The sequence below is a fragment of the Diabrotica virgifera genome, chromosome 1, assembly GCF_917563875.1.
Source record: "Diabrotica virgifera virgifera chromosome 1, PGI_DIABVI_V3a".
In the NCBI taxonomy this organism is placed as follows: Eukaryota; Metazoa; Arthropoda; class Insecta; order Coleoptera; family Chrysomelidae; genus Diabrotica; species Diabrotica virgifera.
In genome coordinates this window covers 102731284-102851566 of record NC_065443.1, presented here as the reverse complement: position 1 = coordinate 102851566, position 120283 = coordinate 102731284, and the positions used below count along the sequence as shown (strand labels likewise).

The 120283-nt window shown below is 32.6% G+C and overlaps 1 protein-coding gene and 1 long non-coding RNA gene across 2 annotated transcripts; both read right to left on the bottom strand.

The window, feature by feature from the left end:
• Nucleotides 1-30455: 30455 nt before the first annotated feature.
• Nucleotides 30456-77390, bottom strand: LOC126889608 (senecionine N-oxygenase). The gene is made up of 6 exons (XM_050658083.1): nucleotides 77221-77390; nucleotides 71025-71226; nucleotides 55287-55425; nucleotides 46006-46305; nucleotides 42751-43068; nucleotides 30456-30776 (listed from the first exon to the last, which is right to left on the bottom strand). Exons 2-6 carry the CDS (start codon nucleotides 71210-71212, stop codon nucleotides 30465-30467), a joined length of 1257 nt encoding a protein of 418 aa, XP_050514040.1. The 5' UTR covers nucleotides 71213-71226; nucleotides 77221-77390; the 3' UTR covers nucleotides 30456-30464.
• Nucleotides 77391-92719: 15329 nt separating this feature from the next.
• LOC126889605 (uncharacterized) lies at nucleotides 92720-95250 on the bottom strand. The gene is made up of 3 exons (XR_007700098.1): nucleotides 95015-95250; nucleotides 94136-94293; nucleotides 92720-92900 (listed from the first exon to the last, which is right to left on the bottom strand). It is a non-coding gene; the product is annotated as an uncharacterized LOC126889605 (long non-coding RNA).
• Nucleotides 95251-120283: the final 25033 nt, after the last annotated feature.

Here is a 120283-nt window from a genome sequence, read left to right as displayed (position 1 = left end):
TACAACGATTGGCCATTTGGCGCGTTATAACCATTAATAATAATTTACAGTGTTAGAGTAAAACCTAATAAAGTTCTCGGATAGTTTACGTGAATTTAAATTAAATTTATTCTTGTTCATAAACTGTGAAAAAATAATAAATATGAAAAATGCAGAATTTTTTTAATTATCTCCAATATCAATAAAATATGTAACAGATCAAACTTAATAATGGCCTTCCACATGGTTCTGTCCTTGACCCTTTACTTTTCAGCCTCTACATTGCTGACTTGCCCTCAACCGAATCTCGGAAGTTTGGATATCTGATGACTGGACCCTTGCAACAAGCCACCAATCATTAGAAACTACAGAAATCATTCTCACGAATGACTTTTCATCTTCAGCGAATACTTTAGGAAGTGGAGATTGTAACCTACAATCAGTGTAGTTTTGTAGACTACAACAACTGAAGTATCAGCTTTACATCTCAACAACAGGCTGGCAAACAGAGAATTGCGAGTGTATATTAATAACAAACCGTTGAATACCGGAAATACCTTGGGGTTACTCTAGACAGAACGCTCATATTCAGAGAAGACCTGACGAAAAAAACAGCAAAACTAAAAACACGTAACAATATAATATAGAAACTCTGCGGCACTACAGGGGCGTCTATAGCATCAATTCAAAATATTTATTTATCAAAATAAAAATACATGTAGGTACACAATGTTATGTTACAATTATAAGTTTTCAAATAATGAATGGGTTGCATGTGTGAGTCCATACTATTGTAGTAAAGAAAAGAGAGACGTTCTCACAAACAAAGTTTGTGAGAACGTCTCTTTTTTCTGTACTACAATATTAGTTTTCACTATACAGCGATGAGCGCTCTAATAACCGGCAAAATACCGCAAAAGATGGAAAACATATTAACCTGTGAGATAAAAAGAAATGAGACTAGTAGAAGTTGGAAGTTTAGCGATACAAACCTATAAATTTATATTCTATTTATTGTTTCCCACCTTTATACGTATCAGAGGAATATGTCATTTGTACCAATCTTTCTTGGAGCACACGAAACAACGGGTTAGAGCAAATGGCACTCATTCCGGTCTCAAAAACATTGTATGTGGGTAGAGTTTCACGATACGATACAATATCGATACTTTTTAAGTATTGAGTATTGTATTGGATATGCTAATGAAGTATCGTATAGAGTATCTATATCGGCAATACTTTCTTATAAAAATATCGTATTGATATTGATTTCGATACGATAACGATACAATACTCGATAAAATATCGGCATAAAAAGGATTATTAAATATAATAATATTTTGCCAATCTTTTGCCAAACATGCCCATTCTTGCATGCTTGGCAAATGGACATTCTAAAAATATTACGGATATTTCTTATAACCTATAGAATCTTACAAAAATTGAATATGGCTGACTGCTTCTTTGAAAGTCGACTAATACTATAATTCTGTATTATTTAACAACTACTTTTGAAAAGATAGAGAAATCCCCGGAGATTCAGAATAAATCGCAATTCAGTATTTGTTGAAAATAATTTTTGCGTCGTCATCACTCACTTCCATAATATTGCTACAAATCACAAATGCCACATGATATAAACAGTGTAGTCATTTACTCACTCTCAAGAGTTTCAATTTGAGGCTCTCGAGTGTAAAATATCATAACAGCTGATGCTTGGGTTGTAGATCACTAAGGGTAAGAACAGAACAAGTGGGTCGAGGTGGAGGTGTAGGTTGCGGTGGATGCTACTAGTTAGTCGCAATCGATGTCAACAACACATAGCAAGGAGGTCACCTGAGCTGTCAGTCGAGCTAGAACCACTATCAAGTGAAGTAGTTTAATGAAATTTGAATTGAATCAATTTGAAATGTCAGCTGTAAATAATCAGATCCTTCTTCATGTTTCAAAAATTTACTGAATTTAGGTACTTTAGAAACTCAAAAATAAACTGAATACAAAAAAGGGATTATATAAAAAGTATCAACTCAGATAGCGCAGGTAATGACAACTTGGCTTCGAACGGACCAATCACAGGGAAGCATCCTTGTAGGCCGCGCAGTAGACATCCATGTAAAACAAACTCATTTTATTTTCAAAAGCATCGATGTAAACCTCCTGGATAACATCGCGCTAAACCTCCACCGCGACTTACCTGCTCTGTTCTCTTCCATTCACTACAATGTGTTTGTTTTACATGGATGTCAACATCGACCGCGACCTTCACCTCCACCACGACCCACTTGTTCTGTTCTTACCCTTATACTTTTTTGTAAATAATTATGATCTATTAAATACCTATTCCACAAAATATAAACAAACAACTGTAGCGTTTTATTTTTTCTCGATATCGATATTTTAAATAATATCGAGACAGGCGTATCGACAATACAAGAGTATTGTATTGATTTCAGATAATGAGTATCGTATCGACATTAATATTGCTAAGGTATGTATTGTATCGGTATCGTATTTATTTTCGATACGATATCAATAAAATATCGATATTTTTATCGAATATCGTAAAGCTCTATATGTGGGGTACCACAAGATTCAGTATTGGTTCCTCTACTTTTAATCTTTAATATCTTTAATAAACGACATCATTAATTTAAAAATTAAGAGAAAATTTTTTCTTTTTGTAGATGATACCAGTATCACTTTGAGCAACTCTAGTAATGCAACTTTTATGCAACTTCATGCAACTATAACTTCTGATCTACATACAATAAAAACCTGGTCCGACTCTAATTTACTTTTTTTTAACGTGGATAATACAGTAGAATATTGTTGTAGGTGGAAAATCCATTTTCTAAAGTACATCTTAAAGTGTTCAAAAAATAAACATTCACAACTTTGGGTCGGCGAAGCTGGATGCAGTTGTCTCCTGGAGGTTTATGTTAATTCATTATGAAAATCGTTGAAACTTGTTATCCCGAGGTTTTGATGTCGCTGAACACCAATATTGCTTCGGCGATACTTTTAGTGAGGCCGCGAGGCGAGGTACCTGATGCCATGTATCTACGTCGTCTATGGAAATTTTATTGAAACTCCTAATAACATTTCTTGAAGCTTATTATTTCGCAGTTTTAAATGTTACCGAGAGTTTTATTCATGTACACGAGGTTCTGACATCTTTATATCTAAAAAAATTATTTTGTAATCTAAAAAAATTATTTCGACTTGTTTTTTCATAGTTGACGCTCTGTTCCTGTTAGGTACTCACTGTTGAATTTTATAACGAATTTCTATAAAACTCCAGGAAACGACGTAGATACCGAACACCAGGTACCTCTTACAACATCTTCGGTACAATATTCGTGATCAGCGACCTCAACAACCCTTGAGTATGAAAATTGAACTCATTTCCATGATAATTGTTTGAGTTGTGAATTTTTATTCTTTGAACACTTTGAGATGCACTTTGGAAAATGGATTTTCCGCCTACAGCAATGTAATTTTCATTTTCCCTCATGCAAGTCATCAGCAATTTTCCTGAAACTCTCTCGAATCGAATGCAATAGGTTTCATAACGATCCGTCTTACTTTAAAAAATTTAGAGGTGTAATGATTTATTTCCTCGCCTATATTAATATTTCCTTATTACTTACCGGTATACTTATGTTTCGTGGACATTAAGAAGGCATTTGACAGGGTCAAATTAAAGGACGATCGAAAATATCTACCAAAAAAACACAATAAAAGTAAAAGTGGATGAAGACCTAACTGACCCAATTGAAGCAGGCAATGGGATAAGACAGGGTGACTCCCTGAGTTATATATTGTTCAACCTGATCATGGATGAAAAAATAAGAAAAGTAAGAACAAAAAAGGATACCTACCAAATGGGAGAAAAACAACTTAAAATTATCTGCTATAGCTACGCAGACGACGCAATACTAATCTCTCAAAGTGAAGATGATTTACAACGTATGCTGCACCAATTTAATATAACCGCCAGAAAATTTAACATGTTAATTTCCCCAAAAAAGACTAAATGCATGGTTATAACAGCAATGCTAATAAGGTGCGTAAATTAGAGCTGGAGGGTCAGAGTCGATAATAGAAAAAGTCATGGAGTTTAAATATCTAAGCATCACACTATCTAGCTACAGAAAGTTCGAAACAGAAGTGGAAGATCAAGTGAATAAAGCAAACAGGCAGGTTGCCTGAATGAAGCAATATGGAGAAATAAAAATATCGGAAAAGAAGTAAAAGGCAGAATTTACAAAACAGTGATTAGACCAATAATGACATAAGCGGCAGAAACACAACCTGATACAGAAACGACAAAAATAATGCTAAGAAACAGCAGAGATGAAAACACTTCGAAAAATCGATGGTAAGATATTATGGGATAAAGCTAGAAGTGTAGATATACGACGGAGATGCAAGGTTGTTGTCCACCTTAATAATTGGGTGAAAACAAGAAGAGTAGAATGGGAGGGCCCCATAAACTGAATGACAACAAATAGGACGGCGAGAGACGGTTCCCCAATGGGAAGACGATCAGTGAGAAGACCACGAAAACAATGGAATGAAAACTTACTGGAAGCACATTTAAAAACAGACAGAGTCATGTCTACACAAAAAGAAGAAGAAGATATTAATATTTCCAACTTTTATCGAACAGATTATTTCATCAATTCCGTCACTTGGGTACTTTTCGCAACAAAGTAATCCTCGAATACATGTTGTAGACGTTCCTGAAAAAAAAATGTAAGAAAATCATTTCTCACATATTACTTATTAATCATAACATCTGTCATTATTAGTAAAGAATTACTCTTGCCGTATAGGATATTACTGCACTTTTATCTTTATTTACTTTGACTCGAAAAATCTTTTAATAGTACCAGCCAGGGATATAATTATACTTAATATCTAGTTTTAGAATAATATATCAATCTTGCAAAAATGTTTGAAAACAATCAATTTTCTATAATATCGTAGAAAAAACTATAATTTCTGTCATTGTAAAAATGAATAACCTGTGTTATCTTTTTTCCGAATAGTTAAACATATCGCAAATATTTGTAAGCCGCTCGAAAAGAAACACAAGAATACGAGGGATATACTCAAAATTTCAGGTATAACATCAAATATTTCTTAGACTTGGTGTACAAGTAATATTTTTATACCTTTAAAAAACTTTTATAACCAAAATACCTGGAACAACTTTAAAAACCAGGTTTATTTTAAAACCAGAAGAGTATAGTATTTTTAAAGTCAGTTGGAACACCCAAACAAACTGATTGACGGCAAATATTAAAAGAATATATCATGTTACGAAACATAATATAAAAATAAATATCATTAGTTATTTTTATATTCCATTATAGATTAATGAGGAACAGAATAATGACAATTTTAATGTACGTAAGATGGTCACAAAGTAGGTACGTAGTGCATAAAGAAGTTGTGAACATGTCTATTTAGCAACAAAAATAATTTATAGTAGGGGAGGAAAGTATGCTAAATTTGCAGTTACTTGAGCGTTATGGGGACCTATTTGGTTGTGAAGAGTAGGTCCTAAAACCAAAAAAGTTAAGTTTTTCATAAAGTGGGGGACCTTCCATTTTTTAATTTAATTTTTCATTTCCAACAACGGTTTTTTCCGATTATAGCGCCGTCTATCCATAATTCGAAAAAATGTCTCGAATAAAAGTTGCTTATTTTTACGTTAAGTATCCAAATTTGCAATAAAAATTGGGGCTCATATTTATGATTTTAAAGTAACCCCCCACCTCTGCGGGTGGTCGTGTTTGGTGCCATTCGGTAGATTTTAAAATCTTTTTATAGTATTTTTACTACAAAAGCGATATTACGTAGGTCAAAATTTTTGACGTAAGAGAACTGTCAAAACATTAGAATGTGACTTTTCGTTATTGCCATGTTTATAATAAACATGACAATAGTGAAAAGTCACATTCTAATGTTTTGACAGTTCTCTTACGTCAAAAATTTTGACCTACGTAATATCGCTTTTGTAGTAAAAATACTATATATACTTGGCTTGGTTGGTGTCACGGACTCCGCAAATTTTGTAATCCATTTTAAAAATAGTTCTAGGCAACCTAGACACCTGAAATTTTCAGGATAGCTTAGAACTAGCTAACAATGCAATATTTAAATGCTATTATACAGGGTGATTAATTATTAGTGGGGTGAAGCTCCGTAGATCCGTTATAGTAATTGATAGCGATAATACTTAATAACAAAAATTGTAGCGAACTTTGAGCTTCACATTACAAAATTAGCTAGAATGTTACAGGGTGTTCGATAACATAGTGGCAGACCAAACTTATGTTTTTTTTTAAATAGAACACCCGGTATTTTATTTTATGTTCGAAATCCTCATAACTTTTCGATTACAAAAATATAAAGGTTTGGTATGTTATACGGGGTATTTATAAAGTTATAACCAATTTTATATGAAAATCGTAACAAGTTTAACTACCTGTATAAATAAAAGCAAGCACAAGGTCAATGGTTTATTGACGTCATATTTTTTTATTTATTGTCAAAATTTTCGTAAATGTTTGTTTTGCTAATTTTGTTTATATTGAATACAGGGTGAGACAAAACGCAAGTACATTATTTTCTCAGTAATTTTAAATAGAATACCCTGTATTTTATATCATTATCGAAAAGTACCATTACCATACTATAATTTTTGTATAACATTCCCTATGTGTACATTTATTAGTTTTCGAGATATTTTCATTTTTCAGAGCAAGATTATTAATAATTACGGGTCTAAATCTTTCCAAATTTTAAGTAAGCCATGACTGAATAATTGTCTAAAACTTACAATTTACGATTATTGATTATCAGTATGTAATCAAAGTTGGCTACAATTTTTGTTATTAACTTTTATTACTATCTATTACTTATAATGGATCTACAAAGCTTTACTGACCAATCACGCTGTATGGATAAATAATTTTTTTTAATTTCAAACTATTTTAAAAATGTGACTACTGCAATGATATTTTAAAGTACGTTAATAAATCGATATCTACAAATTGATGGTGCCTAAGTGGCATTAGACTGCAGATCGAGAGGTCCCCAGTTGGAACCCGGCTGTTGCGTATCTTTTTTTACTTGTTTTAATAAATAATTAAAACTTTATATACTTAAAATTATATATACCGTTTTAAACAACAGTGGTATTTGGTATTTTAAAAAATACTATTTTATACTAGTGTAATTTTTGGAATCATAATTATAAATAACAGTTAATACATCTACTAAAAATTTATATTTTATATGTTAATTATTCTTTTCAAATATGTTGTGCCCTACATAAATATGTACATGTACAATAACAAAACCGTGATATTATAAAAAGTACTTTTTCTACTCTATGTCATATTATGTATAAGTTTTTAGTTTGTGAAAACTGTCATTATAGATAGCAGTGCGGGAAGGATTTAAAGTGTGCGTGAAGTAACAATGTATTTTAAATGGGATTTACTTTTTCTCACTGTTTTTAACTTTCGCGTTGTCACGGTCGCAATCCTTATCTTTCGCGTTGTCATGGTAATGACAGTATGACCAATGAATTACAACAAAAGTTTTGACAGTTTTGTGGTTTGAAAGTAGTTAGAATTTTTAAATGTCAAAGTTCTAAAAATTGTAGAATAGAAATGAATTCCAGTGACGAAGAGTTACAGTTTTTATATTTGTTTATCGTAGATAAAATATTGTATGAAACTGTACGTGAAGTACTTTTTGCGAACTTACGCGATTTATAGCATTCACTCCGTTGTCGCTCGTACTCTAAATATCGCGTGCGTTCGCAAAAAGCATACTTAACGAACTGTTTCATAAAATAACTATTTTTATTAGAGTATAATTTTCGGAATTTTAAGCATTTTATCGTTAAATCGTTTATCGTTAAATAATTTTATATTCTTTCCTGTAAATAATAAAAAGGTTTTATTATAAAAAAAGTTCTTTTTTATAAAAGTGTAATTATTTAAAAAATATTGAATACGTGTATTTTGCAGTTTTTCGATCTGATGTTCATTTCGCGAAATATCGCGGGGTTCGTATTTAAAATTTTAAATTTACTCCCCACCCCTCTCCGTGTGGGGTCGTGTTTGGTATCATTCGATAGATTTTTGAAAAATAGTGAACACATATTTTTTAAAAATGATTAAAGTGTTGCCAATGCGAGTTCATTATACTATTGGATATAGGAATTGAGTCAATACTCGCAATCTTAAAGTTTGTATGTTTAATATTTGTTATACAATCATGGGGCAACCGGTTTCGAGGCTTACAATTTCTGCTTCATCTTCAGGCCCAGTACATAAAGTCTTCACAATGGCAGCTATGTACGCCGTTGCTCCCGCTTGGCGGCGCTAATATAGTTGGGGGTCAACGTTTTGACAATACGTGAAGTTTGTATATGGTGTTTTTGTTTAAGATTTAATAAATAATAAATTATGGCAGAAAAATACGGATCTTGGACTGTTTGTACGTTGAAAAACGAATTGAGGAGAAGGAATGCGAGAGTTACTGGAAAAAAGGAAGCCCTTTAACAGCCTCCACTGTTTATATAGCCATCTATTTCCTAACTGCCCTGTCCCAGTTTCTTAGTCTATTGTTGCCACAAGATCAAGTTTATATTTTTTGGCTTCGTTTACTAGATGCTTCAGTTTTCCTTCCTGGAATGATCCTCTTATACTCCACGTCGCTATTTTAACTAGTTCTTTTTTATTGCCATTATCTCGTTTATTATTTTTCGATTCTTGTTTCCGTTTTCTTTGCCGGGTCATCTTTGTTGGGTCTCCTAATACTGCATTCAATTCTAGTTTTTTGCAATGTCTTCCTCTATTCTTTACAGCTGCTCCTTGTCTTTATTCCATTTCCATAATTCATTGTTTACTGTCAGTCTTTGGTATCCTGTTTGTGTGCTAGTTCCTTTGATTTTCTCTTCCTTAGCAATTCTTCTTATTTTGGCGATTATTTCCTTTCCGTCCTTAGCCAGATCATCATTTATGTATATTCTTTCTCTCAGTTGCTTGAGTTTCGTCTTATTTTGCATTACTTTGGTCATTTCTGTCTTTCTATCCATCTCTACCAAATATATTTTGTCTTCCAGCTTTCTTGCTTCATTAATGTTTACTTTTACTCGCATTTTCTTTTCTGTGAATTTTTCTACCTCATTCCCTAGCAAGAGTGGTTGATCGGTGTCAATCTGCAGTCCTTGAATCACAATATTTTTCCTTCTTCCCTCTCTTTCTAATTTTTGTACCCTTTCGTTGAAGCACTTTAATTCATTTCGTAATTGATTAATATCATGAAGCGCCTTTTTATTAATAAGTTTCAGTTCTTCCATTTTCTTTCGATATTCTTTTTGCTGGAATGCGAGAGTTACTGGAAAAAAGGAAGCCCTTATCGAAGGGTAAGCTATATTAATCATCATCTTAATATTTTATTTCTATAGCTCAGACCAAAATAAAAATATTTATGTTGATCTGAGATTTATAGTGAAATATTCGATTTTTTACAGTCGAACCCAGGGGCAATACGTAATCTGTTTCAACAAAATGTTTATTGCAGATACCTGCATTTATTCTCGGCAGATATTTATCCGTTCTTATTGCTACAATCCACTTTTTTCTCATCAGAATATCTTTGGGAAACCTGTATCCTGATGTTCTCAATAAGCACAAAGGCACAGCACAACATTGAGGCATTTTATTTTCTCAAATTAAATTCACACAGCCAAACAAATAGGCAATATTTACTTAGAAATAGATTGATTTGAATAGTTGACGTGACCTCCAACTACACAAGCGCCACCTACGTTGAGCTTTCCAGATTAGCTGCCATTACAAACTACAAGATATCAGTTACGGAAACCGTCCTACAGCTAAAGATATTTGTGGAAGTCACCAGCTCCATCAAAACAGCTGACTAGTCTAGTAGCTCTTAGTCTCTGGATTATTTGTTATATTGTTCAGTGTAAAATTTGGTTTTAATTCTTGTGTTCTAGATAATGTATATTTTTTGCAGTTAACAGTTGTTAAAAGTGTAAAAACGTTTAAAAATGGGACATCACTCACAAAAATTCACGTGCACAAATTTTGTGCACGTATTAAGAGCCAATATTACGATAGAGATACATTTACAGGGTACAAGGTTTCTCCCCATGTGATAATCTGAAGCGCTCGAGTAACTGCAAAAATTCCCCCTTGGGCTCCTCTGCCGTTAGGTAAAGGCAGTTAAGAATAATTTAATTTTATGCATTATGTGTCAATGAATAATAATAGGATACTAAAGTAGAAAGTATCTAATAACACAGAACCATAAATTTGAAACTCTATTCACCTTTAGCTACATGGGAGTAACAATAGGGAAAACCGGAAAAGAGAGAACAGAGGAAAGAATTCTGAAACGCAAAAAAAATATGGAATGAAGAATGAATATAAATCTGCTAAGAAGCAAGACTCTAAGTAAGAGAACAAATATGAACCTGTTTAAGACCTTAATAAGACCTGTTGTTACATATCGGATGGAAATAACGACGATTAACAAGAAAGAGGAAGATCTTGAAGGAGAGCCTTCTGAAATTTAAAAGAAAAATAATGAGAACAATACTGAGCCACAATGTAACAAGAAAGGGGGAAATAAGAATGAAAACAAATGCCGAAATTGAAGAAGAATTAAGGAGAGAAGAGTAAGCTTTTTTCAGGATTTCTTCCGTCTAATTTCAGTTACTTCTGACAGCTGCTCGTTAACACGTACTTTTGCTCGCTGCTTATACAGTGGACACTCTTTATAACGAACACGGAAATTACGTGGTTTCGCATATAACGAGGTACATTAGGTGTCCCATGAAATTCCTATTGAACTATAACCTACTATAACGAGGCATATTTGGTTATAACGAGGAAAAACGAAATCGAAGAATATTTTTTATGTACGTGTTTTTAGCGCCGTAATGGCTATAAATAAATAGCCCAACTGCCTGTATATCGAAATGCCCAACATCTATGTTATTTTCGAAGCCAGTGCTGTAATAAACTCCACCGCCTGTAATAAACTTATGCATGTTTATCTATCGACCAATATTGAATATTGTAGGAAATTTACAACTTACGATGGCGAAGTCTCATTGTTCAGGTCGACCATCGACACCTAATAAACTACGTAAGAGGTATCAAAACATTTCAATATTATTATTGTCTGATATAACGAAATCGACTTATAACGAGGTAATTAGTCCGCCATGTCAGTTCTCGTTATAGAGGGAGTCTACTGTAATAAAAATTCGATATGATGCTAAGTTCATTATAGTCTATGTCTATCTTCTTTGAATTCAGGACATTAATTAATTGTTCATGTTATAATCTACCGAATGCTTTATTGTATTCAATAAAACACGCATATTGTATATCTTGATTGACATCCAGGCTCCTTTTTATCAGTATATTAAATGAAAAAAGAGCTTCACGCATTCACGGGTGCAGAGAGCTGATTACTCACTCACCTTAAACTCTAAAATCAATGAAACTGAAGCGAAGCAAAACAAACCCAATAATACCTTTTATCTCAAAAAACGTTACAGAATCGGAGCTTGGAACGTCAGGACCATGTATGAAGCGTCAAGACTAGCGCAAGTAGTAAAAGAAATGGAAGAATTAAGGATACACATTATGGGGCTATCTGAAATAAGATGGCCTGGGCAAGGAGAGACAACAATATCAAACGGAGGAGTGCTGTTACACTCAGGAAACGATATAAAAGAAGACAGGAGGAATGGAGTTGGGATCCTTCTAAGTAAAGAGGCAAAAAGAGGGCTAATAAAATGGCATCCTATATCAGACAGACTAATAGTAGCACAATTCAATTCTCAAATAAGAAAGATAACCATTATTCAATGTTACGCACCGACAGAGGTAAGCGCAGAAGATGAGAAAGAAAATTTCTACCAACAATTAACAGATACTATCGGAAAGGTGAACAAAGGAGATATACTAGTAGTCATGGGAGATCTGAACGCGAAAGTTGGCAAAGACAACAAGGGAGTGGAAACATGCATGGGAACACATGGACTAGGGAATAGAAACAACAATGGAGATAAACTCATAGAACTTAGCCTAGAAAACAATCTTGTCATTGGAGGAACGATTTTTCCACACAAAGACTGCCACAAAATAACCTGGATATCACCAGATAATAATACGCAAAATCAAATAGACCACATTTTGATTAATAAAAAGTGAAGTAGCCTTCTAGATGTACGAAATAAAAGATCAGCAGATGTAGGAAGTGATCACCACCTACTAATAGCAGAAATAAAAGTAAAAATTAAAGCAAAACACGGGAGTAAACAATATAACAAACGAAGAAGATACAATATACAACGACTGAAAGACAGTGAAACCCAAAAAATGTGGAGTAACAAAATAAAGTTGAACACAGAAACTGTAAACAACACACAGACAAATATAGCAAACAAATGGGAGATGATCAAAGAGGCTGTACACCAAACCGCACAAGAAGTGTTGGGCTACAACGAAGAAAAGAAATCAGAGTGGCTAAGTGATAACACATGGCAACTGATAAAAAAGAGGAAACACTTAAAAGCCGAACTAAATAGAATACAAAAATTAGAAGATAGAATCAGAATAACCCAAGATTATGCAGATACAAATAAACAAGTAAAAAAGAGCGCTAGAAATGACAAAAGAAAATGGACAGAGAAGATGGCGCGCTTAGCAGAAGAGGCAGCCGAAACAAATAATCAGAGAGAGCTATATAGAACCACTAAACGTCTTGCAAACAAGAGCTTCAACAGTGACAAACCACTAAAAGACAAACAAGGACAACTGCTTACAACAACTGAAGAGCAAACACGAAGATGGCATGAGTACTATAGCGAGCTTATGACAGAAGAAGAAAATGAGCCGCCGTTCCAAGAGGGTAACGACGTAGAGCCAAATGAAAATTATCTAAGGATAAACGAGGAAATTCCAACGAAAAAAGAAATAGCTGAAGCAATCCGGCACCTGAGGAACAACAAAGCAGCGGGAATGGACGATATCCCAGCAGAACTGTGGAAAGCGGACACTGAGAGAACCGTGGACCTAATAGCACCATTATTAGCAGATGTATGGACTGAAGAAATCCTACCTAAGGAATGGAATAATGGAATTATAGTCAAGCTTCCAAAAAATGGGGACGTACAGCTATGCGAAAACTGGAGAGGAATAACGCTGTTATGTTCCATAAATAAAATATTAGCATTTATTGTTCATCAAAGAATCAACAATATAATAGACAAAACTCTCAGAAAAGAACAAGCGGGTTTCAGAAGGGGAAGATCCTGTATAGACCAAATCTCGACGGCAAGAATCATCATAGACGAAACTATAGAGAAGAACGCAGCCTTGATAATGGCCTTTATAGACTTTGCTAAAGCCTTCGACAGCATAAAACATACAGCCCTGTGGAAAATCTTAAGACTAAATAGATTACCTCCAAAGATCATTGGAATAATCAAAATGATGTATCAGCAAACAACATGTCAGGTATTGCATAAAGGGCAAATGACAGATAAAATACCAATTGAAGTAGGTTTAAAACAAGGTTGCATACTGTCACCTTTGCTCTTCAATATATGTCTTAATCATATACTGGAAAAAACAATTGAAAGAAAAAATGGGATCCCTTGGAACTACCTTCAGAACAAGAAACTAGCAGATATGGAATACGCAGATGATATCTGTTTCATAGCGAACACAATAGATGATATGAAGAACATGTTAAGGAAGCTAGAGGTGAAATCGGCAGACGTGGGTCTTAAAATCAACACGAACAAGACAGTAGAGATGAGAATAGGAGTAACTAACTGTGACAAACTATACATCAACCAACAAGAAATAAAACAGGTTCAAGAATTTTGCTACCTAGGCAGTATAATCAGTGCAAAAGGTGGAGCTCAAGCAGATATTAAACAGAGAATACGAAAAGCACAACAAGCCTTTGGAACCCTCGCAAATATATGGAGATCAACACAGATCAGCCAAAATACTAAAATAAGGCTATTTAATAGTAACGTGAAAACTGTGCTACTTTATGGGAGTGAAACATGGGCAATAACTGACGGAAATGTAAATAAAATCCAAGTTTTTGTAAATAGATGTATACGTAAAATTCTAAAGGTATACTGGCCCAATATCATAACAAATGTAGCACTATGGAAAAAAACCAAACAAGAACCCATCAGGACAACAATAAAGAGGAAAAGATGGAACTGGCTGGGACACACACTGAGGAAAGAAAATGCAGACATAACAAAACAGGCACTCAAATGGAATGCAGTAGGACGAAGAAGCAGAGGACGCCCGACCAAAACATGGAGGAGTACCGTTGAAGAAGACCACAAAATTATGAAGAAAACCTGGGGAGAAATAGCAACCATGGCCAGAAATAGAGGAGAATGGAGAAGCTTCGTGGATGCCCTATGCTCCTTCACGGAGTAACAGGATTGGATATATACATAATCTACCGAATGCTTTATTGTATTCAATAAAACACGCATATTGTATATCTTGATTGACATCCAGGCTCCTTTTTATCAGTATATTAAGTGAAAAAAGAGCTTCACGCATTCCTAGGCGTTTGCGAAACCCAAATTGTGTATCATTAATGTTCATGCGAGTGTTATAACTTGTTTATTATTATATTGCAATTATTAATAATACAAAGAAGAAAACAGGATAGACGGAGTCGTGGAAGAAGACGCATCTCCTGGTTAAACAATTTGAGAGCTTGGTTTAACTGCACTTCTGCTGATTTCTTTAGCGCAGCCGTATCGAGAGTGCGAATTGCCATAATGGTTGCCAACCTTCTTATATGAGATGCCACATGAAGAAGAAGAAGAAGAATGTCTATGTCCAGTTTATAATGTATACGGTTGTGGTTTTGGACGACTTTTAGTAGTAACAACAATGGTGCGGTAATCGTCACATTCTTTCGCGTTTTCCTTTTTGGGGAGTCAAATAAAAATCGACGCTTATCACCCTTCGGGTAATATTCTTGAGGTATAAATTTGGTCCAAGAGTGTAACTAAAACATCCATGTAGTGCTCGACTATATCTTTTATTATTTCGATAGGAACCATGTCAGGTTCAGTTCTTTTCCCGCTCTTCATTGTTTTTAATGTGTGTAATATTTATTTTTTTGTAATATGTATTTGGATCTAATTCTTCTAAAATAAGCTCTATGTATTCCAGGTCCCCTCTTTCATCATCGAACAGTGCGTCGACGCTGCCGAGCGTTATACTTTCTCATCCTTCTTCTTCTTAACGCGCCCTATCAAGTCCCCTTGACGTTGGCGATTAAGATGGCGAAACTGTCTCTGTTTCGAGCTATTCTAAATAGTTGCTCTACTTTATTTATACCTGTCCAGTCCCTGATATTCTTCAACCAAGAGGCCTGTTTTCTACCAATTCCTCTGCGTCTTTCGATTTTTACCCATCATAAAAGTGGAAGAATATTATATCGGTCTCGCCTTACTACGTGTACAAAATAGGTCATTTTTCTACATTTGATATTATCAAGCAGCTGGCGAGTAGTATTTGCTCTCTTAAGGACTGCCAGAATTGTCAGCATAGCCGTCCATGGTATTTTTAATGTACTGTTATATTTCTATTTGATATGAAAATTAAAATTTGATAATTATAGACAAAATTCAATTTAATATAAAATATTTTCAATTTTCTCAACCACGGGCATATAAATTTAGAACAACCTGTATACAACAAATTGTTATATTTAATTTTAAGAAGTGATTAAATAAGACTCAAGTGAAATCGTTAATAGGTCATTATCGTTGTTCGCGGAAGGATCGGTCATTAGCCGATGCTAAATAAGACTAAGTGGAAATAGAGAATAGGTCATTAAAATTTGTATATAGTAGAAAGTAATTTTAGAATGGGAATTAACTATTTTCTTTGAAATCCATTAAGCATATTTAGAAAGTTTAAAAATTGGTTTTGAGGAATACTGCGAATGAGAGTTGGTGGTGGAAGTTTGATTTGTGAATCTGGAAGGGATATTTAGAAAGTAGGGGAATGAATGACAAATAGAGATCAGAATGTTTTGAGCTGTCGAGAAGTGAAGTCGAGTAGTAGACGGTAGTGTACGGAGAGTGAGAAAGCCGGTAGTTCCGTGAGGTTGGAGTATCTATCGTGGAACGAGAAGTAGGCCAGGTCGAGAGTAAAAGAACCTCCTTGAGCCAAGAGTGTCCCGGTAGCTGATAGCAGTTTCGAGAAAGGTAAAACACAGCATCACGACAGACGCAGGAACGAGAGCTATTCGAGCTAGTTTTTCAAAGGAGAACATTACTGGAAGCCAGGACGAGGTTTGATCGCAGCCAAGGATAGCAGGAAACGGGTCTTGTGTGAGGACATTTTCAGTTCACCAGGAAAAGGTCAGTCTCATTTGTTTGGACATGAATGTATGGGTTTTTCGTATTAAATTCCACATAAAAAATTGAATAACATAATCAATAATATCAGAAAAGCTTCATCAAACTTAAATAGAGTTGTTCCTAATAACTCCTAATAGTTAAATGTTAATAAAAACTTTCAATTGAAAACCAAAAGGAAATAAGATTCCCATTTGTAAATGTTATGTTTAAGAATAATAAGAAATAACAAATATTAAGCATTGATTGCCTTTTAAATAAAATAAAAAATATTTTGATTATAATTGTAACCCATATGTGTATTTTTTTTACTCTTTTCTTTTCTATCCCGATTAGGAACCATTAAGAAATATTTAGAAGCCACGTATGTAAGTAATTAATTTTATAAAAAGCCCTGAGATTGAAAACATATTGATATGTGATCTGGTAAATTAATTAGATTATTATTAATGCATTGATTAAATTAAATGACATATAAAAATATTATCTCATATCAATAATCAAGATCACAACAACTGTCGTCCAACGTGGAGGGCATTGATAAGTATTTCTAGTGGCAAATTTGAAGGATAGAAAGAGTAAAGCTGGTATTTGAAAATTTATATGCCTGTGGTAAAAAGTGAGATACTTACATTTGATAACATAAAATTTTAGATCTCTTTAGGTACAAATTTTACATAACTGATTTAATATTTTATTTTTACGATATTTACATTTGATATATTTATTGACAATTTATAATATTTGGGTGAGAAAAAGTCGTCTTGGTAACATACTAGTAAAATTTCATATTTGGCGGGGACAGTACTTCTTGAAAACAAATGTCTGTGACAAGAAGCCAAAGCAAAGACAACAAAAAACAAAAAGAACATTCAGACCAAGAAGATATTTTAAACACGACAATCATGGCATCAGAACAGCAAGAATTATCAGGAATAGATAAACTATTACAACTGATGCAACTCCAGTCACAAAAACTGGATGACAATCAAAGAGAAACAAAACAAGCAATGGATGAAGCAAAAAGGACGATGGATAAAAATCAACGTGAAACGAAACAAGCCATGGAAGAAACATCAAAGCAAATGGACAAAGTGGAACAAAAAATGGATGAAACACAACAAAAATTGGATCAAAAAATGGATGAAACACAACAAAAAATGAAACAAGCAATAGAAGAGAACAACAAGAAAATGGAGGAACGCATAGAAAAGTATGAAATGAAAATTAAAGATCACATGCAAGAACAAGAAATAAAAATGAAGGAGTTAACGAATTGCCAGAAAAAAGAAATGGAAAGTTTGGAAAACAAGTTGGAAAATGCTATTCAAGTAGACAGAGAAGAAGTGGAAAAAAGAATCACAGAAATAGAAAAACACGTCACCGAAAACAGGACGCAACAGAATGTCGGAGAAAGAAGAGAAATGGTTATACATAGCACAGATGACGTGAAGATAAGGTTTGGCGGGGATGTAAGAAGATTACACCCAGTGCCGTTCATAAATAGCCTGAAAAATAAAATACAGCACATCGGAAATTTCGAAACAGCAAAAGAAACTATCAGAAACCATCTAAAATATGAAGCAAGCCTATGGTTCGATTGCAAAGAAGAAGAATTTGACAGTTGGCAACAATTTGAACAAAAATTTTTGAATTATTTCTGGGGAAAAGTCCAACAATTGGAAATTAACAAGGAATTGCAAAATGGGAAATACAATGATAGGATGGGTATATCAGAAAGGACATATGCATTACAAATTTACTATAACGCAAAACATCTACAATATAATTACTCATCGGAACAATTAGTCGAACTGATTGCAAGACATTTCGAAGAAACGCTGGAAGACCATATCACATTGCAAAACTACAAAGACATAGATAGTTTATGCCAATTCCTACAAATAAGAGAATCACGTTTAAGAGAAAGAAAATCAAGAAGGTCGCGAGAAGATTACAGGCTCCGAGAAACACAGGATTACAGAGATAGAAATCAAAATAGGAGGGACTATACAAGACGAGAATTTAATCCCAGAAGGGAAAACGAAAATAGAGACAACGGAAGAGGAAATTATGAACAAAGAAATAGGCAATGGAATGGGGACAGAAATCGAGAATACCAGAATAGAAACACCACACTCGCAAATCAAGAAAACAGAAATAATGGTAGACAAAATGAACAGGGATATCGAGAAAACCGAAACAGATCCGACAGACCAAGAGAAAATAGAAGAGAAGTAAATAATACCCAGACAGATGAATATGACGGAGAGAGACATTATGACGAAAATATAAACTACGATGAGCAACCGGCGTTTTTTCACGACAGCGCTCACTAAAAACCAAAAATCAAACAGGAATCTTTTGTAACCCCAAGGAGTTTATTAAATTGGCAGGAAACAACGAAAAGAAAAATGGAATTAATTTAAAATTTGTGGATGGATTTATCAACGAGACACCAATTAAAATTATGATAGATACTGGATCGGAAATAACATTGGTCAACAGAAAACTAATAGAAGAAGTTAACTTAACAAATTTAATTTACAAAATACCTAGGGTAAATTTAGTGGGCGCAAACAAACGGACATTGGCAACTATAAATGAAGGCATACGAGTAATGGTACGACTGGGTAAGAATATGTATGCACTACAATGTGTAATAATGCCAAATATGTCACATGACATGATAGTAGGAGTTGACGAATTGGCAGAAAAACATGTAGTGATAGATTTTAAAAATAATACGATGAATCTAACAGAAGAAAAAGAAGAAGAACAGAACAAGGAACAGGAGAAACAAAATACGGACGAATCAGGTAAAGAACAAACAGTGGAAATGAATTTGGCAACGAAGCAAGGACAAAGAAGAAAAGGGAGAAAAAGTCAGAAAAAGACAAAAGAAAATGAAACCTGTGGCTCCTCAAAAGAAGAGTTGAGCCCAGAAGAAGAAAAATTGAGAGTATCAAAAGCAAAAGAAAACTGGGATTCCTCAAAAGAAGAGATGAGCTCAGGAGAAGAAGAAATAAAGCTAACAAATGAAAGCGAAAAAGATATGATCGAAACAGTGGCATTTGAAGAGGAGGCATATGAAAACGAGGATGCAGAATACACGGTAAAAGTATGTGAAAAATCTGAGGAAAAAGACAGAAGATTGATATGGGAAAAAGGGAAAGACAACATAATAGCCGACACTCTAACACAGGATGAGGACACTGAAAATAAGGAAACAATTACTCTACAGGTGGGACTAATTAGAATAATACAAGAAAAAGGGGTATAAGACGTAGATTAAAGTAAGGAAATATACAGGGAGTTGGTTTTGCCTCGAGAAAATTTATTTAAAAATGCAGATAAATTTTATCGAATACAAGGCGGGGATTTGTTATATTTCTATTTGATATGAAAATTAAAATTTGATAATTATAGACAAAATTCAATTTAATATAAAATATTTTCAATTTTCTCAACCACGGGCATATAAATTTAGAACAACCTGTATACAACAAATTGTTATATTTAATTTTAAGAAGTGATTAAATAAGACTCAAGTGAAATCGTTAATAGGTCATTATCGTTGTTCGCGGAAGGATCGGTCATTAGCCGATGCTAAATAAGACTAAGTGGAAATAGAGAATAGGTCATTAAAATTTGTATATAGTAGAAAGTAATTTTAGAATGGGAATTAACTATTTTCTTTGAAATCCATTAAGCATATTTAGAAAGTTTAAAAATTGGTTTTGAGGAATACTGCGAATGAGAGTTGGTGGTGGAAGTTTGATTTGTGAATCTGGAAGGGATATTTAGAAAGTAGGGGAATGAATGACAAATAGAGATCAGAATGTTTTGAGCTGTCGAGAAGTGAAGTCGAGTAGTAGACGGTAGTGTACGGAGAGTGAGAAAGCCGGTAGTTCCGTGAGGTTGGAGTATCTATCGTGGAACGAGAAGTAGGCCAGGTCGAGAGTAAAAGAACCTCCTTGAGCCAAGAGTGTCCCGGTAGCTGATAGCAGTTTCGAGAAAGGTAAAACACAGCATCACGACAGACGCAGGAACGAGAGCTATTCGAGCTAGTTTTTCAAAGGAGAACATTACTGGAAGCCAGGACGAGGTTTGATCGCAGCCAAGGATAGCAGGAAACGGGTCTTGTGTGAGGACATTTTCAGTTCACCAGGAAAAGGTCAGTCTCATTTGTTTGGACATGAATGTATGGGTTTTTCGTATTAAATTCCACATAAAAAATTGAATAACATAATCAATAATATCAGAAAAGCTTCATCAAACTTAAATAGAGTTGTTCCTAATAACTACTAATAGTTAAATGTTAATAAAAACTTTCAATTGAAAACCAAAAGGAAATAAGATTCCCATTTGTAAATGTTATGTTTAAGAATAATAAGAAATAACAAATATTAAGCATTGATTGCCTTTTAAATAAAATAAAAAATATTTTGATTATAATTGTAACCCATATGTGTATTTTTTTTACTCTTTTCTTTTCTATCCCGATTAGGAACCATTAAGAAATATTTAGAAGCCACGTATGTAAGTAATTAATTTTATAAAAAGCCCTGAGATTGAAAACATATTGATATGTGATCTGGTAAATTAATTAGATTATTATTAATGCATTGATTAAATTAAATGACATATAAAAATATTATCTCATATCAATAATCAAGATCACAACAGTACGTATATGCAACCACATTTCAAAAGCCTCCAAACGATTAATGGTGGATATTTTTAATGTCCATGCTTCGACACCGTACAAGAGAACTGACCAAATGTAACATTTAATCACAAGCTTTCGAAGTTGAAGTTGCAAGTTATCATTACAGAAGAATGACCTCATGTTTAAGAATGTTGTGCGGGCTATCTCGATTCTACATTTTATCTCTTTATCTGGATCTATTTGTTCAGTAATATGGCAACCAAGATATTTAAAACTGGGTACACTTTGAATTATATGACCATCAACATATAACCGTGAACCTTGATGTGCTAACGGCTAAACACCATGTATTTTGTTTTTGAACAGCTTATGTTTAGGCCAAACTCCATTCCCACTGTGTCAATGGCATTCAAAAGACATCGCAATCCATTCATGTCATCACTTAAGATTACTGTATCATCTGCATATCTGATTGTATTTATCAGGATTCCATTAACGTTCACGGCCCATTCCCAATTATGCAGCACCTCTTTAAATATTCTATCTGAATATAAATTGAATAACAGCGGGGACAGTATACAACCCTGTCTGACATCTCTTTGAATTTTACATGGTTCTGTTGATTTTCCATTTATTGTTGTTTCTGTCGCTGTTTGACGCCAGTATAATTTTTCTATGATTCGTACGACTTGATCATCAACTCCTGTATCCTTTAATATTTTAATTAATTTGTGATGCTGTACACGATCAAAGGCCTTTTCATAGTCAATAAATACAGCAAAGACGTCTTTCATTTGATCTCGACATTTCTGCAATAATACATTTAGTGCAAAGAGTGCGTCCCGAGTTCCCAGTCCATTTCTGAAGCCAAATTGTGTTTCATCCTGGTCTTCTTCACATTTATTTCTGATTCTACTATGGATGATACGTAGAAATATTTTCAAAGTGTGGCTCATAAGGCTTATCATTCTATAATCGCTACAGTTTTTCGGAAGTTGTTTTTTTGGTAGGGTTATGAATTCGGACTTTAACCAATCTTCAGGGATATCACCAGTCGAATAAACATCATTGAAAAGTTTGACCAGTATTCCAATGTTTTCCTCATGTTTTTCTCATCCAACTTTGTTATAGTAATCCCGTGTCTATCAAGAATTGCACCACTGAGATTTTGTTTTCTTAGTATCTTAGTCGTGCCATTTCGTTAATTTTCTTGTGTAGATTAAATAATACATATATTTTTTAAGGTCTTCGATCTCCTTACATTTCTTTTTAGTATTTTTCTTTTGCCTGCTTTATCATTTTCGTGACCTTATGGTTAATCTACCTGTATTCATTGATATCTTTGTTCTTACATTGTCTCCATTGTTCCATCATATTGAATATCTCGTCATTCGTCCATTCCTCTTTTCTCCTGGGTATTTTCCCAGAGGACCAAATTATATCATACTTGCTTATTCTGGCATTTTTTAAATAGATTACAGAAATAAATTTAGATAATAAATAAATAAATTTTATTTACGTACAACCCTCGTAATATAATCTTCATAGCAATGCCGGTTCTTGGGAGAAATTCTTCGCATATTAATAATTAAATTATTAAAATGTTTTAATCGTTTGTTCGTGGATCTGAAAGAGATAAGATTGCGCAATGGGAGGGAACTTGTTATACTTGAATGGTTTGTTTAATAGAGGCTATATTATAAAGCTTCTGAAGTTGATACTATTAAATAATTCTTAAAAGTAACTTTAAACAACTGTTTTTAAGTAGTTAAATATAATCATTCTAAAAATACCCAAACAGAAAATCAACGGGATCTAATACTATTCCTCCATTGCTGCCGAACTGCTAAAAACTGATCCACATCTAACTGCTGAACTTTTGCTCCTCATAATCCGGGAGTTGTGGGAAACAAAACGCATTCCAGCGGGCTGGAAAAAAGGTAACTTTATCATGCGTCAACAAAAGAGCAACTTCACAATGTGCAAAGATAGATTATTCCTATATTCCTATATTCTTATATATAACTTAGGTTATAAATAAACTTTTCACGACCATCATACTGAAAAGATTAACAGAGTTGAATTTCAAGCTAATCAAACAAGCTTTAGCCCAGAATCCTCCTGCATAGACCATATTAATACTGTGAGAGTAATAATGAAACAATCTGTTGAATAGAACACACCCTAATGCCCACATAGTTTTTGTTGATTTCCGTGCCTTTGCCAGCTTATCTCATGCTGCTAAAACATCCCGCAAGAAAGAATTCCCCTCATAAAGTCACTGACACTGGCGAAATGCAGCGTGATACACAATAGGATCAACAGTGACGAATTTAACATAGTTACTACACCTAGCTCGTAGACTATGTTCTCTCCAAACAAGGGATGGGAAAAACCTACCGATTATAATCTAAAACCGGTTTTTTTAGTTCGCAATAACCAGTTTTAGCAGTTGTTTTTTCTCCCGGTTATAACCGGTTTTTTCTTTTAATTTTCAATTTTTCATTTTATTTTTCAATTCTGAAAAAAATAAGGAATTCGAAGAAAAAATATTGTTTGTTTAAATTCATCAATAATTCTTGATTTGTTTAATGTTTATACATATTCGTTAATGACTCTCGCAGTCACTAAAATATGTTTAAGAAATGTGATAAGCTGAATTGGTTATTTCCATGAACTTTAGAATAAACATCTCTTGCTTGTATACCTACACAAACAAGAATAAACTTATATTTTATCATTTATAAATCCAGGAGAAAAAAACATTCCTCTGGAATCACTTAAGAAAATGAAAATAATAAAATTGTGTTGTGTATGTTGTGCAAAAAGCATTTTTTTTTCTGAAATACAATACACATACAAATTGAAGACAATAATACATCCAGTTCAGAATTTTAAGATTGATTTTATAAGTTTTACCATTTTTGATGTTACATTTTTGTTTTTATAATTCATATATGGGATCGGTACTCACCGGAGGGACCGCAGACGTTCGGATACAATTAGCGTCTCTTTGCAAAGACAATGACGTCGACTTTGCAAAGTAACAAGACACTTACTCAACACACACACTACATATTACACCTGAGTTAGTGATAAGTTATACAATTACGTGGTTAAAGGTTCTAGTTCTAAACCAAGGCCAGAATCAGAGAAAAAAAATTCATATGTATAATATACCGACACGTTTTAGTATAATTTACTTCATAATTTATTACGTTTATAGTTTTATACCTAATTTCACCACCATTTGTATTTTGCAATTATTTGATATGATTTGGAGCCGAAATTTTCATTCCGTTAGTTTATTATAAAGGGTGTAACAAAAAGGTAGGTCAGAAATTAAATCACATATTTTGGGACCAAAAATAGATCGATTGAACCTAACTTACCTTAGTACAAACGTGCATATAAAAAAGTTACTGCCCTTAGAAGACACAAAATGAAAATAGATTTTTTGCAATATATCGAAAACTGTTAAGGATTTTATATTGAAAATGGGCATGTGGAGTATCACAAACTAAAGTGCAATACAAATTTAACGTTGTAACCCATTGGGTATTGTATATTGATTCAAAAAACCGAAAACTGATTTTTGGAATAACCGGTTTTTTTGACCGGTTATAACCGCCAGGTTAAACCGTAAGTAAAAAAACCGGTATAACCAAAAACCGGTGTTTTGACAAAAACCGCCATCCCTACAAACAAACTAGACTCTGACCTCTGAGGTTTACAATGGCCGTTAAGCATACGCCTAAGCTATCTAGAATACGTCGATGATATCTGCCTCTTAGGAATATGTGGCTGACTAACTGGAAACACTATCCATTCAGGCCAATATAATAGGTTTAAAAACCAATATAAAATCCATGAGACTAAATTCAAGAAACAACATTATATTTATTATTAACAACATGCAGGTTATAAATGTGGAAAATTAGCGTATCTTGGAAGTGTCATAACAGAAAACGGAAGTACAGAAGACGATATTCGTATGAGGATACGAAAAGCTCACAAGCATTCAGCATGCTCAACCTGGGGCCTGATTCTAATTCATTTCGATGTCGCAATTTAATTTCGACTGCGCCATGACAGATGTAATTTATAGCGATTCTTATTCATTTCGATATTAGTTCCAACTGGGGATATTAACGTTATCATTTTGACACTGCTCAGAATTTGGGTCGGTCCTCCTATTTATTGGATTTATTGGCGATGCAACCACCGCAACGTTTGTTGATAGTCTGGACAAATTATCGAAAATATGTCATTTTGGGAAAAGTTATTTACCAGCTATTTTATTGCTAAAATCGAATCTTAAGATTGCATATATTAGTAATATGGGGTACGACAAGTCCGCAGAAAGTGTGTTATTTTTATTTATAAACAAATTAGCAGTCTCAAATCTTCTTTTTTTCAATTAGTGCTCTGTAACTCCTAAGATTTTTCCTTTAAACCAAAAACACTCAAATAAAAATTCTTCGCAATTTAGTTCTGCACAAAGTTTTTTTTCGATTTCCTTTAACAAAAATTTTACTCGGAAAATCCGAGGTTTCTAAAAAAATCTGCAATTTTCAATTAAAATTTTAGGAAAGTAATTATTTATCAAAAATTACATAAATTGGTGACATGAAAGATTTTTTATACCTAGTAGATTATATATCACGAGGCCGGCGACAATCTAACCAATAGTTTTGCAATAATTAAAATGTTAATTAAAAAATCTCGGTCGAAATAATAACCAGAAAGATTATGATACACCAGAATAACTATGATTTTTGTATAAAAAAGCTCTATACCTGTTCAACGTACTTTACAGAATTGAAATTGGACTATTTGAGCGGTCTCAGGAATGTTATAAAGAAACAATTTTTTGACTTATAAACAAATGAAACCCCTCAGAAAATATCAGATTAAATTAAATTAAGTTAACGCTGTTGAAAAGGTTAACGGCTTCTTCTTCGAAGAAAAAAAAATCGAATTGAGTTGTTCCAGGTATAACCGGTCAAATTTGACCGGCATTTGCGACAGCGTTATAAACAACAGGATTTCAATCTTTGAACCATTACCTTTTTATTCCGGTCCTCTTTGTACATACAAATTTTCATAAACTAAAAACCCAACTATTTTTACGTAAGGAATCCAAATCTGTAATAAAAAAGGGAGCTCCCATTTAAGAATTTAAAGTAACCCCCACCCCACCTCCGTGGGGGGTCGTGTTTGTTGCCATTCGATAGATTTTTCAAAAATATTGAATAAGTGTATTTTTCAGTTTTTCGATCTGATGTTCATTTCGCGAAATATCGCGGGATTCGTATGTATTTAAAATATTAAATTTACCCTCACCCCTCTCCGTGGGAAGTCATGTTTGGTATCATTCGATAGATTTTTGAAAAATATTAAGTACGTATTTTTTAGTTTTTCGATCTGTCATTCATTTTTGTGAATATTGATTCGGATGAATATATGATTTGGAGTTTTTCTTAGGATAGATTTTTTTTTCGGTCCCCCCTTAACGAACTCCTCTGCATTAGGAGCCAATATATGGTAGAGGTACATTTTCAGGGTACAAGGTTTCTCCCCATGTAATAATTTGACGCGCTTGAGTAACTGCAAAAATCCCCGCTTGGGCTCCCCTACAATATACAAAAAATATGTGGTGGATTTGACAAAAAATATTCAACATATCTCGATAAAAACTGGCTTTTCGAGAAAGTACTAAGAGGCAAAATTAAACCCCCTGGCAGTTTAGGGGGGTTTAAGGGAACAAAACCCCCATACAATTTTTATGGGGTTCACAAATGTCACTATAATTTTTGTTTGAGATATTCCTGCCATAAGAATGCCACATGTCAATTTTCAATAAAAAATCTAGAATAGTTTTCGATATGTTGGAAAAAATTGATTTTCATTTTGTAACTTCAAAGGGCTGTAACTTTTTTTATGTGCACATTTGTACTAAGCTAAGTTAGGTTCAATCAGCCTATGTTTGACCCGAGAATCTGTGGTATAATGTATGACCAATTTTTTCGGGACACTCTGTATAACAAATACGTAAAGGCAAATATTAATTCTGTTTAACTGCACATTAATATTTGTTTGATTTTCTACTTTAGTTCACCAAATATCACAGTTAAAAATGTTTTATCTTTAACGATAACGCAAATTTCCAGAGTATCTATCGATATTTTGTTTACAATTCTAATTCCTATATGCGACTTCAAGTAAGTACATATACAAGGTATCCAGAAAGTCTCCCGACAAACGAAGACAGGAATTTACGCAGATAATTATACACAATTAATTTAACCCAATTTATCTAGTCCGAAAATGCTTCCTAAGGGAGCTAGAGCCCTTTGAAAATGGCGTCTTGTAATTAGTTTTTTTTTTATACCTCCAGAACGCTTCTGTTTAGAAACACAAAAACGGGTACGCTTATTTATCTTCCAGAGATAAATCGATTTCATCAATTGCGAATTTATATAGTACCGGTCATAGGCGTACCTCCATCTTTCAGAAACAAAACTTCTTGACCATTTCTTATTCGAAAACCTAATCCTCAATGTAACTCTTCATATCATCTTTTAAACTGACTTTAAAACAACTTCTATTATTGGTCTTGCATCTACTAGAATAGTAAAAACCGCACTACTCTAAAATTGATAGAAAATTCAGCAAGGCACCTTTATCCTGTTTTATATTAAAATTAACACTAAAATTACAAAGAACACAAAATTACGACTTGTTCGAACATTAATATTTCCTATCACCACCTACGCTGCAGAATTATGGACCATCAAAAAAGCCGATTCCAAGAGTATAATGGCATTTGAAATGTAAGTCTACCATAGAATGTTGCGCTTACCATGGACCGCACATCGCACAAAAAGTTTCATACTAGAAGAACTTAACATAACAACTATCAACTCCCACAACTATCAACCAATGACAAAAACATTATTTTCTAACAAGGTTAAAACATGTTATTTAAACTCACATTTACTGCCAAATATGTTTGATATACTTATTAAAGAAAAATGGTCAAATTTTCAGTATATATTTACCGATGGGTCAAAAGACGCAAATGGAACGGGCTGTGCAGTATTCCACGAAAATAAAAATTACCTTCATTAATATAGCCTATCTATTGAATGCTCAATATACACAGCAGAAATGATAGCAGTAATGTTTGCTGTTCAGTATGTACTACTGAATCCAACTAGTAATTATGTTATATTTACTGACAGTAAAAGCGTGGTGGACAGATTGAGTAACATTCAAACAGTCAAACAAATAAACCACAATGAATTGAATATTCTTAAAACTCTGTTTGAAACTACATATACAATTGGGAGTAAATGTAACAATTGCTTGGATTAAGGGCCATTCGGGAATAAAAGGCAATGAAATAGTTGACAATTTTGCTAAATCAGCTTATATGATCGGAGAAAAAATAAACAAAAATTTAATTCCAGCTTCAGATATCGATACTTTTAGCAGACAAAAACTTAAAAATAATTGGCAATTGTATTACAGAGAATGTAATAGTGGCTAAAATTTTGCTCATTGTAACCCTAGAATATTCTCAAGAAGATGGTTTTACACAGAATATAATAGACATTTTATAAATACCATTAATCGGCTGAGAGCCAATCATGCTCTTACGCCATCTTACATGCATAGAATCGGCTTGTCAGATACTCCTAATTGTACTTGTGGCAAAATCGGAGATCTAACACATGTCATATTAGAATGTCATTTACAAATAAATAATATAAACGACCTTTATAAGGAATTAAAAGATTTAAAATGTTTTTTCCCAATAAACCTTAATACTTTAATATTTACAAATGATATGGAAATTCTTCATCTCATTTATAAACATGTTAAATTATGTAAATACAAGTTGTACATGTAATATGTACTTACTAACTAGGCATAATTTGTTAATGTGGTTTGAAAAAATTAAAAAGAAAAAAAAGAAAAAAAAAGAAAAAAAAAGAAAAAAAAATAATATATAAAAAACACATAGTAAAATAACAAAAAAAAAATAAAAATAAAAAAAATGAAACAAAAATAAAAAAAGAAAAGAAAAATAAAAAAGAAAGAAAAAAAAGTGTTTAGCATAAATTAAAATATGTATTAAAAAACACAGTAAAATAATTAAAAAAATAAAATAAAACAAAAGCAACACAATGTATTTATGTATCTAAAAATAATATTGTTATATGTACTTATGGTATGAAATAAGAAATTTATGACTATGAATCTGCAATCAATAACAAACAAGTCTGGCTAATCGGTTCTGCCAAAGCCATTTTTCAAAAAAAAAATATCAACCAAAATATACTGAGATATTTTGGACGTATAACTAGAAGAAGAGAATGCATGGAACGAATGATAGTTGAAGGAAACGTAGCGGGTAAAAGATCAGGGGCGTTATTTGAAATTTTGATTGGGGGGCAAGCATTATATATACAATAAATTATACAATACTATAGTAATAAAATTGATGTATTTTTTGTAAATTTCAGTCATTTTCAGGGTCAGGGGAGGGCAAATGCCCCCATGACCCTACCCCTGTAAAAGATCCAGAGGAAGATCTCCAGCACGATGGTCGAACCAAATAAAGGACATGACTGGTTACCCATTCTCCGAAACAAAACAACACGCATAAGCAGGAGGCAATTTGACAGCAACAGTCAAACAAATTACGTGACTCAGTAAAACACAGGTTAAAAGAAAATAAATGTTTTCTTGTTATTCATATACAAAGTAAAATTAAAATGATAAAATAAAATAATATCACATCTTCGCCCCTTGGAGGACGTCTACAAAAGAAAAATAAAATTGTATTTACTACTATCAAAAGAAAATACAATTAATGTAATACAAGAAGCAATTTACGCACAGACTCGCACCTCATCAGACTTCAATCTAGTGTAACCACACTTACTCTCACAATCAAAATGTCAATAACTATACAGATACCCATACAGAAACTCCAGATCGGAGATTGCAGCAACCGTTCACTACACGGTTACACGGATTTTGTTTAATTATGAGCGAAGCATCTCTTCACTACAGATTTCCTTTGCCCAGATTGGCTTACCAGTTCAGTACACAACTTAACCATGGAGCCTAGAGCTTAACGCCGCAAGACTGACTGTTCTTCCTAGGCTCTCTTCTTAAATACCATTTCGGCATCATGGTGCAATTGATGCCCGCTCGGTACCTTGCCGGTGATCCACTGAAGCCCATCGTTACATGTAGGAGAAAATAGGAGGAGATTACAATTAAAAAAAAAAATTTTTATTATTAATTTACTCTTACAAAAGTTTCACGATCTATAATCTTATATTTATTTTCCCTAAAATGAATGAGATTTTCGTAAAGCTGCTGTACACTGTAGTCTCGTAATTTTACTAATACTGGATTAATTGGTTTAGTATCAGCAGCACTAGCCAAATCGTCATAATATTCCTGCTGATATTCTCCCATAGCATGAGCCTGCTTCTTTTGAATTCCGTTTGCCCATCTTCGTTGCATGTCTTTATTTGTATCTTCTCTCATTTCTTCTGTACTTGGAAGAGACAGTGAACCATTTAGATATTTGCAGAAGTATCTTGCCTAAAAAATTTAATCAAATATATAAATAACAAGGAAATAAAACAGTTGTATTTTAAAAAACTCAATAGGGCTGTAATGGGTTTTTGGTTATATTAGAATTTCACTAAAAATGTGATATCTTAATGAACAGTCTCATAGACAATCAATTGAACGCTGGGGTTTTATTGAATGATCAACAAGATCCCTCGATTTAACTCCCCTAGAATTCTTTCTATGGGATTATTTAAAAAGTTAGATTTATTGGAAGAACTAAGACAACGACTAGTGCATGAATGGAGCCTAGTAACTCCTTGAAATGCTTTAAAACGTTCGTAATACATTTTCTTGTACTTTTTTTTCAAAACGTACAAACTAATTACAAATTAATTTCATAATACGTTACATTTAATATAGTTTCCTATTAAATTTCAAAATTTCGTTTTCACGTGGTTTTGAACGTAAACGGAAAAATTTGAAATTGCCACTACGAAAACATAGGCGTTACGTTTAGTTTTTAAGAAGTGTAACATTTTCAATAAACTGATAATGTTTCACAAGAATAGAGTTAATATGGAAAAAAATCATGGATGCCTCAATGCTCCTCCAAAATACCTGCCGAATTATGTACCACTTATGGTATATTCTCTATTTGAAATTAAAGATTTGTGATACCTAAAACCTGTTTTATAAAAGATTCCTAGAACACGATCTGTGTACCTTCAAGTGGTGTGTAATTATTGTACCGGCTCTCACTGCTGCAGTTTTAGTATGGTTTGGTCTTTTAGCTACGTTGACGTAAAGTTTTCTTGCGGTATCACGTACCGAATGTCAGTGTATACGTTTCTGTAGTTAAAAGCAGTCCAGTGTATTCTTTCGCTATTAGTATGGCAGAAAGTTCATTCAGTTTTTATACTATCTTTGCTTTTAACATGATTTTACTATTTTTTACTTACCAAGCCTCCAAGTTTTTTTGTAATTCAATTTAAAATGCTTTTATAATAACCTCCAACATTTTTTAATATTATGCATGCGTTCATGATAAGTAGAAGATGGAGAGAATGTGTATTGAAATTTAAAAAAGTAAATGGAAGAATATCTTATTTAAGGATAAAGAATAGAGCTGCTAATATCTCAATAATAAGTATTTATGCACCCACAGAACAAGCCGATGATCAAGAGAAGGATGATTTTTATGAAGCTTTAGAAAGTCTCTGTGAGGAAATTAAAAATCATGACACACTTATAATTCTAGGAGACTTCAATGCAAAGATGGGTAAAGAGGAACATTGGAGATCGGTAGCAGGGAAAGAAACAGCACATAACACAACAAATGAAAATGGGACAAGAATGGGCAATCTAGCTACAGATATGAATATGTATGAAGCAAGTATTAAATTTTGGCATAAGCTAGAGCATAAAATAACATGGCTTATTCCAGGAAGAAATACAGAAAACCAAATTGACCATGTCCTAATAAATAAAAAGAGACTAAGAATGTAAGATATGTCTTAAATCGAATAAGAATAGGAATCAAGACAAATAGTACTTTATTAAATCTAGCATTATAAAGTTACAACAAGCTATTCATACATCTGTAATCAAGTGTCTGTCGACTGTCAAGTGGCTAACGGCATCCTGGTGACAGCCATGCTGACTTGTCACTGTCATGGCTATTACTATTCAGCACTCCAGCCACCTTAACAGTACGCAGTTATGAGTAACATATTACATCTCCCCCTTTTTACAAATTTAGTTTTAAAGGAGGTTTAACAACTCTACCTGACTTAGTTCTGCAAATATCAGATTGCTCAGTTACATTATTTTGTATGTCAAGAGAGGTAGGTGATTCAGCCCTTGTCAGCTGTGTTGAGGTTGAAGGTCCTTGATCTAAACCTGCATCCTCAGTATCTGTAAGTGTTACAGCTGGCTGTGACTCAAATTTATTCAGAGAATCTCTTATATCTACTCTATTGCGACGGACAATATTATCATGCTCATCTCTCAAGATATAAGATCTTGGGGCTTCATGCTGTGACAATATTTGTGCTGGTTCCCACCTCTTTTGACATTGATTGTATATCACCACATCTGTGTCAGGTTCCAAAGACTTTAAATCCTTAACACCCTGGTTATAGTCCTTCACATATATATTTCTCCTTTTACTCAATTTTTCGTTTACATTTAGACAAACTGCTGGTTTTAGCATCTCTTTAACAACCGGAAACTTAGTTCTACAGTGTCTACTCATTAAAAGCTGTGAAGGAGTATAACCAATATGCTTAAGGGGTGCATTTCTATACTGTAAGAGTGCTGATTCAATGTCAGAACTGTCATCAACGGACTTCTTAACAATACTCTTGGCAATGGCTACACCTTTCTCAGCCAGTCCATTTGATCGTGGATAATTGGGGCTTCTAAACTTAATTTGAAAATTCCATTCTCTGGCAAAATTTTTAAATTGAAAGCTATTAAACGGAACATTATCACAACATACATAGACTGGTGAGCCATGTGTAGCAAATATGGACCTTAAAACTTGAATGACAGGACTGACAGATTTGTCTCTTATTGGGTGAAGCTCTATCCAGTTTGAAAAAGAATCATAAGCTACTAGATAACTTGTACCATAACATGTAAAAATGTCAATGCCAATTCTTTCCCATGGATTTTCTGGTAAAGGGTATGGACATAACGTTTCCCTTTGCTGCTTTGGTCTAAATTTTTCACAAGTTTTACATTTGTTTATATAAGCCTCTATATCACAGCTCATTCCTGGCCAGTAAAAAATTTGCCTGGCTCTAGCTTTTGACTTCTCAATGCCAATATGACCTTCATGCACCAGTCCTAACATTTCAGATCTCAAGCTTTTGGGAGTAACAATCTTGTTGCCATAAAATAACAAGTCGTCACAGACACATAAGTTGTCTCGGAGTTTAAAAAACTTACTAACTGTCTGTGGAACATCACGCTGGTGTTCTGGCCATCCCTGTATGCATAAGTTTATGACAGTCTGCAACTGTTCATCTTTTTGGGTTTCTCTTCTAAATTCTGATTTTCTAGCATCAGACATAGCTACATTATTTACTACCGCATGAACTGCAAACTGAAATTCAGCATCTGATTTCAGACCACATTCTTGTAAAAATGCTCGTGATAATGTATCAGCAATGTACAGATACTTTCCAGGTTTATATACTACATTTAAGTCATAATTTAACAACCGTAAACGCATTCTTTGCAAGCGTGGAGATATTGAGCATAAATCTTTACGAACTATTGATTCTAGTGGTTTGTGATCACAACTAACAAGCACTTTGTGACCATACACAAAATAGTGGAATTTTTGAAATGCAAACACTATTCCTAACACTTCTTTCTCAATTTGAGCATATTTCTGCTCAGTTGTACTTAGGCTCCTTGACGCAAATGCTACTGGATGACCATCTTGGAGCAAACAGGCACCTAGGCCATCTTTACTGGCATCAGTTTCAATTTCTATTTCCTTAGATGGGTCAAAAAATGTTAAAACTGGTGATGCTGTCAGCAAATGTTTTAATTGAGACAAAGATTTAGCATGAATATCATTCCAGTGCCAAGGCACATCTATTTTTGTTAGTTCTCTTAATGGGGCTGTGACTTTTGACATGTTAGGTACAAATTTGCCTAAAAACTTTGCCATTCCCAATAGTCTCATCATATCAGATTTATTAGCTGGTGTTGGCATTTCTAGAATAGGTTTTACATATGCTTTATTTAATTCAACACCTTGTTTGGAATAAATCTGACCTAAAAACTTAACACTGTTGAACTTAAATTGAATTTTTTCTTTATTGAATCTAAGATTGTGCCTTACGGCCCTTTCAAGTACAAGTTGAAGGTTTTGGTCATGTTCTGCTTCATTAGCACCTGTAATAATCAAATCGTCAAAATACAGACCAACACCCTCAAGGTCACCAAATATTTCATAATTTTTTCTTTGAAAGACTTCTGGAGCCGAGCAAATTCCAAAAGGTAAACGACAAAATTGATATCTACCAAAGGGAGTGCCAAATGTACAATAATCTGCACTCTGATCATCAATTTTAATTTGAAAGTACCCATCTTTCATATCCAGAACTGAAAAATACTCTTTGTTACATAATTTTACAGCAATTTCATCTGCTGTTGGTATCAAAAAGTATTCTCTTTTAATAGCTTTATTTAGATACTTAGGGTCTAAGCACAATCTTAAATCCTTGTTTTTCTTTTCAACAATTACTAGAGGGTTCAACCATTCTGTAGGTTTATCTACTTTTCTAATAATGCACTGATTTTCTAGTTGTTTTAATTTTTCTTTTAATTTCTTATGTAAAGCTTGAGGAACCCTACGAACTGGTTGAACATGAGGAACTGCATTTTCTTTCAATGAAATATGATAATCATTAGGAAACTGACCAAGTCCTTCAAAAACTGTGGGAAATGCTTCTACAACATTAGCCAAAGTGTTAAATTTTACATCTATACTTCCAACTCGGTTAATGAGATTGAGACTAATACAAGCATCCAACCCCAACAAGGGTACTTGGTTCTGAACATCAACAACAACAAATTTAATATCTGAAGATGCAGTCCCTACCTTGCAATGCATTTTAATCTCTCCCACAGGTTTTATTCTAAAATCATCATTTCCATAAGATATTATTGTAACATTGGTTTTATTTAATTTTTTTATACCAAGATTTTTTATATAATCAAGGGGCAAAACACTTACTTCTGCACCAGTATCTAACTTAAATTCTACTATACAATTGTTTACCTGAATTTTTTGTTTCCAGACATTCTGAGAGCTTCCAGATTTCAATAAACCCACAGTTTTGATAGAACCGACATATAGCTCACTACCTTCACTTTCACTATCACTCACTTGGTTTCTTACTTCATGTATTCCCTTTCTGCTCACTAGCTTTCTCTGCTCCATGTTTGTGTTCTTCTTGCTGCACACTCCAGCAAAATGGTTCCTACCCTGGCAATGGGCACACGTTTTACCATATGCAGGACACTTTCTTCCTCGATGCTTAAACCCACAATATCTGCATACTTTTTGTGGAATAACTCTCTCTGATCTAACTGCATCCACTGTTGATTCGGATGTAAAGGCTTGTGCTTGAATTTTACTGCTTTCACTTAATCTGCATGTTGTAATAGCCTTTTGCAATGTGAGTTTTGACTCTCTTAAAAGACTTTCTTGTGTTTGCTTGTCTTTTATTCCAATAACAATTCGGTCTCTAACCATGTCGTCCTGATCTTTATATTCTGTCATTTTCACTGCTTTTTTTAACTCGGTCACAAAACTATCAAAATTTTTTCCTTCTTTTTGGACAATGCTGTTGAACTTAAACCGTTCATAAATAATATTCGACTTATGAGAGCAGTACTCTTCAAATTTATCCAAGACCGGTTGCAACTTTTTTTCGTCACCTTCACTAAATGTAAAAGTGTTAAACAATTCTAATCCATCATCTCCAAGTAAACTCAAGAATGTTGCAAGTTTCTTTTTCTCAGGCTTATCTTCCAACTCGGTGGCATCCATATATAGTTGAAATTTTTGAGAGAACCTTCTCCAGTTTGCCGCCAAATTTCCATCATCTAGCACAAGGGGTTCTGGAGGTTTAAATTGATTTTCCATTTTTCTACACAAATCACTACTAGAGATTAAACCTCGGCCCGACCTGACACCATGTAAGATATGTCTTAAATCGAATAAGAATAGGAATCAAGACAAATAGTAGGTACTTTATTAAATCTAGCATTATAAAGTTACAACAAGCTATTCATACATCTGTAATCAAGTGTCTGTCGACTAGTGTCGACTGTCAAGTGGCTAACGGCATCCTGGTGACAGCCATGCTGACTTGTCACTGTCATGGCTATTACTATTCAGCACTCCAGCCACCTTAACAGTACGCAGTTATGAGTAACATATTACAAAGAATGATCCAAGATGTAAGGTCATATCGAGGCGCGGATGTGGGCTCTGATCACTTCCTTGTAATAGCAAAGCTTAAGCTAGGAATGATAGATCTAGAGAAAAAAGAAAACAAAAGAAAAAGATGGAGAATAGAAGAGTTAAAAACAAAGAAACGGCAATATCAACAAGAAATAGAAAAACAACTATTGGAAAATATAGAAAATGAAAACATTGAAACAGACTGGGAAAATATACGAAGAAGTATAGAAAACACAGCAAATACAGTGCTAGGAGAAAATATGTAGAGAAAAGAAATGACTGGTTCGACAATGAGTGCGAAGAAATATTAAAGAAGAAAAAATCAGCAAGGCTCAAATGGTTAAGAACGGGAGTCACAGATGATTACAGAATATACCAAAAAATCAGAGGAGATACCACAAAACTAATAAAACACAAAAAGGTGAGGCGGATTGAAGAAACCATGGACGCATTGGAAAAAGACACAAAAAACAACAGCAAGTATGGCAACAATAGAAAAGAACGAGTGGCAAAATTATTTCAAAAATCTCTTAACGCAAGAAAACATACATAACAAGCAAATGAAGCAAAATAAGATGAAGTTTTCGAAATAACATAAGGAGAACGGCTTGAACAAAACATACCAACGGCAGAGGAATTTGCCGAAGTGATAAGCCAACTAAAACAAAATAAAGCAGGGGGAACAGCCTGTTTAGTTAATGAGTTGATTAAACATGGTGGGACAGCCATACGGCAAAGATTGTGTAACCTGATTAAACATATTTGGATAAAAGAATCAACGCCTAAAGAATGGGAAAAAGGGTTAATTGTTCCGATACTTAAAAAAGCAAACTCAAAAGTTTGTGAAAACTACAGAGGTATTACTCTTCTAAATGTGGTTTATAAGATCTTGACCACAATGATAAATAAACGATTGATGGAGCATGCAGATATAAATATAGGGGATTATCAAAATGGTTTTAGGAAAGGAAGATCTACCGTAGATGCCATACACATAGTGACTCAGACAGTCGAGAAATTCTATGAATATGACATGTGGCTACATATCCTTTTTATTGACTTTAAGCAAGTATTTGACAGTATCAAGAAACCAGAAGTAGTAAACGATATGAGGAACATAGAAATACCTGGAAAGATAATAAGACTCGTGAAAATGACGATGAGAGAATCAAAGGCATCCGTATTAATGCAGGAAGGAACAACAGAAGAATTCGAATACAATGAAGGAGTAAGACAAGGAGATGGGCTGTCAACTACGCACTTTAACATAACTTTATACGCCATAATTAAGACGTGCAAACTCAATGGGACGATCACCAACAATTCAGTCCAGATAGTAGCATATGCTGATGACCTAGCGGTGCTGGCGAGAGACAAAAGAACCTTAGAAGATATAACCAGACAAATTGAAAAGGAAGCGGTGAAAAGAGGCTTAACAATAAATGAAGAGAAAACTAAATACATGAAAATAGAGAGGAAAAACAAAGATGCAGAGGAAAGAAATATAAAAACTGGAAATTATAATTTTGAAATAGTCAGTTATTTTCAATACCTAGGAGTCATAATTAACAACAAAAATGAAAGAAATATAGAAATTACCAACAGAATACAAGCGGGTCATAGAGCATATTATAAATGCAAAAGTAAAATCAATGGGAAAATCCCAGTAGCTGGCTGTATACCATAATTAAAAAATCATACAGAAGTAAAAATTTCATTTGTATAATGGTATAAAAAAGTTTTATTAAAAAACATTAAAAGTCATCCAAAAGGATTTGCAAAACGTTTTCAATCTGGATTAGATCATCCTCAGTGCCTAAAACGAAGTATTTCCACGTTAGAATGAATGCAAAAAGGTTAAAATTGTGACTAGTTAAAGAAAAATGTGGTAATACTTACGTTCTGCATAGTACATGAAACTAGCAACTTTTTGAGAAAGGTTACATCGAGAATTATGGTTTATATAGTAATTGTACGATATTTATAGGGACTCCAAGTCGATGTTGAAAAATTTAATGTGTTAGGAGTGCTCAAAGGGCAACATGGTTCCCTGCTCGATAAGAACTTGTGGTTCTTGCCAGTTCAATGGACACAGACCAACAAAAGTGAAGGAGATGACAATCTAATTATCAGACCGAAGCGACATGACAAGACAAGTAGTCAATTTTTGGTTATGAATTTCAAATTATTAGTGTTGTTTAAAATTTGGATTATATATTAGTAATTGTATAAAAGTGAAATTTAAATTATAATAAATTAGATTTTATTGTAAAAGTCTAAAAGGCAACTCTCTACTCTCTGTTACAGAAAGAACTGTTGTTAGTGTTAGGTTGATAAAAATACTAGTCATAGTAGAGTCAATGACGCCAATGGTGACAATTTTGAGAAATAAGACGAAAATTTGATTTAGTTTGAAATAAAATAGAAGAAAATTAATTCTATGTGCACAACTTATATAGGTACCAAGATAAGATTTATATTGTATATGTAAACTTCACATCAGTCTGTTTACTCCATTACCTTCTCTAGATTTCAAATTGTTAGTTCACTAATTAAGACAATAAATTAAATTAAAATATTTTCAATTTGTCAATAACCATTACAACCACAATAATAGGCAACCAACATTACTCTTGTTATTTTTACAACATTAATATAAATATTATATTGGTACCTATATAAGTTGTGCACATAGAATTAATTTTCTTCTCTTTTATTTCAAACTAAATCAAATTTTCGTTTTATTTCTCAAAATTGTCACCATTGGCGTCATTGACTCTACTATGACTAGTATTTTTATCAACCTAACACTAACAACAGTTCTTTCTGTAACAGAGAGTAGAGAGTTGCCTTTTAGACTTTTACAATAAAATCTAATTTATTATAATTTAAATTTCACTTTTATACAATTACTAATATATAATCCAAATTTTAAACAACACTAATAATTTGAAATTCATAACCAAAAATTGACTACCTGTCTTGTCATGTCGCTTCGGTCTGATAATTAGATTGTCATCTCCTTCACTTTTGTTGGTCTGTGTCCATTGAACAAGTTCTTATCGAACAGGGAACTATGTTGCCCTTTGAGCACTCCTAACACATTAAATTTTTCAACATCGACTTGGAGTCGCTATAAATATCGTACAATTACTATATAAACCATAATTCTCGATGTAACCTTTCTCAAAAAGTTGCTAGTTTCATGTACTATGCAGAACGTAAGTATTACCACATTTTTCTTTAACTAGTCACAATTTTAACCTTTTTGCATTCATTCTAACGTGGAAATACTTCGTTTTAGGCACTGAGGATGATCTGATCCAGATTGAAAACGTTTTGCAAATCCTTTTGGATGACTTTTAATGTTTTTTAATAAAACTTTTTTATACCATTATACAAACGAAGTTTTTACTTCTGTATGATTTTTTAAATACAAAAGTATTTTAAAAAACAAAAAAATCAGTAGAGTTAAGAAAACTCAAGTATACAGAACAGCAATTCGAACAGTGGTGATATATGGCGCAGAAACCATGATCCTAACAAAGAGAGAAGAATAAATGTTAAAAATATTTGAAAGAACAATGGTAAGAAGAATTTATGGACCAAAGAAAACTGTGCACGGAGATTATGAAAGGCGCTTGAATTTAGAAATAAGAGACATACTGGGAGGCGAGGATATAGTGAAAGCTATAAAAACCCAGCGACTACGGTGGTATGGACATTTAAAAAGAATGGTCGAAGAAGAAGATGTAAGGAAAGTTACAATGTGGAACCCAAATATAACAAAGGCGAAAGGAAGACCAAAAACTAGGTGGGAAGACCAGGTATTAGAGGACATAAAAAGATTGAAAGTGCCAAGATGGAGACAGAAAATAGAGGACCGGGATATATGGAGGAAAATAACAGAGAACGCTAAGAGGAACCCTAGATTAGACTAAACTGGAGAGAAGAAAGAATGTGGAGTGACTCACCACAATAAATGAGTCAATGAGCTCAATAAGAGTGGCTCCAACTCCGCACGGAGTGTATAGCCTGTATAGGGTGAGGCAGATAACTGGCCTATTAGAAATATCTCGAGAACTAAAGGTAACAGAATCATGAAAATTGGAATAAAGGAGTTTTGAGGGATGATCTATTAAATGAAAATATTTTCATCTCTTTGCAACTTCCGTTTATACCGGAAGTTGATTATAACTTGGTTTTTTTAAATGGAACACCCTGTATATTTTTACATTTTTGAATTCTCCTTAATATTTTCTTTCTTAAAATATGAGATATTGTAATATTATACAGGGTATTTTAAAAGATATTTACGTTTTTTTATTAATTTCGTAGCAAAATTCACACCCTGTAGAATTGTAATAGTTTGACATTAAAAACTCTGCTTACGTTCAAGTGATTTTTAATATAGTCTATTATTGTTAAGAATCATTAGTATAGCTAATTTTGAAATTTTAGTATACAGGGTTGATCGAAACTCAGAATGAATATTTTCTGAGTTTTCTTAAATAGAACACCCTGTATTTTAGTATTGAAATGAAATGACATTTCATAGTAGTTTTTTATTTTATAAGTATTCCCTATACCTAACTGCTTTAATTTGTGAGTTATTGGTGATTAAAGCTAAACATTAATTTCAACAAAAAATACGTAAAATTTCATTAGGTTGGCCGTGAAAATATTCAATCACAAATAATTTTTCAGAAATAAATACGTATTAATCCAGACTGATCCTTAAAATTACCAATAATGGTTTAGCTATAAAAATACCTACGTAGTTAAGGTTGTTGGTGCGACTAACAATTAAGCACAAATTAAAGCAGTTAGGTATAGGGAATGCTTAAGAAATAAAAAAGTACCATAAAATATCATTTCATTACGATACTAAAATACAGGGTGTTCCATTTAAGAAAACTCAGAAAATACTCATTCCGAGTTTCGACCAACCCTGTATACTAAAATTAATAATTTAGCTTTATTAATGATTCTTAACAATAGTAGACTATATTAAAAATCATCTGAACGTAAGTAAAATTTTAGTTGTCAAACTACTACAATTCTACAGGGTGTGAATAGTGCTACGAAATTAATAAAAAACCGTAATTATCTTTTAAAATACCCTGTATAACATTACAAATCCTCATATTTTAAGAAAGAAGACATCGAAGAGAATCCAAAAATGTAAAAATATACAGGGTGTCCCATTAAAAAAAACGAAGTTATAAGCAACTTCCGGTATAACCGGAAGTTGCAAAGAGATGAAAATATTTTTATTTAATAGATCATCCTTCAAAACCCCTGTATTCCAATTTTCATGATTCTGTTGCCTTTAGTTCTTGAGATATTTCTAATAGGCCAGTTATCTGCCTCACCCTGTATATACATATATAGCAGTGTAAAGAATATTTCCGTACTTGATTAAAAAACAAATTCAATGATAAATATAAGACAAATTCATATTGAAAACAAAGGAGATTAGGCAACGGTATGGCATACCGCATGTCAGAGTCTACGTCCTGAAACATATACGGCAGTTAGTAGTTAAGGGTTATAATTGTACTTTTATATTGTCGATGATAAAGTGATTCATTTGTTTTCGATACGTTGTTTTACTTTTATGTCAAGGTTCAAATTGTATTATACAAATAGGCCTTTTGTGTTTAAAGCATGATATAATAATATGGTATAAAAGAGGCAGTGGCGTAACCAGGGGGGTTTTGGTTATAACCCCCCCCCATTTTGATGTACTTTGAGCTTTATACGCTTAACACCATTACCATTCCATACCCCCCAGAGACCCTCCAGTAGTTGTAACCCCCCGCCCCCTTAGAACCATCCTGGTTACTCCGTTGGAAAAAGGTGACAATACTAGAGATATAATTTAAGAAAATTTACTAAAATCATTTAAAATACGGCAGATTGAAATGAGATGGAACAATAAGGAATTTTAATGAGGTGTGAATGTGAGATGATGATGATAATATTGAGGATTATGGAGATATTTACCTGTAAATCAAACATATGGAATGTACAGACGGTAAAAGGAATTCCAATGAAACACATCGTAGGCATTTCTAAATTTATCATATGTTTATATAAAGGCTGTATAAAGTTGTCGTCCACTGTTATTCCACAAGACTCGTGTAGAAATGGAAAATTGTACTTGTAACCTATACAAAGAATTATAGCATCGACACAACAACAAGAATCGTCAACAAATTCAACTGTACCACCATCTATAATGCGTTTTATATCTGGTTTGTGTTCAACATTGATGGGAAAAATGGTCTTTGCTGCTTGACTGGAGTGATGACTAAAATAAACCTAAAACATCCAATATATAATATTATAATACTATACGACACAACATTTTTTTATTCGTAATTAGTCCATTCACTAACGGTTTTTGCTCCAAATTTTAAAGAACCGCTTGGATTGACAAGAAATTTGGCATACACATAGCTAACATGTCAAGGAAAAAAGTGATATTGTGCCGATGTGTGCTTTTGCCTGGGGGCGAGTTTTCCGCCTTCTCGGGGGTGACAAAATATACGTTCAAAATAAGTCCGGAAGTGAATACAATGAATAATAATTCTACTTAACTTTTTTCTCTAGCGTTTTTTTCACCAAGTCAATACTTTTTGAGTTACTTGCGAGTTAATATGTTCATTTTTAAACAAATAAACCACGTTTTTGGACGGTTTTTCGTAAATAACTCAAAAAGTATTTTATCAAAAAAACATTCTTAGCACAAATATAGCCTATAAAAAAGTGAAAAAAAAAAGATGTCTAGATTCAGTAGAAGTAGAGTTGAAGCTAATGAAAATAGGTTCATATTCGTCAAATTCCAAATTGAATATTTCAACGAGAAATAACCAAAAAATAAAGCACTTTTTGGGGAAAACTGATTGCAACTTTTTTAGTTTACACAATTGTTTAAAAAATCTTTATTTTTGTTTTTTAAAAAAGTTTCTAGCATCAAAAGTGAGCAAGCTACGCTCAAAATAAAGTTGGTCCCATTTCTTTAGTAAAAAAAAATAGGGAAAACACTCCCTAATTAGCATTTCAAATGAAATGAATCATTACGGCTTCAGAAGTTGGTTTCTTATGTCTTATTTATAATGATCGGTAAGTTTCATCAGTTCAAAGTGCTTATTTTTGAAAAAATTTGGTTTTAAAGTAATTTTTTTTATTTAATTTAAAAAGAATGTGTTTTTTCAATACAACTTAAAAATTATTAGCTATACCAAAAATTTCAAATAGTAAAAAATGTATAAAAAATGTAATGTGTTTTGCATTTCTGAATATTTTGAAGTTTCTGTTTTTCTGTAACAAAAATTGGTTAAGATATGACTGTTCAAAATTTGCATACACTCGTGTTTATCGTGATTAGTGACTCTTTCAAGCCCTTTCAACTATAGCCCTTTTAAAAGTAAGCACTTTGAACCGACGAAAGTTACAGATCATATAAATAATACATAAGTAAAGTAATTTGAGATGCTAATTAGGGGGAGATTTTTTTGATTTTTTTTTAACAAATAAAGGGACCAACCCCATTTTCAGCGTAACTTGCTTATTTTTGTTGCTAGAAACTTAAAAAAAACAAAAATAAAGCTTTTTTAAACACTTTAAAAAGTTGAAATGAGTTTTCCCCAAAATGTGCTTCATTGTTTGGTTATTTCACATTGAAATATTCGATTTGAAATTTGACAAATATGAACCTATTTTTCATTAGCTACAACTCCGATTCTTCTTAGGGTCGATTTCTCATACCTGCGGTAATCTATGGTTCAGTTGAATCAGGTTCACCGGTGATCTATGGTTTTGTTGGGAATGCATTTCTCATTGCACGTTCATGTCAGCGCTCGTTCTACAGCTTTCGAGAAATGCCAATAGATGGCAAAAGGTAAAAAACTGTCACCATTTTGAACTACCTTTTTTATGCTGTTTTTGAATAAAGTTAAATTTAAGTGAAAGACTAAGTATAAGAATAAAAATGGTATACATTTTCATTTTAAATTTAAGTATTTATAGTCAAATAGTCATTTTAATAATTATAAATAAATATTATAAAAACAAAAATAATGTTATCGTTTATCGTTAGGCTTAATATAATAAAATAGGATATATTTATATTATGACAGCGTTTCGTGTTAATACAACGCATGCGTAGTCCATGAAATCATCTGAACTGAGTTCTGAAATCTTTGAACGGCCAAATTCCACCGTTCAAGCATCGTTCAAGTTTAAACTGCCATCGGTTGAACGTACGAATTGAGAAAGACGATTTTGACTTTAAACTGACGTTTACTAGAAGTTCAGGTTAAACTGGAGTTAACTCGATATGAGAAATTGACCCTTATAGAGATTTCATACATAGGTACACCATTTTTTAAATTTTTTAAAATCTACTTTTTGAGTTATTTGCGACAAACCCGTTTCCCAAAACCAAAACGTAGATTTTTTGTTGAAAAATGAACATATTCACTCGCAAATAAATCAAAAATTATCAACTTAGTAAAAAAACGCTGTAGAACAGAAGTTGCTTAGAATTAGTCAGTTTATCCATTTCCAGACTTATTTTGAACGTACATTTTTTCATCCCCGTTTCCAAACTATTTAAGCTTGTTCCTATCTAATATATTTGTGTAATTGGTTCGACTTGTATTTCTTCTCTTACAATGCTGTTTCTTATTCTATCGCGTCTTGTAATTTCTTTTCCTTTTCTTAGATACTTCATGTCCATTAAGTTAATTCTACTTTTAGATGATTGTGGTAGCACCCAGCTCTCACTATCATAGGTAAGGATTCGCCTGAAGATCATTTTATATACCAACATCTTTGTCTTGCTGCTTACTTCTTTCTTTCCAATGAATGCACTGTTTAGGCTATGGTCTATTCTGGACGCCATCGTTATCCCTTCGTTGACTTCTTCTTCTCATCTTCCTTTATTCTCTATTTTCACATCCAGGTATTTATATGTCGTTACTTGTTCTAGCTTCTTGTTATTTATCTTTATATTTACTTGTTTATCCTCATTCCCCATAACCAGTATCTTTATTTTCTCCGTGTTTGTTTTCATATTTCTTTTTTGATGTAATTGTCATGTTTGATTTTGTTGTTATCTTTTGATTTAAATACTTAGTATAAATTGAGAGATAAGGCATGTACAAAGAAGCAACTGACCCAGTATAAAAATATATACGATGGAGATAAAGTGTCATTTTGTAACAGTTTTTTCGTTTACTAATAAAATCTTACCTTTTCAGCATATTTAGATACTTGTAAAGTTAAATCCAGCCCGGATGGTCCTGCGCCAACAATAATAACATTCTTCCCTTCAAATTTATGGGCAGATCTAAAGGTATGACTATGATCTATGGTACCAGAAAAGTGTTCTTGTCCTTCGAATTTCGGCCAAAAAGGTTGGTTATAATGGCCGTTACATACCATTATCGCATCGTATATTAGGGTATGGTATTCCTTTGAAGGCTTGTGAATATAGGTAAGTTGCCATTTGTTTTCTTTAACGGGACGTACATCTGTTACCATACAGTTAAACTACAAAAAAGTAGAACAATTTTAACTAATATTATACGTTAATTTTACAAAGTATTTAAAGTAGAGTATGCCAGGTCACCAAAATAACCAACGAGGAAGTGACTCAATCGCTTCAAAAAATAAAGAAAGGAAAAGCGGTAGGACCAGATGATATTCCTGGGGAAGTATGGAGAGCATTGGGAGAGACAGGAACAAGGTGGCTAGCAGGTTTAACAGAATTATGGAAGTCGGACAAATGCCAGACGAATGGAGAAGCAGTATACTGGTACCTGTTTACAAAAACAAAGGAGATATACAACAATGTACAAACTACAGGGCTATAAAACTGCTTAGCCACACCATGAAAATATGGGAAAGAGTAATTGATAGACGGATACGTGAAGAGACCGAAATATCCGAGAATCAATTTGGCTTTATGCAGGGTAGATGAACAACAGATGCAATTTTCATTATAAGGCAGTTGATGGAAAAATACAGGAGTAAAGAAACAAACGCTCATATGGTATTCATTGATCTTCAGAAAGCATATGATAGAGTTTCTCGAGAGATTCTGTGGTGGGCAATCAATAAGAAAGGAGTCTCTGGTGAATATGTAAAGATTGTGAGGGATATGTATGAGAGAGTAACGACTAGTGTTAGGACAGGTGTGGGAGAGACTGATAAATTTCATGTGAAAGTAGGATTGCACCAAGGCTCTGTGCTTAGTCCGTATTTATTCTCATTAGTTTTGGACCAGATAACAGCGAAACTACAGGGTAACATTCCATGGTGCTTAGTGTATGCTGATGATGTCGTGTTAGTAGGTAATAGTGAAAGAGACTTAGAACAAAAACTGGAACAGTGGAGACAAGCTCTGGAGGAAAAAGGTTTAAAACTTAGTAGGACAAAAACAGAGTATTTGGAATGTTCATTTAAAGATGGAGCTACTACAAATAAAATGGTATCTTTGGATGGTGAAATGATTGTGAAAAGCAATAGTTTTAAGTACCTAGGATCGGTATTACAGAGTAATGGAAAAATAGATGGAGATGCATGCAGTAGAATTAGGGCTGGATGGATGAAGTGGAAAGAAGCGAATGGTGTGTTGTGTGACAGAAAAATTCCAATGAAGCTGAAGGGAAAATTCTATAAAACAGCCATAAGACCAGCTATGATGTACGGAACTGAATGTTGGGCAGTGAAAAAGAAAGAGGAACAACGAATGCATGTGGCGGAAATGAGAATGCTTAGATGGATGAGTGGAGTGACAAAGAAGGATAAAATTAGAAATGAGTATATTAGGGCAAGTCTAGGTGTGGCACCAATTGATGCCAAAATAAGAGAGCATAGGTTAAGATGGTTTGGTCATGTTCAACGTCGAGACGTTAATCACCCAATACGAAGAATAGCTGAAGTGCAGATTCCTGGAAGGAGTAGGAGAGGAAGACCAAAGAAGACCTGGGGGAGACGATAAGGCAGGACATGTTGGTAAAGGGGATTAACATTGATATGACCCAAGATAGAATTGTGTGGAGAAATGCAATTAGGGAAGCCGAACCCGCATAGGGATAAGGCAAAGAGAATGATGATGATGATTTAAAGTACAGAAGCGGCAAAATAAAATGAATATTGAAATGTTTATGATTATTTATATATTAAGTATACATGATATAGCCTTACAACAATGATTCACAGTCACGCTCCCGACAAATCAGATGTTAAAGATGCCCTCTGACACGAAAAAATCTTTTAATCTAGTCCGCAATTCCGTAATGTCAGACGGTGGATTGGTCTACCTGCTTCAGCATTTCCCATATGTACGCATCAGGTGGCATTAAGCCTGGTGAGTGGCGATCTCCCAAAATGATCTCGCAGAGTATGTAACGGTTAGGTCTTTCAGGACGAGAGACTCAGTAAAACACGGCAATACCGACGTCACTACTGTGGCGTCTGCCTAGGCATAGTTCCACCTCAATATACGGAGCATCTTTGCCAAGCCATCTAATGCTAGTTCAATACGCTACCAGCAGCTGTTGAGCCATGGCTAGTTCAATACGCTAGCCACGATTGATTTCTTAATTCTCCTGGCTCGCCTTTAATACGTTCTCGATGTCACTACTCCTTCGATTTCCCCCAGCGGTGCTATGAAGAAGGAATGCGCAAACACGGACACTCCTTCGGTCGTCTCTGGTATAGCAGCTCATCGCTTGCCGAGGTATCATATCGTTACAAGTATTCGAAGAGACTCCTTGGCCGTGTAACAGGTTGCCCCGTCCTGAATCCATGAAACCATTGTTGATTTTAACCTTGGACCGTTTTCTCGATCTTTTCTATATATGGACTGAAAATAGTATTCCACGATAAAATTTTTCTGCAAATCTGAGAACCATTCTCAAGCACCTATCATTAACACGACATTCACATACTTTATAACGACGCGCGACGTTCGGAAACCACTCGGTACGTTTCAGCGCATGACACATATAAATTTGAGGCATACGTATGTACTGTACCGTCGAACAAGTTCACAGAGTGGTCAACGTTATAAATAAAACATTTGAAGAAAAAAGTTACTGTTCAGCAGCATTCCTCGATGTTAGCCAGGCTTTTGATAAAGTTTGGCATCAAGGACTGTTGTATAAACTGAAAAAGAACTTACCAGAGAAACTATATAAACTCCTTAAGTCGTATTTATCAGAAAGATACTTTCGAGTGAAGTTTGAGTCAGCCTATACAAAACTATATCCCATCAGATCAGGGGTATCGCAAGGAAGCGTTCTGGGACCACAACTGTATCTGGTTTACACAGCCGACTTGTCCACAAATCGTTATACAACGACCAACACCTTTGCAGACGATACTGCAATCCTAGCAGTGCACAAAAATCTCGTCGAAGCTGCTGCCAAACTCCAGAGAGTATTAAATCAAATAATTAAATTGGAGAATTAAATTGAATGAACAAAACTCAAACCATATTGTTTTTACAAAATGTCACAGTGAATCACCTACAGTAACAATAAATAATAAGGTAATTCCCTCAGTTACCTCTGTAAAATATCTGGGCATGCACTTGAACAGGGGATTAACCTGGAGAACCCATATATGGAACAAACGGAAACAACTGGGCATATAATTTAGTAAGCATTATTGGCTTCTAGGGCGTAAGTCTAAGCTCACGACAAGAAATAAACTGCTAGTCTACAACACAATATTCAAATCAGTCTGGGCATATGGTCTGCAGCTCTGGGGAAAGGCATCCAAGTCGAATGTATCCATAATTGAGAGATTCCAGTCCAAGGTGTTACGTTCAATAAATCGATGCTCCGTGGTTTGTTACTAACAGGGATATTTACAATGATCTGGAAACGAAAACCGTCAGTGAAGTGATAGTGGAGTTAAGTGCAAAATACATCGTACGTCTTGAAAGCCACGCGAATGTGCTTGCAATTAATTTGTTAGACAACAGTCAGGAAACAAAACGGTTAAAGAGACAGACACCATTAGATTTACCGCACAGACATTAATATTGTTACAGTTACAGTAGCTAAGTTAATATATGTTATACAGTAATTTAATATTATCTCTATAGAGATGTGTGGCGCTGGTCACAGTCTCTTCATGTCATTATTTTTCAGATAAAATGTGCCTATTGTTATATGTTATAACAGATTGCCTAATAAACATAAAAAAACGTATGTACTGTTTATTTTGTCGCATACCGTATATACAATAGTATATTGTGCTACAAGTGCAGAAAGGTACTAATTTCTCACGAGTTTGAAAAGTTGCGGTACGAGCGCAAGCGAGTGCCGCAATTCAAACGAGTGAGAAATTACCTTTCTGCACGTGTTTCACACTATATTTTTTCTACAAGCACAGTTTTTCCTAAAAATAAAAATCACAATTTCCAAACGACGATTAATTATAATAGGTACCTATGTGATAAATTTTAAACTGTATTTAATTAATACCTACTAATCAATTTAAATTCCTTATACCTAAATAAATTGCACAGAAATCAGTTAAAAAATTAATGCACTGCCTTAATTTGTTTAAATTTAAAGAATTATTACACATTATTGACATTATATTTATGCAGTCACGGATTTACACAAAACCTACTTCATTCGACGTCTCTTGCACAGGTTGCTAAATCCTTATTGGTTATTTGATATTTATAAAATGTTTAATAAGAATAAAATTGTAAAATAAAACAGTTGTAACATCCATAATTTAGTTTCTATGCTATAGTTAAATATAGCAATTGTCTTATAGGTTATATATTTGTCTAAAGTTTAACCACGGATGTAAACAGAATATAACGTTACTCAGAATGAAGTAGTCAACTGTGCAGAAAAGAACTTTGCGGCACAGAAACGTCACTTTGCGGCACAGAAACGTCACTTTTCTGCACACTAATGTCAAATATCTTATACTGTGAGAAAATATCAAGTTTGCTAACATAAAACCGTGCAGAAAAGTGCACTTTGAATAGTGGTTGTAGAAAAAGTAATGAACTTGATTACTAATAAATGTTGGAGTGTTAGAAAATATGCCCTGACATGCCGATTCGTATTTTAGTTATAGTCGAAACGCAAATCGGTGGGAATACTCATTGTATCAATGACATTCGATATGTTTAAGACATTCCAGAAGCCGCTAAAGATAAGATGTTTTAACATCCCATTAATTATTCTGAATTAGTCTACGGATATTAGTACAGTTAAAATAATTAGACGATAGCTGGGCGATAATGATTATGCAAGATAAATTTAACGTTTTTTCTATTTTTAAGGACAAAAAGAAAGTTCATTAGCGGAACTACATTATTCAATCTAAAGATTCAAAATTATTTTGCACATCATATTTGAAGCATTCTTTGGTTAAAATATCTCATTTTTGTTGTGAAAAAATATATTAATTTGTCTGGACTAAATTACAGTTCTGTTTATCTTAGAAGGGATATGTTAATATCAACATTCACACAATGTTGCCAAACTGAATTTTGTTATATTCGGTCTAAATTTTCTATATTGGACTATACGCACTTTTCAAGATATAAATCACCAAATGATAGAATAAGTATCAGCCGAACTACAAAAGACCTGCTTCAATATTACTACTCGAGGATTTTTGGGCTCGCTAAATTAGAATATCATGACGTCGACAGTCTCTGAGCCCAGGAGCCTCGTATGGAGTTTTATGGAAATTCGATATAAGACCAGTGCAGACTGGTTAATGAGGGGTTTTTGGGGTCGCTAATAATAAATATAATGATTGCAATAGGAAGGGAGTATATGGATAAAACGCTTCAAGAGATTGAAGAGCATTATATTAATAAAAATGTAAGGAACTTCTACCAGGAGGCGAAAAGAAGCAGTGACCAATGTGCAAGAAAATAGAATTACTACAAGAGTAAAGAAGGGTACCTAATAGGAGATAAGCAGGGAAGCTAGATAGATTGCAGGAGCATTTTAGAGCTACTTAATGAAGAACCGGATGAAAATGATAAGGGGCAAGTGGAAATGATAGAGGAAGTTAATTACCCGGCGGAAACAACGGAGTCTCCAACCGTGGAAGAAATAAGAGAAATCATGCATAGCATGAATAACAATAAAACTGCAGGTAGCAATGGTATTACTGCCGAATTAATCAAGCATGCGGAGAAGCACTTATAATTCGAATATGTAATCTGCTGACGAAATCTGGGAGCTGAGGAAATGCCGGAAGTATGGAGAGAGGTAATAGTATGTCCCATTCATAAGAAAGGAGACAGGGCAGTATGCGAAAACTACAGAGACATCACTCTCCTAGACGTAACATATAACGTACTCGCCAAAGTAGTAAGAAACAGACTGGAAAGGCACTTAAACGAGAAAGTTGATGAATTCCAGGTAGGATTCAAAAAGGGCAGATCCACCATGGATCAAATATTCGTATTGAAAATGACTCAGAGCAGTACGTACGAGCATTAGTTAAAGCTAAACCTCCTCTTTATAGATTTTAAACAAGCTTACGATTCTGTGATAAGAAGGCGTCTGTACCAGGCCCTAAGAGTACCTACTTGGGATTTTGGAAAAAATGATCAGACTAGTAAAGGCGACCTTAATGAAGACCGATAATAGAGTAAGGATAGAAAGAAACCTAACAGGAAAATTTGGAAGTTAAAATTGATTAAAGCAGAGAGATCCGCTGTTTGAAGTACTCATCAATTTCTTGTTGGAGACAATATTAGGAGAGAGTGGAATATGAACGAAAGGTATGATCTTTTACGACCGAAACGAGGTTCTGGCATTTGCGAACGATGTAGTGGTAATGGCAAGAACTGAAAGGGAACTTCTGAGGATTTTCAAACTCTGAAGTAAAGGCTAAGCAGTATGGACTGGCCATTAATGAACAAAAAACAAAGTATATGGAAATGGGACAGACCACATCTAAAAAAACACCACTGAAGACTACCACAGAAAATAAGATTAAAGAGTATTGCTTCAAAAAGGTGACGGAGTTTAAGTATCTAGGAATAACTCTAACAAGTAAATGGGAAGAAAGCCAAGAAATAGAGAAGATAATTTCGACAGAAAGTAAGATTGTCGAAGCCCTACAAAAACTACTAAGAGCAAAAAATATTTCCAGAGAGGCAAAATTGAGACTATACCGAATAGTGATCTAGCCCACAATCCTTTGCGGAAGCTCAATATAGGTCATTAACAAAAATCAAAAAAAATATGCTTAATATCTAGGAGCGGAGTGTCCTAAGGAAGATATTCGGGGGAGTAAAAAACGATGATGACGTTTGGAGGAGACGAACAAATGCAGAGATCAGAGAGCTGTACAGGAAACCAGAAATAAGCCCGATCGTCAGAACAAAGAGACTTAGTTCGTTAGGCCATCTTGCGAGAATATCTGATAGAAGGTGGGCAAAGGATTCGCTGATGAGAGGGGAAGAAAGGAGGAGAAGAGAACGACCAAGAAAAAAGTGGCTAGAAGCGTGTAAGGAAGACCTGGAAACAATCGGAATAACAAATTGGATAACTGCGGCCATGGACAGGAGAAAATTGAGGAAAACCGTGTAGAAATTCCAAGCCATGGGTCTTTAAGTCCTGTTGAGCTACAAATATACAGAGTGAGTTTTATGTATGGAAACACTCAATTATCTCGAAAACGGCTTGCACGATTTTTATAGATTTTGGTAAGCAGGAGTTTTCTAATGCGACCGATATTATAGTGCTAATTACATTGTTGTCATATTTTCTGTTTTTCTAGAAATCTAATGAACTTTCGTATTTCAAATGGAACACCATGTATATTTTTTGCGTTTTGAAGTCCTTAAGAAATACTGATTATTTTTCATGTTATATTCCCTATACCTGAATGCCACAATTTCGGAGCTATTGCTACATTTATTAAAAAAAAAAATTTTAAACAAATAATAAAAATCAATTTTTTTGGCCCGGGTAAACACTATTTTAGGTTGTTTGGATCATTGGGAACAAAAAATATCTTTTGTAATTTTTCTCTAAACTTAATCGTTTCCGAGTTATAAACAATTTATAACTGAAAAAAAAATCGAATAATGACGATTTTCAAGGTTCAAGAACACAAATTGACAATGTTATTTTTAAAACAGCGAAGTACCCAAATACAAGCACAAGCCTTATTTTATCAGTTCCCGATAAGTAATTTGAGATTGTTTCATTTTAAACATTGTTTTTTAGTTATTAATGCAGCGCGATCGCCCGTCTTCTCATATGCACTTCATTAAAAATTAAAAAGCAATGTTATAGAATAAGACGAGGCAAAAAATCTTATGGCAAGCTATTAGAAGAAGAGTTGGACTTGAATTTAGGTACTTTGTAATTTCAAAAATTATATTTTTTACTTGTATTCTTAAACATGAAAATCATTATTCGATTTTTTTCAGTTTTAAATTGTTTATAACTCGGAAACGATTAATTTTAGAGAAAAATTATAAAAGATCTGTTTTGTTCCCAATGATCCAAACAACCTAAAATAGTGTTTACCTGAGCCAAAAAAATTGATTTTTATAATTTGTTTAAATTTTTTTTTTAATAAATGTAGCAATAACTCCCAAATTATGGCATTTAGGTATAGAGAATATAACATGAAAAATAATCAGTATTTCCTAAGTACTCCAAAACGCAAAAAACATACAGGGTGTTCCATTTGAAATAAGAAAGTTCATTAGATTTCCAGAAAAACGAAAAATATGACCACAATGTAATTAGCACTAGGATATCGACCGCATTAGAAAACCCCTACCTACCAAAATCTATAAAAATCTTCCCAGCCGTTTTCAAGATAATTGAGTGTTTTCATACATAAAACTCACTCTGTATAATATAAATGCATAATCATGAATATCATGACGGCAATATTCTCCGAGGAACCTGGTGCACCTGGACGGGTCTAGGCTCCTCGAGTTTCGTGGAAATGTGGATTACGTGGAGTTTTTGGGCCCTCTGAACACGAATATAACGTCGCGTCGGCGATGGTCTTTGAGGCACTTTGTGCCCAGGACCCACTGATTTTGTATCAAATATCCATACTACTCAAGGAAAAGAGTCCCAAAAAACTCTAACATCGAAGTAAAAAACTCCTGAGTAGTAGATATAATTTAATTAAAAATATTTAAATTATAAAATTTGTTCAGAACGAATGTTTTCGAACTTATCAGTCCATTATCAGTGACATTTAGGTACTTGCAAAATAGCCCCAAAACCAAAGAGTGGTTATGTGTCGAATTCAATTTATATTCTTAAATTGTAAAATTATAAAGGCTTATAGCCGGTGTTAGCGGATACTTTCTGGGAACATTACGAGACCCTACCCGAAATCTCAAACAACCGTCTTGGTCAACTGAAGTCTGCCAAGTCCTGTCTTGTACAAAATTGTGCACTGATTTTGTATCGACTTTACACAAAACCCTAGGAGATGTGCCTGAATTTGTTTAGAAAACTTGATTTTCCAATTTTGTTACTTACCTTAATTAGATTCCTTAATTGAAAATGATCGACATATTGATTTAATAATTCAAGAACCTCGTTTTGCGTTAGATATGACTTTTTATCAGATGCCACTGGAAAATCGGGGAAACCCATTACTTCTTTTGGGAGGTTTGTCCTAAAAAATAGTTTATATTTTTTGAGTTTTAAAACAAGAAATACAATATATGTTGTGGTTGCGTCATTATTATAGCTCTAGGGCCGGTTGTTCGAACGCTAATCAAGAAGTTGATTATAATCAAGTCCCCTTAACAACCATCAAATAACAAAATCCGTCGTTCGTACGCCAATCAGTTTTGATTGTAATCACTTATTAATTATTAATTATTAATTATTAATTATTAATTATTAATTATTAATTATTAATTATTAATTATTAATTATTAATTATTAATTATTAATTATTAATTATTAATTATTAATTATTAATTATTAATTATTAATTATTAATTATTAATTATTAATTATTAATTATTAATTATTAATTATTAATTATTAATTATTAATTATTAATTATTAATTATTAATTATTAAATATTAATTATTAATTATTAATTAACATTAACAATTATTAACATAATTGTTTAACTAATCAATTAATCTCATTGTTTTTCTGAAGCTATTTCCTTGTGGCATTTTTATAATCAACTATTTTCAATGGAAAATAAGCCACAATTTTACCAAAAAAATTATTTTATTAACGTTTCGAAGCCCAAATGGGGTTACGTTGTCAAAATACAAAGTACTTTGTATTTCAAAATACAAAGTATTTTGTATTTTGACAACGAAACCCGATTTGGGCTTCGAAACGTTAATAAAATCATTTTTTTGGTAAAATTGTGGCTTATTTCTCATTGAAAATAATTAATTAATCTCATAATTGTAATCAATTATGTTTTCAGCAACCCAATCAAAGTTGACATTGACAGTAATTACATATTTGACAATGATCAGTTGATTCCATTTTTGACTAGCGTTCGAACAACCGGCCCTGAGTCATTTATCAAATAAAGGCACATTCTATATACATTTGTCGACAAAGATTTGGTAATGTTTAAAAATCCTATGTAGTTTATTAGCACGTAAATAAAAAATGGTAAATTTTCAAAACTCAAAAAGTTTTTAAGTCGACTTTTTAAAAAATTGAAATACAGGGAGAAGCGTACTTTTGAAGTGTGTAAAATATATAAATCCTAGTTGAGCGCTTTCGGCTTTTAAAGCCATCTTCAGAGCTATGCTACAATAAAAAAAGTCTCTAATGAATGATTGATCTTACGAGTTCAAAAGGTTAAACTTACGTTAAAAACTTCAAAATACCACTATGAAGAGAGAGAGATCCCATATATGATATAAAAAACTTTTACTTCTTATTCAGTTTTTAATGGTAGAAAAAACCTTGTCTGGCTCCTTTTTTTCTTCCATTAAAAACTGCATAAGAAGTAGAAGTTTTTTATATCTTACATGGAATCCCTCTCTCTTCATAGTGGTATTCTGAAATTTTTGACGTAAGTTAAACCTTTTGAATTTCAAAATCAATAGTTCATTAGAGACCTTTTTATTGTAGCATAGCCCTAAAGATGGCTTTATAAGCCGAAAGCGCTCAGCTAGGATTTATATATTTTACACACTTCAAAAGTACGCTTCTCCGTGTCTCTCAGTAGTCATAAGTGTGTACAAAAAGTATTTCAGTCTTTACATTTTTAAAAAACGTTTATACATTTTTGCTTACAATAATTATTAGGTTCTCTAACGACTCCTGATGATATTTTGACCAAAAATTTCTATCTCCGAGAAGGGGGTGGGAACCACCGCCAACATAAATGCATAATGTAGCATATATATACATTAGCACTTCCGAGCCAAGCAGGCTCATGGCTTGGTTTACAATCTTCCTCCATTCTTGCTTGTTCTTCGCTTTTTCTTTCCAATTGGTTGCATTGAGATACCTCAGGTCATCATTAACTTCATGGCTCCATCTGGTCCTAGGTCTTCCTTTTCTCTTTTTACCACCTATTGTAGCGCTTAACATGATTTTAGGCATTCTAACTTGGGCCATTCTTTGGACATGTCCTAACCATCTAAGTCTTTGTGATCTTACAACTGCAATTATATTAGGCTCCTTATACAATTCTTCTAACTCCTTGTTTGTTCTTCGTGTCCACTGATCGTTGATTATTTTTCCCCCAAATATCCTTCTAAGTATTTTTCTTTCCCATACTTGTAACATTGATTGCTCGGTTTTTGTCATAGTCCAGGTTTCTGAGGCATACATAACTATTGGTCGTATCACAGTTTTATACGTTCTTAATTTAGCTGCTTTGGATATATTTTTGCTTCTGAGTCTTCTATTGAGTGCATACATGCAACGATTCCCTGACATTAGTCTTTTGTGTATTTCTTCCCGGATATTTGGTTTACTAGAAAATAAGGTCCCTAAATATTCAAATCTCTTTACCTTTTCAAATTTAAACATTTTTCCTTCATTCGTTGTTATCATTAAATATTGCCCTTGTTCAAAATTTTTGTCGGTCCATTCCATGTATTTAGTTTTTGTTTCATTTATATTAAGTCCTTTTTCTCGAGCTGCCTTTTCTAGTCGTTCTACTACCTCTTTTAATTGTTCCTTGCTTCTGGATAGAATTACTACATCATCCGCGAATGCCAAACATTGATGTTTTTTATGATATATGTGTCCTGCTCTGTTAATATTAGCCTCTTTTTTATTATCATTTCCAATACTACATTAAATAGCAGTGATGACAACGGATCCCCCTGTCGTACTCCTTCTTTCACTTCAAAATTTTCTGTTAGTTTGTTATTTACTTGTACTCTATTTTCTGTTTTCGTAAGTGTAAGCTTTATCATTCTTATTATTTTTGGTGAAACTTCTAGATTTTTTAACGCTTTATATATTTCTTTTCTTTTTATTCTATCAAAAGCTTGCTTAAAATCTGTGAAGAGTGCCATTGTTGGTTTATTATATTCATAGCTCTCAGCTTGCATTTCTCTTAAAGTAAAGATGTTGTCTATAGTACTTCTCCCTTTTCTAAAGCCACACTGGTATTCACCTATGCTATTGTTAAGACTTCTTGCTACCTTGTTTTTGATGTGGACTGCTAATATCTTATATATTACATTTAATAGTGCCACACCCCTATAATTTTGACATTCTGCTTTGTCCCCCTTTCTATATATTGTAGCATAGGTTAGACTTTGTTTTTTGAGCTATTCCCTACTTTTTTATGAAAATATCAAGTAAATTGATCCATTAGGACGGAATTTGGAACCAAATACCCTCATTGACTGCACTATATTTACTAAAAAGACATGTTTACTAAAAGAATCTTAATAGTACGGGATCCGAATCTAGGTCGACCTTCACCCATTTGCTTTCCGGATGAAACCTTGTTTTATTAAATTTCATACATACACAAATACGACTTGTATGGGTTGCCTATCAAAATCTTGTCATGTGCTTGAAATATTGATTTCAAACCCTACGTTCCCTCCCTTAAGGATAGCTATGACAAGATTTTGATAGGCAACCCATGCATACGCAACCCATGCAAGTCATGTTTTATTATATTATTTTATTATATAAGAGGGAAAGCATATAATTTGATGGACGCTTATTTAAAGGACAGGCAACAAGTAGTGAGAATAGAAGGGACACAAAGTAGTACAAGGAACATTAACTTTGGTATACCACAGGGAACGGTATTAGGACCAATTTTATTTATTATATATATATAAATAACATACTGACTTTCCAAACTAAAGGCGACATTTTAAGCTTTGCAGATGACACTGCGATCCTATACTCTGCTGACACTTGGACCAATTTAAAGCTTAAAATGGAAAGGGACCTAGGAAATATTATAGATATATTCAGTCATAAACTACTCACGGTAAATATTGAAAAAAACACTGTATGTCCCATTTACCAGTTATAAAAGTGGCTTACCCGATTATAACTCGTTAATTATAGGAAATCTGATGATCAACAGTGCAAGTAGTACAAAGTATTTAGGAATTCAGATTGACTCATATCTTCGCTGGGATAAGCACATAAATCAAACTTGCAAAACTTTAAGATGTCTTTTATATAAATTTAGATATCTAAAAAGTATATTAGACATTCATCATTTAAAAATTATTTATTTCTCTTTAGTAGAGTCACGTCTAAGATATGGAATTCTTAGTTGGGGTGGCATTGCAAATACGCACCTAAAGCAAATTAACATTATACAAAGAAAAATATTAAAAATTATTTACAATAAAAAACTAGCTCACAGTACTGACGATCTGTTTATTGAAGCTCAAGTGTTAGATATAAGGCAATTGTTTGTACTGGCAATGTTCACTAATCTATATAAAAATAAACAGTTACTTGTACCACTAGAACACACATACGATACCAGAAGTAGATCTCAGTCCTTTATTAGAACAAACTTAACAAAGAAAGTAGTTGGACAAAGAAACTTTGAATACCTTCAAATAAAAATATATAATTTGCTTCCTCAAACATACAAAACCTACTTAATTACTATAAATTCCTTTAAATTAATAAAGTGCATATTTCAGACTTATTTAAAAATAAATAATAGAAAAATGTTTAACCATCTTCTTGAATAAATAAATAATTCTTCTTCTTCTTCAGGTGTCATCTCCGCTACGGAGGTTGGCAATCATCATAGCTATTTTAATTTTTGAGGCAGTAGCTCTAAATAAATAATATAAACCTGTAAACCTATAATTATACTCAAAAAAAATAAATAAAAAATAAACGCTCAAAAATTGATGAACTTCTTCACTTCATACCATGTTCTTTTTGTTTATATTAATTTGTATTGTTCTTGCATGTAAAAATGTTACTTCTTAAAAATAATTATTATTATATCCAACACAATAAAATAATTGTTATGTTGTATATCTAACACAACTATACTAAAATGGCCCATGCACAACTTAATTGTTTTAATGGGTTCTATGGTTTGTTTGCGTTGAATACATATAACAACATATCTAAAACACGTAGATATTATATTGCATCATAATAATTATATATATTTTTTATATGTGTATATTTTTCAAGTGAATAAACGTTATTATTATTAAATTTAATAAAAAAAATTTTTCATCCGGATGAAACAGCAGATGGATGAAGGTCGACCTAGATTCGGATCAGACTATAAATAATAAGTTTATTGACATGTATTTTCCACTCATATTTATCATTTCAAAATTGGGAAAGTACGCTATTAAAATTTGTTACAATAATTGGGTTAATAATAATTTATTTTTATCAAGTGGTGAAATATGCTTCTTATCAATTAATAATATATATTGCGCCGTGATCGTAATAAAATGCAATAAGTATAAGAATAATCTTTAATAAGCCCAATTTTTTTATCATAGTTTGACGTAATATCTGAATAATATCAATATGGAATTATTATAGTCTAAGATACGATCGGCACCGAGCTGTTTAATCTTCTTCTTTAACCTTTATCCGGGCAAGGTGGGCCCAACGGGCCCGAGACGCCAATTCTTTTATCATAAACTGATAAAAAAAAATTTATTGAATTTTATGCATCACTGAATTTGTTTAGAAGTATGTTTCCTTCAACATAGTCATGAGCTATTCAAAATATTACAAAATATTATATAGAAAACTACTAGGCCAACAATGGATGGGTGATACCTATACCATGAAAAAATTCTTTTTGTGTTTGTGTAACGTGTCATGTGGCCGTTTTTCTGTTTTTGCTGTTTGGGGTTGTACGGAGGACATAGCATATCCAACCAAAATTTATTTTCACAAGATGCAAATGTTAACACCTCAATTTTGTAGCGGTACTTTTTTAACAATTGACCATTAGCTCCGATGGTGACGTTTATGTCGAAAGCGCTCAGCTAAAGAAATAAATTATTTACACACTTTGATATACTACATTTTTTATTTCCTCTAAAGATTTACAAAAGTTTTTATTTCTTTATTAATTAAGTCTTTATTTGACTCCAAATGTTTATTACTTGTGAATAAATATTTTTTCTACAAAAGTTTTCTTGCATTTCATTATTTTGTGCAAATCCTTCAGGTAGATCGCACCCTCGAGGTAGACCGCATACTATAGTAGCACCTTTTTTTTTAATCTAGACAATTTAAATTTAACTTTAATAAAAAATCAAAACAGAATATTAGAAATATATGGGTAAATATGAATAGTACACTCAAGAACAGTGGTGGGCCCAACGGACCCGAGTTGCCCGGTTACGTAAGTAAAATGTGTTGCCCGGATAAGGGTTAAGAGGCATCTTCTAATCGGAGGTTGGATGTCATCATCACTATCTTTGCTCTACCTACTACTGCTTTGAAGAGTTCTATACAACTGCATTTAAACCAGTCCCTTAAATTCTTCAACCATGACATTATCCTTCTTCCAATACTCCTTCTGCCTCTTATCTTTCCCTGTATTATCAGTCTTAGCTTTTGATATCGTTATCGTCTCATTGCGTATCCAAGATATTGCAACTTTCTTATTTTTATTGTGTTTATTATTTTGCATTCTTTGCCCATTTCTCGCAATACTTCCGTGTTAGTTTTCTTCTGTGTCCATGCTATTCTAAGCATCCTTTTGTAACACCACATGTCAAATGACTGGAGCTTATTTATGTGTTCTTGCTTCATTGTCCAGCTTTTAAGTCCATATTGCAGTATCGAGAACACGTAGCATCTCAAAGCTGTTACTCTCAGTTCCAATCCAAGGTCTTTGTTGCAAAGAAATGTTTTCATTTTTACAAACGCATTTCTTGCTATTTCAAGAAACATAAACAATCCAGGAATTCTTACAAAAGAGGATTTGAAAATGACTAAATGGCTTATCAAAAACATTAAAAGGGATAGGAAATATGATATTCTTTCCAAAACCAAACCAAATAACAGACTTAAGAGATCAATGAACTGTATCTATAAATTACCTGTTGTCAGTATTTTCATCATTAAATAAATAGTTATTTTCCTAACTAGTGCGGAAAGTGATACTTGCACGCACGAGACTGCCGTTGACCCTAAAGACGCGATAGCGGAGTTCGGCAAGCAGTCGAGTGCGGGGAAGACACTTTCCGCATGAGTTAGGAACAATATTTTTTCTAGGGCCGTACGTTTGGAAAAAAGCCGTCGGAGAGATAGAAGCGGATTTTGTGCGTGATAAGTAATATGGAAAAACTATACGGGGATATGTTGAATTAGTTGTGTACATGACTTTCACCAACGGCCGGAAACCAGAGTTGGGGCCGAGGGTAGTTATAAGGGGTCAAATTCACGGATTTTATTATTTTTTTTATGACGCTCATGATCGAGATAGTGCACCAAAATTTGGGAATAAGTAGGTCATGACGTACCTAAGTAAAATCTCTAGGGGCGTAACGCTGCGTGGCCGACAAAGGGGTGGGGGTAGGGGTGAATATAAAAAGTATAAAGGGTTTTTTGCGACGTTCGTGATTGAGATAGTGGACCAAAATTTGGGAATAAGTAGATCATGACATTACTAAGTAAAATCCCTAGAGCCGGAAACCAGAGTTGGGGATGAGGGTAGTTATAAGGGGTCAAAGTCGCCGTTTTTATTATTTTTTTTTGTGACGCTCATGATCGAAAGACTGCACCAAAATTTGGGAATAAGTAGGTCATGACGTAACTAAGTAAAATCTCCAGGTGTAGCACGCTGCGTGGCCGACAAAGGGGTGGGGCAGGGGTGAATACAAAAAATATTAGGGGTTTTTCTGCGACGTTCGTGATTGAGAGAGTACACCAAAATTTGGGAATAAGTAGACCATGACATAACTAAGTAAAATCCTCAGAGCCGGAAACCAGAGTTGGGCATGACGGCAGGTATAAGGGGTCAAAATCGCCGTTTTTATTATTTTTTTTTTGTGACGCTCATGATCGAGATAGTGCACCAAAAGTTGGGAATAAGTAGGTCACGAGGTAACTAAGTACAATCTCCAGGGGTGGAACGCTGCGTGGCCGGCAAAGGGGTGGGGGTAGGTGTGAATATAAAAAATATAATGGGTTTTTTGCGACGTGCTAGATTGAGATAGTGCACCAAAATTTGGGAATAAGTAGACCATGACTTAGCTAAGTAAAATCCCCTGAGCCGGAAATCAGAGTTGGAGATGAGGGTAGTTTTAAGGGGCCAAAATCGCAGTGTGTATTTTTTTTTGGGACTCGGCACAACATTTGTCTCCCACGCAGCGTTCCGCCCCTGGAGATTTTACTTAGTAATGTCATGATCTACTTATTCCCAAATTTTGGTGCACTATCTCGATCACGAACGGCAAAAAAATCCCCATATATTTTTATACTCACCCCTGCCTACCACCCCTTTGTACCCCAAGCAGCGTTCCGCCCCTGAAGATTTTACTTAGTTACGTCATAACCTACTTACTCCCAAATTTTGGTGCACTATCTCCATCATGAGCGCCACAAAAAAAATAATAAGAACCGCGAATTTACCCCTTATAACTACCCTCGTCCGCCACTCTGAATTCCGCCTCTGGGGATATTACTTAGTTATGTCATGGTCTACTTATTCCCAAATTTTGGTGCACTCTCTCAATCACGAACGTCGCAAAAACCCCTTACATTTTTTTATATTCACCCCTGCCCCACCCCTTTGTCGGCCAAGCAGCGTTCCACTCCTGGAGATTTTACTTAGTTACGTCATGACCTACTTATTCCCAAATTTTGGCGCGCTATCTCGATCATGAGCGTCATAAAAAAATAATAAAAAACGGAAGTTTGACCCTTTATAACTACCTTCCTTCCCCATTCTGGTTTCCGGCTCTGGGGATTTTAATTATTTATGTCATGGTCTACTTATACCCAAATTTTGGTGCACTATCTCAATCACGAACGTCGCAAAAAACCCCTTATATTTTTTATATTCACCCCTACCCCCACCCCTTTGTCGGCCACGCAGCGTTGAGCCCCTAGAGATTTTACTTAGGTACGTCATGACCTACTTATTCCCAAATTTTGGTGCACTATCTCGATCATGAGCGTCATAAAAAAAATGATAAATTCCGCGACTTTGACCCCTTATAACTACCCTCGGCCCCAACTCTGGTTTCCGGCCGTTGGTGAAAGTCATGTACACAACTAATTCAACATATCCCCGTATAGTTTTTCCATATTACTTATCACGCACAAAATCCGCTCCCAGCTCTTAGACTATAGAGTCATATCAATTTTTATTTAGAAGTGAAAATACACAAATTAATTCTTTGACAAGGTTGTCAAAACCAAACTTTTAATATAATGGGTTACCACGACGACGATATTGGTTTCCATGACGACGATTCAAAACCATTTTAATTGTCTACTAATCTGACTTTAAAATATTATGTCAAAATAATTTTATTTCATCGAATTATCAGTAGTAATTGCACAACAGCTCTAAAATTCTATATTAATTTTAGAGATCGAGTGCAATTTGTTGCGATTATTTCATGAATAAAACTGTTCAAAACCAAAATTTTATTGTATTTTATTTATGTAGGTACAAATTAGTACAATTAAACACACAGTTGTTATAAATATGTATTTGACGGTTGAAAGTCATCACTTTTATAATTTTTAAAACCTTTGTCATTAATGTCACTGAATATATTTTTTCGTAGAAACGAAGGGCATCTGACGTAATATGCTTGACGACGGGCAATTATCAAAAAAGTTATCAGTTTAATTTAGATTTCTGTAGCTTTCTATTGGTCAGAATCTCCTATGAATGAAATAATCGCGCTAATTCCATTAAAACATGAACACAATAAGATAAATTTGAAATAAAATTAGTAAATAATATCTAAATATTAGTTTATAGTATGTACTATAATATATTATAATGCCATATTACAAAGTATTTTACTTTCCCGCACGCCGTGCGGGAAAATTTACTTTCACGCACGCCGTGCGGGAAAGTGCAACATTCGGAAACGAAATGCGTGCGTGAAAGTGGCTCTTTTAGCACGACCGTAGAAAAAAATATATATGTTACTGTGAAAGTCCGAAAATACATCAAATAATGCCTTGGTGAAAGACCGAATATTTATAAATTTTGTTATTCGCGGTGTGCAAGTACTTGAAGGGGATACGAGAAACGATCGTGTGCGAAGAGCGGAGAAATATCGCAACTTTCTTAAATAATTCATATTGTCAATTGAAATTGTCAAGTAAAAGATGGTTTTGCTTGTTTTCGATTCAGAGGGATGCACAATCGCTGGACAGCTGTTTCCACCATTTCAGGCTTTATCAACAGCGCTAGCGGGCACTCCTCTGAATCGAAAAACAGCTCAACCATCAATTTAAGGGGAATTTGAAAAATCATTCAAATTCCCATTGAGACGCGATCCAGCGACATCTCTTAACAAAATGAAGAGTCTCAGATGCAGAATCCACCACTTTAATAAAATTAAAATGGTAAATAGTTATTTAAATCTGAGACTTTTCGTGTTGAAAGTTCTTTCTGGTACATCCTTAATCTGCGACTTTTACAATTTATAAGACCGCAGACGACGAATATAGAAAACGAAAAAGACTCCTTGCAATAACATTCCGTTTTCATTCGTCTAGGAAAAGGACAGAAAGAAACTTCCTAGTACTCAAATCTGAGTAAAGATAGAAAAGTAAAAGATGGTTTTGCTTGTTTTCGATTCAGAGGGATGCACAATCGCTGGACAGCTGTTTAAACCATTTCAGGCTTTATCAACAGCGCTAGCCTGCACTCCTCTAAATCGAAAAACAGCTTAACCATCAATTTAAGGGGAATTTGAAAAATCATTCAAATTCCCATTGGAACGCGATCCAGCGACATCTCTTAACAATTTGAAGAGTCTCATATGCAGAATCCGTCTCAGAGTCTCATATTTGAAATTGTCAAATTGACGTCTATTTCATACCTACTGTCATTGAAGAAGAAAAATTATATATTGCTCCACAACATTGATATGATATGCAATTATTATATAAAGGTAAATTTAGTTAATTGTATTTTGCTTGCAGTACTGCATTTTAATAACTAATTTTATTTACTACATACAATTGTTTACGTTTTAATAACATAACCTGAATCTTATTTTTTCTTCTTATTATTTTTTGGACTATGGCCTTGATAATTATCCAGTAACCAGGACTAATATAATTAGCCAATATAATTAAAAGTGCGAAAAATGTTGCTGAGCGTAGAAACCAGGTGTCGCTTTGCAGAACTTGCACGGTCCCAATAGTTTCTATTCGGACTATCACCGGCGCAAAAGAGTTTCGGCGAATGTCAGAAATAAGTGGTTGTAACTAGTTTTAAATATTGTAATATTGTTTTAAATATTTGTAAATATTGAAACTGAAGAACAGCTAGAGGCCTATTTGAATACTTTTCAAGAAAATTCGATTGGAACACATGCCCGCCTACATCTAAAGCACCGACTGATTCGCAGTGTAGCACCGGTGAATGTTAGAAAATATAATATTTATCCAATAATTCGGACATACGCCAAGCAACTTGGTGAATGTTGACATTCACTGGTGTATCTCGACATTCACCGGATTTAGGACTTTCACAGTACATATTAATCTAATTAATTGATGGATTCGACCGTTACTTGATGGAAGTTCATTTTATCTCACAATAAAACACTGAAAAACGTTTGTTTTCTATACTTCCACAAAATTTATTACAACTATGTTATTACTACAGCTGTTTCGGCAAAGTGCCTTTCTCAAGTGATATATTTTACAATGTGTTTGCTTTTTTAAGTCTTTAACTGAAGAGGTTGAGGAGTGGGGAGCTGTTTGTCTCGAGTTGGTCATTCAGAATTATATCTGTATTTTTCAATTTATTAATTTCCATTGATTCTAAAAGTGATAGCTTAAGGCCTTTATTCTGAATATGTAGAATTTGAAACTATTCATTGAAAGAATGATTATGATCTAGCTAGAAGGTGAAGTGCGTATGTAGAAGTGTCTGTTTTTCTATTGTTGAAAGCCCTTTTGTGTTCTGCTATCCGTTTGTCAAAAGTTCTGCCAGTTTGACCGATGTAAGTTTTCGGACAGTCACCACAAGTTAGTTTGTACACACCACTCTGTAGTTGCTTTCTCTTTCGGCTTTTATTGTTTTTAATATGTTTGCTTAAGTTGTTGTTAGTTCTGAAAGCTGGTGTTATTCCTTTCTTTTTTTATGTATCTGGCTATTTTTGTTGTTATTTTGCCAGTATATGTGAGAGAGCAGAAGGTACTGGGTTCTTTCTGTGGTGGTGGATACACTAATTTCAAGGCTTTCTTATGGAGTTTTTGGTTTAAAATGTTGTTAACTGTTTGTTCGTTATAGCCATTGTTTACTGCTATTTGTCTAATGATATTTAGTTATGTCTCGAAGTTATTTTTTGTCATAGGAATTTCTGTCAGTCTATGTATCATGCGATGGTAGGCTGCTAATTTGTGTTGTGTAGGATGGGATGATGAATTGTGTATAGCTTTCAATTTTCAATGGCTAGTTTAATTTGTTTTCGGTATTTTTCTGTGGGGTCTTTGTTTAGTGTTATACTATTTTGGTTATTTAAAAATTTTGGTTATCTAAATATCCAAAATAGTATAACACTAAACAAAGACCCCACAGAAAAATACCGAAAACAAATTAAACTAGCCATTGAAAATTCAAAATCAATACTAAATCCAACAGAATAGAAATACCTTAATATTATGAACCCACAACCCCCCAAATTATAATCTTTTATTAAACTACACAAACCTGACCACCCAATAAGACCTTTAGTTTCTTTTTATACAGCTCCGTCATATAAACTTTCAAAAAAACTGTCAGATATTATTACAGAATACACTAAATTTTCACCTAAATTCACCGTAAAAAATACACTAGAACTAGTTAATAAAATACAACATTTTCAATTGCCCAACAACTCCAGACTAATTTCATTTGACGTAAAAAATCTTTTTCCTAGTGTTCCTCCTACAGAAACTTTTGTTTTAGTTAAAAACCTTTTAGAACATAATAGTACAAATCCGATCATTGCATCTGAAATTTTACACCTTCTTGAAATTTGCATAAATCAAGACTATTTTGAATTTAATAATCAAATTTACACAAACAACAGTGCAGGACTTATTATGGGTAATCCTCTAAGCCCATTACTATCAGATATATTTATGAACCAACTTGAAACAACAATTTCTAAACACCCCGTATTTAAACAGTTCTTATATTGGTGGAGATACGTGGATGACATACTACTCTGCTTTACAGGAACTAACAGACAACTTGACCAATTTCTATCATACATTAATATACTTCATAGTAATATTGAGTTCACAATAGAAACAGAACAGAATAATTCCATAAACTTTCTAGATGTAACGATTACCAGACTACACAACAAACATGAGTTCTCCGTATATCATAAACCTACCCATACTGACACAACTATACACAAATTATCATCCCATCCTACACAACACAAATTAGCAGCCTACCATCGCATGATACATAGACTGACAGAAATTCCTATGACAAAAAATAACTTCGAGACAGAACTAAATATCATTAGACAAATAGCAGTAAACAATGGCTATAACGAACAAACAGTTAACAACATTTTAAACCAAAAACTCCATAAGAAAGCCTTGAAATTAGTGTATCCACCACCACAGAAAGAACCCAGTACCTTCTGTTCTCTCACATATACTGGCAAAATAACAACAAAAATAGCCAGATACATAAAAAAGAAAGGAATAACACCAGCTTTCAGAACTAACAACAACTTAAGCAAACATATTAAAAACAATAAAAGCCGAAAGAGAAAGCAACTACAGAGTGGTGTGTACAAACTAACTTGTGGGGACTGTCCGAAAACTTACATCGGTCAAACTGGCAGAACTTTTGACAAACGGATAGCAGAACACAAAAGGGCTTTCAACAATAGAAAAACAGACACTTCTACATACGCACTTCACCTTCTAGATCATAATCATTCTTTCAATGAAGAGTTTCAAATTCTACATATTCAAAATAAAGGTCTTAAGCTATCACTTTTAGAATCAGTGGAAATTAATAAATTGAAAAATACAGATATAATTCTGAATGACCAACTCGAGACAAACAGCTCCCCACTCCTCAACCTCTTCAGTTAAAGACTTAAAAAGGCAAACACATTGTAAAATATATCACTTGAGAAAGGCACTTTGCCGAAACAGCTGTAGTAATAACATAGTTGTAATAGATTTTGTGGAAGTATAGAAAACAAACGTTTTTCAGTGTTTTATTGTGAGATTAATCTAATTACTGAAAAAACACTGTTAAAAAACGATATACTATTCCTGGTGTTTTTAGATATGAAAAAGGCGTTTGACATGGTCAATAGAGAAGGAATATGGCAAAGCCTGATAAACAAGGAAGTAGATGGAGAACTTGTAAGTGTAATAAAGAGTTTTGTATGTCAACAAAAAAAACCAGGTCAGGAAAAAGTAATTTAATCTCAGGCGAATTTTCTAACAACAACGGGGTTAGACAAGGTGGAGTGCTGAGCCCTAATTTATTTCTGTTATGGACGAAGTTATTAAAAAGTGTTGGATAAAAACTAAAATATGCGCTATAGGGTATAGAAGTCTGCAGCAAATAAATATTGAAGTCTGTGCATTTGATGATGACATTGTATTAGTTGCAAGAACTGAAAAGGCTCTCGAAGATATCATAAGAATCTGGGCTGAAGAACTAAAAAACTACAAGTTAATAATAAATATGGAGAAAACTAAAGTAATGACAATAGCCAAAAAATAAGCAACTGTAAATATTGAAATCGAAGGGCAAAAAATCAAGCAAGTAGACCTATTTAAGTATTTGGGAATAATGTTAAACAATAAAGGTAAACAAGAAGATGAAATTGGTAACAGAATAAAATTGGCAACGAGAACTTATTATTCACTGTATAAAAATTTCCTAAACAAAAAAGAAATATCGAGAAAAACCAAAATGACAGTATATAAAACCGTATATATGCCAATTACAATATATGGAGCACAAAACTGGGTACCTACCTACTTAATGACAGATAAAGAAAAAGATTACAAGCTACAGAAATGAGATACTTAAAAAAGTGGTGGGAGCAAGAAGATTAGACAAAAGATATAAGACATGAATTACAGTATAAAATCGCTCTTAAAGAAAAGAAGTTAAAATGGGCTGGACACATGATAAGAATGAGTGGTGACAGACAAGTGAAAATGATATGGGAGGCCAAAGCAGTGGGTGAAAGCACGAGGGGCAAACCAAGGAAAAGCTGGAACAGTATTGTAAACGAAATACTTAAGAAAAGGGGAACATCGTTCAAAATCGAAGCAAAAGTTTTAGCAGCAGATAGGAAGAAGTGGCGTAAATTTTCAGAGAGTATCATATAAAGAAAGAATCCTCGACACTTAATGGTAAAAGAGACAATCGATTATGTACAGTCGGAAAAATGAAAGAATACCTATGAACGATCACATCAATCACTTATTTTGTATTTGCTGTCTTTTTCCAAAAATAACAAACGTTTGTTAAAAAAGACAGCAAATACAAAATCAGTGATTAATGTGATCGTTCATGGGTATTCTTTCATTTTTCCGACTTTGTATGTATGTATGTATATATTAATCTAGTTGCATATGTCACTTACCTTAAATTTTTATACATAGCTGAATAAACAGGAAATCCATATTTGTCCTCTCCTACGTCATCTGTGTAAATCCAGGTACCGCCTAATCCTTCTGCCATTTCAAAAACATCACACTCGAATCCATTTTCCTTGATGTGTTTTGCTGAGGAAACCCCAGATGCACCTGCTCCAATTACAGCTACCTTCATTTTGTCAAAAATACCTGAGAATATTAAAAGAATGATCCAAAACATTACTCTAATTCATGAAGTGTTGAGAACGTCACATATGCACATAAATTTTCATTTTAATTTGCAGTCACTGACGGTTTTCGCCTCCGATTTCGTTGAACCTCCATCGATTTTCATGAAAATTGGTGAGTAGTTAGAGAATACCTCAAGGAACAAAGGTGACATAATGCCAACTTTTAGCAAACAGGGACAGGGGGGACAAATTTTTAGCAAAATTTTTTATATAAATTTATTAAAATAAATCAAAACTTTTTGAGTTATTAAACATTAAAGATTTTAATTTTTCGTGAGAAAAATCCATGTTTTTAACCGATTTTTCATAAATAACTCAAAAACTTAAGTTTTTTCAAAAAAGTTATTATTACCAAAATTGAAGCTAATAAAAAAATAAATAAACTCCTTGCTTAAAAAACTAAACTAATGTTAATTAAAAGTGACTTATGGGTAATTGAATGTATATTTTTTTAGGCCAGTACTCAAATCTAAGTATTCAAGCTTAAATAACGAGAAAACGAATAAAACGATGCATTTTATAAAATATACGTGCTATGAAATTATCAGTAGTAATTGCACAAGAGCTCTAAAATTTTATATTAATTTTAGAGATCGAGTGCAATTTGTTGCGATTATTTCATGAATAAAACTGTTCAAACCCAAAATTTTATTGTAATTTGTTTATGTAAGTACAAATTAGTACTGTTAAACACACAGTTGATATAAAATATTTTACAGTTGAAAGTCATCACTTTTATAACTTTTAAAACATTAATTGCCATTAATGTCACTGAATGTATTTTTTCGTAGCAACGAAGGGCATCTGACGTAATATACTTGACGACGGGATATTACCAAAAATTATCACCTTAATTTGAATTTCTGTAGCTTTCTATTGGTCAGAATCTCCTATAAATGAAATAATCAAAGTAATTCGGAATAACTATCAAATGAGCTCCAGAAGAATTAAATAGCATCAAAATTAAGCAAGTTATGATGAAAATAAGATAACACTTTCAAATTTTTTAGGAAAAAGTGAAAAATAAAACATAGGCCATTTCCACAAAAATTTAAATTTATAGTAATCCTTACAAGAATTTCTTTATAAAAGTAATGATTTCAAAAATTTTGACCGGTTTAGAAGGCAAATTTTTGAAAAAAATATATAATTTAAGAAAATCAAATTTTTTTAAATTATTGTAATTTTCATTTTCTTTTGATAATAACTCCAAAAATACTCAATATACGTAAAAAAATTATATATAACCAAATTTTAGTTTTTCTATACCAAATATTTCACCGTTTTACTATTTCTCTAGGGTAAAAAAGAACCGAGATAGAAACGTTTAAAACTTAAATTTTGCTGTGACAACCATGTAAACGGGACTATTTAACCTTTTATTTCTAAAAAAGTAAGAAGTTTAAAAGGATAAATTTGACGTGGTTTATTATCCCTTGAAATTAATTTTCAAATGGTTTTTAGGCTAAACTGAATACCGTAAAAATTGATGGAGTTATTAAAAAAAAGAACAACATTTTTTGGAGAAATTTTTAAAAGAAAATTTTGAAAAATTTTTGGAGCATAAACTTTTAATACTATCAACTTGTTCGGACGCTCATTTGATAGATATTTTTAAGTACTTTGACAAATGTTTAATACTTTATGTTATAAAGTGCAACATTTTCCCGTTATTTAAGCTTGTCTACTTAGATTTGGATACTCACCGAAAAAAATATACATTCAATTACCTATAACACACTTCAAATTATCACCAAAATATTTTTTTAGTAAGGAGTTTATTTCATTTTTTATTAGCTTCATTTTTGGTAATAATAACTTTTTTCTAAAAACTTATAGTTTTTGAGTTATTTATGAAAAATCAGTTAAAAACGTGCATTTTTCTCAGGAAAAATTAAAATCTTTCATGTTTAATAACTTAAAAAGTTTTGATTTATTTTAATAACTTTATATAACAAATTTTGCTTAGAATTTGTGTCTCTATCGAATTATGGAGTTATTTTTAATAAAATAATTTTCACCCCCGAGAAGGGGTAACATCCACCCCCAGGGTAAAAGCGGAAGTTGGCACCATGTCACCTTTGTTCCTTGAGATATCCTTTAACAACTCACTAATTTTCCAGCAAATCGATGCAGGTTCAACGAAATCGGAGGTAATAGCTCATATCCACCTTCAGTGAGTGCACTAATTAGAATTATAATGGTAATACTAATATAATTATAATAATAATAGATTAATAGATACTAATATAATTATAATAATATAATTATAATACTAATAGAATTATAATGGTAATAAACGTTAAGGTTGGATCACACTGAGTCAACTTCTTCTTCCTCAGTTTTTCCATTTTCAGTAGCTACTTTTCCTTACTCTTCTTCCCCATTCATTTCTATCCATCGTGTCTTTTTCACCTACACATGTCTGCCTGAAATTCAATGCCACACAGTCCTTCCATCTTTTCTTCGGTTTTCCTTTACCTCTACTTCCATCATCTTCTAGCAGCTCTATCCTTTGTCCTACATAGTTTTCATATCCTGGACCGAGCATGTCACCAACATAAAGGTAATCCACAGAATCGGAAAAGAGAAAGAAATCGTGAGCATAATTTAAACAAAAAAAAATTAAATATCCAGGCCACATATTGAGACACGATAAGTACCGTCTACTGCCATTGATTGTGCAGGGTAAAATAGACATTAAGCGAGGGCCAGGCAGGAGAAGATACTCTTCTTCTTCTTCTTCTTCTTCTTCTTCTTCTTCTTCTTCTTCTTCTTCTTCTTCTTCTTCTTCTTCTTCTTCTGCTTCTTCTTCTTCTTCTTCCTCTTCTTCTTATATTGGGCATCTTGGCCTGTTCTTAACCGATTTTGAGCTTGTATTCGTAGCTGTGATGTTGACTGCCAGCTATCTCGCCACCTTTTAAAGGGCCTTCCTATTAGTCTCTTGCCTGTTGGCTTCGAATCCCTGTCTATACGGGCTATTCTCTCGCTGTCCTTTCTCGTCACATGCTGATTCCACTCTCGTCGTCTCTGTCTTCCTCACCGTACTATATCTTGTATGTTACAGAGATCTGTTATTCTGTCGTTCGTTATTCTATCTCCCAGTGTTTTCCCAGTTATTGATTTCAATGTTCTCATTTCTGATGTTCTCAGTATCTTCTTGGTTTCTGCTGTCACATCTTGTTTCTATCGCGTACGTCATGATCGGTCTTACACATGATTTGTATATGCGTAATTTCCGTTCCAGCCTCATATCTTTGTTTCTCCAGATGACATCCCTCAGACATCCTGACACGTAATTGGCTTTATTTGCTTGCTTTCGGATGCTCTCTTTAACATCTCCATAACTACATATTTCGACTCCCAGATATTGGAATCTCGAGACTTGTTCAATTAGTTCGTTGTTAATTACTAATTTACATCTTATGGGTTCCCTTGATACTACCAGGGATTTTATCTTAGCTGTTGATATTTTCATGTTATAGTTCTTCGCCCCTGTTTTGAAAGTTTGTGTCATTCGCTGTAAGTTATCCTCGTTAAAGGAGATTAAGATTGCGTCGTCAGCGTAACAGAGGATTTTTATTTGTTTTTCTGCCATCTTATATCCTTTTCCAGTACCTTTAATGTTTTCTATGATTTTGTCCATTAGTAAATTAAAAAGCAATGGGCTCAAGATATCCCCTTGTCTGATTCCCGAGTTGATTTCTACTTCCGATGTTAGTTCATTCTCGACTTTTATTCTGTTTTTGTTCTTCGTATGAATGTCTTTAATTATCCTTATCATCTTGATGGGCTGATTTTTCTCCTTTAGCGATCTTAGCACATCTTCCAATCTTACACAATCGAAGGCCTTAGTCAGATCTATAAAGCACATAAATGCAGCTTTATTATATTCCAGTGCTTTCTCAGCAATTTTTCTGGCTATGAATATGGCGTCTATTGTGGACCTATTTTTCAGAAAACCTTGTTGTTCCTCACTAATTGTGTATTCTTCATTTATTTTATTAGCAAGTATTTTTGTTAAAAGTTAGGAGTTGTGCTCAGCAAGGTGATGGTACGGTAGTTTCTAGGGTCTTTTCTGTTTCCTATCTTGTGTATAGGTATTGTTATACTCGTCCTGATCTGGTACACGCTGGCTACATATTATTTCTTAAAAGAGGATTATTTCTATGTTTTTAATTAAGGTTTCTCCTCCGTATTTTAGGAATTTATTTGGTATCCCATCGGGCTCTGGGGCTTTTCTGTTTTTTAATTTACGTATGTTATTCCTTATTTCTTCTTTTGTGATTTCTAGTTCTGTGTCTATGTTGGATTCGTCTTCATTTCCTGTTTCTTTCTCTTCTTCGGGTATTATAGTATCTTTCTTATATAGTTCTTCTATATAGGCGGTCCATTGTTCTGCTTCTATTTTATTTAAACTTCTATATTCGTTAATGGGTTTTTCCTACTTTTTAATATTTTCCAAACTTTTCTTTGCGCCCCATACAAATCGTGTTCAATTTCTTTGGTAAAGCGTGTCCAATATTCTCTTTTTATATTTCTTATCTTAGAATTGATGTAATTTCTTGTATCTTTGTATTGTTGGTAATTGTTTGGTGTTTTGTTAGTGCAGTATTGTAGGTATGCTTTTCTCTTCTCATACGCTAGATCTCTTATTTCAGTATTGAACCAGAAGATACTCGTGGTTCCAAAATCTGCGGAAGTGGTTCGGGCTCACATCGGTCGAACTATTCAGAAGTGCCGTAAGCAAGATCAGAATTGCCATGTTAATAGCCAACGTTCGCAAGGGACAGGGCACTTGAAGAAGAAGAAGAAGAAGAAGAAGAAGAAGAAGAAGAAGAAGAAGAAGAAGAAGAAGAAGAAGAAGAACAAGAAGAAGAAGTCATAAACTTAGACAAGGAAAAAAGAGAGGACGGATAACACTCATTTAACACACACGTTCCAAAAGTGAAGCCAGTTTTTGGTTTGTTTGTCACCAAAAACATGGCGGTCACGTCAAAAATAACAATGGGTTGCCAGTGGTGGGTGTTCGTTGAAGGTTAAAATTTCATAAAAAATAAAGTAAATCATCATCTAAAATTCGTAATAAAAACATATGTATGTATTGAAACATATGTACGTAATATGAGCAACTTAATAAAACATTTACCGTACACAAATTCTTCATTTTACATACATTTCATGTTTTTATTTTAAATACTCAATGCATAACAATACCCCAAAGATACGTCGATGATCAAAATCTCTAGTGTCGGTTTGGCTTCACTTTTGGTCATAGGATTACTCGTCCTCTCTCTTTCCTTGTCTAAGGTCATAAAGGCTACCGCCAAAATACATAATTCCAGCGGAGGGAGACCTGTGATGAAGCCATTCCTGTGCTATTTAAGTATGAAGGAAATGTACATAAGTCCATTAAAAAGTTTAAGGGGGTAGGCGCGAAATCTCTGGTCCAATGCTATTTAAATAAATTCATTTTTTCGAATCCTGAGAAAACTAATAAATATTTTTGAAAAATTTGAACGCATAATAACGAAAGATTACATTATTACCGAGGGCTGAAAGTCCCTGAAAACTTCTATGTTTATTTTAATAAGTTACAGGGTTGGAAAAAAGAGAAAATTGAGTGTGATTTGTATTTTCAAATATGTATTTCATTAAAAAAAATTTTGGTTTATTCTAAGAGACTTTCTGCCCTCGGTAATAATGTAATCTTTCATTGTGGATTTAAATTTTTCAAAAATATTTATTAGTTTTCTCAGGATTCGAAAAAAATGAATGCATTTAAATAGCATTGGACCAAGATTTTTAAGTTAATTTAAAAACTATTAAATAACAATAAAAGGTATAATTGGGATACTAAGATATAATACGTCTTAGATGAATTGCTCTCCATTAATAATTGCTCTTTATTTAAAAAGTGTTTGTTAATAATAAATACTAAATTACAGCATACCTTTTATGAAACCAGAAGAGATTTTTAATATTTAAAATAAATACTCTTATAAGACACAAAACATATTTCACAACACTCAACGGCGTTCAACACAGAATTAAATCAGAAAGAATTTATAAATTTATTTTATACCGTCGAAATTTTGTTTACCGTAATTGTTTATCAATCAATTATTAACGGCGGAGCAACTGAATGATTGGTATTACCAAATGTTATGCAATTTGTTGGTTTTTTGTTTATAACGTTGACTAGGTACAAGCAAGATATGTGTCTCATTTTAATCTTATTAGAATAATGTTAATATTCCATGTTATATTGCCGCTCCCGTATGATAAATTTTCTGATTCGGTTTCTTTGCGGATTCCTGTTCAAAAATGTTCCCTTTAAACAAAACAGAAGTTCGCCAGGCGAAATTTTTGGACAGAAAAACAATTTTTTTTAAACAAATTCAAAAGATCACCTTTTTTGCTTCAGAAAATATTTTTTAAGTTTTTTTGGGTTATTTTAAACAAAAAGGTTTCTTTTCATTTTTCTCAAAAGGTGATAGTTAATCGTATCGAGGTATAAAATCGATGAAATGATTTAAAATCTTATAAAAGCGAAAATACGCATTTTTGAGGCTTGAAAACTTATATGTAAACTATTATTTTTGAGGTTGCCAAGTGCCTAAATTGAAATTTAAACGTTCAATTTTAAGGTTCTGAAGAATACTGGAGGCTTATTTCAATTTATGTTGTTGTTTTTTAATTGTTAATCATGCGCGTCTCACTACATCGTGCGTCTCTGTCGCACTATATGATTGGCCTATTTAAATAGCACATTGGCAATAATTAATTGAATACAAAAAATGAATGTGTGTACGTTGTACTCACCTTAGAAGTTATACTTCCATTATATGATTTCAACGAAATAAATATATTTTAAACAGTTTATTTGTTTTTGAATTTAAATATTAAACTAATTTTAATACTTACTACTTTCCAAAAATTTTTATTAAAGCAATATCAAAAATTAAAAAATTAGTTATTTTAGTTATCTAAACTCTTATTCATCTTAAACTAAAAAATTTAGCGACTAACTTCATGCTGTCGGTGTGCGCTTACTTCATACAGTCATTTTTATAAAAATTCACTCTCAACATTTAGTATAAACTTCAATAAAACATTAAAAAAACTATGTTAATAGTAAATTATAAAATTTTAATAACTGTCAAGTATTTGTTGGGAATTTGGCGCATAAGTTCATATAATATGTATAAGTGTGACAGAAGTATAGTGCGACTTAGAATTTCAGAGTGGATGCGCAAAATTAAAAACTAAAAGCAAAGGTCTAAATTGAAGTAAGCCCCGAATACTCATAGACCAGGGCCCATCTGTAAAAATATTAGTACATTTGGACGTTGAGAGGTGACTCAAATTTTTTTGCAGAAATTGCTTGAAAATAAATCAAATAATAATATTTGAGTTATCCTCCCTCTCAAAAAGGTCCGGAACATTGTTTAAATAATCAAAATGTCAAAAAATTAAGGAGAAATTCGATTTTTTTCTTGGTTTTTTGATTATAACTTTAAAAGTATTCATTTCCGAGAAAAGTTGTACTAACATAAAAGTTGCGTAATTAAATTTACTACAATATAGAATTAGTTAAAAATTTAAAAAATAGTCACCCTTGTTGCAAAATAGCAATAATTGTGAAAAAAACATACAAAAACAAGTATTCGTATTTTACGTTTTTCAACCATTTATGCTACACTTAGGACCTTCATATTTCACCCTGAAAAACTTTATGATACAGTAAAACAATACTGCAAATTTCATTAAGATCAGTTTAATAGATTTTGCAAAATAAATTTTGCAATCCGGCTTTCGTAAAAAAAATTCATTTTTTCAAAATGTTACAGGACTGAAAATAAAGCAGATAGCAAGTTGAAAATTGTTTTGCATATAGAAGTGTACTGTATCTTTCATTTGCAATTTTGAAAAATTAAAATCGATTAACACCACGGCGTCAGGAATTTTTTTAAATAAACATTAATTATTGATGCTACGCGCAGGACAGCGGATAGTTTGCTCTGATTGGGCATTCCAATGACCTTTGATAATGATTGATACATTTTAATTTTTATTACATTTCGATATAAATAAATAAATTTGTTTATTGCAAAATAAAAACACCTACTCTATCCTTTGAAATAACACTTTTATTAGCAAAAACTTTCTTTGTTCATATATTTTAACTTAAATAATAAAAGTTTATTATTTTTAAACATATGCAATTGTTTAAACAATATTTCACAGACAATAATAAAATTAGTTTGATTTTTGTGGAATTAAAATATTAAAATACAACAAAATATAGAGTAAGAAATTAATATATTATATAAAGATTGGAAGAAATTTTGGTGGAAATCAACTTGTGTGAATCGAACACCGCTGTCCTGCGCGTAGCACCAAAAATTATTTTTTATTTCAAAAATTTTCTGACGCCGTGATAATTAATCGATTTTAATTTTGAAAATTGCAAATGAAAGGTACAGTTAACTTCTATAAACAAAAAAAAATCAACTTGCTATCTGCTTTATTTTCAGTCCTGTAACATTTTGAAAAAATGAATTTTTTTTGCGAAAGCTGGATTGCAAAATTTATTTTGCAAAATCTATTAAACCGATCTTAAAGAAATTTACAGTATTGTTTTACTGTATCATAAAGTTTTTCTGGGTGAAATATGAAGGTCCTAAGTGTAGCATAAATGGTTGAAAAACGTAAAATGCGTGTACTTGTTTTTGTATGGTTTTTTCTATATTGTAGGAAATTTAATTACGCAACTTTTATGTTAGTACAACTTTTCTCGGAAATGAAAACTTTTAAAGTTGTAATCAAAAAACGAAGAAAAAAATCGAATTTTTCCTTCAATTTTTGACATTTTGATTATTTAAACAATGTTCCGGACCTTTTTGAGAGGGAGCATAACTCAAATATTATTATTTGATTTATTTTCAAGCAATTTCTGCAAAAAAATTTGAGTCACCTCTCAACGTCCATCTCAAAACAGATGCGCCCTGGACTATCATCAGAATCTTGAAATTGAACGTTTAAATTTTACTTTAGGCACATGGCCATTTCAAAAATTTTATTATTATGTTTATATGGGATGGAGCAGCAAATTGTCGGTGTAATGAAAATTACATTTCTTAATTACGGCTTAATTAACAGTACAAGCAGTAATTAATTAAGAAATGTAATTTTTCATTACACCAACAATTATTGTGGCCTAACCCCACATAAACATAATACTAAATTAATCATGCCACAAGAAAACAGTTTCAGAATCAAAAATTAGATATAATTTAAATATATGGGTTTTCAAGCTTCGAAAATTCGTATTTTCGCATTTTCAGATTTTAAATCGCTTGAACTCGAAAACTATCAACTTTTGAGAAACATGACAAGATACCTTTTTTGTTAAAAGTTAAAATTACCCAAAAAACCTAAAAAATATTTTCCGGGGCAAAAAAGGTGATTTAAAAAAAAACCGTAAAATCCTTTATAAAAGGTATATTTGTTAAAATCCCTATACAGGGCTACATCACAAAACAGAACTAGTTTTCAATCGGTTGACCGATCATCATCAGTGTTTTCTTGAATCTAACATGCTAACCACCAAAGTAAAAAATATTTTATATAAAATATTTTATAGGTGTACAAAGTATACCTATAATATACAGGGTGTCCAGAAACTCTACCGACAAACGAAGACAGGAGATTTCTCAGATAATTTTAAGTCAATTTAACCCAATTTACCTAGTCCGAAAATGCTTCCTAAGGGAGCTAGAGCTCTTTGAAGATCGCGTCTTTGAACTAGTTTTTCTTAAATACCTCCAGAACGCTTCTAGTTAGAAAAACGAAAATTGGTGCACATATTTATCTTCCAGAGATAAATCGATTTCATCTATTGTGAATTTCTAGTACCAGTCATAGGCGTCCGTTTTGGGTGGGGCAACGGTTACTTTATCGCATAACTTTTTTGTCTTTAACTTTTAAGCATTTCTGATACTGGATTATTAAATTGTGAGGTATTCTAGTACTAAAAGGTACTCTTGCTTTAAGTCGGTAGGACACACCGTTTTCTAGAAAAATCGATTTGAAAACTTTTTGTTTTGTGAATATCAAAAAAAAATTAAAAAAAAACTATTTAGAAAAACGAAAACTGGTACGTTTATTTATATTCCAGAGATGAATCGATTTCATTAATTGCGAATTTCTAATACCGGTCATATGCGCCCGTTTTGGGTAGGCCAACGGTTATTTTATCGCATAACTTTTTGTCTTTAATATTTAAGAATTTTTGACACTAAATTATTAAATTATGAGGTATTCTAGCCCTAAAAGTTACTCTTGCTTTAAATTGGTAAAATACACCGTTATTTTTTGAAAAGATTTTTCAATTTTTTTATCAAATTCAGGAAACGAAAAATTTCAAATTGATTTTTCTAGAAAACGGTGTGTCCTACCGATTTAAAGCAAGAGTTCCTTTTAGTACTAGAATACCTCACAATTTAATAATCCAGTATCAAAAATGCTTTAAAGTTAAAGACAAAAAATGTGATAAAATATCCGTTGCCCCACCAAAAACGGACGCCTATGACTGGTACTAGAAATTCACAATAGATGGAATCGATTTAGCTCTGGAAGATAAATATGTGTACCAATTTTCGTTTTTCTAACTAGAAGCGTTCTGGAGGTATTTAAGAAAAACTAGTTCAAAGACGCCATCTTCAAAGAGCTCTAGCTCCCTTAGGAAGCATTTTCGGACTAGGTGAATTTGGTTAAATTGTCTTAAAATTATCTACAGGGATAATTATGTATATACAGGGTGTCTAGAAACTCTACCGACAAACGAAGACAGGAGTTTACCGACAAACGAAGACAGGAGATTCCTCAGATAATTTTAAGACAATTTAACTCAATTCACCTAGTCCGAAAATGCTTCTTAAGGGAGCTAGAGCTCTTTGAAGATTGCGTCATGAAATTAGTTTTCTTAAATACCTCCAGAACGCTTCTATTTAGAAAAACAAAAATTGGTATGCGTATTTACTTTTCAGAGATGAATCGATTCCATCCATTGCAAATTTCTAGTACCGGTCATAGGCGTGCGTTTTGGGTAGAGCAAAGGGTATTTTATCGCATAACTGTTTTGTCCTTAACTTTTATACATTTTTGATACCGGATTATTAAATTGTGAGGTATTCTAGTACTAAAAGGTACTCTTGATTTAAGTCGGTAGGACACACTGTTTTCTAGAAAAATCGATTTGAAAATTTTTCGTTTTTGGAATTTGAAAAAAAATTGAAATAACTTTTCAACAAAAAACGAAGTATTTTACCAACATAAAGTAAGAGTAACTTTTAGTACTCGAATACCTCATAATTTAATAATCTAGTGTCAAAAATGCTCAAAAATTCAAGACAAAAAAGTTATCCTATAAAATAACTGTTGACCTACGCAAAACAGACGCCTATGACCAATACTAGAAATTCGCAATTAATGAAATCGATTTATCTCTGGAATATAAATAAATGTACCAGTTTTCGTCTTTCTAAAAAGTTGTTTTTTTTATTTTTTTTTTTTTATTCAAAAAGCGAAAAGTTTTCAAATCGATTTTTCTAGAAAACGGTGTGTCCTACCGATTTAAAACAAGAGTACCTTTTAGTACTAAAATACTTCCTTATTTAATAATACAGTATCAGAAATGCATAAAAATTAAAGATAAAAAAGATGCGATAAAATAACCGTTGCCCTACCCAAAACGGACGCCTATGATGGGTACTAGAAATTTGCAATGGATGGATTAGATTTATATCTTGAAGATAAATACGCGTACCAATTTTTGTTTTTCTAAATAGAAGTGTTCTGGAGATATTTAAGAAAAACTAATTACAAGACGCGATCTTCAAAGAGCTCTAGCTCCCTTAGGAAGCATTTTCGGACTAAGTGAATTGGGTTAAATTATCTGAAGAATCTCCTGTCTTCGTTTGTCGGTAGAGTTTCTGGACACCCTGTATACAAAGTATAAAAATGGTAAAAACCCTTTATAATTAATCCGTCATAGGAACATAGAAAAATTATGTGAATTTAAACGTGGATGTTTAAAATATCCAATGTTTCATGCTCGAGGTACCATTGAGCTCAATTTGACTTGTTCACATCATGGCTGTATGGAAGCACTTGCTTAACTAAAATAACTAAAAAATTTTGAACAAATTTCCTTTTGGGCCTTAAACCTTTTCTTGTTGTCACTAAAATAAAATGACATTACAGTAATATTATAGAGGGTTTTCAACGAACTAATCACTGCAAATTATTCGTAGAGCGCTAAAACAAGAAGAGGAGTAGAGCGTCCCTTAAAAATGTGGAAAGTTTGAAACAGAGACAATAAAAATGTCTACTCCCTGGAATAAAAAAGTAGAAAAGATTAAATCAGCAAATATAGTAATGACTCTACCATGAGAAACTGACTTCAAAGTAGTCATCAAATGAAATGTATGGTCTTATCGATGTTGCCCCTGCCATTTCTTTTGAAAGTGTGCCATATAATTTGACCTTCGGTTTTTTACACATGCGGGCGCTTTCACCGCGTTTTACACGATAAACCCTAACGCCGCGTTTCAGGTTACCGAGGGACAAATGGTATCGTATACATGCAATCACGTGTTAAACAGGCAAACCGCGGAGTTAAGCGCTCGCGTGTGTACACAGCTTAAGAGTTTGTGTAGCCGTACGATAAAAGTTTCGCCGTTTAGCGCGATCAAAGAACAATCTGACCAAAAAAAAATACAGGAAGGATGAACATTTGGGAATAGGTAGAAATTCTATAGGGAGCACTTACCATATTGCACCTGAAACCTATATAGGAGCCACAAGAACGAGAGATATTAGTTGGGGGTGGGGATATTAACCATTACCTTTTCTATTCACTTTATTAAATTTTTTTTTAAACGCAAACATAAGAAACTTAATTACATATAACGAAAAACAAAAATAAAATGAACACACAGATCTTATTCCTAAATCTTAAAAAACGTAATGTCTTCATTTTAATGTGAAGAATGAGGCTGTCTTGATTTGAACAGGTTAGTAATATCCGGTTGAATTTGGGATAACTGCAATAGAATGTTAGGTTCCGCATTCAGTCGAGATCTATATTTTGTTTAAGTGGCCACATAGGCAGATAATGCAAATTCGTCTTTGAGTTGACACCGAAAATCTACTAGCGATTTACTTTCAAAATGTTTTTTACGCAGAATCCGATGTCAAATCTATCAGGCATTCATGCTGCTGAGATGTTAAGGAAGATGGTTTTTTTTTAACATTGCAAGGTATGGATCTGCAACCCAGAAGTTTTCTTTAATTTTGTCGTGGAATTTCTCAGGAAAATAATTCTGGAAGTTTTCAAGTAAATTTAGCAGTTGAGTGTGGAACTCGTTTAAGACAGCTTCAGGTATGTCCGATTCCAGTTCTTCTCTAAATTCTGTGATTAGTGGAAAGCTATCCAGCTTTTTACTTTTGGCCGATTCTGAGAGAATTTTGCCAATTCCGATCGCTAAAAATAATGAATGGGTTCTTCTCACACAAAAATATCCACAAATTCACATGGATGCAACCTACAAAAAAACTACGGTCAATAATTGACTACATAATCCAAAGAGAAAGCTCTAGACTCAAGACTACAGACGTGAGGGTATACCGGGGACCAGAATGTGGATCCGATCCCCACCTGTTGGTAGCCGCCATAAGAATAACTCACCGGTCAAAAAATACCAACCGTTTATTATCGCCATATAGCGGAGCACCTGTAGATGCTTCGCGGAGCACTCGGTGCTCCGCGGAGCATAGTTTGGGAAACGCTGTTCCATGTGATTAAAAAATAAGACTCAGCGTAATTTTAACCCACCATCCTCTTCCCCCTTCCCTCACCATTAAAAACTTCATTTTTCGTTTTTATTTTTTTAGGTGGGATGCAATCAATTTTAAAATATCACAAACTTCACAGGCATAGTTGAGACTTTTACAAAATATGTCTATTTTTATAGATCCGTAGGTTTTAGTTTTTTCCCACCTCTTATTTTTTATTCTGTTATTTTTCGTCTTACCTTGTTCTATTTTTTTCCATTTATGCAACGGGATAAATTAATGATGTGACGTGTTTTAAGACTTTTTGGAACTGCTGCAAATTGACGCGCGTGCATGTAATGACGTGTTAAACCTTTATTCAGTTATTATTTTTAATTAATAATAATAGTTTCCCATTTTATACCGCTAACGCGGCTTTGGGAATATAGCGGGGTAGTCTGCTATATCTAGGGCCTACGGTATTTAAGGAAGGTAACAGGGCCAGTTCTACGCTTCAACCGCCTATTGTTACCCCCGGGTTTTATCCAAGCTACTCATTTTATTCAGGCTGAGTCGACCTGGGGCATATTCTCGCCGGCGCGCGCTGGGATTCGAACCCCGGCCTACCTGCATGGAGGTCAGATATCCTACCGCCTGAGCTACTCCGGCACTAGTATCTTTAATTAATTTAACTAATTTTTTTAATAATAATTCTATTCACTAGATACTTGCCAATTTGCTATCTTATTTTATATTTTTATTATATTATTTATTTACACTTACTTATTTACCTTAACATATTTTGACTTTGTAGAGAAACCGTTGAAATACAACAAACCGGCATATTTAAGTTTCGTGGACCTTAAGAAAGCATTTGACAGGGTCAAATTAAAGAACGTTATCCATTTGTTATACTCGAGAGAGGTACCTACCGCTAGGAATAACGATCGAAAACATCTACCAGAACAACACAATAAAAGTAAAAGTAGAAGATGAACTAAACCCAATTGAAGCCGGCAATGGGATAAGGCAGGGGGGCTCCTTGAGTCCTTTATTGTTCAACCTGATTATGGACAAAATAATAAAAAAAAGTAAGAACTAAAAAAGGATACCAAATGGGAGAAAAACAACTTAAAATAATCTGCTATGCGGACGATGCAATACTAATATCTCAAAGTGAAGATGATTTACAACGTATGCTGCACCAATTTAACATAACCGCCAGAAAATTTAACATGTTAATTTCCCCAAAAAAGACAAAATGCATGGTTATAACAGCAAATCCAATAAGATGTAAATTGGAGCTGAAAGGTCAACAAGTAATGGAGTTTAAATATCTAGGCATCACAGCTATGGAAGGCTCGAAACAGAAGTGGAAGATCAAGTGAATAGATTAAACAGAGCCGCAGATTGCCTGAATGACACAATATGGAGAAATAAAAATATCGGAAAAGAAATTAAAGGCAGAGCATTTACAAAACAGTCATCAGATCAATAATGACATATGCGGAAGAAACACGACCCGACACAGACAGGACAAAAAGATTGCTCGAATCAGCAGAGATGAAAACCCATCGAAAAATCTATGGTAAAACTCTATGGGACAGAGCTAGAAGTATAGATATACGACGGAGATGCAAGGTGGATAACATTAATAACTGGGTAAGAAACAAAAGAATATAATGGAATGACCACATATGCCGAATGACATCAAATGTAATGTAAGGACAGCGAAAGACGGTTCCCCAATAGGGCTTTTCATCGATTGTCATTTGTTTCGAGCTTCTGTCATGTGTCACATAATATTAATATATCTACGTCATACGTCTTTGGTTTGTATTATTGTATATACCAATAACGTATGCCGTAGATATATTAATATTATGTGACACATGACATAAGCTCGAAACAAATGACTGTGAATGAAAAGCCCTATAGGAAGACGATCAGTGAAAATACCACGAAAACGATGGAACGACAACTTACTGGAGGCACAGAACAACAGACAGAATCATGTCGACACAAAAGAAGAAGAAGGAGAAGAATTATTTTTAATAATAGTTCTATTCACTAGATCAGCGGTTCTCAATCTTTTTGAGTCATGTACACTTCGCGTCAAAAAAAACTGGTACAACTCTTATAACCGAAAATCGTGTTTTTCAAGTTGTGTAAGTTGATCTTGTCACAAGTGTCATCCTAATTTCTAGGGCAACGTTGCCAGTTCAACGAAAATATTATATCAAACTAGGAAAAAACGGGGCTGAGCGACAGACCGCATTTTTTAATATACTAAAAACTAAAACAATGGTAATTTTCCGTCATCTCAATTAAGTATCCATACATTGATTCGTGTTTTATTAAAATTTATGAAAATATTTCAGTTCAAAAATAATGACAGATATAAATCTTGACATGACTTTAAATTATTATGTTTAATGTCAAATCGAGAGGTATGATTGGTTTCTCGTAAATTGTAGGACAAAACTGCATTAAGTTGTGTAGAATAAATAAAACACACTGGAAAAATTAAAAATTTAATTTGAAATTAATACAAAATGAATAACTTTTACGGTGAACAAGTATGGAATTTAAATATAATATGTATTACAATTCGAAATACACATACATTTTAAACGTTATTTTTTTGTATTTAGATTTAGTGCAATTCCGTTATCTGTGATGGCAACAACGAAGTGATTCACGAACAATAATTGTCAGTCTGAACACAGGTTTACATTGGGAAAAAAAGTGTACCAGTTTTATATGACGCGAAGTGTACCATCTAAAGTTTTTTTTATTATATTTCTATATTTTTAGATTGTATAATCAAGTCTTACTATGTACTACTATTTTAAGTTTTTGTGTATTTTGTGTACCACCGCAAATAATGATATGTACCACCAGTGGTACATGTACCACAGATTGAGAACCGCTGCACTAGATCCTTGCAAATTTGCTATTTTGTTTTAATATTTTTCGTTTATTTATTTACACCTATTTATTTGCCTTAACACATTTTGAACTGGACTAGCCCACTTTTATGTTCTTTCTAATACCTGGTTGATACATTAATCGAAAAGCCTCTGTAACGGTTCATGTAAATAAATTGGTTTCGAAAATAGCATTGTATCTGAAATCGTGTACAAGAGAATGTGAAATTAATTCAAGAAAACAACACCGTGTGCGCATTTCCGAGTTCGTATATCAAATTATCGCTGAATCTGACAATAACACCTGCTAGGCGCTGCTAGGCGTGCGAGGTGCAATACATGCTTACTCCCTACAGGACGTTGTTGCCACACTCTAAATAAAACTATCAATTTATATATTTTATTTACTATTTACGATCATAGTCAGGGATTCCAGGACTATTTTCACCATTTACTACTAACAAGCTAACTTTTCGTGAGTAGCTTCATTTTGACGAGGCCCAACTTTTTTCCTTGCAACAATTGCATAGTGGTAGATAACAAACAAGACAACACATATGCGGAAACGAAAGTTAAAATAAAGGAAAGTCAAAGAATATAGTGTGGAAACTCTGACTGTTGACCAAAAAATTCAACATGCTATAGTCTCTTCTTCTTCTTCTTCTTTTTGTATAGACATGACTCTGTCTGTTTTTTCAATGTGCCTCTAGTAAGTTGTCGTTCCGTCGTTTTCGTGGTCTTCCCACTGATCATCTTCCTATTGGGTAACCGCCTCTCGCTGTCCTGACTACCCTATTTGTTGTCATTCGACTTATGTGGTCGTTCCATTCGATTCTTCTGTTTCTTACCCAGTTATTAATGTTATCCACCTTGCATCTCCGTCGTATATCTGTACTTCTAGCTCTTTCCCATAGAGTCTTACCATCGATTTGCCTTAAGTGTCATTAAGATCAACATGCCTTAGTGTCAGTTGGAAAAGAAACCCTCAAACCACTTGGAGAAACAACAAAACCTTGGATGACAGTAGAAATTCTTGAACTTATGGAAGAACGAAGAAAACAAAAAGCAAAAGACCCGAATAAATAAAAAGAAATTCAGAGAAACATCAGAAAGAAAATTCGAGAGGCAAAAGAGGGGTGGCTCTCCGACAGATGCAAAGAAATAGAAAATCTGGATAAAAAGTATGACAGATTTAATTTACACAAAAAAATCAAAGAAATGACAGGTTCTAGAAAAAGCACAAGAACGAATACCCTTAATAATGATAAAGGGGATATTATTACTGACGTGAAGGAGAGATTGTGTCACTGGACCAATTACATCCAACAACTATTTAATGATGAAAGAGAAGAACTGTCATTAGAAATCACAGAGGATACCGGACCACCAATATTAAGAGAAGAAATCATCTATGCTATTAAAAACACGAAAGAGGGTAAAGCTACTGGACCAGATGATGTGCCCATAGAATTATTAAAACTTATTGATTAAGATGGTATTGATGTAATGGTTGAACTCTTTAATCTAATATATCAGACTGCCACAATACCCAGACAATGGCTGCAATCGACCTTTGTAGCAATTCCCAAAAAGCCAAGTGCAACAACCTGCTTGGATCACAGAACAATATCTTTAATGAGTCACACACTTAAAACCATTTTGAAAATAATCTTCTTCTTCAAATGCAAATCCACTAATGGATGTTGGCGATCACATTTTCCATTAACTCTCTGTTTCTTGCAATGTGTATCAGTGATTGTATGTCGGTAATCCCTGTACATTGCCTTATGTTTCGGAGCCAGGACATTTTCTTGCGTCCTATTCCTCTCTTGCCTTCAATTTTACCCTGGATTATAAGTTGAAGGAACTGGTATTTTTCGTTTCGCATGATGTGACCCAAATACGCCGTTTTTCTTTTCTTGATGTTTTCAAAAAGCTGACGTTCTTGGTTGATTTTGAAAATAATACACAGCAGAATTGTTAATAGTCCAAGTAATGAAGCTTAAAATAGGACAAAACCTCGCAATTTTTACAGAATGGATCGATTTGATTGAAAATTTGAGAATAAGTAGTGGATAGTCCAAGGATTAAAATCTAGATCAGGCCAAAAGGCGCTTTTACCATGGGGGTGGTTGCCACCCCATCTCGGGGATGGAAATTTTTTATTTTATTTTGACCGCAAAAGTTGGTAAACACATTCATTCTAAGCAAAAAACGTTCTATACATTTTTTTGATAAAAGTAATAGTTTTCGATTTATTCGCTATCGAAAGGGTTTAAATCGAAAAAATCATTGTTCTTAATCAGTTTTCTGCTAATAACTCAAAAAGTTTTCGTCCTATCAAAACAAGTTTGCTTAACAAAAATGTACCATTTGAAAAAATAAACAAAACCGTTTTTTCTAATTTGCTTTAAGACTAATAGTATTCGAGCTATACTTTATTATATGTTAGCTCTTCTTAGTAAAATGCTAAATATTCTAGTTTCAAAGTCAAAAGACGGCAAAACTATGCATTTTTCGAGGATAACTTGTTCAAGCTAATTTAAAGTATATAAAAATATCTATCTCCAGAAATAAAAAAAATAGTCCCTAGCTCAAAAATTAAGTGACAGTAAAAAGAATGTCAGTCCCTATTTTTTTTCAGCGAAAAAGTGATCATAAACTTCCTCCTACTCTGCACACTAATTAAAATTGGTGATTAGCCTTATTTGGTCTTCTTACTAGCCAAAATGGTCGCCAATATTCGAAACGAATAGGCACTAAAAGAAGAAGAAGAAATAGCATTTGACCAAGATTTTGCTCCTACCCCCTTAAGGAAATCTTACAAAGTAATGTCAATTTTAAAATGGATAAGTTTGCATTAAAAATTTGAAAAATATTTGCAAAAAAGCAAATCTATATTTATAAAATTTATCAAATATGATTAGATGCGTTTTATGAAAAATAAAATATTTAATAACCTTTTATCAGCTGATTTATATTGGAATTTGTTGTGGCTAATTTATTTATAACTCTGAATAAAATGAATTATGAAAGTATTTTATTACTACCTAGTAATTTTCCGATAATTTCAGATGAATTTTATTCGCCTAAGATTAACTAAGGTTAATGGGAAAGGTGCAAAATGTAGCTTGTCAAAATTTTTAATGTATTTTAAATGTGTCCACTTTTTTTGAATCCAGAGCAAACTAATAAGTATTTTTGAAAAATTTTAGCGCAGAATGAAAGATTACGTTATTACCGAGGGCCGAAAGTCCCTTAGAATAAATAAAAAAAAATTTGAATGAAGTATTTGCAATTAAAAATCACACTAAAATTTTCACTTTTATTTTCACCCCTAGAGATGCATCAAGTCAAACTAGTTTGATTTTACTCAACAAACTTGACTTGAAAATCAAACTTTTTGTATAAAAAAGTTTGACTTGACTTGAATTCGATATCTTTAGGTTTGACTTGAATTCAAACAGTTTGAAAAGTTTGAATATTACGCAACGTGTTTATTTGTTCAATGGCGGATCAACAGGGGGAGTAATGGGTGGGAGGTAGGGGAAATCCCCCTCCCAACAAGGTCCAAAAAATTTTTTTTGTCAAATTTCAATAAACATAGAAATCTATTGGCTGATATGATATTTAAACCGCAGACAGACAAATAAACCCCAATAAACGCGCCAGTTAGGATAATAATTACATATTAAGAAAGCTTATAGCGTCTTATAGTATGATACAATTGATCCAAATAATGGCATAAACCAGACATCCAAAGTGAAAGTTATCATCCAACACCAAATTGTTCTATATGGTCCACATAATGTTCAGAAAAAAATCACACCATTTTGAGCGTCGGGTTTGAAGGGGAGAGGGGAGAAATCGGTAAATTCGTAGTTTTTTACGTTTTTCGTCAATATTTTTAAAACTATGCGGTTTAGCATGAACAACCTTGTATACAAAAATGTTCTACATTCAATTTGAAATAAAAAAGGCCCAACGCATAATCCTTCTAAAATGAACGGTTCCAAAGTTCCGGAGGTAGTATAGTACCCTAATAACACAAAACATTCCATGAATGTTCCTAGAATGTACACACAGGACATTGAAAACATTCCTGGAATGTCCCCAAATGCACACGAATGTCCCTGGAAAGTCCCAGGAAAGTGCTGTGTCAGCATTTTAAATATTCTTAGAATGTTCTGTTGGAACATTCCATGAATGTCTACGAATGTTCTTTGGACATTCACAGTCTATTTTTTAGACTGAATGTCTTGTTGGAACATTCCATGAATGTTCTTTGGACATTCACAGTATATTTTTAGACTGAATGTCTTGTTAGAACATTCCATGAATGTCTACGAACGTTCTTTGAACATTCACAGTATATTTTTTAGACATTCACTGAAATATATCGTCAGTAATGTGACAATACCTCCTATATGTTTTTTCATGAGGTTTGCAGGAGACGAAAAACATTTTTTAAGGTCACTTTCTGTTTTCGTACGTATTCTGACTTTTTTGTAGTAAATAGATAGTTGAATTTACTGCAAAACAAGTCAAAAAATATATGAAAACAGGAGGTGGCCGAAACAAGTTTTTAGTCTATCTTACAAATCTCTTGAAAAAAAAACAGGTAGGAGGTATTGTCACATCACTGACGATATGTGGCCATACCAAATAATACATCCTTGATAAATATAAACATTTTTATTGCAAAAAATCTTTACATACATTTTTTAATGTAATTTACTGACATTCCTAAATATTATAAAAAAATGTGTCACATTTGCTTTGTAAACCTTTCTTTTGCTTTTCGTAGCCACATATTCCGTTTCCTTTCTGGTTTTTTGTAGACCACTTCTCTCAGCTGATTCTAAAAGAAAATAAAATAAAAGGTAATTTTTCTATCCTTTACAATTAACAATCAGAAGAAATATTATTTACAGGTAATAATACGCATAAATAATAATAATAAATAAATATTAAATAATATTTAAATAAATAATAAATAATATTTAATAAATAAAATAATAATAATGAACATTTTGTATTTTGACAACGACATCCGACGTGGAAGTAGAAACCTTAATAAAATTATTTTTTCAAGTAAATTGTGGCTTATTTCCTCATTAGAATAGTTAATTACAAAAAAGCCACAAAGAAATAGATTTTTCACAAACAAATAAGTATTTAGTATTCATTATATTGTTTTTATTATTTACTTTAATGTCCTACTGGTACATTATTTGACAAATAATGACATTTCGAAGTCTGTTAAGTATGATATAACGCCCTTGGGCAGTAAATTTAAATAACGACTTAGATACTGTCAAGTTGACAAATATCAACCTAAGTAAAACTATGGTTACCACAATTATGTTACTACTGTTACTGGTAAATGTACTTATTTAAAAACTAATCAATTCAAAATTCATTCAAATTTTTCGCATATAAAGAATAATTTAGTCAGACATTAAACGTTGAAGGCACCACAGGTATTATAATAATAACGCTTTCGGTCAACGTATATCCCTCAGGCCCTTGTTAAAAACACCATTGACCTCAAGCGTTATTATCCTTATAATACCCTTGGTACCTTAATAACTGTAACATAAGATTATACCTTAATTCTTGTTTTCTATTTCTGATGTTTTTATTTATTTACATTGAATATTAATCTGTTTTGTTGTATAATCTACTTCGCAATAATTATGTGATATATTTGACTTAAAATGAATTCAAAAATTTTTTGCAGTTGGGCAACAATGTCAACTTAGATCTCCGATGTAGATAATGAATTACAACAGTATCTATATTGTACAGACTGTATTATTAATTAGGTTATTTATTTATTTATTTATTGAAATATACATCCACCAGGTATAAACCCATAAAGGTGTACATAAGAAAACTACATACATTGACTGAACACTTGATGACAAAATATAAAATAAAATAAAGAATAACCAAAAATGTTTCTGTTGTTAATACACATACACAATAATAAACAAAGACCTTAATAAAGAAAAATAACATGGCATCAATTCGATAAGTTATTGCGTATTTCGCGTTTAAAGATGTTAAAACCAAGAAAAAAAATGCATATACCTGTGTGACATAAGCTATTGGAACAGCACAGTCTCTTAAACAAACAGATGAAAGTGAAGTTCTGTCAATATCTTTTTCTAAAAAGTGTTTTGAACATACTCCTCTATTAACAAATCTGATCTATACTTCATGTCTTCTTCGCAGGATCTTCTGGAAAGCTAAAAATACAAAATATATGCATTACTAAGCATTATTAACAAATTTTAGTTTTAAATAAAAAATATGATTAATGGACTCACAAAATATTATAAAACAGCTTAGAAATTGTTTATTAGTATAGTCGGTTCCCCAAACTCTGACACAACTGGCTAGTGATTTTAGTAGGTAATTTTTTTTGTTTTTGGCCAATTTTGCCAAAATTACAGTAATTATTAACTATTTAGTTATTTTTTTTTGCCAATTTTACCAAATTGGCAAAATTATTTACTAAAATCACTAGCCAGTTGTGTCTGAGACTCAGTAGTACTGAGACTGAGTTTAGCAAATCGACTATAATATTCTGTGTATTCATTAGTTGGTACTGCATATTATAGTGTGTGGTCTACCATCCTATTTATAAAGGCATACATTAGCAAAAACGCAAAAAGAATTACTTTAGTTTTACAAATCCTATTGTTATTATCTCTATTTACTATTTTAGTTAGGAATAAGCGAAGTTTGTGGCTTATTCACAATTATTATTAAAATAATAAATGGATATGACCAATTATTAACTTATAAAATAAAATAATAATTCTTCTGATTTATGCCTTTTATTCACTTTGTTATATCCAGGTTACTTAAAAGATTTTTTATGAATAGTATTATTAGGGTATTAATAATATTAATTTATTTTCTGAAATACAGGGCATGCCTTCGTTTACATATTTGCATACTAACCTTTTAATAGGGCTTTTCATTCACAGTCATTTGTTTGGAGCTTCTGTCATAATTGAAACGTTATTCCTGCAGATTTTTTTATCTACATTTTGTTTCTGCTACTCCAACTGCGTTAAAAACAGGACACCATTTTATTCACTATGTTAATAATACTATTAAAGCTATTATAAAAGTATCCGAATTAAAAAAATATTCTTAAAAAGCACAAATAATACAAACAACGATCCACCCACGGTAAAGCAAGGTAGCCAAGATGAAGATGCCAAGATGGCCGAAGCGAGGTCGTTGGTTGGTCGTTTTTAGTCACGTGATGCCCTCTCAAGCGCCATGCACAAAAATATATGCACGGCGAATTTGAAAATGAACGCAAAAGAAATAAATATAAATGCCTCTCTTGGGTTTTGCATAAGTTATAAGTATTTTTTTTATTAACAAAATCGCATTCCAAATTGAATATTCGCGAACAATAATTTTTATTACATTTGTATGTTTATAATATTGTATTAATTGAACTTGGGAAACTCTTTAAATTTGACATATTATTGCACTGTAGGCCTAAAGTGTCACTTAGTTTGTCTGGTATGTTATAAGTAATGTTGTATCTGTTACACGTATGTATTATTTCGCAACTTAAAATATAGGAACATTGGTAGTATGTTCACAGAATGTCTTATGGTAACATTCCAGGAATAATTTAAACAGATGTTCACCGAATGTTCCCTAAATGTCCAGGACATTCAAATATTGATAGAACTTTGGTAGTACATTCCTGGAATGTTGTGTGTTGTTAGGGTATAACTGGTCAAAAAAAGGCCTAACCCAAACATTCAAAGTAAGAGTCTTCCTCCAACACCAAATTGTTCTATATGGTCCACATAGTGTTCAGTAAAAAGTTACACCATTTTGAGCGTCCGGTTTGGAGGGGAGATTGGGGAGAAATCGATAAATTAGTAGTTTTTTTACGTTTTTCGTCAATATTTCTAAAACTATACTTTAGCGTAAACAATGTTCTGTACAAAATTATTCTACATAAAATTTAAAACAAAAAAGGTCCTATATATATAATTGTTATAAAATCAACGCTTCCAGATTTACGGAGAGTGAAAAGTAGAGGTTTTCGATATTTTTTATATTTTTTTGGGCAATTGATGATGATTTTGGGTGGTGAGGTTGATGTTTCTTTAAGGGCTTATCACTAACGTGCCACTGAAATAGCAAATTTTATTTACAAAACACAATCCTGTTAAAGAAAATTTCTTTCATCAGTAATAATATTATAAACTGCCCAAAAAATATAAAAAGTATCGAAAACTTCCACTTTTCACCCTCCGTAACTCTAACACCCGGTTCTGGAACCGTTGATTTTATAAAAAATATGTATGGGACCTTTTTTTGTTTCAAATTTTATGTAAAATCCTTTAGTAACCGCATAGTTTTAGAAATATTGACGAAAGACGTAAAAAACTCCGAATTTACCGATTTCTTCCCCCTCTACCCCCAAACCCGACTCTCAAAGTGGTGTGACTTTTTTCTTAACATTATGTGGACCATATAGAACAATTTGGTGTTGGAGGATAACTTTCAGGGCATTTTAATGAGTGGAACATGAAGAACATGCCAAATGACAGGAATCATGTTAATTAGTAATAGCAATAGCAGTCTGATTTTTGCATGAGAGTTTAATGAAAGGGTAGCAAATCAATTGGATGTTATGTCCGACAAAATACATGGGACGTTTTCGTAATCTGACGTTCCAAATTTTTAAACTGTTCCACAATTAAAACTTCCACCGTTCCAGTGTTCCCGTATATCTAAGTTTGTCCGACTAAAATAGACACCGTTAAACTATTAACAAATTTTCAGCTTGCTATTAATCAACTTTTTTTTGGTACGTAGGATCCTGTCTAATAACTGAATGGTTAGTTTTGAATTTTAAAGAAATACCAACGAATATACAGAATACAGCAATACTTTTGTATTGTATTTTAGATGTGAACTAGCAGCTTGGTACCAGATGTTTTTTCGAACTGGCCCTAAGATAAATAAATGCCTTTTTTAATAAAAGAAAGTCATAAAAATTCCAAATCATTTTATTATGAGCTGTCCAATGAGACACATGTTACTGTGCTTGATCTGCTAAATACAAATTTTAAGTTTTTTTCACTTGAATACTATTTTGTCCTATTGTAATATGAGCGGAGCGTGAGGGGGCAATATAATACAATCCAGGGGTTCTATGTAAAATATAAACGAAAGTTGAAAAGGTGGAAGATTTTGATTCGGTAGTTTTTTTTTATTTAAGTTAAAAAAACAATGTTACGTAATGCGCTGTTCGAACCATCCTACCCGTCTCCGTGTAACGAGCCGTAACGTTTTACATGACTCCCCCCCCCCAACTTGCGTTACGTAATACTTGAACGCTCCCAAAGTAAATTAAATTACACTTTGTATGATAAAAAAACTATCCAACGAATTCTTTGTTTTAATCTAGTAACACTCAAATATAAAAAAGTTATATGGATAAACGAAACTTGCCAGCAAGCAGTTCTAAGCATTCAGGAATCATTTTCAAGAAATTTAAATTTACGACCCTATTTTGATTATAATCGCTTCCTGTATTAAGTTACTTTTATGTGGCACTCATTGTATTATTAATTTTCTTACCTTCATTGGCAACTAACATGTCAATCTCGACAAAAAAGTATATCTACTAAATAAATTCATTTTCAAACTCTTTCAAACTAGTTTGACAAATAGTTTGAATTTTCAAACCTGTACGATTGACCAGTTTGACTTGACTTGAAATATTTGTCAGAAGGATTGACTTGAGTTTGACTTGAAATTAAGTCAAACTCAAGTCAAGTTCAAACATTCAAGTCAAACTTGTGCAACTCTATTCACCCCTATAACTTATTCAAATAAACATTATAGAAGTTTTCAGGGACTTTCGGCCCTCAGTATTAATGTGATCTTTCATTCTGCGTTTAAATGTTTCAAAAATATGTATTAGTTTTCTCAGGATTCGACAAAAATTAATACATTTAAACATTTTGACAGGCGATATTTTACGCCTATGCCCTTAACTACTACTACTATGTACTACGTTCAAATAACAATAAAGAATTATGGAGTGTAGTGCAAGATTTAAGTGGACCAAAAAAAGGAAAAGTACCTATTGAGAGTCTTAAAAACCAAATGGGAGATATGTTGACTGAGCCCTCTGATATTGCAAATGAATTTAATAAGACACTTTCAGAGATGGGCAAAACTTTGGCTGAAAAAATTAGTACTAATCCCCGTTAAGTATATGAAAATACTGTCCTAACAAACTCAATGATTTTATTACCTACAAATACATTTGAAATAGAAACAATAATAAATGAACTGAAGTGTAAAAAGGCAACTGGTATTGACGACATTAATGCAGAATGTTTGAAAACAATTTCGCCATACATACTCGAGCCATTGGTTCATATTATCAATATATGTATAGAAAAAGGAATATGGCCTAAAGCCTTCAAAACAACAGTAGTCATACCAATATACAAAAATGAAGACAAAACTCTTGCTGCAAACTATCGACCTATATCTCTTATTCCGCATATTTCTAAAATATTTGAATTATTATTGAAAAATAGGCTTACAGCATATATCAAAAAATATAATTTAATTTCCCCTCACCAATTTGGTTTTAAGCAAAATACTTCCACCCAAGATGCCATTTTGAATTTAACATCCAAATCATATGAAGCACTTAACAAAAATAAAGTTTCCTTATGCGTATTTCTTGATTTGGCCAAAGCTTTTGACACTGTTAGTCACAATAACCTCTTACAAACCTTAGAGAAAATTGGTATAAGAGTCAACTGTTTACAATTATTTAGAAGTTACCTCTCTGAGAGACAACAGGTAGTAAGGGTCTCCGAAGTAATAAGCGGACAAAGAGGTATAACATATGGAGTGCCACAGGGAACAGTATTAGGTCCTGTCCTGTTTAATCTATATATAAATGGATTATTTTCATTACAGAGTACAGGGCATATAATTGGGTTTGCTGATGATACTGCTATTATTTATGATGCTGAGAATTGGTATGAATTAAAAACAAAAGCAGAATGTGATCTACAACTAATAAAAGAATGGTTTGACTACAAAATACTAACAATCAATTTTAAGAAAACTGTTTATCTACCAATATTTAACTCTAACTTGACTACTGATCTTTTCAAACCCCTTCAAATATCACATAATAAACAAAATTTTTATATTAAACCCGTAACAAATGTTAAATATCTAGGAGTTTTTATAGATACACATCTAAAATGGGACTTTCACATTAAATATATCATTAAAAAGCTACGGTTTATCCTGTATAAGTTTAAACATCTTAAAAAACACATACCTAATATATACCTTCGCACACTATATTACGGACTAGTAGAAAGTCATCTCCGTTATGGTATACTGGCTTGGGGAAGCGCCCTGAAAACACACATTCTCCCACTGGAAATCATACAAAGAAGATTTCTGAAAATTATTATGTCTAAACCATACACCTACTCTACAGATAGATTATATAAGGATAGTAATATATTTGACTTGAAACAGTTATACTTTCTTTGTGTGTCTTTAAAATATCACACCATGAAAACAGACAACAATTTACCATCACAAGAGCATGATACAAGAGGCAAACACCTCTATATGATTCCGAAAATGACAAAGTCCTTCTGTCAAAGAAGTTTTCTATTTCTAGCCCCAAAAATATATAATCATATCCCCAGTGATATCAAAAATACTAAGAATGTTCTTCTATTTAAAAAGAAATTAAAATCATTTCTGATGGAACAAACAAGAAATTTTTGTGACATCATTATAGTAGCTTAAATTTACATACATTAAAAAACAAACAAAAATAAATGAAACTCTAGAGTCACTACCAATTTCTATACCTATATTTCAAATTTTATATTGTTTTAAACTGATTTATTTTGCTTATTATTTTTATCATATTTAATAAAACATGCGTATATACACCACTCTTCAAAAATATTACTAACTAATTCAGCCATACATAATTGTTTTAAAAAAATTAATTATTCGTGCTTTATTGTTAAACTAAGTATCTATTTTATTGTTTTCATTATATTATTTATTCTACGTATTATCATATTTACTAAAACATAACTGTGTATTTACAATAATTTAAAAAAAAACGTTCCTATCTATTTATTGTATTATATTATATTGTATTATGTTGCTATTTATGTTATTTATGTTATTTACGTTAGTATGTTATTATTTATTATTTTATATCCTATTTACCGAAACAGGTGTATCCACACCTCTCGGAGACCTTCGGGTTAATTTATTCACTTTATATGTAAATGTTTAAAAATATTGTACCTATTATTGTTGAATAAATTATTATTATTATTATTATTACTACTACTACATGTCGGTTTATAACGTTCTCCGCCGTTTTCCGACTTTCAATCGCCACTTCGTCCGGTTGTTCTATAGGTCTTCTTTCTCTTTATGTTTCTTTCTCTCAGCTCCTTTCTCTTTTCCTTCGCTCCAGCTCTTTCTTGGTCTGCCTCATTTTCTCCTTCCTTCTGGTTGCCATTTTAGTATTTTCCTGGATATTCTTTGCATATGTCCGAACCAGATAAGTGGTGTTTTTGATAAGTCGTCCGTGATTGTTCGTTTGATTCCCATTATTTCTCTAATGCGTTCGTTGATAATAATTTCTCTTCTAAGTCTTTCTGCTGCTATTTCCAAAAATCCATTTCCGTTGCTCTCAGCGTTGCCAGTGTTCTTTCTTTCAGTGGCCATACCTCACGGCTGTATAAAGTAATATTTTTCACTATAGTCACATACAATATGGTGCAAATGTATGGAATAAATTCGTTATTTTGTAAGCCGGTGGCGACTTTAAGAAAAAATCCCGAAACAGGTCGATTTTTATTTATAAATTATTGTTTTTGGGATAAAGCGCCGGCCTAGCTAAGCGGTAGTGTGCTTCACCGTGCGGATCACCGGCAAGCGGGTGATCCGGAGTTCAAATCCTACCGCCGCGCGCCGGCAAGAACAACTAGACATTTTTAAAATGTTTATAGGCCCCAGGTCGACTCAGTCTGAATAAAATGAGTACCTTGGGTAAAACCAGGTGTAATAATAGGCGGTTGAAGCGTAGCACTGACCCTGTTACCTTCCTTGTATACCGTAGGCCCTAGATATAGCAGACTACCCTGCCATACTCCCTAAGCCACGTGAGCGGTATAAAACGGGAGACTATTATTATTATTAGGTTTTGGGACATAATTCATACTAGTGACGTCATCCATCTGGGTGTGATGACGTAATCGATGATTTTTTAAATGAGAATAGGGGTCGTCTACAGTAATATAAACATTAACACAATTATTTGCACAGGGTGTCCAAAATATATTTTATCTACTCTATGTCATATTATGTGTAAGTTTTTAGTTTGTGAAAACTGTCATTACAGATAGCAGTGCGTGAAGTGTTTAAAGTGTGCGTGAAGTAACAATGTATTTTTTCTACAACCGTTTTAAAAATACAATTTTCAGCACTCCATATGAGCGTTAAAAATGCTACTTTAAAGTTAATTTCTAGTTTAATAGTAACTACTAAAAGTTAATTTTCAAATTGTAAACCGTCAAAATATTTATATTTCATTTATTAACATTAATATTAATAGTACAACTTGCGCAATTTGAAAAAGTGGTTTAAAAGGTTTTTTAAAATTGAATTTAAACTGTATTATTGCATGTTTAACACGTTTGTAGAAAAAAAACTATTAAAATTTGTTAGAATATACAACAATAAAAGTAAGATGTTTGTTGTTTGTTTGGGTTTATATGACTGCGGACACTAAATCCATTCGCCAAAAAGTAAGATGTTATTCTATAGTTGTTATGATTTACGTATGGACAGTACAGGCAGTGTTGATGTAATGTCAAGAAAAATATAAAAATGGAATGTCAGTTCAAGTAAAAGTTTTTGTAGATATTGTCCTGTAATTGAGAATGAATAAATTATTATTGTTGATATATGTATAAGACGTTTGTAGAAAAAATAATGTATGATATACGTGTTAAAAAAACATTTTTAAGGCACTCGCTTCGCTTTTAATTCGCTTCGCTCATTATGCAAACTTTCACATGCGCGCCTTAAAATTGTAATTTTTAACACTTTTTTCTATATACCATCTTTTTTCTAATCAGATACTCGAAGTAGAAATGAAAATACTTTGTCTAGATTTTTAATATGACGTTTTTAGTCTTTTTATATTTACAGGATATAAATTTATTACAGTGTAGTCTTATTATCAATTCCAAACTAATTTCAATACATTTTCTAACACATACAAAGATTAAGTGTGACTACCTTATCAAAATAAATCATTATCTATGCAAATATTGACTCAATTCAAGCACCCTACAAACGAGCCATTAAAAAATATTTTAGAAAAAAAAATTGGGGGGCAAGCTTTCATAATTAAAAAAGAATATAATATAATTGGACATTAAATGGGACTTACTGTTTCGCACTGTTTTTAACACACTTTCATAAAATCAAATATCCTTAACTTTCGCGTTGTCGTGGTGATGACTTAATGAGCAATAGATTACGACAAAAGTTTTGACAGTTTTGTGGTTTGAAAGAAGTTAGAATTTTTAAATGTCAAAGTTTTAAAAATTGTAGAATGGAAATGAATTCCAGTGACGAAGAGATTCCAGTTTTTTTATTTGTTTATGGTAGAGTAGATAAAATATTGTATGAAACTGTGCGTGAAGTACTTTTTGCGAACTTACGCGATGTATAGCACTCGCCCCGCTGTCCTCGTGCTCTAAATATCGCGTGCGTTCGCAAAAGCATACTTCACGAACTGTTTCATAAATAACTATTTTTAATTAAATTAATTGACACAAAAAGAAGAATGTATGTAATTTATTTAATTTAAAATACATTGTACTCTTATAAGAAAACAGAAAAATGTTCATTTCACAAATAATTATTGCTTTTCACTAAAATTAAATGTTAAACTGCTAAAATGCAGGTGGCAGGCAGCTTGGACATTGAATTTAAGCGAACATCAATGTTTATTTGTAAAATAAACATATTTTCTGTTTTCTGACAGCAGTAAAATGTATTTAGAATTAAATAAATTACATGCCTACTGTCTTCTTTTTGTATCAATTAATTTAATTAAAGAAAATATATTTTGGACACCCTGTATAAATGATTGTGTTAATGTTTATATTACTGAATAGAGAATTGAATAACTTTTTAAATGATCTAGCAGTCCTATTCTCAGTTAAGAAAAAATCGTTGATTACGTCATCACACCTAGATGGATGACATCACTAAACCACATTGAAATAGCAAATTTCCAACTATAAACAAACGCACGTGTTACTATTCGCCGTCTCATTCGTCAAGAAGCTGTTAAATTTAATGTATTGCTCTAAACGAGACGGATTCTCATTTTACAGGTCCAAACGGGTCAGTCTGCAAATTCAAATTGTAGGTAGCGTGTTGGTTTTTAAGATACACTTCAGGACGACCCTGTTTAGCTTGCATACGCGTTTGTTTACTGTTGGGAATCTGTAAAATGAATGGACTTTAGTTTGATATATATGAGAAAAACCCATAATTTAAAAATAAAAATCGACCTGTTTCGAGATTTTTCCTTAAAGACGCCGGCTTACGAAATACCGAATTTATTCCGAACATTTGCACCATACTGTATCCTCTTTTTATTTTCTTTGCTAATGGATTGGTTCATTAACATTGTGATGGTTCCCTTCATACTCCACACAGAGTAAATGTCAATCAAAAATGAATAACCATTTTCAATTTCGTTGCAAAACGAAAATACAGCCGAACCATATTCCAGTCCAATCAGAGAGTGCTGCAAGCACCTCTACCGGTTTCGAAACTTATTAGTCTCTCATCAGGAGGCACATATGCTGCTCTCCCTGATCCAACCAAAACAAACCCCAGCGTGCAGTCCCGAATTGCAACGAACGAAATGGCATAGATGACCTAGCGGCAACTGCTAGCAAAAGACTAAGTTTTCACTCTAATGGCATATAACATATCCCACCAGAATGAAAACAATGGGAACCTTCTCTGGTTACACCTCCGAGGCTTCTACAATTTGCAAGCCATACCATACGGATGCTGAGACTAAGGAAGATGAGGGAATTCTACAATTTACAATTCACGTCACATCTGCTCAGCGCGGTAAAGTTCCAACGAGACTGGTTCCCTTCATACTCCACACAGAGTAAATGTAAATCAAAAATGAATAACCATTTTCAATTTCGTTGCAATTTCGTTCGTTGCAATTCGGGACTGCACGCTGGGGTTTGTTTTGGTTGGATCAGGGAGAGCAGCATATGTGCCTCCTGATGAGAGGCTAATAAGTTTCGAAACCGGTAGAGGTGCTTGCAGCACTCTCTGATTGGACTGGAATATGGTTCGGCTGTATTTTCGTTTTGCAACGAAATTGAAAATGGTTATTCATTTTTGATTTACATTTACTCTGTGTGGAGTATGAAGGGAACCAGTCTCGTTGGAACTTTACCGCGCTGAGCAGATGTGACGTGAATTGTAAATTGTAGAATTCCCTCATCTTCCTTAGTCTCAGCATCCGTATGGCTTGCAAATTGTAGAAGCCTCGGAGGTGTAACCAGAGAAGGTTCCCATTGTTTTCATTCTGGTGGGATATGTTATATGCCATTAGAGTGAAAACTTAGTCTTTTGCTAGCAGTTGCCGCTAGGGCATCTATGCCATTTCGTTCGTTGCAATTCGGGACTGCACGCTGGGGTTTGTTTTGGTTGGATCAGGGAGAGCAGCATATGTGCCTCCTGATGAGAGACTAATAAGTTTCGAAACCGGTAGAGGTGCTTGCAGCACTCTCTGATTGGACTGGAATATGGTTCGGCTGTATTTTCGTTTTGCAACGAAATTGAAAATGGTTATTCATTTTTGATTTACATTTACTCTGTGTGGAGTATGAAGGGAACCAGTCTCGTTGGAACTTTACCGCGCTGAGCAGATGTGACGTGAATTGTAAATTGTAGAATTCCCTCATCTTCCTTAGTCTCAGCATCCGTATGGCTTGCAAATTGTAGAAGCCTCGGAGGTGTAACCAGAGAAGGTTCCCATTGTTTTCATTCTGGTGGGATATGTTATATGCCATTAGAGTGAAAACTTAGTCTTTTGCTAGCAGTTGCCGCTAGGGCATCTATGCCATTTCGTTCGTTGCAATTCGGGACTGCACGCTGGGGTTTGTTTTGGTTGGATCAGGGAGAGCAGCCTATGTGCCTCCTGATGAGAGACTAATAAGTTTCGAAACCGGTAGAGGTGCTTGCAGCACTCTCTGATTGGACTGGAATATGGTTCGGCTGTATTTTCGTTTTGCAACGAAATTGAAAATGGTTATTCATTTTTGATTTACATTTACTCTGTGTGGAGTATGAAGGGAACCAGTCTCGTTGGAACTTTACCGCGCTGAGCAGATGTGACGTGAATTGTAAATTGTAGAATTCCCTCATCTTCCTTAGTCTCAGCATCCGTATGGTATGGCTTGTAAATTGTAGAAGCCTCGGAGGTGTAACCAGAGAAGGTTCCCATTGTTTTCATTCTGGTGGGATATGTTATATGCCATTAGAGTGAAAACTTAGTCTTTTGCTAGCAGTTGCCGCTAGGGCATCTATGCCATTTCGTTCGTTGCAATTCGGGACTGCACGCTGGGGTTTGTTTTGGTTGGATCAGGGAGAGCAGCATATGTGCCTCCTGATGAGAGACTAATAAGTTTCGAAACCGGTAGAGGTGCTTGCAGCACTCTCTGATTGGACTGGAATATGGTTCGGCTGTATTTTCGTTTTGCAACGAAATTGAAAATGGTTATTCATTTTTAATAATATTTGAGTTATCCTCCCACTCAAAATGGTCCGGAACATTGTTTAAATAATCAAAATGTCAAAATATGACGGAAAAATTCGATTTTTTGATTGGTTTTTTGATTATAACTTTAAAATTATTCATTTCTGAGAAAAGTTGTACTAACATAAAAGTTGAGTAATTCAATTTCCTACAATACAGAATTAGTTAATATTTTAAGAAATAGTCACCCTTGTTGCAAAATAGCAATAATTTCGAAAAAAAAAACATACAAAAACAAGTATTCGCATTTTACGTTTTTCAACCATTTATGTTGCACTTAGGACCTTCATATTTTACCCAGAAAAACCTTATGATATAATGAAACAACACTGTACATTTTATTAAGATCGGTTTAATAGATTTTGCAAAATAAATTTTGCAATCCAGCTTTCGCAAAAAAAATTCATTTTTTTAAAATGTTGCAGGACTGAAAATAAAGAAGATAGCAAGTTGAATTTTTTTTGGCTTATAGAAGTGTACTGTACCTTTCATTTGAAATTAGCAAAATTAAAATCGATTAATTACCACGGCGACAGAAAATTTTTTAAATAAACATTAATTTTTGGTGCTACGCGCAGGACAGCGGTGTTCGATTCACACAAGTTGATTTCCACCAAAATTTCATCCAATCTTTATCTAATATATTATTTTCTTACTCTATATTTTGTTGTATTTTAACATTTTAATTCCACAAAAATCAAACTAATTTTATTATTGTTTGTGAAATATTGTTTAAACAATTGCATATGATTAAAAATAATAAACTTTTTTCTCTAAGTTAAAATATATGAACAAAGAAAGTTTTTGCTAAAAAAAGTGTTATTTCAAAGGATAGAGTATGTGTTTAAATTTTGCAATAAACAAATTTATTTATTTATATCGAAATGTAATAAAAATTAAAGTGTATCAATCATTATCAAAGGTCATTGGAATGCCCAATTAGAGCAAACTGTCCGATGTCCTGCGCGTAGCACCAATAATTATTGTTTATTTAAAGAAATTCCTGACGCTGTTGTAGTTAATCGATGTTAATTTTGCTAATTGCAAATGAAAGGTATATACAGTCCACTTCTATATTCAAAAAAAATTTCAACTTGCTATCTGCTTTATTTTCAGTCCTGTAACATTTTGAAAAAATGAATTTGTTTTTGCGAAAGCTGGATTACAAAATTTATTTGGCAAAATCTATTAAACCGATTTTAATATGAAATTTACAATATTGTTTTACTGTATCATAAAGTTTTTTTGGGTGAAATATGAAGGTCCTAAGTGTAGCATAAATGGTTTGAAAAACCATTATTGCTATTATTGCTATTTTGCAACAAGGGTGACTATTTTTTTTATTTTTAACGAATTCAGATTCAGATTCAGATTCAGAAATGTTTATTGCTTTTAACTACAGTAATGCTTAAAGTAACATAATAGCTCACCTAATAAAACATTTTCCCCCATGACCATTAGTCGTCTGGGGGTTGGCCAAAATATAAATAAACATTTTTTATCTATAACTAACAATAAAATTAACAATTATTAAAAAAAAATGTAACTAATGAATATGAAAAAAAATGATATAGTTTCCAGTGAAATTCCCTTGCTGGGATAAGCTTGTACCAGGCACCAGAATACATAATGAAATTATATAAAGTATTATGTACTAAAATAAACATATAAACACAATTAAATTAAATATTAATTAAGATTTAATAAAGCATAAAAGGTCACTCATTAATTGAGAAGTATATATTAAATTTTACCTGTTAATTAGAATGTCGTGAATACAAGCTCAAAATCGGTTAAGAACTGGTGAAGAGGCACAATACATAAAGAAGAAGAATAGAATGTCATGAGTCTAATAGTTATATTCCAACACTAGATTGTATCTATACTTCCATGCATCCCTTGGATATCCAACCAGTTCCCTCCAGCCCAAACCTCTCATAAGTTCCAACAATTCTTCCCTATCTAATCTACTTTTTCTGAACCACTTCATTCTGTATTCACGTAGTATCGGACGTCGTCCCATGAAAAATTTTTTTTTGCGAAAGCTGGATTACAAAATTTATTTTGCAAAATCTATTAAACCGATCTTAATATGAAATTTACAATATTGTTTTACTGTATCATAAAGTTTTTTTGGGTGAAATATGAAGGTCCCAAGTGTAGCATAAATGGTTTGAAAAACGTAAAATGCGATTGTTTTTGTATGTTTTTTTTCGCAATTATTGCTATTTTGCAACAAGGGTGACTATTTTTTTAAATTTTTAACGAATTCTATATTGTAGGAAATTTAATTCCGCAACTTTTATGTCAATAAAACTTTTCTCATAAATGAATACTTTTAAAGATATAATCAAAAAACGAAGAAAAAAATCGAATTTTTCCTTAATTTTTTGACATTTTGATTATTTAAACAATGTTCCGGACCTTTTTGAGAAGGAAGATAACTCAAATATTATTATTTGAGTAATTTTCAAGCAATTTCTGCAAAAAAATTTGAGTCACCTCTCAACGTCCAAATGTACTAATATTTTTATAGACCCTGGTCTAAAGGTGTGACTCTATGATACAAAAGATAGCAACATCAAAACAAGCAAGCATATAAAAATACATAATCTATTTGTCACATTAATTGTCATTCATATAATTTTAGTTTTACCATTGGTAAATTTTTACCATTACAAATTGGTAATTAGTTTTTTAGTTAAATACAAGAAGTTTTTGATTATAATACAGTCCATTATATCAAAGTTGTCCACCTAGATATTTGTAGTCGTAGCAGTGCTCGATATTGGTCATGTCTCATGTATCTAATGGTAGGGGAGCAAAGTATGCTAAATATGCAGTTACTCGAGCGTTATGGGGACATATTGGGTTGTGATTATTTTATTGAGGACTTTACGTTTTTTAATTTAATTTTCCATTTCCAACAATCGTTTTTTCCGATTATAGCGCAATCTATCCATAATTGGAAAAAATGTCTCAAATAAAAGTTGCTTATTTTTACGTAAAGAATCCAAATCTGCAATAAAAATTTGGGGGTCCCATTTAAGATTTTAAAGTAACCTCCCACCCCACCTTTGTGGGGTGTCGTGTTTAAAGTAATTCCAAAGATTTTTCAAAAACATTTTGAAAGTGTATTTTGCAGTTTTTCGATCTGATGTTCGTTTTGCGAAATATCGCGGAGTTCGTATTTAAAATTTTAAATTTACCTCCACCCCTCTCCGTAGAGGTCATGTTTGGTACCATTCGATAGATTTTTGAAAAATATTGAAGACGTATTTTGTAGTTTTTCGATCTGATGTTCATTTCGCGAAATATTCGTTTATTTTTTGTGAAACTTTTTGACTCACCCATTTCCTTACCCGCTCAAATCGATTTTTTAAATATACACTCTTTTACATCTACTTAACTTACCTTATCTTAATCTGACAATTTCGAATATTTTTTTGGATAGATTTTTTTCGGGACCTCTTAACGAACTTCCCTGTGTTAAGAGCCAATATATAGTAGAGGTACATCTGCAGGATACCAGGTTTCTCCCCATTTGATAATCTGACGCGCTCGAGTAACTGCAAAAATCCCCGCTTGGGCTCCCCTAGCATAATATGAGATCTTTTTGTTCTCCTCCAATGCACAAGTATTCGGTTTTCTTTTTATTCACTTCCAGGCCCCATATATCATATATTCTCCAATTAATTTTCGGGCATATAGTTTAAATCGTCATAATCTTGAGCCATTATTACTTGATCGTCTGCAACACTCACCAACACATTGTGGTGGTGAATGGTATCACCATTGTTCTAGGGGAGAGTTGGACAAAACGGGATACCATTCTTGTTTACTTTTACTACGGAAAATATGTTAAAGAAATTATCTATGTTATATATGTTAATATATTAATTAAGAATAATATTATTTTTTATAGGTATAACATTTATTGCAGCACACAAAACACATATCTTTAGCTATTTTTAATAACTGGAAAATAGTAAAAAAAAATATGTAATAAAGTCCTACACATCCCGTTTTATCCAACCACGGTTGGATAAAACGGGATAGGTTTATAATATTTAATTTTTTGTATAAAATTATCTAAAACTTAATTAAAATATCTAATATATAATCTAAATTAAGTAGACATTAAACTGTATAGTAAAATTTAGTCGTGAATACAAGCTCAAAATCGGTTAAGAACTGGTGAAGAGGCACAATACATAAAGAAGAAGAATAGAATGTCATGAGTCTAATAGTTATATTCCAACACTAGATTGTATCTATACTTCCATGCATCCCTTGGATATCCAACCAGTTGCCTCCAGCCCAAACCTCTCATAAGTTCCAACAATTCTTCCCTATCTAATCTACTTTTTCTGAACCACTTCATTCTGTATTCACGTAGTATCGGACGTCGTCCCATGAAAAAATTTTTTTTGCGAAAGCTGGATTACAAAATTTATTTTGCAAAATCTATTAAACCGATCTTAATATGAAATTTACAATATTGTTTTACTGTATCATAAAGTTTTTTTGGGTGAAATATGAAGGTATCAAGTGTAGCATAAATGGCATATATTCTCCAATTAATTTTCGGGCATATAGTTTAAATCGTCATAATCTTGAGCCATTATTACTTGATCGTCTGCAACACTCACCAACACATTGTGGTGGTGAATGGTATCACCATTGTTCTAGGGGAGAGTTGGACAAAACGGGATACCATTCTTGTTTACTTTTACTACGGAAAATATGTTAAAGAAATTATCTATGTTATATATGTTAATATATTAATTAAGAATAATATTATTTTTTATAGGTATAACATTTATTGCAGCACACAAAACACATATCTTTAGCTATTTTTAATAACTGGAAAATAGTAAAAAAAAATATGTAATAAAGTCCTACACATCCCGTTTTATCCAACCACGGTTGGATAAAACGGGATAGGTTTATAATATTTAATTTTTTGTATAAAATTATCTAAAACTTAATTAAAATATCTAATATATAATCTAAGTAGACATTAAACTGTATAGTAAAATTTACTCTTGAAAGAATAATATCTTCAGTAGTCAGAAACTTAAAAATAGGCGTTTTTTATGTTTTATGGCAAAATGGGAAATAAGACCTTTTATTTAGGACTAGGTACGTATATCAGAACAAAAGTCACATATAAATATGTTGTTTTTCTCTGCGGTATGATAAAACGCTTCATATCTCTATTTAAAAAATTAATAGGCCAACAAATAAATAGGTAGATAAAACGGGACATAAGAAACTGTATCCCGTTTTACCCAACTTATAAGTGTCTCGTTTTGTCCAACTCAGACCTTTTTCAAAACAAAAGTGGCTCTCATACACATGAGAATATTTGTTAATGACTGCTTAATTAAATGTAATAGTCACCGGTATTATATTTTTATATATTATTGTGTTTTCAATTTTATCAATCAAAGGCAAAATAAAAATTAAATTAATTTTTTTTTTAAATAACGCGGGCACATAAATTTGATACACCCTGTATATTGAGCTGTAAATATTTATTAGAATTTAGTTTGGATGTAAGTGGATTTCTCTTTTTAATGAGCTTTCCGATGAACCATTAAAGACTTTTGTGAATAATTAAAGTGAAAAGGACGATGTATTTAGATTTAAAATGGAAATAGATTGTTTATTACGAGAACTATAGAACCCACAGATAGATGTAATTATCACTTTCTAGAAAAGGTGGTTTAAAAGAAAGTCTGGAATTTTAATATTTGTTTCAACCCGAGTGAATGTTGTAGAGTTTCCCCGAAAGTAATTAAGGATGGTCGGAATAATTTTGAAAACGACTGTTTGTTTGTCGAATGGAAAAGTCGATGTTTCTGATTCTTGGCAATGTGGAAGGGGAAAAGTGGATTGGATGATTGAGAGAGTTTGAAAAAGAAGTCATTATGTTTTTGGCATCGCTGAAGAGCAGTTCGACGTTTTCGTGGATAGATAGTTAGCAAGGACCAGTGGCTGTTTGATAGTGGAGAATAGTGTTGAAAAGTGGAACGAGAGACAGATCAAATTGAGACGAAATACCTCTTTGATTCTGTATTATTGTGAGAAGGAGAGCAGAGAATTTTTGGAGTTTTGTTTGAATCGAGTACGTGTCAAAAGAGGCCCGGCTTGTTGGAGAATTGGTGCTGGTATGCTGATAGTTTTAAAGCTGGAGAACGGAGAGGGCTTTGATGACTAGCTTTTAACATAGTCAAAGAGGGAGAGCTGTTTTGGGTCACGAGAAGACATCAGAGTGAGTGAAGAAAAAGGTCAGTCAACTTATGTGAAAGATATTTTTATGTTCGGAAACTAAAATTTTGAGTAAAAGGCATATGAATTAAAATTCCAATATTTCTAAAAGTAAATAGGAAGTATAGCTAATCTTGCGAATACATAAATTTGTTTTGTTTAGCTTGTTTTACCAAAGTCATCGGGAACAAACTGATAAATTGTTTTTTTTTTTAACTATAATAAATTTAAGTGGTAAAAATTTCATTCGGACATCTGTGTCCACAGGTTTTAGATTTGATAGATTTTAGAGTATTGATTTTGACAAATAAAAGACAATTCTGTCTGTTTATTTTAATATTTTGCTTTATTTCTTTTCCTTATTTTATCCAGATTAGGATCAACTAAGAGATACTGAACCCACGAGAGAAGATAAGTATAACGTGAGATAATTTAGATTTTTTTAATAGTATAAAAAGGCACCCTGAGATTTTTTATTCATTTTTATATATGATTTGCGACAATTAAATAATTAATCAAATAAATAATAATTAATATAAAATTAATAAGAAGCAGATCATAACAATATGTAGGCAGTATAATGTAGAAAACAACGCACTTAAAAGTACAAAGTATCAAAAAAATAGAGTCAAACAATTCTTAACACAACAACTTTTCATCAAATAGTGGCATCGAGGTAAAACGAACAGAGAATGTTAAAATGACGACTGATATTGTCCTTTTCATGATCATTTTTCAGTGCGTCACAAATGATAGGAAAAAGGGTAAGTCCGTGATAATACACATTTCATAGAGTTATATATTAGCATAGAGAGAGTGTCATTCAGACCGAAGTGACGACACCATCTTTTTTATTTGGATTAGTGCTGTTTCACTCTTACGCATAGTAAAGCTGCTACAGTTGTCCTCCTCTTCCGTGCCTATATTCACACTAAATGTCATCATATATTTTCGATACAATGTGTTAGAAAGAGATGCAGCAAACCAGTCCATGAGATCTTGTCGTCAGGAAGCGCGGAAGGTAGGCTCCCTCTATGTTAATATATACCTCTATGACACATTTATGACATTTATTCTAACATGACATTTTAGTTAAATCTGACAGTTGTCACATTTTATTTTCAATTTAGAATAAAAACAAATCAAATGTGTTTCTTGCATTTATAAAATGGTATTTTCTTTGATTTGTATAGTCTTATAAATTATACAGATTATATTTGTAATATTATCTAATTAAAAAAAAATTATTTTTTTTAATTATGGCGCCATCTATCGACAACTAGAATAATCACAGAACTAGAAGTAATCACCGACGGGCCTTTTTTTCTGTCACATACAATTTAATGCTTTAGAAAGAAATCGAAAAACTGTGACGCACTGAAAGATGATCATGAGAAAAAGAATAACAAGTTTCCGTCGTTGTCCGATTGATAGCACCACTAGTTGGGTCTCTAGGCTAGGTATCCCGTTTTATCCGACTATCCCGTTTTATCCAACTCTCCCCTACACATATTTGTTTCCATCTTTTTAAAGCACTTTCGAGATATACAGTGATAAGCGCGCTAATAACCGGCAAAATAATGCAAAAGATGGAAAACATATGTATGTATTAAGGGGATGGGTACCTACGTAGTTTCGGTTCTAATGCTGTTTAAATGGTATTCATTTTTTTTTTCAAGTCCTGAGAAAACTAATAAGTATTTTTGAAAAATTTAATCGCAGAATGAAAGATTACGTTCTTACCGAGGGCCGAAAGTCCCTAAAAACTTCTGCAATGTATATTTTAATAAGTTAGAGGGGTAAAAACTAAGAGAAAATGTAGTGTGATTTTTAATTTCAAATATCTCGTTCAAAGGCTATTGATTATGTACTATAGAAAGGAACTACAACGTTAACGAGGTTTTATTATTTCATATGATCAATGAATCTGTATATATGAAAAAACCGCGGAGTGCTACCATTTAAAGGGGTGGGTTTTTGAGAAATGGGTGAATTAGTCCCTGGGCACAGGTTACATTAGGGTGAGTTCTATGCACTTTTGGTACAAACACGTCTACGTAAAAATTGTTCCTGGTTAAATTTCCTATCTAAATATAACTTTTTAATGTCAAAGTTACTTTTTTTTTACAAAAATATATTCAAAAGAAAAAGCACAAAGAAACCCAAAAGAAAGAAATTTTGTTTTTTGTCCCATAACTTTTGTCCACGGGGATATAGGTATAGACATTGCTTCACAGAAAAAAAACTTACATATTTTCTTTTTAAAATGATATTTGGTAGAGGTCATTAGGATTTATAGTTTTCGAAATATGATTTTTCAAAGTTCGCCAGTCACAGCAATTTTGGGCAATTTTCCTTGTTATTTCGCAAATATTGTTCTGTAATTTTTTCTACGTAACTTTAGGCATATGCAATGGTACATGTAAGAGGAATAGAAATCAATTACCTTTAAAATGTTCTACTGTATAATGTTGTATGGCTTCTTTTAAAGAAGTTATCTTTTTCAAGATTTGATACTTTTAACGAGTTTTTATATTTTTTACGATTATTTTTTAAATTTCCCATTATATTTTTTTTCTACATTTAGGTATATATTATATAATAAAAAAGAAAGCTTATTCTGCTTACTTTAAAATGGTGTATTACAAAAAATTCTAGGATTATTTTTGAAAAAGATATGCTTTTTCAAAATGTAATAAGTACTTCCAAGGATTTTTGATTTTAGGATTATTTCTTAAATTTCTCATTATAGCTTTTTTATGTGATTGTGTGTTATGATTGAATCTTATTTTTTATAGGTAATACTTTGGATCCACTTGACTCGGCCGGGCAAACTTCAATATATGGATTAATTCCAATATTTACTGTCAAAGCTCCTGCACCACAAAAATAGTTTTGCTTGAAAAAATAGCATGTAAATGTACCAAAGGATGTACAAAAAACTGCGGTTGTAGGAAGATAGGAATTAGTTGTTCAATATTTTGCCAAAGGTACATGTGCATGGGTTTTAATTGTGGGAACTCTAAGATAACTGAGGTATCAGAGGAACATATTGAAGCTAATGCTAACGAAGAGATGGGCTTTAATTTTGAAAAAATTTTAAATGTCAACGTTTAAATAATTTTAACCTAAGTGATGTTTTCTAAGACTAATGTTTATGTAAAAGAAATAATTTTAAATAATACAGGTAAAAAAATATCAAAGAATCACTCAGTTTCCATTATTTAAAAATAGATGATACACCATTTTAAAGAACAGAAAGTAAGCCCTCTTCATTGAGCAATATATAGTATATGCATGTACAAGAAAAAAAAGTTATAATGAGAAATTTAAAAAATAATCCGAAAATCAAAAATCGTTGCAAGTACTTATTACATTTTGAAAAATAGTATCTTATTCAAAAATAATCGTAGAATTTTTTGTAATACACCATTTTAAAGTAAACAGAATAAGCTTTTTTTATTATATAATATAATATATACCTAAATGTAGAAGAAAAAAAGTTATAATGAGAAATGTCAAAAATAATCGTAACAAATGTAAAAAATAATATTTTTTTTATATTACGTATTCTATAATATATAATATAATATTATATTACATATACTATATATTATATAATATAATATTATATAATAATATTATTTCATTTTTATATTATATTATAAAAAATCGAAAAGTATAAAACCTTGAAAAACCATAATCTCTTTAAAAAAAGTCGTACAACATACAGTAGACCATTTTAAAGGTAATTGATTTTTATTCCTATTACGTGTACCATTGCATATACCTTAAGTTACGTAGAAAAAAGTTACAGAACAATATTTGCGAAATAACAAGGAAAATTACCCAAAATTGCTGTGAGGGGCGAACTTTGAAAAATCGTATTTCGAAAACTGTAAATCCTAGTTACCTCTAGTAAACAACATTTTAAAGAAGAAATATGTAGGTTTTTTTTCTGTAAAGCAATATCTATACCTATATCATCGTGGACAAAAGTTATGGGACAAAAAACAAAATTTCCTTCTTTTGGGTTTCTTTGTGCTTTTTCTTTTGAATATATTTTTGTAAAAAAAAAGTATCATTGACTTAAAAAATGATATTTAGATAGGAAATTTAACCAGGAACAATTTTTATCTAGATATGTTTGTACCAAAAGTGCATAGAACTCACCCTAATGTAACCTGTGCCCAGGGACTAATTCACCCATTTCTCAAAAACGCACCCCTTTAAATGGTAGCACTCCGCGGTTTTTTTATATATAGATGTCCATTGACCATATGAAATAATAAAACCCCGTTAACGTTGTAGTTCCTTTCAGCTATCTTATTTTGAATATAATCAATAGCCTAAGAAACTTTTTATTTATTTTAAGGGACTTTCGGCCCTCGATAATAATTTAGTTTTTTCATTCTGCGTTTAAATTTTTTAAAAATATTTATTAGTTTTTTCAGGATTTGAAAAAAATGGACACCATGTCCGTGGTGATATTTTCCAAATCGAACATTCGCTATCTTTGTCATAAAACGCACTGAGTCAAATAGAATTGATGACAAGACAGCGACAATTTTAAATATTTGACATGGCATCGGGAATATTTTAAGTTGTTGATTAAATAATACATATAGGGGAGTGCAATTAGAACGAAAAGATACAATGTTTCGGAAAAAATCAAACAAGGTTATATTTTTCTAAACCTTTTTTTGTTAGTTTATAAATCTGTTAAAGTAAAAAGTTCTACTCACAAATTTCGCCGCTAATTGTTTATTAATTGTTTAAACAATAACAATTTTTTTGTATAAATAATGTTAAGAATATGGGTGAATTCAACATTTTATTTTGATAAAAAATATTTTTATTTTAGTTTTGATTATGCTGAAGCCGAATCTGACATTACAATTTGCAAATTCAAAATGGCGGATTCAAAATTCAAAATGGCGGATTTTTTCCTAAAAATCCTTAAAAAGCAGTTGTAAAATCCGAATTCTTTTTATAAAACGTGTTTGTTTACATATATGTGGTTATTTTTGAGAGGTTGCTGAACCTGAATCAAATTTTGATAATTTAAGTTATAAAATGGCAGATCCAAAATGGCGGATAACTTAAAAAATAGTTGTAAAATCATAATTTCTTTACAAAATGTATTTATTTCTACATATATTTATTTTTGAGAGCTTTGATAAACCTAACTTAAATGTTAACATTATAAACTATAAAATGGCGGATCCAAAATGCGGATTTTCTAAAAAGAACATAAAATAGAACATTTTTCTAAAACATTTATTGTCTTTATTTTTAACAGGTTGTTGAATCTGAATTAAAGATTAAAAATTTAATTTTCAAAATGGCGGATCCAAAATGGCGGATATTTAAATGAAAAACAAGTAGAATCCAATCAAACAAATATGGAATTTCATTCTTAAAAAAGAGATAAACAAATAATTTTCACAATACATAATATTAAAAATTAAAATGTATTAGAAAGAAAGAACAAATTATTCAAAATCTATCTCTTCAATATTCAAAAAATTGTTGCGATGGGATCATAAATAAAAACGTTATTCTTAGTAAAAAGCTCTGCATATTCTAAAACTTTAAATGCAATCATAAAATATCAATTTTTATCAATTTTGTACAAGATATGTCAATAAATAAACATTTCAATTAGGAGTAAAATAGCTATATTTTTCATAATACTGAAAATTGTTATTATGGAAAGTTGTTCAGAACTAAAAACGATGTCTCAATATGCAATTACACTCTTCTAATCGAAATATTGTGAACTATAAAGGTATATATTGATAAAATATAATATTTTATATTTGCATATTAAGTGTTAGACCATGCACAGCTATTTATGACGAATAACTTTCTTCATAAAATTAATAATAAATCAGTTATCATAAATAATAAGTGAAAATTTAATGATGTTGGGTATAATTAATTTGAAACAATGTTTAAAAAAAACAAATTTTCGATTAGAAGGATATAATTACATATTGGAACATAGTTTTTAATTCCAAACAACTTTTCTTTATAAAAATTTTCGATATTGTGAAATATAAAGGTACTTTACTCTTGAGTGAAATTCATATTTTTTGACATACCTCGTACAAAATTAACAAAATTTGATATTTGATGGTTGCATCTTATGTTATATACGATGCAGAGTATTTTATAAAGAATAACTTTTTTTCGTAAAACTGATATTAAAAAAGTTATCAATAGGTTCCAAGTTACGCAGACATACTGTATAACAGCTAAAAAAATTTTTTTTGTTGAACATTTATTATTGTTGAAGCTTATTATTAAATATATTTTAGGTAAGTTTTTCAGAAAAAAGTTTTGATCACTCTGTATATACATTTTTTCAGCTGGTAATTTTCGGTTTTTGTATTACATTTTTGTTATCTTTCTTAGTTTTCTCAAAAAGAAATTGTTTATTTCATTTTTAAACTAAAATAATTCAGTGTTTTTAAAGATTACATCCTAAGCTTTAAAAAAATATCAAAAAAAATTGTATTAGATTTATTCAAACTTAAGTAAGACCGTCTCAAATTGGTGGGAATTCAGTAAAACTACGACGTTTTCAAAAATTACATTTTTTGAGACAGCGTATTATTTGAATTAAATTTTTGAGATTTTTTTTAATGAAACATCGTTTAGTAAGATGATTGAGAGGTAAGTTGTGCAAATTTGAGAGTTTTATAAGTAAAATTGTATTAGTTACACATTTTTAAATCATTTTTAAACAAAATTCATGTAAGGCTCAGTTTCCTCCCACACCGTACTTATGTCCATTCATTTTATTTCTTTTTATTGCAACCAAAAGATAGCTTATTTCATCTTCTTTCATGTCCAATTTGTAAAATTTCTGTTGATCCATTAGTTAAAGAATTACATTAAAAAAACTCAACCGTGCACTTCTTCCAACGCTAGTTTACAGTGCGCCAATGTGTGTGAGAAGGGTGACTTTAGCGTTATAAATAAAAAATTACAGAAGCTAGAGATTTAATTTTAGAAAAATCTTTGTATAAGGTTTTTTTGTAAAATTTTCTGAATTTTTCAATGAGTTTTTTTCTAAAAATTATATTTTCGGAGTTATTTAAAAAAACATCTAACTTCGCTGTTCATTTGTTTAATAAAAAATGAAGCACCCACTTCTCGAGTAGAACTATTTGATATCGCACCCCTGCGAGAAAAGTGACACAAACCAAAAATACTGAAGTTGAGATAAATTAACTTAAAGCTTGCTTTAAAACTTATCCTCATATTTTAAAAGGTTTTTGCTAAAAACAGTTATATTGGTTGATTATGTTATATTGTATAGCATTATTGTATGCACATGATGCACATGTAGGTCTACTTTTGTGGAATTTGCGTCATTATCAGGTAGATATAGGTAGGGTCTTTGAGTTATGTCACTTTTCTTGCTTTATTTGTTTATGTTTTTGTTATGATCCTGTACTGTTAGTTACTTTATAACACCAAACCATTGTATATTTTAACTGACTGTAACATAATACGACTATCAGACCTTATATACCTGGAAAAACTACAGCTCAAGGAAGATTAAAAAATAAAACACGTCGAAAATTATTGATTTATTAGAAAAATACAAAACGCAAAATTAACACAATTTAATAAAGAATAACTAATAAGATACACCTAAAGTTACCAATACAATTACAACCAAACATAGAACTAAAGTAATTAATGCAATTAAAGTAATTAACGCAACGTCGAAAATTGATTTATTAGAAAAATACAAAACGCAAAAATGAATACAATTTAATAAAGAACAACTAATAAGATACAACAAACTAAAGTAATTAATGCAATTAAGAAAACATAGATTCATAGATGGGCTTATACAATGTAGGAATGCTTTTCCCTGAGATAAGTGATTCAATATGAGCTTTCTTTAGAGCAGAAATTTGCATTTTTTTCTTATGCGCTGCAACGCACTCCGGTGTAGAGATCTGCATGCTTCTTCTGTTATGATTGAC

What these genes read in the sequence shown, in the direction of transcription:
- LOC126889608 (XM_050658083.1), bottom strand. Translation starts at nt 71,212, where the DNA reads ATGAAGGTAGCTGTAATTGGAGCAGGTGCATCTGGGGTTTCCTCAGCA. An exon ending in AATTAAGGAATCTAATTAAG is followed by an intron (nt 46,306 to 55,286) that starts GTAAGTAACAAA and finishes ACTTTTTTGTAG; the next exon opens with TTTAACTGTATGGTAACAGA. An exon ending in TATCTAAATATGCTGAAAAG is followed by an intron (nt 43,069 to 46,005) that starts GTAAGATTTTAT and finishes TGGATGTTTTAG; the next exon opens with GTTTATTTTAGTCATCACTC.